The following is a 144,179-nucleotide window of genomic DNA, read 5'->3' as shown; positions in this document are numbered from 1 at the left end:
AAAGTTTCAGGCACCAACAACAGGCAATGTTAGTTCCCTGGCTGATCAGGGAATCATTTACTCTCATCCAATACCCCGACCCCACTCCCTCTTCCCCATCTAAAATTTAGGTGAATTTCTGAGTTGTTCTCTGGACAAGAAAGACATTCACTCCTTTATTGTCTAAAAACATGTATGCAAATCATTTGCTTTTGCTAAAGATCCAGCCAGGCAAATGGCTAGCCCCCTCTATCAGCAGAAAAATAAACAGGACATAGTAAGGACAGGGCTTAAGGAAATGTCTACCTACTTTAGTTAATTTGAAGAGTTTATTTTATAAGAAACCGTGTATTTGTCTGATTATAAATGAGAACTTCCAGGCCTCGCAGTCTCTATTTGGTGACGCTAAACCTCCTTCCCGCCACTCCCCATACCCGCTTGGGATCAGGGCTCCCAGGACAGCACCTTCCCACCAAATCTGCAGAATAGACATAATTACTACCATCAGGGTGAGTGACAGGAACACTGTCATTAAAAATGTTGTGTAATTTCCCTCTTGTGTTTGCCTGTAGTAAATTAAGATCATTTCCCTCTCCCCCTGAAAGGGCTCAGCTGTCCTGCTTCTCTTTCTCTCCCAGTCCCTCCATTCCACTCCCCTCCCCCTTCACCCTTTACTTCTCCCTCCTATTCCCATACCCATTATCCACTGACTCACCTCCCAGTGTTTTCTCTAGGATCTGACCAGAAGCCTTCCCATTTTCCTTTTAATTTAGGGTTTCGATGTCTCTCTGGCGGGGTCACTAACCTTTATTTAGGAGATTGGGAGCCATTACCATCACCACCCGCCGCAGGCAGCTGCCCAACTCTCTTGTCTCGGACTTTGGTCCGAAGGAAGCATTCCCGCCATGTGCAGGCTTTGGTAGGGAGCCTGTTTGTCACGCAGATGGTCGGCTGTGGTTTTTACTGGGGTGCAGTGGGAACTGAACTTTAAATGGCCGTGTTTAAAGCCAATCCAGCAGTGGGAAGCTTGCAGCCAAGTCAGCTTTCTGCTGCAAGTTACTGCAGCTCTGAGAAGCAGGGAGTCTGAAGCAGGAACTAGCAAGACCAACTGTTAATAAAAAAAACTAAATGCAATTATGAAATTACCATTTGTATTCGTTTCCTAGGGCTGCAACTATTACAAATTGGATGGCTTAAGACAACAGAAATTTATTCCCTTGGAGTTCTGCAGGCTTGAAGTTCAAAATCAAGGTGTCACTAGGCCAGTGATGGGCAACCTTTTGAGCTTGGTGTGTCAAACTTCGCCAAAAAACTGAGCATAACTCGGGTAGTGTGTCACTTTGAGGAAAAAACATTATTTCGCAAATGTTTCACCCTCAGGAGCAGCAAATGTTTCACCCTTGGCATGCGGCCGCCTCAGCAACCGTGTGTCATCAGAAATGGCTATGCATGTCAGTGCTGACACGCGTGTCATAGGTTCGCCATCACTGCACTAGGCCATACTCCCTCCAAAGCATGTAGAGCAGGATACTTCTTGCCTCCAGAAGTAATCCTTGGTGTTCATTGGCTTGTAGATGTGTCACTCCAACTCTGCCTCCCTCGTCATATGGCCTTCTTCTCAGTGTATCTCTGTGTTTCCTCTTCTTCTTTTTTTTTCTCTTTAATCTTCACTGGAGGATATGTCTTTTATTGATTTTAGAGAGAAAGGGAGAGAGAAACATTGATTTGAGATCGAACCTGAAACTTAGGTATGTGCCTTGACCAAGAATCAAACCCGAAACCTTCTGGTATGAGGGATGATGCTCCAGCCAACTGAGCCCCCCAGCCAGGGCCCCTCCTCTTCCTTTAAGGACATCACCCATTGGGTTTAGGATCCACTTTAATCCAGAACGTTCTCATCTTAACTAATTTTATCTGCAAAGTCTATTTCCAAATCTGAGATTCCAAGTGGACATAAATTTTGCGGGGATATTATTCACCCAGTACACTATTTAAAAGATATAGGAAAATAGATTTTTAAAATATTTTCTCTGGATTTCTTCATATTCTCTTGTATATCTTTCAAATATTCTCCAGAGGAGGGGAGAGATTAATCACAAAGAGTTTTCACAAAGCTAATTTAAATGTAGGGGCTTTGAGAAAAAAACCAAAACAATCCTCATTCGTGTTTTGTTTTGTTTTTCAGCTCAATGTGCACATCTCATTGGAAAAGGGTCCTTTCCTTCTCAGCCCCACCTCCCCCACCTCCCGGAGTCAGGGGCTGTCGCAGGTGCCTACTTACCTGAGCAAAAGGGACAGCCGGTAAGAGCAGCAGAAACGTCAAGGGGCTGAAGTGTGGAAGAAAGATCAGATCCCTTAGGACTTTCAAAGCCTTATTTTAGAGTGAATTAAAATGTATTTGTATAAACTTTCTATGAACTTTTCTTAAAATGGAACCAAATAGTATTCAGTAACTGAACAAAGATTGCCTTCCCATTACTTAAATTTCCAGTTTCCGTGTTCATATAATTCTAGTGAAAGGGGCAAGTCAATTATTCAGGTCCAAAACCTGATTTCAAAAACAAAAAATAAAAAAATATATCATTGGTCTCACCCAACCAGCATGGCTTAGTGGTTGAGCGTCGACCTTTGAACCAGAAGATCACGGTTCAATTCCTGGTCAGGGCACATGCCCAGGTTGCGGGCTTGATCCCCAGTAGGGAGCATGCAAGGGGCAGCTGATCAATGAATCTCTCTCATCATTGATGTTTCTATCTCTCTCTCCCTCTCCCTTCCTCTCTGAAATCAATAAAAATATTTTTTTTAAAGAAGGCTATCAAGTTGTTTTAAAAAAATAAAAATAAATAAAAAGCACTGGTCTCAACCAGAAGTGACTTTGCTCCCTCCCCCCGCCCCCCCCCCCCGCCAGGACATTTTCTAATATTTGGAAACATTTTTGGTTGTCATGACTAGGAGGGGTGCCGTTGGCGTCTAGAGAACAGGAACGCAGCTGAGTATCCTGCAGTGCTCAGGAAGCCCTTCACAACAAAGAATGGTCCAGCCCAAAACATCAATAGTGCCAAGACTGAGCTCTGGTCTAGCTTGTAGAAAATCTTTCTAAAACCATACTCCGATCAAGTTTCTCTCCTGTTCAAATGACTGCACATTATCTTTGAGAATTCAAGCTCCTTGGCCTTAAGTTCCTCTAGAACTTTCCCAAGGTTGCCTTTCCAGCCTTATCTCTCACTACTTCCAATATGAACCCTCCTTACCCACCACCCTGGACCTACACATAACATGGCTCAAGCTCTTCACAGCTCGCCTTACTTTGAAAGGTTTCCCATTCTCACACTCAGACCTTACCTGTCCTTCAAGAACCAGCTCAAGCTCCAACCCCTCCTAGAAACTCTCTGGGACCAACCCTGTCCTCAGGCTCATCTAGCATCCCTCTCCCCGCACTGCGTACACTCCAGCCACACCTGTCTCCTTGCTGTCCCACCGACACATCAAACTCCTTTCCGCCTCTCTCCTCCCGGCTCCTGTGTGACTGGCTTGTTATCCTTTGGGTTTCAGCTTAAACACCGTTGCTTCAGAAACACCCTCGCTGCACCTCCTATTCACTCCCAAATTCTCTGTCATCACTCTATTGGGGTCCTTCCTAGTATTAACCACTGTGTAGTCAGCTGTCTGTTCACAGGCTGGCTTATTTCTTTTCTGCCCTTTTTTTTCCTTCTCACATTAGAATATACAACACTCTGAGGGCAGGAGACTTGTCTAGCTTGTGCATCACTATGTCCCCAGCCCCTTCACAGTACCATGAGTCTGACTCAAAATAGATGCAGTAAATAAATGAATGAATACCTCAACTTATATGCAGGTGTTTGGTTATTGAATTCTTAAGGTGTATCTCCTTCATGCTCAAGAGCAGAGCGGCCCTGCCCCCTCGTACAGCATGATGCAGCTGGTAACTAATAATTATGCGTTGGATGAAGAAGTGCCTGTGACAAATTTATTTTTTTTAAATTTCTTTATTGATTAAAGTGTCACATATTTGTCCTCATCCCCCCATTCCCATCCCACACCCCTCCCCACGGATGCCCCCACCCCCTGTTGAACTTAACCGTTGGATAGGCTCATATGCATGCACACAAGTCCTTTGGTTGATCTCTCCCCCCTCCTCCCAACCTCCCCTATTCTCCTTCTGAGGCCCGATATTCCGATTGATGCCTCCTTGTTTCTGGTTCTGTTCTTGTTCCTCAGTCTATGTTGTTCATCATTTCCCCTAGATGAGCGAGATCATATGTCACTAGAGATATACTTATAAGAACTGAATGTGAGAGGAGCAATAATAGTTATGCTGACAGGCAGATGGATCAGTCTGTAGTGAGTTTCTTTCTGGACCAGCCTGTGACAAATTTAGCATCTATAGAGCTTACATTCTAATCTCCACAGCAGACCTACTTTACAGTTCGTTCTAAATGATTGATGGTGAAAGCAGAAAGCAGCATTCTCACTGATTAGGTAGATAACTGGGTAGGTGCTGCATTCTGATGCACATTTCAAAATTGCTACACTTCAGTTTTACCTCACTAATATGCCTTGTTTATTATCACTGGGCTTTATACTCTTTCTAGGGGTAAGAGTACAAAACCTATGCAAAGACCTGGCAGAGAGCCTCTCAATTCCCGCTTGGTTTTCCTCCCCAGGGCCAGTTACGAAGGACCATCACTGTATTTACAAAGTGTTTTACCATAAATTCCTCCAGTCGCCGGTGGCGAGATGCTAACTATCTCCCTTTGCCTCTTCTTTCACTGTTGTAGAATTTTTAGTTGGGACATGGCCACCCAGTTCAGACCACATTTCTCAGACTCCTTTGCACTGAGGTAGGCCATGGGACTAAGTTCTGGTCAATGGGATGTGAATGGAAGTATGTGTGCAGCTTCCAGATGGTAAGTGCCTTGAAAAGTAAGTGCCTTCCCTTGCTTTTTCTTTTCTGGCTTAAATAAGGATGAGGTAGTGCCCACCGTGTAGATGAGGGCAGTGTCCAGAGATGGCAGAACCTAGAAAAGGTAATTGGGTCAAAGACATTATAATTGCTGTGCAGCCCTGAATTGCTTAAACTCAGAAGTTTCCATGAGAGGAAACTTTCTACCTTGCTCAATTAACTTTTATTTGGGGTCTTGTTCTAAAAGATGACCTGCTAGCCTCCTCCTTTCCTGCCTTCCCCACTAAGAGAGTCAGCAGTACCATCACCATTTTGCCAAACTAAGGAGCCCACTTTGTTCAATAAAATCAGCAGAAATGCCAGAGTTGAGCTAATACCGCCTGGGACAAGTTTTCCTCAGCCTCCTCTGCCACCCAAGCTTCTCCTTTACTTTCTATCCTTGGCCTTCTCTTAGCTCCTTCCAACCTTGATCTTGCCCTTGGGTACTGATCAGGTGGCACAACATGATCTGAATAAAGGATATTTTGAGAGACCCTGAGCAGGCTTATCTTCTGCCAGCAAGCTTTTACATTCCCAGGTGGAACTTGCCCCATTCTCTTTTCTCAGCTTTCCCTGAGGTTTCATTTACTGCACCAAGACAGAAGCACAGTTCCTTCTGCCCGAGATGCCTCCAGAACTTGTGATCTGAGCCTGTTGCTGTGGATTGTTTTCAGGTTATCAGAGACCCCTCATACAGTAATACTCTTTACTGGTATCAGAGTGCTTTCAAGTGATCTCCATTTACCTTCCATCATCCACCATTTGTTGAAAATAGATGATTATAGTGTCCCTAAGTGTTCTAAATGGAAGCAGCCAAGAAAGGTAGGGCAAGTCAGTTTATTGAAGCAACAAGTGTATTTGGAGCACCTGCTCAGATGCCATCCTAGGCACTGAGGATACGTCAGTGAGCAAGAGAGATGAGATCCCTGCTTCATGGAGCTCCCATTTCAGTTGGAAACACAGACAAGGAAAAAGAAAGGGAGAAAAAGGAGGAGAGAGAGAACAGGAAGAAGAGAATTTAAACAATTTCATATTGTGGTGACAATGCTATGGAAAATACATCGGAGGCTTGGCCCAGTGGAGAGAACATCAGCCTGTGGAACAAAAGGTCCCGGGTTCGATTCCAGTCAAGGGCACATACCTTGGTTCCGGGTTCTTCCCTGGCCCAGTTTCTGGTCAGGGCTTGTGCAGGAGGCAACCAATCGATGTGTTTCTCTCACATCAACGTTTCTCTTTGTCTTTCCCTCTCTCTTCCACTCTCCCTAAAAAAATCAATGGAAAAATATCCTCCGGTGAGGATTAACAAGAGAAAGAAAGAAAATACATCCAGGAACGGGTCAGGCAGACCCCTCCCAGGAAATGCTGGTTGAGCTGAGAGCTGAATGACGCCAACCCAGGCATGGGGATAATGACCTAGGGAAGAGTTCCAGAAGAGGGAAGAGCAAATGCCAACGCCCTGGGATGGGAACGCCTGGGTGTGTTGAGGGGCGAAGGGAAGACCCCTGTGGTTGCAGGAAAGTGAGTGAGAAGGAGGACATGAGATGGGGTAAGCTCATGCTCCTTCCAGCCCCTCAAAAGTTCACACATGGAGTTGCAAAGGTCTGAAGGTCAGGAAAAGAGGAAATGAAAAACCTACCCTTTTTTTTTTTTTTTTTTTTTTCTCAATTCTTTTTTTTTTTATTGAGGTATTATATGTGTACATATCTTACCATTACCCCCCCCCCCACCCCACACCCATACATGCCCTCACCCCCCAGAGTTTTGCGTCCATTGTTTATGCTTATAAGCATGCATACAAGTCCTTCGTTTGATTTCATAACTCCCCCTCCTCTCCCTAACTTTCCCCCTGTAATTTGAAAGTCTGTTTGGTGCTTTACTATCTCTGTATCTATCTTTTTGTTCATCACTTTATAATGTTCTTTACTATCCATAAATGAGTGAGATCATTTGGTATTTTTCTTTCATTGACTGGCTTATTTCACTTAGCATAATGTTCTCCAATTCCATCCAGGTTGCTGCAAATGATGAGAATTCCTTCTTTTATATGGCAGCATAGTATTCCATTGTGTAGATGTACCACAGTTTTCTGATCCAGTCATCTGCTGATGGGCACCTAGGCTGAAAAACCTACCCTTAACTACTGTTCTTCCCAAGAAGAGAGGAGCTTAAGAAAACTCTGAAAACCTGGTTCAGTCGTGCCCAGTCCCTCATCATCTCAATGTCCTTTAGAGAGCATTCTGCCTGTGTTTATGCTTATATGTGTGGTAATCATGATAATGATAGTAATAAGTATTGACAATTGATAGCATGACTAAATTTTGGTGTTAAATGTATACTCTCCCATCTTCTCTGAACTATGAACCTTCTAGCTTAAGCAGAAAGTAAAACTTATTTTTATACTAAGACTCATACTTAGTGAAACAATTCATTCTAAAAGCAGGGGCTAGACCTAAAAAAGAAGATTCTTGCCTTTAAACACCTTTTTTTATCTGCTTTTATGCCATTGCAGCCCAAATGGCCCCATCTGTGACCTGAGTGACCCAAGACAAAAAGGTTCAGGCCTCTGGGATGACTGAAAATGGCTCATGAGATTCACTTTCTATGTTTGGGGCCTCCGTTTTATCTTCAAAATGAACATAAATACCTTAGAGACTAAAATCAGCTCATTGGTAAGTAGACTCTAGGATCCACCTTTTCTCTTTCTTTGTAAATCACCATAACTTCTGCCTCTGTCTGTGGCATACCTCCCATTCTCCATAATTTCACAGTAATTCCCACTGAGAGATGCAATGGTTTATGTTCAGGTAATTATTTATTTATTTATATCCCCAATCAATGGGGATACCACGTTGGACAGATGGCCATGGTCTCTGCCTTCAAGAAGCTAAGTCTAGTGGGGAATATAGATACTAGTATTGAGCAAGACATTTCTGGCGTTCATGCAGGAGAAATCCGGGTCCCTTTGGAAATGGCCATCTCAATACTAGGATGTTAGGGGCAGAAGTAGAATATTGGGGACCAGCTACAATTATAAGAAATATTAATCATGCTCTGTTAACCATGATGATTCTGTTCTGATTCTGTTCTGATTAGAGAAAGCACATTCTAACCTCGCTGTGAAATATACGCCCCGGGACATGGGAGCTAACATTGGAATGCAGTCCATCCTCCTTCTGAGAACTGCCTATCATTAAGGAAGGATTTACAACCTCATGGCACCTAGTCCTGGAGGCACCTGCTCTTTACAACCCTCAGCCCCTGTTACCTGTAATCTGGTCCAGAGGCACCTGCTCTCTTTGACTTCCCCCCAGCCCACATGACTTGTAACCTGCAATGATTAACCCATGCCCACTTTCCCATAACTGTAATTCCTACTTTCCCACATAATCTTGTCCTTCTACCCAATATGGTACAGATAGGACAGCATTTAAAGCTTTGCAAGCTTTCCAGGCTTATGGTGGGGTGCAGAGCAGATTTTTGTGGATGACCTCCAGCTCTCCCATACTGCCGGCATTATTGGAATAAATGCTCATATATGATTCAACCCTGTCTCTGTTTAATTGGCTCAAGTAGTGACAGGCAGCCGGGACCCCTTGGTTGTCCGGTTACAAATGTCCAGGTCTGATCTTGGAGAACTCAACTCTTCTTGATGAACTCTTCATTCATCTTGAGAAATTTGAAGATTATTTTGCTTCATGATGCATTGAAGAAAATATAGGAGTGCCTTAACTAGTTTGGCTCAGTGGATAGAGCATCAGACTGAAAGGTCTCAGGTTCAATTCTGGTCAAGGGCATGTTCCTTGGTTGAGGGCTCATCCCCAGTGGGGGGCATGCAGGAGACAGCTGATTGATGTTTCTAACTATCCCTCTCCCTTCCTCTCTGTAAAATAAACAAAATATATTTTCTAAAAAAGAAAGAAAATACAGGAGCAGCTAGTTTTTTTTTCTCTCACCTGCCTACATTACACCATCTCCCTAAGCATGGCTGTGACCCATCTTTCTTTAAATATACTTCTTTTTAATTCTTTTTTTTAAAATATATTTTATTGATTTTTTTACAGAAAGGAAGAGAGAGGGATAGAGAGTTAGAAACATCGATGAGAGAGAAACATGAGAGAGAAACATCAATCAGCTGCCTCTTGCACACCCCCTACTGGGGATGTGCCCGCAACCAAGGTACATGCCCTTGACCGGAATCGAACCTGGGACCCTTGAGTCCGCAGGCTGACGCTCTATCCACTGAGCCAAACCGGTTTCGGCATTCTTTAAATATACTTCTGAGGAACGTAACAGAAAGTGATGTGGGGTGTGGAGAGAACCAGCATTTAGCGGGAGATAGTCTGATCTCATATCCCAGCTTTGCCTCTGAGAAGTCCCCACACACTCTGAGGATAATAACTGCTCCCCCTCCCCCAGGATTATTGTGAGCATTCATATGATCATTTACATGAAAATGCTTTGCAAACTAAAGAGTATTATTCTCATGTCAGCTGCTATTTCACAAGTCTTTGCATATTCTGGACTTCAGCTTTTCCTGACACTAATATACAGATTCCTGCTATTCTTTTGTGATACCCTTCATTAGTGTCCCTCCTTCCATCTTTTATTTGTGCTCATTTAAAATCGGAGCTCGAGCAGTTTCCCTCACCGCCATGTGGGTTCCTCTAGCTGCCTCTCTTTTCTTCCTTGTGACTTGGTACAGATAGGACAGCATTTAAAGCTTTGCAAGCTTTCCAGGTCCTTTCAGAGTCATCCTCAATCCAAACCCCAGGCAGCCCCCTATTCCATTTTACCAACTTGGAAAATCAGAAAACTGGTTTTAATCCAGTTTTATGTCATTCAGCCTAATGTCAAGTAAGGATTAGTGTAGCCTTAGCTTTTCCATAAAATCTGTCCCAATTGGTGATGGCCCCGAAGGAACTGTATGGAAGCCCTGGGGGTCAGACTTTCCTCGAGGGTCTGATATGGTGACTCAGAGAACCTAGTGGCTATTTATCTGGAGACTCCTCCTCACACCCCAAAGCTTTCTCAAGCTTCCCAGACTCTCCCCACTCCAACAGGCCTTATCAAACCAAGAATCGGGGTCTCCGTTCGCTGGTGCACTGCCACAGAACACCTCAGTCTCGCAAGCAGTTCATGGCTGGATGGGGCAAGCTGGGAACCTGCTCACACCTGGTGTGGGAGACAGGCCATTTCTGCAGGACCTTCCAGAGGCAACTGAAATGTGAGCTTCTCTTCTTCATCCGGGCAGGCCACCGCGGACCCTGGTAGCAGTTGGCCAGCAGCGCTGCTGCCCTGTGTGTCCGTAACAATGGCAGAGGGCTTTGCAAGAGTGCCATAATCCTCCTCTCAGAAAGTTCCAGCAGTTGACATCATAGGCTGGGACTAGGGAGACATCCTGAGGAAGGTGAGCAAGGAGAGGCTGTGGATTAATCGGGACGATATGTACAAACAGGTGAAAGGAAGCACACGGAAAGGAAATTGACATCCTTTGCCCACTTCAGTGGAAGAGGTCACTGGGTGATTGCAGCACAGGTGCTCCTTCCTCACTGGAAGCATCTTGCTGCCAATGACAAGGAACAGGGAAGCAGGCGGGATGTCACCAAGGGAGCTGGGGGCCGCATGGAGATGCCCGTGTGCACACTGCTATGGAAGCAGCTCCCTCCGCCTTATGGGCACCTCAGCCAGGATCCTCATCCTGCTTCCCTGGCCAGGGCAGTGTGATCCCTGGAAACACACAAAGAAATATACACAAAGGGACCCCATTAAGAAGTATGCAGCCCTTAAACAAAGCACCAAAGCACGGAGGGGCTGTGGGTGCCCCCTCCCACCCCCCGCCCCTCAGCCTCTGACATCGCTTTCCCAGGTGGCAGGACCTTTCTCCAGAGTAACTCGTGAGGAATCCCAGGTGCATGTGCACGTATTTCAAACAAAGACGCCAGAGCCCTTTGGTCACTACACAGGACCGAGTCCTCTTTCTTCTTTTAGCCTTCTTAAGTCAACCTACCCAACTTCCACAGTCATTAGCAAATGTCACCGAGTCCCCCGCGTCAGGTAGAGACAACGACTGTTTGCTTGAAGCACAGGTTCATTTATATGCTGGAATATGACTCATCTTAGGAATGGCAAATCAAGAAACATTCTGAAAAATAAACACTGGCAAAAAACAAACAAACAAACAAAAAGTAACTTTATGTTGTCTAAAACACTCAACCGGAAATACCATAATTTTCTCCTCCACAACCAGAGCCATTAATGGACTTCATCTTTCTAATTATTAGTATTTTTTTAAAAAATGTGTATCCCTTTAGGTTCTGGCAATTAAAGCCTGAAGTTTCTGTTGTTATTTTGGTAATGATTACAGGACGGTTTAAGGGTTTCTTGGGATTGCTTAAGAAAGTGTGCCCTTTCCACCCAACCCCCTTTCTTTCTTTCTTTGTTTTGTTTTGTTTTGTTTTGTTTTGTTTTGTTTTAGGGAAATACTGACCCATGAGGATTTACTTAAATCGTCCTTGGTTATAGACCTCCAAAGACAAAGCCATATCCATGGTAACCACAGGCTGCCCAGCAGAAGAGAGAACACATCAGACACAGCATAATAGCTCTGTTTACTGATGACTCAGATCTGAAAGCACTACTGTACATTCCAGCTCCCAGCTCAGGGCAGGAGTCCAGGCTGTCCTCCTCCTCAGGCCCAGCAATCTGAATCACACAAAGGGGAGAAGCCCTTTCCCAGCCCTTGGAAGCTCCTCCTCCCCAGGGGGAGGGATGTACCACTATGTTCAAGGTTCTGGAAGGTCCTGCAGGAAAGGAAATCATAGGACAACATGAGAAGGAGACAAGGATAGGGCTCTGGTGGGTTTGGAGTCTACATAAAAGCACTTTGGACCAGAGCCCAAACAGAGGGATAGGTCAAGTCATGTGGGGTGGGGTGGGGTGCACCTGCTGGAGGCCGTGTGGCTATGCGGAGTTTCCCTGCCTAGCTGCGTAGCATCCAAGGCCATCGCACAGAACAGCCTCATGCTGAGGCCACCTCCATAGGGAAAGGAACGCACAGCATGAGCAGGCCCAATAGAGCCCAGTTCACAGCCAAGAGTTTTGTAATTTACCCTTTGACCCCTGCTTGCACCAGGATGCCTCATTCCATCAGTCTTTCCCATGTGCCAATAAAAATCTGGTAAACAGCCCTGGCTGGTGTTGCTTGGTTGGTTGGAACATCATCCTGGTCATGGGTTCGATTTCCAGTCAGGGCACATACATAGGTTGTGGGTTCGATTCCCTGCTTGGGGCAAGTACAGGAGACAACTGATCGATGTTTCTCTCTCTCCCTCTTTCTCTAAAACCAATTCTTTAAAAAATCTGCTAAGCACACAAACCTGAGGAAAGGATTGCGTACACCAAGCTCCTCCCCACTTTCTGACATGGGAGCACAAAACAAGAACTCACGTAGTTCTCATCAAACTTGCTGGCCGAGAACAATCAAGAGCTCTCAGCTCATCCCTCCAGAAAGTGAGGCCATCAGAGAAAATACCAGAATGGAAAGCGCTCTGGCCCAAAGTGCTTTTATTTAAACCCCAAGCCCACCAGAGCCCTGCATGGGAACATTTCAGTTGCCTGGAAATGGGAGGGGGGGGGGGAAGCAGCTCAGGGGCCAGCAATCTAATCCATGTGAGAATGTGCCCGTATTCCCCAGGGTCTCCCAGCAAAGGAACAAGGCCATCAAATAGCGCTCTGCAGGAAGCCTCTATCTTCCAAAGAAGAGAGGGAGCAAACCCGGCATGTCCTTTCTGCCAGCTTTGGATTTTTATGTTTTCTATGTCTGGCTTCTCCATACACATTTATTTGAAAATTTTTAAGTTCCAGCAATTAAGCTAGTTTGAAAATCACAGCTCCAGAGATAGGAAAAGAGGATGGAGAGCAGGAGGGAAAGGTCAGAATCTGGAAGTGCCTATTGGCCACCTTGCTTGATAGTTCATTCAGTCATTCTCACATTGACCTTAAAATGTAGGCATTGCATTTCTATTGTGTTTTTTTTTTTTTTTTAGATGAAGAACTGAGATTTGAAGAAAATGCAGAATTTCCCCCAAGATCACACTTTGGCAGAATCAATCCCAAGTTGTGTGTCGAAGTTGAAGCCATGCCCCAGGGCTCTATAGATTCTCCTTCAGTTTTATTTCTCTATAAAGTTAGTAGATGTTTGCATATGATTAAAGATGACAAAACAAATAAAGATTACACAGTCTAGAAAAGCTTTGCCAAGAACTTCAAAATATCCGGGGACCGCCTATGTCTCAGCAGGCCCCAAGTTGAAACAGTCACTGTAATCAAACCTTCCACGTCAGATTGGGTCTAAATTCTACAAGCTTCGTGCTGAAAAGCGGGGCTCTGTCTCCTGTCACTGGTTCCCAGAGTGCTCTTTGTTTGAGATGCCTTGGAGAGGTTTAGCCTGCTCCAGTTTTACCATCACAGAGAGAGAGCTTCGTAGAATTGCTAGGAAAGGGAGCCAGCTCTCTATGTTCAGGGAATTTTCCACAGTGTCCTTGCCAGAAAAGGAGCATGAGCTCAGCTTATGAGGCGAATTGAAAAGAATTTGCAAAGGGCTCCATTCAGAGCTGTGCGCTGGGCAACCACTTACTGCATGGAACCAGCTTTTGTGCTCAAAAAAGGCTCGTGAAAGTAGCCAAGGTTCTCTGACCAGCCCTGCTGGTGGTTTAAAATGTTCTGCTCCCTGGAAATCTCGCCGGAAAGGGGTGGGTTGAGCTGCAGCACCCAGGAACGTACCCAGTGAAGTAACACTGCCCCACGTGCCAGGCCTTCTGCTTAGTACCTGGTCGCTGAGATCCTTTTGCTTGCCAGTGGCTTGTGGCCCACGCAGAAGTTGGAGAACGAATCTGTGCACGAACCTAAAAAAGAATCTTACATTGGCTGCACACTTGATCCCTCAGAACATTCCCAAGAATTGTTGAACTTGTTTGACCCAAGTCGGCACTGGGTGGAACAGGCAAGACGTCAGTGGTGAGGAAAGGAACCGAGGACCTTTCCTGGACACAGTGGAATCCAACTGCAATGCCAAGGAGCACCCATTTACACCGAGTCACCCCAAACGAAACGACAAAAACGCCCACACAGCAAACCAGCACTGTCCCTCCCCCCAACCCTCCCCCAACATATTCAAGGAAATACAACTGTTGCTTCTTCTCTCTGGAGGCAGAAGAGTAGACGCCTGGGTTTTCTCTTCTAGTCTCTCTACATCCTCTCTACTCCCTACCCCCAATCCAATCCCCTGCATTCGCCAACATCCAACTTTACCTTTATGCCACGGTGGTGGTAAACTGTGGTCGTCAATATATTCACTGTACATAGTCCTTAGATTCCTTATGTTTATCATTCTCACTTAGCTTCTTTTAATTTTCGTGTTTTGAAATAATTATAGACTCACTAGAAGTTGTAAAACATTTAAATGTTTTCATTTACCTGAGAAAGAACTACAGTCTTACTTGCTATGTCCCCCTTCCCTATAGGTCTCTTTGGGGCACACAACTTGAAAAAAGAAAAAGAGTAATTGAGTAGCAAACTGGAAATTTATGAAACCTTGGGGGTCTAACTTTCTTGGAAATTGAATGATCCTATATAATAAAACCCTAATATGCAAATCGACGGAACGGCAGAACAACCAGTCACTAAGATGTGCACTGACCACCAGGGGGCAGATTCTCAATGCAGGAGCTGCCCCCTGGTCATCAGTGAGCTCCCACAGGAGGAGCACCGCTCAGCCAGAAGCCGGGCTCATGGCTGGTGAGCGCAGTGGCAGTGGCAAGAGCCTCTCCCACCTCCACAACAGCGCTTAGGACCCTTCAGGGGATGTCCAACTGTCGGCTTCGGCCCACTTAGGGGAGCGAGAGGGCACAGGCCAGGCTGAGGGACCCCCCGCCCAGTGCACGAATGTCGTGCACCGGGCCTCTAGTTTTTTTTATAATATAGGTGTATGTATATAGATACATTTATATCAAGTCCTCAGAAGATTGTGCTTAAAAGGTTAAGCACTCTCTCTCTAAATATGTAAGGTTTTCGTTTTGTTTTTATTACTACTGAATCTAACATGGAATGAATTTTGTTTTTCCTTTTATTATTTTGTCATATCTGACACTGGCCTCTTTCCAGGTTGTGAAAATACTAGTTGTTTCTGCTAACCTTCAAATAAGAACTTCAAGTTATTGTGATTCTGTATATAGAAATTCATTTCGACAAATCTCCCCAGGGCCTTTTACACCAGCTTAAGAGTAGTGGATCAAAACTCCACTTGAAATATTTTTTAAAAAACAAAAGCACTTTGAGTTTCATTTGCAAAAGAGCAGTAAGACAAGGCAGTGCTCTGACAGATAAAGTTACCAGATGAGTAAGACCTAACAGGATCTCCGCTGTGCACTTAAACAGTCTCTAACCACTAGAAATAAAGCTCTTAGTGTTGGGGGGGTTTGTTTTGTTTTTCCTATATAGCTAAAATGGCATTTCCTATGCAAGGCCCAAGGCATTCGGGTTTTGTTTTTGGATAAGAACATAGACTGCCCACATCACCCTGGGTGAGAGCAGGAAGGCTGATACAATGGGCCTGAAGCCTGTCTCTTCATTGCTCTCTCCCGTCCACTGCAGGGGTCAGCCCAGAAACCCGAGTTTAAATGGTGACAGCAGCAAATATAGGCCCACAGAAGGTTGGACAGCTCTGAAATACTCTTGTGCGGGAGGTGGGGGTTGGGGGAGGGAAGCTGAGAGTACACTATAGGACATTTCATATACACTTTTTCAACATACTCAACACAGACTCCCGAGTTAGTTATATGAATTTATTTCAGGGAAATAAGTTGTTACATGAAACAATGACATACTCATTTCAAAAAATACAGAAAATTGCAATAAGTATAAGGGAAAAAAAAAATCACTTGTAATTCTACCACCCAGATATAGCCACTATTAACTTCTTGGTGTATTTCCTTCCTGTTTTTATGTATGTGTGTGTTTCCTTCTATAATACAAAGTTGGACTCAAACCATATTTAAAATTTTGGATGCTGCTTTTTTTTCTGTGTCATTAAATAACCTTTGTTGTATATAATACAACTATAATGGTTCATCATTGGATGTACCGTTTGTTCAATCATTCTCCTATTGCAGGATCTTTTTTCCATTTCAATTATTTTTAATGATAGATGATGCTGTAAGAAAAAAACATACTTGTTCACAAATTTATATTTTTGCCTTTCTCTCTTTCCTTGATGTAGATTTCTAAAGGTAAAATTACCAGATAAAAGAAACACATGGGTAGCTCTTAATATGCAATATACACTAAATGGTTTTCCATGAAATTTGTACCAACTCACCTTTCCAGTGTGTCCCACAATCACACACAAAGCATATGCAAGAAGCTGGGTGCCGCCTAACTCAGTAGATAGAGCTTCAGCCGGTGGACTGAAGGGCCCCGGGTTCGATTCCGGTCAAAGACACATGCCCGGGTTGTGCGTTGCGGACTCAATCCCCCAGTGGAAAGCATGCAAGAGGCAGCCGATCAATAATTCTCTCTCATCATTGATGTTTCTATCTCTCCCTTCTCTGAAATCAACAAAAATATATTTAGAAAAAAAGAAGCTGGGTACCAACATTAAAATGCCTGATCCTTCACATAATATAGCAAGATCAGAAGGGACTGGAAAATTTGCAGGCCTTATTAACTAAGACTTGCTTTAAAAATAGCCTAACAAGCACCCCAGAGCCTCTGCTAGCCTATATAGTAACTTTGCACGAATCAGAAAAAGTCACACCTACCTCACGACACTTTGCTGCCATCTGCCAGAAAATTATCATAATAAATATCAAATCTATCAGAACCTATGCTGTTGCTATGGAGATGTCTATCACTGCAGGTCTAGAGGTTTACATACAAAGTTCGCTTCTGTCACTGCGGGCCAGGTGCATGACAGAACCTCGCTTACCTTCCCATCACACGCTCACCACTCTCCTTTCTTTCCCTCACCCGCTGTTTGAAATGGCCAGGCAGTGTCCAGTGACAAAACCCCTAAGCCTCCTATTTGCCTGAAAATGACAATTGCCCTCATAGGTGTCTGCTTTCACAGGTGTTCCAGCCTGGATTTCCTGTGCTCTGAGGCTGCTCCATTTAGATGTCCCAACAGTGCCTCAAATTTGTCAGAGGAGACAAATCTCATTCTCTCTGCCCCACTTCTCTGTCTCTCTGGGGATACTTGTCATCGTGGGGTTGTCAACAAATCATCCCTTCCCCAAACGCCCCACCGCTGAGCTGTTGCCAAATTCTGATTATTCCTACTTCACTTCCCTTAGTGCATTGTTCTCTTCGCCTCCTTTGAATCCATTAACTCCAATCAGGACATCAATGAGCACAGGTTATGGAAAATTACTCCAGCTTCTGATACTGTCAGCTTCACTGTTTCCACCTTACTCAGTGAACACATCTGATGCTTATAAAATCTCCTGCCTTCCTCTACATGACCTCACCACCACCACCACCAATTCCTGTATTAGAGCTTCGAATAGATACAGCACTGGATAGCCAGGCAAGATATAAATGGTTCGGATTGCTGCTTCTGGCAAATGGACTTGCTAAGTTTATACAAAAAGAGTCAGGGTAAAAGGTGATGCAACCAGACTGCTGCAGGTGTTAGGTCAAAGTAACTAAAACCCACTGGGTGGGTGGGGGGGGGTCCCTGATAAAATGGTGAATTCCCCAGATCCACTGTCAAATGCTGCAAGTTCTGGACTGAATCCTGACAGGCATCCATCGTCTGCCATTCTGTAACTTTTGAGCTTCCAGTGGAAATCCTAATGTAGGTGACATCCCTCAAACTAACCTGCTGTTCTGATGAGGCAGAAATCCCCAGCATCAAGACATACCCCAAGGGCGCACTGTTTCCATTTTAAGATCAGAGGGTGGTGATGTGAGGCAGATAGCCAAAGAGTGTGGGCCTCAGAGAGAACCTGCTGCTCCCCACAGCCACTCTTCACCCCTCTTTCTGGAACTTCCTCTTAGAAAGCCTGGGGAAGTGGGGGAGGGGGGGTAGGAGGGGGGAATGGCAGAGAAGCCAGAGCCAGTACAAGCCGCTGCCCCGAACACTTACCTATGTTTTGGCAAACAGCTTGTGGCAATAACCAATCCTGTCTCCCCCAAGTCCTTTGAGAAGAAAACTAGGAAAAATGGCCAGTTTTCAAGATTATGAGCTTCCTAAAGAGAGATCTGGTTTTTGCCCTTGGATCCTGGGGAGTAAGCTATGTCATACCTATAGGACTATCTTTATTTAGGGTAGGGGCTGGCCACACCTGATAGTTTTAAAGTGTTAGCAGGCCCTGCCAGAAAGTTGAACCATATGACTTAGGATGGAGTCTCTGAGACTGAGTTCAACCACATGGGCAATCAATCAATCATTCCATCAATCATGCCTACACAATGAAGACCCAATAAAACCTAAAATGAGCTTCTCTGGTTGGCAATATTTCATGCATATTGTCACACAACACTACTGGGAGGGTAATGTAATACGACTCCACGGGGAGAAAGGACAAGAGAAGTTTGGTATTTGGAACCCTCCCAGTCTCTGCCTTATGTAGCTCTTCCTCTGGCTGGTTTTAATTTGTATTCTTTCAGTGAGTTCTGTCGGTCCTCCTAGCACACATCATCCAATCTGGGGGTGAACTCCCCCCAAAAAAGCTTGTAGTTGGTGCAGAAGTGAGGGCAGTCTAACTTCGCAATCTGGCTAACTCTGGGCAAATGGGCTGAAAGTAAAGTATAATGAAATCTAGGTTAGTCCACAAGGCAACTTTATTTTATGACAAAGTTTCCAAACTCTGAAAATGAAGTTATGGAAGGCATCTCAAGGGATCTGCTAGAATATTCTCATCTTCCTAGGAAAGTGTGGTTGGTGCTGGCCACATGCTGAGGACGGGACCAGAAGACTCACAAAGCCCCTCCAATCCAGGGGCTTCTCGTGGGGGTGGGATTCTCTCCGTGCTTAAATCTCCCGAGGTTTTCTATCACATTTAGAATGAAATTCAAACTTCTTAACTTACTTATGGGTTTTTGTGTGTGTGTGTGTGCTTCCCCAACTAAAATGTAAATCTAGATCAGTGCTGGCACATTGTAAGCACACTATACATGCTTGTGTAATAAATGAATAACTCAAATAAAAGGAATATAAAAATGCTCATTTTTCCGGTAAGACTTTATCTCTGGCTTAATTTTTTCATCATTTCTTTATTGAGATATAATTCATATACCATAAAATTTAGCCTTTTACAATTCGGGGGGTTTTAGTATATTCACAAAGTTGTGCAACCCTCACTGCGATTTCATTTCTTGGGCTCAATTTTAATCCCTGTTCCTCCTTCCTTTCCACCGTGTGGTTCTACCAAGGGCTGTCAATCATAATACCCTATGTGCTTCAATCATAAGAGAGCACAGGACCTAGATGAGGTCAAATTCCTCCCCAGCACTTTCCAACAGAAACTAAGGAAAGAAGGGCCTTCCCTCTCAGTTGGGGAAGCTGTGAAGAATGAACCTGGAGCTGGCGGTACCCAGGTCCCCTGCCACGTGGAAACAGCTGTCCCATAACAGGTGAGAGTAAATCTGACACACAGAAAGGGGGAACCCTGGTTCAGGTTGTCTCTGAGGCCAGCCATACCACTCCACTTCCCGCAGCTTGGTTATCTAAGCCAATGATTCTCCCTTGGTCCTGAACTAGTTCCCGTGGTTTTCTATAACTTGGGAGCTAAGGTGTTCCTTGGGACAGCACAGTCCTTGTCTGGCTCATACATTCCCTCAACACATGTTTTTTTAAGTATTTACTGTGTGCAGGGCACTGGCCCTGGAGGGTACAATCTAGTGGGGCCGTGGCAGTGTGGTAAATTCAATGAGAGAGAAACGTCCGAGCAAAGCATCTCACCCACTGGCAGTGGGGTGGGAGAGACTTTCAGAGGAAGTAACACCAAAGCTAAGACCTGAAGTTAGAGAGGAGTTTGTATCAGAAGAGAAGTGCACGGGATGAGAAGGAGAATCAGAAGAGGTTCCCATTGAGAGGTAAGGGTGTAACATGAAGGATGTCACATTTAAATTAAGCTTTAAATCATGGAGATAAGATGCAGATACTTAGAGAAAGGACATAAGATAATTTCAATGGAGAACAAGGTGAGAAAAGGCCAAATACAGGACACAATGAGAAATTAATTGGACTCTGGGGTTCGTGGAGGAAAGATGTAAGAATTCGGTTGCAAAGGTAGGTTTGAAGCGCATGGCAGGCCAAAGTCCTGTAGGTTTAGGTGCAGGGGAGCAGCATGCTCGGTCCCAAGCTGTGTGAGGCAGCAGGATGTGACATGGAAAAGATGGGTGACAGAGAAGCTAGCTTGGCGCCTATTGCAACAGTCCAAGGAACAAAACAACCTGACCCGGCACAGTGGCATCTAAGTTGAAGGAGACTTGACTTGGGGTGGTGAACACACAATACAATATACATATGGTATATTATAGATTTGTACACCTGAAACCTATGTAATTTTATTCACCAATGTCACCCCAATAAATGCAAGAAAAAAGAAAAAGAAGAACATATGTAGGTGCCACAGAAAAGGTAGAAACGATCAGATTTAACACTGTGATTAGAAATACAGGAAAAAGAGGAACTAAACGTGATAATGATGGTGAGGGTGCTGGTGGTGGCAACCAGCATTCATCGGCCCCGAACTGGGCCTAACACTTTATAAGCATTTATCTCCTCTCATCTTCACTACCCTATGAGGTACGTCCTATTATTACCCCCATTTTAGAGTTAAGGAAACTGAGGAGCAGAGAGATGAAGTAATCTGTGCAAACAGAACCTGAATGATACTTACAAAAATAAGGAATCCAGGCAAAAGAGACTTGGGAAGGAGGATGAGGTCATTTTTGCACAGACTGAGTGTAAGTTGCCTCTCTGGGTGAAGCTGAGCCCTGAACTTCAGGTTTAAATGTGTTACTGCCAGAGGGTAATAACCTTATCTACGTTTTCTTCTTCGATTTCTTCGAGAGTACACAACAAAGCAGAAAATCCCAAGCTTTCTTTAATCAGGACCGATTATCTTGACTGCTCCCCACATCCACCACGCCTGTCACTGTGACAAAAGGAAATTAGATTCATCTGATAAGCTTTGTTTTTCACAAAGTTATGTGGGATGATTACCCAGTACCCTGTGGTCTTCTAGGTGTTTGCAAATTGATTTTTTTGATGATTTGTTCCAGTAATTTTCCAAGTATTCAGTGTTTTTCCAAGTTCTTGAGCTTTACAGTAAGAGTGACTTAAAATTCATATTTGCCTTCCCTGTCCTGTATTGATGTGAAGTTTTAAGATTGCAATTATTTAGGGTATTTTTTTGCATAAAGTATATATCTCAGAAGGAACATACAAATATATATAACTATAAATACATATGTGTATGGATATAACGTGATTTTAATGCAGAATCCCTCAGAGTTTATGACCGTAAGCAGAAAAGGAAACATATTGAGAACATGGCTATTTCAAATATCCCAAATAAATTAAGATCATCACTTTCTAGAAATGTTATATTGTGAATAAAAAAAAAAAAAACAAACTCACAACCTGAAAAAGAAAAATTGTTCTGTGAACACTAACCAAAAGCAAGATACAACAGAATTTTTAAAATGTATCTTCTCTCTACCCAATCCTGAAGCCAGGATTTGGAGGGAGTGGTATCTGGCCAGGACATCATGAGGAGATTCCATTTTTTGGTGGATACTATCTAAAGTCCAATGCCAAGGACTCGGAGAAATAAAATCCCAGACCCATTGCTTCACGAGGGGCTCTATTAAATGACTGTTAAGGGCCTTTGCAGCTCAAATAGTCCAGGCATCTAAAAACTGATTATGATGATATTAATGAAAATTATGGCAAACTGTTTTGAAAAAAAGCAAGACTGTGAAAACACCAAATATAACTCAGGCAATCATCTCCCCATGAAGTTCAAGTTCTTATTAGATACATGTCTTTAGAAGCATCTACTATGCTCTGAGTCTCTTACATAGGTACCCAAAGAAAGCTTTTGTCAAATCCATGAAGCCAAAAATCCATTTTATGAAAATGAATGATTAATAGGATGAATAGATTTGACAGCCTTCATTTGAATGAAACTCACCTGCCATATGAAAGCAAAAACAAGTTTTAAAACAATAACAAAAAACGCAGCTCCTGGGTAGCAGCCCTCTTCATCAGCTACCCTCTCTCCCCATTTAGGCCCACGAGCCCTGAGGATTGCATTATCGCTGCTTCCCTAAACACTAACTAAACCCTCAATTGCCCCTTCGTTAAACTCTCTGCTAAGAATGTGTCATCAGTTTCCTACAAGGCCACTGGTTAATACAGGCATAATAATATTAGCTAGTAACAAAATAAAGATTAAACTGAAAAAAGGTGTGTAAAGCATTTAGCCTGGTTCATAGTATGTGCTCACTAAATATTACCTAGTATTATTATGGTTGGGCTTTTTATTTTCCTATCAGGTTTGTCCTACTTGATTGGATAAATACAAATTACCAGCTGATGATCAATTTCTCCTCCAAGCTCTTTATTTGGAATTTTGCATGAGCATATATTTAGCCTAGTATTTGTCTCATGGAGGGTGACATTTGTTTTTGTGTCCCTTAAAATCCCAAAGGACTTAAAAATATAGCCAATTTCAAACCAAGTTATATGACATCAAGTCTTTTCACAGTCATTTCTCGGTGTTAATGGCAGTCTAGGAAGAAACTGAGGAACCTTCAGAGTGCAACACCAGTGGGAATGAATTGTGGCTTCCGAACACCTTAAGGGTTTTCCTAATGGCAACTGTTTGGAGAGGTAAGCAAGATAAACGGTTATAGCAGAGGCTGCACTTATTTGTTTAACAGTTTGAAAGTGATTCGTCACATCAGTACTCAGATTTCTAATACTAGTTGAGTATATCATGAATTCTTGCCACTCCTCAATATTCGTAATACCTAATTTTCTTTTTTCTTCACCCACCCCCTCCCCAGTTAACTGGCCTAGTGAGTGAGCTCTCTGAATAGCAAAGACACGGCCTGTACACCGAACTACTCTGCACTTAACAATTTTTGTTTGTTTATTTTTCTGGAAATTTTGCTGTCCTTCTCAAAGGAATAGCTTTGGGCAACTTAAAAAGCCCTACAATATCCTAAAATGCGTCTTCTTTCAAAGAAGAGCACTTTTTGATCATTTGCTCCAAATCCACAGTAAAAGAGAAAATTATGGTAGAAGAAAACAATTGGAACATGTATTTTAGCACGAGACTGGTTGTTTCCCGTTTTTTCACCTCGTATTTAATTCCTTATTTCAGAAACTATCTTCACACTGTTCAGAGTTATTACCTTTCCCTCTGCTTTACCGTCACGCCCACTCCAGAGGTAGACAGAGGCCCTTTCAGCTCCCTGCGCCTCGATCCCTCCCCCACCCCGCGCGGGGCCGCTCCAAAATGGGGTTAGTTAGAGCCTTTTCTAAAAAGACCAGTCTTCGCCTTATTAAGCCTAAATTGGCGCTTTAGTAATGGTAATTTTTAAAAAAGAACTTGGCGTTCCCACACCGGGAGTCGAACCCGGGCCGCCTGGGTGAAAACCAGGAATCCTAACCGCTAGACCATGTGGGAGACGACGAGGGTGAGGCCCCGCTGAGGCAAATTGAGTCTCTCGCAACCGCTTCCGCCCGCCGCGCCGCGCCGCGCCGCGCAGGTCCTCGGGTGTCAGCCCCGCTTCTGCGCCTGCGGGAAACCTGCGCCGGTTTAACCCGTTCCGGCTCGCGTTGTTTCCCTTCGCTCTTTACCCGGGGCCCTTCGATCTCCTTCTACTCCATCCAGACTCCAAATATACACCGTTGAGGACTCTAGTTTGGACGAGTCATTATTCAGAATTCCTCACAAGAGATCCTTCTTAGTACAGAAGGACCGGTGTTTGGATTTCAGACTCACTAATAAGAAACAAGAGCTGTGCGAAGTCCTAAAACCGCCACCGCGGAGGCCAAAAGGTGGCTGGCGCTCCGGTCCCCGACGGCGGTGCCGGCAGCGCGGCCGCCCGAGCACCAGCTCGCCGCTTCCCGGCAGCCCTCGCCGGGCAAACCCGTGTGTCCCGCACCTGGCGAAGCCCCCGGGGCCGGGGCCGGGGCCCGACTGGGCCCCAGATTGCCGCGGTGTCCAGACCGCCCGGGGCTGGGCACGGCCCCAGCCCGTCCCCTTTGGGTTTATCTTTCCAGAAACCCGGGCGAGGGCTGCCTGGAAGGCCGCAGCGTTCCAGGTTCTGTGGACTCCACGGCCGAGGCAGGATTTGTGTCGTGAGAGGAGGCAGAGCTGGTTCGTCAATGCAGCTGAACCCCGGACAGAGTCCCTGCTGCAAGCGGCCGTGATGGTCGGGAGGTCCCTGCGGTTTCCAGCCGGGCTGCATTTGAAGCGGCATTTCTCGGGGAGAGTTGGTGCTGTTTGGGTCAGGAAGGCGCGTGCCGAGAGCCCGTGGTGCGGGCGGCCAGCGAGGAGAGCCGGGGCCCGGTGGCCTCGCGGCGGCCAGCGCCGCACAGAAGCTGCGTTCCCCCGCGGCGGCACGCGGGAGCCCTTCCATAAGCTGCTTCTGGCTCTCGTGTCTCCCTCCCCCCGCCCCACCTGTCAAAGGGACTTAGAAGGTCTTGGCTTTCTCCCCAACTGAGGCCCCCTAAGGCTTGTATCAGCAAGAGGAGAGGGGAGGAGAGACCTGAGAGACTGTTCTATTCGTTCTATTCTTGCATTTATTAACATGGATGAGGCTCCTAACAGGGAATGAACATGATCCACATCATTGAAACAATTAAGCTCTGAAGAAAAACTAGATCCCACCGGTTATAAGCCTACTGAGGGTATTAGACATGCAAATATATTTGTTCATTTAAAACAGTATACCTGTGAGGTATACTAGTAAGTCAGTATGACTGTCTTTTTTTTATTTAAATTCTTTATTACACTATGTCTCCTCCCCCCCCTGCACCCCCCAATGACTTCTCCCTACCGCTTCTGCCCCACAGTACATGCCCTGCCCCCCCCACCCCCATCCCCATGTCTGTGTCCATTAGTTAAACTTATCTGCATGCATACAAGTCCTTTGGTTGATCACTGACCCCCTACCCCGACTGCCGTCCTTCCCTCAGTATAGCTATCTTATCCGCATCTTTTGGTGGTTCTGTTGTATCGTAAATCAGCGAATGAGATACAAGACGCCTTAATGAGCCAATTAATTAAGAGTCGTTTATTGCGCACCGCCCAGAAGGAGGTGTCTCTTCCAAATCTCTGAGCCCCGACATAGAGGAAGTGTCTGGTATTTATACCTTTTGAGCTTCTTTGTCTGCAGGTTTCACAAAGACCTCTGTGTAGGTTATTGTTACAGTCCGTTTGTAACCTTGAATACATAATGAGTTAGTACTTGGCGTAAATGGTAATTATTATCAGTACTAGAGGCCCAGTGCATGATTGAATCATGCACATGTAGGGTCCCCTACACGCTTTCGATTTCGATCACAGGGGAGCTGGGTGCCTGTCCGCTGGTGCGCCAGGCCTTTCAGAAACATCCGGCTCGGGGGAGGCTTCTGAAAGACCTGGTGCCTGAGTGGACAGGCACCCAGCTCCCCCGCTTTTGATGGTCCATGGCGGGACTTGAGCTCGCTGCCCCAGAGGCCCCTTCTGTGCCGCAGCACAGCCATGGCGCAGACACTGAGCTCGAGCCGCCACTGGCGACGGGAGCTCAGTGTCCCGCCAGCCCAATCGGCCACCCCGGCCACCCCAAGTCCCGCCCCCCCCGCGCCTCCTGGCCAATCGTGGGCATAGCGAAGGTACGGTCAATTTGCATATTTGTCTATTATTAGGTAGGATTAGTCTATTTTAGTCTATTCCATTGGATGGCTAGCTTGCAAGGTCAGGCAGTTAAGTTTATCTTTTTCTATTATTTAAACTAAAAAACAAAGTCATTTTACAGAATAACAGACTGTCTTAAAGTGACAGTTTATAATGACAGAGTTTACAGAACAAGGGATTATCTAACAATGGCAGAGAATTTCAAACAGCAGGTTTTTATACAAGATGGAGGTTACTATGCTTCAGTTCTTCCTATGCTATCTTAGCATCTTTGAACAGTTTCTTTGTTTTTTAATCATTGAGACAGCTGCCTTCCTTTGGGGGACATCTGTTTTGGAAAACTCTCCAAAACAAACCTCATCAACTATACATCTGTGGTTCTCAATTTGGGGGTTGAAATTTCACATGTACCTTTCAGTTTTGATAATTTGTTTTTTAAAGCATCTTAACAATTTTAGAGATAAAAGTTGTCAATGTAATACATACATTAGATAGACACCATCATTAGGATATTGCCAAAATGCAACTTTACTTTTGTCTCTTATTATTCCCAAACTGAAATTGGTTCACTTTTTCCCTTGCCACTGGATGAAAACTTGAACAATAACAGGAAGCCCTATGGTCACTTTAAATAATAAAGCACAGTCAAGAACAATATACTGTTCAACAACTCAATCTTTATTCTAGTTCTTTTCTACCATCCCAGCTTGGGCATGATTTCAGGCTAGGGGTAATGGTGAGGAGGATGAGGTTCCTACTGGCTCACAATTGTGGGCTTCTCTTCCCAGCTCTGTGTTCAGTGGCATCACATTGGTAGCCTGAGGTGGCCATGCTGGGAGTATTTACACCACAGACATAGGCAAATGCTCCAAGATAGGGCTTTTTTACCTTGGAGAATTGGTGGGCTGGTTAAAAAATAGTGATGACCTGGTTAAATATTTATCAGCACAACACAGCCAGGGTCTGCTTTCCAGGAAAGAAAGTGTGATCTGCTTGCTTCTCATTTCTTCACATTTTCTTCCTTTGAGGCTCCAAGGACCTCCAAGATTGGGGTGTAGAGAAAGGGGAACCACAGATTCTTGTGGACTGGTACTGTCAAAAGTCAGCTTCCTGTTTTCTGGGCCTGAACCTATTTTAGGGCTGACTCTTTTTCCCAGTGGGTTCATCAGAGGCTTCCCTGCTTCGACCCCACGACAGTGCCTTCCAGAAGGCCAGCAGTGTCCCCCCAGTTTGGGTCTCACACCAGTGGTACCAGGATCAACAATGGCTTTGTTTAACTGCAGATTCACTTCGTTTAATTGCAGATTCTGCAAATGAGAACTTCTGGGAACAGGGCCTGGGAGTCCGAATTTAAACAAGCACTTCCCCTCAAAAATTATCGTGATGCCATTAGAGCTTGAGAAACACTGAACTAGTACATGACAGTAAGTTCCCTCCCTCTCTGAAAGACCATGATCCCTGAAGCACCATTTCCATCATTTCTCATTTCTGCTCAAAAACCTGGGGGGCGGGCGGGGGGAGGGGGAGCTTCTGGTTGCCTGTTGTGTAAAATCTACCGCCTTGGGCAAGCCTTCCAGGCTTTCCATAATCCAGTCCTCACATAACCTGCTAATATTACAACCCCTCTCAGAGACCACGTTCCAAATCACCCCACTTTTTCTGTCCCTCTTGTCCCTCGTGCTTCCCTGTTCTGACCCCTTTGTTCCTCCTCTTTCTGAACTGTCTTCCCCACTCTTCTTTCCATATCTGACCCCAACCCCAATGCCAGATCAGTCCCCCTGGTCACAGGTCGCTCCCATTTCCTCTGAATCCCAAAGCACGGGCCTTTTAAAAAAATGTGATGGGGGTTTATGCCTTGCCGCCCTCATTACTTAAGTTATTTAATAAGAACTCCATGAATAAAAATCAGATTCCATAATCCCCTTGGGAACCCAGTCCTGCACTCATTCTGCCAAGTAGTCCTTCTTTTTATCTAACGTAAATACTTCCTGCTGCACTTCTATGTGAAAGCTGCCCCCTTTTAACCAGCAGCATGAACAAAATGTTCCTGGGAGGAGGGGAGAAACCACACAAATTGTTGAAGTTTAGCCAGACCAATAAGTGAGCTGCATTTCTCTAGTTACGTGCACACACACAGAAAGCCTCTTTGTTGACACAAGGAACAGCTATTCCTTTCCCATGCATCTAAGGCTGACTCGCTGGGCAGCTCTCCCATCCCGTCCACCATTTGATACTGGAGTAAAGCCCCAAACATATTGTACTTGCCTGGCATCTACCTTAGCCCGAGTGGTGGGTGTGATTCAGGGCCTTGCCTGCCAGTCATCTAGGAGTCAGATGGTTTCCATTCCAGGGAGCTCAGGAATCACCCTTTATAAGGGCATCAAAAATAAGCACCCATTAAATTCCACTCTCCCAGGGAGAGCTCTGGCCAGCAGAGACCAGCCTATGGCACAAAGTTAACCTCATAGCTCTTTTGGGTAACAGCACCTGCCCCTGTTGGGGTAACTTAATCTTCATGGCCTAACATTAGGCTTCGTTTCTAAAATTGGATCTGAGCTCAGGAGGCCACTGGGATGACAGAGCTTCCTCGGGGTTTGTTTAGATTATATAACTCTGTCCTTCACCTCTCCCCCAAGTCTAGCAACTCCTACTCATCCTATGACTCAAGGCAAATACCCTTGAACTCCCCAAACTGGAGTAAGTTTTATGGGCCGCCCATCAATAATTGGGCTGCATGAATTCCCCAGCTTCTCTCTCTGTAAACTCCTGATGGCAGAGTCCAGGTCTTATTTTGTTGTATCCAAGCATCTAGCACAGTGCTTGGCACACATAAGGATTTACTGAATGAATCAATCTCCTAAAATATCTTCATTTTTTTGGGGACCCTCCTATAAAAGTTACTTTTCCCCTTAAATCAGCAAATAACAAGAAGAAAACATTCCTCAGCCAGGTAAAAATATCTCCAAAGCACGGTATCTTTCCTGACACATCAGCAGTACTCAGTAAATGTCTGACTGGTTGCTAACTTGACTCATTCATTCATTCATTCATTCACTCAATCAATCAATCAATCAATCCCAGAGGAATAGTCTTGGTTTCCATTTGGCACCTGAGTGGCAAAGCAACTAACTGAGAGTCTCAGTGAGCCATAATTGATCTGAGCAACTTTCCTATATAATACTAGAGGTCCGGTGCATGAAATTCATGCAGGGATAGGGTCCCTAGGCCGGGCTGGTGATCAGGGCAGATTGGGGCCTTCCACGCCACCCCTGGTGGTCAGTGCATGTCATAGTGAGCGATTGAATTCCCGGTCTCCCAGTCGAACTCCTGCAAGGACAATTTGCATATTAGCCTTTTATGTATATAGAAAAGCCTTATATGCTAAGTGTCCGACCCTTCAACCAGTCACTATGATGTGCACTGACCACCAGGGGGCAGATGCTCCAACCGGTAAGTTAGCTTGCTGCTGGGGTCCGGCCAATTGGGACTGGGCGAGACGAGCTGGACATGCCATGGAGCCCTCCCGCGGTCCCTCTCTGGCCTCGATCATGCACCAATGGGGTCCCTCGGCCTGGCCTGCACTCTCTCACAATCCGGGACCCCTTGGGGGATGTTGGAGAGCCGGTTTCAGCCTGATCCACACAGGCCAGGCCAAAGGACCCCACCGGCCTCTAGTAATATATAACAGGAAACCACATTGTCTCCTGATATCCTTCCCCACCTCACAGACACTTCGTTTCCTCTTCTCTGATCACCTAAGACAGGAAGAGCTCTGGCAGATCATCCTCACATTCATCCCTGTCTGTTTGCTCCTACAGGGCTCAGCCCGGGGGCAGAGACAAGCTTTTCTTGTTTTTCTGGAGTTGTGTGAGTCCAGAGACTCCAAGGCCTGGCCTCTAAACAATGTGCCCAGCATTATAGTTTCCTGTTCCACGTGGCAGTTGTTGAAATATTTAAATTATGGCCCCCTGCGACCCTCAATTAGTTTGCCTTGCCATTTAAGTGCTAGGTGCAAATCAAGTTGGACCTTGTATGGGAGGTTAAAGCAATTTCTGGTTCCTTTCCAAACTTCCCACCAGCAGTTCTGAGTTCAGTGAGCGTTCTAAACTTATTTTCTTTTTTCCCTGTGAGATAATGTCTCAATTATCACCAATAGATTCACAGTAATAAAGGAATTATGTCAAATTCAATGTTGATCATGGCACCCAGTATATATATGACAGTGCTTGACATAAAAATAATAGCCATCACATATAAGATTCACTGTGTGCCAGACAATTCTGAACACTTTAATATATTATTAATTTATTCTCACAATTGCCTAATGAGATAGGTACTAATATGATTCCTATTTTACAGATCAGAAAACTGAAAAACAGGAAGGTTAAATAATTTGCTAAAGTATTACAATTTATTGATAATAGAAGCAGGATTCAAACCCAGGCATTTTGTCTGTCTAGAATTCAAACTATTAATATCAAACTGGCTCTACTGTTATAGATATTGTGTAAAATAGGGGACTGTTTTGACAATAAAAATGGTAATGTCTTTAGCAACAGTGACAACATTCTGAGGCCTGATGGCATCCTCAGAGGAGAGTAAAGATGTTTTAGACTTTGCTTAAACCAGTGAAAATAAACAGTTCATGATCTAAGTCTTCATAGATGCTGACACAGAGAAGACCCCCTTGGTCCCTTTTTCCTTATCTACCAATTATCAAAAATATTGCCTCCTTCACAAGTATCCAAAAATACATAAATGTTTTCCCTCTCTAATCTAGGGCTAGAAATCTCATCACCTTCCCCCTAACTTCTACTCAGAAAGCTCTTCATTATTGTTTAGTGGTTGGTTGGTTGATTGTTTGAGGCAATCAACAAACCAGGCAGGAAGATTCATGAGGCATAAGACATTCTGCCCTTCCGAAGGTAGCTACAGCCTACTTGCCACAACCTCCTTGCCACCTGCACGTGGATGACTAATGAGCATCTCAAACTTAACATGTTTAAAACAGACTTCTTAAGACTCCACCACCCTCATTCCCCTAAACCAGATCCTTCTGGAGTCTTCCCCATTCCCATTAATAGCAGCTCCATTCTCCCAGTTGCTCCAGCCACAAATTCTGGAATCAACTGTGATTGCATTCTCTCTCATTCTACATCAAGCATGTTAAACTCTCGGCCTGTGGGCCACATGCGGCCCACAATGAATATTTTTGTGGTCCAGCCAATATAATGCTATGTAAGAAACGTTTTAATAAAAATTTCTTAACTTAATTTTTACAATATCCTGTTATACATAATTATTAATAATGAACTACAACGTTCGCTAAAGACTGATTACTATAATCGTGTTGCATTCATTTCCCTTACGCGCCTTATGTGCAGGCCCACCATTTCTCTCCACTAATACTAGCAGTGAATATTTTAGCAGCCAATTGCCAGGTCATTAGTCTTGGACTGATTTGTTTGGTGTGCACAGGAAATATTTCGCTTTTGGAGAACAAGAAAAATAGGTTTATTTGCATTACACCTATTAATTTGTGTAGTTATTCAGTGTCTGGTAAGTTAATGTTCAAGAAAAAATATTAATTTTTATTAAAATGTTCTATTACTTTATGTTAACGATTAGTCATTTATTTCAGCCCTTTGTATTCAGCATGTCTCTATCTAAATAAACCTACGTTTCTATGAAAATTGAAGCTTTTGGGGTTTTTTCGGCCCACATGAACTTAAACCTTGTTTATTTGGCCCCTGTTAGCCTTTGAGTTTGACATGCTTGTTCTACATCCAATAACTGAGGAAATCCTATTGACTCTATCATGAAAATACATCCAGAATTTGATCACTTCTCCCTAATCTTCTTGCCCAGGTGACCATCACCTCTTATCTGGATTTCTGAAATCATCTCACTCCTGCTTCTGCATACAAGTCCTACCCCCACCTCAACAGCCTATTCTCAGTGCTATAGCTAGAGGGATTCTTTTAAAACAAATCAGATCTGCCCTAGCCGGTTTGCTCAATGGACAGAGCATCGACCTATGGACTGAAGGGTCCTGGGTTTGATTCCAGTCAAGGGCACATGCCTGGGTTGTGGGCTCAATCCTCACAGCCGATCAATAGTTCTCTCTCCTCATTGATGCTTCTATCTCTCTCTCCCTCTCCCTTTCTCTCTGAAATTAATAAAAATATATTTAAGGAAAAAAAATCAGATCCTGTCACTTTTCTCTTCAAAATCCTCCATCTTACTCAGAATAAAGGTCACATCCTGACTATGATCTACTAGGTCCTACATGACAACCACCCCCTCCAATTAATTATCCCAAACCATTAGACACTCTCAAACAATAATATATTTATTTGGAGTTCACTCTCAAGATAATAAAACTTTTATAAAGAGGACTAGGGTGTAATACTGAGTACAGGGTAAGTACCACTGATTATGATCCAGGAGGAGCTGAATATACTCTTAGCAATATGCCCTTGAAATTAAGACACTGGGGGGCAGGGGTGGGCAAGTGCTGGGGGAGGTCAATGGAGAGAAAAAAAGGAGACATATGTATTACTATTTGTAATACCTTAAACAATCCTATATAATAAAGAGCTAATATGCTAATTAGACTGAACAGCAGAACGACCATCCGGACGACCTTCCGGACAAAGCCGGGGCTGCGAGAGCCGAGCCCCTTGCATGAATTTTGTGCATTGGGCCTCTAGTAAAATAGTAAAAATTTAAAAAGCTATTCAGACTTACATCAAAACAGTGCGCTCTCTCATTGCCTGTTCTATTGAAGTAGATGTTCTTTCCACGCTACCTAAAAGGAAACACATTTCCTAGTGACCCTCCAAAAACAGACCCCCTTCGGCATTGCTGTTAATCTCTTTTTCTGATATGGCCCTGGGCAAAGTGCCGAGCACAGAACAAACAATGCTCGTCAAAGTAGAGACAGAAATTCCAGGGGGAAGCTATGCAGCGAAGGAATCAGAACTGGCAGCAGCAATGTCCCTGTGGAAATAAACAAAGACCACCCCAAGGAGAAAAGCAAAAGCTATTTGCTCAGAGCTCGCGAGAGCAAGGGAGCCAGCCGCTGTCACTTGTGTCTGGGCAGAAGCGTGGGAAAGCTGGCAGAGGAGGGGGAGAGCTTTCTGTTGGAAAAGGGGAAATCTTCAGCTGTGCCCGGACTGGAGGCTGCTGGCCTGGGGAGGCTGTAGGTGGGCTAACTAGAAGCAGGAGGTCCTATGTGGTTGGTTGAGGATGAATATTTGTTTTTCTCTGGTCGGTCCCAAGTTGGAAATTGGGACAAAATTGGGAAGTTGCCACTTATAAATCAGATCCTGGCCATTTGGGGGTGATTGTTACAGAAGTTATTGTTTATCTTCCTGCACTGTCACTAGAGATAGCTCTTTGACTTCCTACAAGCCTGACTTCCAGCAGGGTAGTTTATTGTAGATCCTGGTTGGGTTTCCTGGGCAGCTCGCTGCAGGCTGTGGGTCAGAGTTCTATGTTTATGTATTGTCTGGCCATTGCCCGTTTGTATACTCAGTCTCTCATTCCCAAGAGGTTAGCAGTCTCCCGGAGTTTCAGAGCTCCTCTTCAGACCAACACACACAATCCAGCTTCTCTTTGCTCCTTCTTTCTGCTTGCCTGACGGGCCCCCTCACCAGAGGCCCAGCAAGGCAGACTCTTCCCTTTGTTCTTCCTGAAATATCCCGCCTCCCTTGTCTACTTGAGCAAGCGCTCTCCTTTGCGCTCAAAATCACTTTGAAACCACCCCTGTGCATTCTCTGATGACAGGCCTCCCAGATGTTCCAGGCCCCCTTCTCTTTCTGCAGCGTTTTATGTCATTTATTTATTTACAGAACACATACTTATCATTTGGCATTAACATAAATAGCAGTGACTGTGTCCCTTTCAAGACTGTCCAGGGCCTGCGATAGAGCCACACCCAGAGAGGTGTTCAGAACGTGGTTCTTTTAATTAATTAATTTATTATTTTTTTAATGTGGCAGGATATCAATATTAGTAACAAGCATTTATTTTACAGTTTAAAAAGTGCTTCCTATTTATAGTGAAGCAAAAGATTTTCACCTTTTTTAATGTTACATGAAATAAACTTTAATATTTCAAGAAAAACAATCTTCAATATAATGTTACATGCAATAAACACCAATTATTCAAGAAAATTGATCTTATACATATGATAATATTACATGCAATGAACATTGATATTTCAAAAATAAAAGAATTTTAGGTATAATATTACCAAAACCGTACACAAAAGTTGTAGGAAATATTAAAAATCTGCAAATAACAGGATTACTTCTATTATATTCTAGAATATTTTCCCCCTCTGGCTCTATTTTTGTTCATCAGTTTATGTTGTTCATTATATTACACAAATGAGTGAGATCATATTATATTTATCTTTCTCTGACTGGCTTATTTCACTTAGCATGATGCTTTTAAAGTCCATTTTGTCAGATATGAGTATTGCTACTCCAGCTTTTTTTTTCTTTTCCATTTGCATGGAAAATTTTTTCCATCCCTTCACTTTCATCCTGTGTGTGTCTTTTTTTTTGAGGTGGGTCTCTTGTAGACAGCATAGAGTTGGGTCATGTTTTTGTGTCCATTCAGCTACCTTATGCCTTTTGATTGGAGCATTTAATCCATTTACATTAGGGTTATTATTGAGAGGTACTTATTTATAGCCATTTTAATTCTGTATGGCTAGGTTTCTCTCTCTGTTTCTTCTTCTCAGCAATTCCTTACAGCAGTCCCTTTAGCATTTCTTGTAATGCTGGCTTGGTGGTGATGAACTCCTTTATCCTTTTTTTTTTTTGTCTGGGGAGTTCTTTATTTGACCGTCTATTTTGAATGATAGCCTTGCTGGATATAGTAATCTTGGTCTCAGATCCTTGCTTTCCATTACCTTGAGTACTTCATGCCATTGCCTTCTGGCCTGTAGAGTTTCTGATGAGAAATCAGGTGTCAGCCTTATGGGAACTCCTTTGTAGGTGACAGTTTTCCTTTCTCTTGCCACCTTTAAGATTCTCTCTTTGTGTTTAATTTTTGGCATTTTAATTATGATGTGTCTGGGTGTGGATCTGTTTGGGTTCTTCTTGTTTGGAGTTCTCTGTGCCTCTGGAACTTGTGTGACTTTTTTCTTTACCAGGTTAGGGAAGTTTTCTACCATTATTTCCTCAAACACCTTCTTTATTCCTTTCTCCCTTTCTGCCTCTTCTGGCACACCTGCTATTCTAATATTGCTATGTTTCACATTGTCTCATAGCTCCCTTAAGCTGTATTCCTGTTTTTTAATTGTTTGTTTTTTATTGTGTTTTTGTTGTTGTTGTTGTTCTCTAATTGAGTGAAATTTTCTACTCTGTCTTCTAATTCAGAGATTTGATCCTCAGCTTCCCCTAATCTGCTGTGTATTCCTTCCAATGTGTTCTTTGTGTTATTTCATTCTTTATCTCAGACTGTTCTTTTTTCATAGTTACTATATCTTTTTTTCATACTGTTGAGCATTTTTAACATCATTACTCTGAACTCTGTTTCAGATCAATTTCTTATCTCTCCTTCATGTATTTCTTCTTCTGGAGAATTCGATAGTTCTTTCATTTGGGGGTTGTTTCTTTGTTTCCTCATTTTGGTTGCCTGTTTGGGTTTGTGACTATGTTGTAGGTAGATATTTTATGCCTCTCAATCTGTAGTGCGGGCGAGTGTTAAAGACTGTTTCTTACTAATTGGATCAGGCAAAGACTCAAAGTCTCCAGAGATGCCTCTGTCTACAGCAGTGATGGGCAACCTTTTGAGCTTGGTGTGTCAAACTTCGCCAAAAAATTGAGCATGTCCTAACCAGTTTGGCTCAGTGGATAGAGCGTCGGCCTGTGGACTCAAGGGTCCCAGGTTCGATTCCGGTCAAGGGCATGTACCTTGGTTGCGGGCACATACCCAGTAGGGAGTGTGCGGGAGGCAGCTGATTGATGTTTCTCTCTCATTGTTGTTTCTAACTCTCTATCCCTCTCCCTTCCTCTCTGTAAAAAAATCAATAAAATATATTTAAAAAAAAAAAACAAAAAACTGAGCATAACTCAGGTAGTGTGTCACTTTGAGGAAAAAACATTATTTCGCAAATGTTTCATCCTTGGCATGTGGCCACCTCAGAATTGAACCTGGGACCTTTCAGTGCTGACACGCGTGTCATAGGTTCGCCGTTATTGGTCTACAGACTAATAGGATTCTTACTTGAATTGCCCCCAGGCAATTGTCCTCAGGTGTGGCGAGTTTTTTCAACAAGGTGGGACAGTTGCTTCTGCTTGGAGGCTAATTGTTACATTTAATCTCTTAAGTGGCTTCAGGGCAAGGTGTTTTCCAATAGGGTGTTGTCTGACTATCTTCCCTCCAGGCAAGGCAAATGACTGTGTGGGAAAAATGTCCTCCACTGTGTGAGGGAATGACTCAGCCCAGGAAACTTGGGGTGTCTGCCTTCTGAGCTCTATCCCCTGAGAACCCAGTCCTGAGTTCTGCTCTCATAGCTCTAGTCCACTTCACCCTCCCTCTGCCAGAGCACAACGTGGATGGCTCCACAGGGAATTTTGTGCATTGGCCCTTTAAGAGGGTGCCTGAACTTTCAGCTGCCACTCCCTGGCAGACAGCACCCCACTGCTTTTCACAGCTAGATGTTATGTGGGTACTCTCCTCAGTTTGGTGCTTTCTGCTGGGGAGCCCATTTTGGAATTAGATTCCAGAGTTCTCAGTGGCACCCCCCACAGCTGAGATATCTCTCCGGGACTTCAGTTGCTGTCTGTGAGTGCCCAGCCAGCCCTTTCACCCCTCCGCCCCTCCTACCAGTCTCTATGCGGTCTCCATTTTCGGTCCTTGGGAATCAGGGTTCTCTCCTGTGAGTTTTCTGTTGATTATTCCGGAAGCCTTTCCGTATTCCAGTTTGTTCCTGGGAGCATGTCCATGCAGCATCCTCCTACTCTGCCACCATTTTTAATCTTCTCAGAACGTGGTTCTGATGATTGATAACTCCAGCTACTTTTTAGCCCAGTGGAGAGCAAGTCCAGTCACCCAGTCAGAAGAGTTTCAGCTAACCTGTTTAACCTTGGGTGGTATCTTTCTCTCCTCAGGCCCTCTTTCTTTCTTTCTATTTATTTATTTTTAATAGATTTTTTAAATTTTTTTATTACTTTATTGATTAAGGTATCACATATTTGTCCTCATCCCCCCATTCCCCTCCCAAACCCCTTCCCATGCATGCCCCCACTCCCCTGTTGTCCATGACCACTGGTTAGGCTCATATGCATGCATACAAGTCCTTTGGCTGATCTCTCTCCCTTATCCCCACCCTCCCCTACCTTCCCTCTGAGGTCCGACAGTCTGATCGATGCTGTGTTTGTTCATCAGTCTATGTTGTTCATCATTTCCCCTAGATGAGTGAGCTCATGTGATACTAGAAATACACTTATAAGAACCAAAAATGAGACAAGCAATAATGGTTATGCTGAGAGGCAAATGAATCAGTCTATAGTGAGTTTCTTTCTGAGCCAACAGTTCTTTTGAGTCCCAATTTCTATGTCAAACATTTCCTTATGTGTACATGTCAAAAATGATATTTCAGTTCTGGATGGTGGAAAATGGTGGTAATGCAGGTCCGACCCTCTTGTTTGGTCCTGGGCAACCTGCAGTGACGCACAGCTGCTGACTGATAGTATGGCAAGGCATGGTCAGCGTCTTCCATCTCTGGACTGTTTCTCTTCTGTTTTCATGGCTGGAGCACTCTTGTCAATTCCTCTCTGTTGCAGGAATCCACATGGTCTCAGAGTTTTTTCCTGAAAATATACAGACATATTCTCGACCAAAAGTTTAATAGATATTTTTTATTGATTTCAGAGAGGAAGGGAGAGGGAGAGATAGAAACATCAGTGATGAGAGAATCATCGATTGGCTGCCTCCTGCACACTCCCTACTGGGGATGGAGCCTGAAACCCAGGCATGTGTCCCGACCAGAAACTGTGACCTCCTGGTTCATAGGTCAACACTCAACTATTGAACCACACCGGCTGGGATCTTTTTAAATTTAGAAACACAGTAAAAGCATTTCAAAAATGGGTATACCCACTGTTTGGAAGGTAAGTTTCCAAGCTTTGTTTGAGCAGCAGTAAAATTATATATATATATATATATATATATATATATATATATATACCCATATACTGATTTAATTAGTGTTTGCTTATGATAGCTATTAAACTAAAAGCCACATGGCAATATTTAGAATAAAACAGGCCTTTCACGTTCACAATCAGAACCACAAAATAAACTGGGTGCGTATAATAAAGGCAGCGTCCCTCACCTAGATTCAGATTGATGTCTGAAACACGTCAGACCTTATTATCCACCATGAAAGCCTAATGTGGCATGAGCTTTCGTCCAATTTCCAGGCTGTAAATAAGTTCCATTCAATTAAAATAAATGGATTTTGGTGTGCTCTTCTTGCCCAGACCATGCCCTCACCTCCTCCCCCTCTCTCTGCCCCTTGTTCTCCCACAGGCATGCATCTCCTAAACTCTAAGGGACTCTAACAGGGTAGCAGTGGGAAGTGCCAGTCCATCCCGGGCAAAACCCTGAGCCTGTCCCCAAGGTCCCCTTTTCTCTGACTTCTTAGTGAGCCAACACAGCCCAGCCAAGGCTCATTTCCCCAGCCCTTTCTTGTTTCACTGTCCCCAGTGTTAATAAACGCCTATGAAATTCACCTGGACTCCTATTGTGAACGTTTTCCTGCATGAAGTCAAGAACCCACATACTGGGAGGGTGGGGGTAAAGGGGAGAGATCAACCAAAGGACTTGTGTGCAAGCATATGAGCCTAACCAGCGGTTAAGGACAACAGGGGGGTGGGGGCATGTGTGGGGAGGGGTGTGGGATGGGAATGGGGGGATGAGGACAAATATGTGATACCTTAATCAATAAAGAAATAATAATAAAAAAAAAAGAACCCACATACTACTGGTTGGCCCTAGGCAGACCCTAGGTTCCCTTTCCGGTAACGATTTGTCCAAACTATACTCTTACCTTCAAATTTTAAATTTCCCAGTTTTCTTTTCCTTTTTGACCTCTGGCTCCACTGCTAGAATTAGCTCCAAAATGTCCAGGTCTATGTGCTGTCCTTATCAATACTACCCAAACACCAACTACCTAAAAGAAAAAAATCCTGACTTTCCTTCAAAGAACTACCAGAAGGTACACAGGCTTAAGACACCTGGAATCTCAGGGTGAATCCCAAACTCATTAGTGAGGACAGTTCCATGTGGGGGAGAAAGATGAGGCTGTGCCCAGGAGTCCCTCAACAATATCTCTGCAAAATAAAATAAAATAAAATAAAATAAAATAAAATAAAATAAAATAAAATAAAATAAAATAAAAATAAATAGATTTTGAAAAATGTTCACTATAAAACTTTCAAATACTTATATGTCAAAGTCAGTCACTGCTGTTTTAAGACAGCAACAATACATGGACTAGTGCTCCCTATTAAGATATTTGTCCAATTTTTCTGGGCCCAAATTCTGGCTTCCAAAGGAATGGTCAGGAGGGCCATTATTTGTAAACACCAAATCTTAAAAGTATAAAACTTCTCTGTTAATCTTGTAAGCTCTGAGCTTTTGCTCTCTGTTCTTTCTCTCCTCTGAAATCCTCCGTTGGTACAGAAACCCATCACCTCCCTGGACCTCAGCCAAAGACCAGGAAGGATACAAATAAAAAATACTACTTCTCCTTGGCATCATGCTTTACAAATCAGCTCATATACAGTGAAGTCATGTGAACCAGAAATTACGGGTGAGATATAATCAAATATCTGTGGTGTTCTATCTCTTCAAAGATATCAGTCATTATCAGGGTGTGGAACAGACACGGGAATGTTCACAAGCTCTGTGAGAAGCCCATGAAAGTGTATGCAATCTAATAAAGCTGGCAATGGGTGTGTCTCCCTGGATCTGATGAACCTGTTTCTTCCTGCACCCATCCAGCACACCCCGCAAAATAGGCCAGGTAACTGCCCACAACACGTGACTCCACGTCAGCTGCCACGGCCACTCCTTCCCCTGACCTAAAGAGAGAAGCTCAAGTTCAAGTTAATGTCGGAGACTCTTCAGACAACGGCCCAACTGCTCCCCAGGTAATGAATTATTTCCTCCTCCCACGTTCTAAACTCGAGTCAAACAGGCTTTAAAAATCCTAAACTGGTTATTTCTGTCTTCAGCATGTTCCCTTCGCCAGCTGGTCCCTGATTGGCTCTGCCAACAGCGGGCACCAGAAGGAGACTGGAAGGCTGTTTGCTTTCTGTTCCCAAGCGTGTCACCGTGGCCACACAACACTTCATGGTAGCAGCAGCAATTGCTTCCACCGCTTCCAGGTACAGACTGATCACCACCTCCCCTGCCCGCTCAGAGACACAGCGCTAAGTGGCCAGCATCTCCCCATTAGAGGTCTGAATGCCAGCTCCACAGCCTCCCCATTAAGTTCCTGAGGAACCAGGATCAGCCGAGCAGGCCCTGCTCCAAGCTTCTAAGTTTCAAAACCCCCAGCCTCCTACTTTCGTTCCCCCAGCCTTAGGTGTGATTGCTGTTTCCTATCATTCTAACCTCTGTGACACTTCAGTACCCTCTTTGCCTTTTCTCTTCCCTAATTCCTAGCTAACAATCTTTTATATTAAGTTCCCTGTTAAAATATGTGTGTGTTTTCTGTCTCCAGATTGGACTCTGACTGATAAAAGTCCAATTTGGGAATGCCTACCCTGCCCTGGCCTTCCCACTCTGTAAAATGTGATCCTATTCACTGCCACCTCTTCAATTACTATGTGCCCCGCACTATGCTTGTGGCTGGAGCACAATAGAAAACATGAAATGATAAGGTTGGTTGTTTTTTCCACTGTAAATCCAAGAGCATAGAGTCTAGTGGAGAGAGACAAATTAAATGATCACACAAGTAAATATAAAACTGCAACTGTGACAATGCTGAGAAGGCAGGTACATGGTGCTGACTGTGCATAAAAGGGGGACCTGATCTAGTTAGGGAGGTCAGGAAAGCATTTCCCGAGGAAGTGATGATTGATGGTGATCCACGTTTAAGCAACCAATAACAAGACATTAGGGAAAGGGGAAGAGCTTTCCAGGCCTGAGAAGAGCAAGGCCTCTTGGCAGGAGGAAGCATGGCGAGGAACCGTGGCTGCAGCTCCATGGCTAGAACATAGAAAGATTAGGCAACCTGCCCCAGATCACAATAAAACCAGGGTCAAAGAATGGGGATGTTAGCCTAGCTCTACACACTGCTCAGCCATTTTCATATACTACCAAGCCACCCTCGCCAGCAACTATGGTCTTCTTTCCACTCAAAACGTTCCATAGGGACAGAGGTCCATCAATTAATGCTCATTCCAAAGGAAGAAAGCCACAGAGTCAAACATGACGAAGAAGTACAAAGGCTAGAGCCACAGAAGCTGAAGACTTGTCATGGAATTCAGTTTGTTGTTTCTTTGTTGAGTGTGGCCCCCGGGTCTGTGGAGTCTTGGGGATGGGCTATATCGGTGGTACTCAGTGTGGTCCCTGGGCCCCCAGCAGCGGCATCTCCTGGGAATGAACTGCAAGTTCTCAGGCCCCACCCAAGACCTATGGTGAGAAGGGTGGGAGATGGGGCCTGGTAGTCTGTGTTTTAACAAGCACTAGGGCTTCTACTGCTCATACAAGGGTCTACACCAGTGGTTCCCAAAATGTCTGGTGGAACTTGTTAAAAATATTCCTGTGCCTCACCCAAAAATCTACAAAAATAGGAACCTCAGGGTAGGAACCTATATTCAGACGATCAGCCGCATTTGGGAGCCACTGGTCTACATCAGTGTAATACAGTGTCCGACACAATGAGCAATCAATTTTCAAATACCAATTTTTCTTGCCAGGTAATTAAGAGTAATAAGTACGACAGGCTCTACAAGCCAGAATCAATACATAATTTGATTGATATCTTCTTTCTTCTCAGCTCTTCAATTTTAAAACATTGTCTTTCACAGGTCTGATTTTTTGTGTGAAAGTCTCCTTATCTCAGTCTCATATCATCATATCCACCAAAATCTCTATGAGACCTAATAAGTGCTTACCAGAATCAAACCTTGATATTTTAGTTGCACTCTATATACCTGTTCTTGAAAATGTCCCCAAGTTTCAAAATATCTAAAAGAAATTCACGAAGCCTTGTTATAACAATATACATCTAAATCAGAATTTTTCTTTTTCCTTCTTTGCAAGGAAATGTATTTCTATCATAGTGATTCAGCATTGTTTTAAGTAGACATGCAAATAAATATGGGAGGAATTAAGACAATATTATGTCTAAAAACAAAAAAACAGGAAATACTTTCAGAGCTGAAAGAATAGCTGTTATCCTAGGTTCATCTTCAAACAACAGCATTTTCAAGAATTTTTCCATTTTAGAATTTTTTTCATATCCTGGGATTTATGCAGCTCATCTGCAAATAATATTGACCAGTCTACTATAGGTAAAGCAAGATAAGGATATATGACTTACGTCCCTCAAAGGCCACAGTCCCAGTGAGTAAGGACAAAAAAATGAGTGGTTGCTGTAACATTTTTTTAAGAAGACACCTATTATTGGTTATCTTAAGACAGCTTAGCAGTTCCGGCCAGCAATATTTGATTATGTAAAATCAGTATTTCTGAAGTGGCTTCTGCTACCATTCCAATAAGACAAGGAAGCAATTTTAATAGTTTTAAGAAAATGAAGAAGAGCATAGGAAGGTAGAAAAGGTAGCCTTAATTACATAACTCTGCTCCTGAACATATTAAAAAGAAACCACAACTGTAAAATTGCATAATAATAATGGAGAGACCCTTTTATAGAGCATAAAACCTAGAAGGCAGTATCAAGAAGGTAAACCATTTTACCTGCAAAAATAAAGGAATTAGAGGAAAAAGTCGAAGGTCCTCATCTATAGTTCTACAGAATAGGAATTTTTTTAAACAGATCCTTATACCATATGCAAAATGGATTAAGGACCAAAATATATCACAAAAGTGTTTGAGGAAAAAATATTTATACATGGATGGCACAAAGCTCCAAAGCCATCAAAGAAAAGACAATAAATCCAACCGTCCCAAAAGTTAAAATATTACCAAGAGATTTAAGTATTTAACAAAAGATTAAGATCCATAACATTATGTTTGTACAAGTCAAAAAGAAAAAGACAAGCAAATAGGAAAATAAAGAAAGGATTAGAATAGACAATTCACAGACACACAAAAAACACCACAAAAAATTAGTCTCACTAGTGTCAGGGAATTTTTTTTTTTAAAGCCATTCTTTCACCTGACAGAGGACAAAATTACTGTATTTGCTATTTTCAGATATTCTCGTCTCTCAATAATGTCATCTCAATATAACCAACTTACATTTGAAAAGTCCAACCCTAGGGATCCCTCTACTACTGCTCTGGACTGGGGGCTGCTGACTGGCATCCGCCCTAACCAATGTGGGGTATGGAAAGTGAAGCCTGGCACCACGTAGGTCTTCTTATCCTCTCACACCTCCTCAGGCACCTGAAGAGTGAGCCCCAGCTGAACTTTGAGGAAATGCTTACTTTTTCTTATGCATCAGCAAAACCAATAAAAATATTTGTAACACATTGGTAAGAGCATGGTAAGAAGAAATTCTCATGTACTTGTCAAAGAATAATTTTCAAAAAGTTGGAAACATAACACAGTAAGCACAGGTCAAAGATTTATTTACCTTATTAACAAGGGACCCCTAAAAATGACAAAAAAGATACCAGAAAAGAATGTTGGAATAAGATTACACAGTCTGATGCTAAAGTGGTTAATATCCTACAAGGCTAAATAACTGTAACCTCCTTTCTACTAGAGAAAAATATGTCACTCTACCAAATAAAAATCATTTACAGCTTATCAATATTGTATAAATTAACATCTAGCTTTGCAGAGTCTGGGCTCCAATCAATTACAAACAAAAAAGTGTCAGTTAACCATTAAATAGTTTGTTAGACAATGCTCTAGTACAGTGGCTTCCCAAACAATTTGGTTTCAGGACTCCTTCACACTCTTAAAAATTAAGGAGCTCCAAAAGCTTTTGTTTACATGGGTTATATCTATTAATATTCAAAACATTAAAAAATAAAATAAAATTTAAACAGTAATTTACTTAAAAACAATAAACCCATTTATATATTAACATGAATAACATTTTTTCAAATCTCTATTTTCTAATACAAAAAAATTAGTGAACTTGACTGGTGTGACTCAGTGGTTGAGTGTCAATCCATGAACTAAGAAGTGACTGGTTTGATTCCTGGTCAGGGCACATGCCTGGGTGGTGGGTTCAATCCCCAGTAGGAGGCATGCAGGAGGCAGCCAATTGATGATGTATCTCTCTCATTATCCCTCTCTCTCTAAACTCAGTAAAAACATTTAAAAAAAATAAGTGAGCTCAGTGGCATTATTTTAAAGTTTTATAAATCTTTGGGATTTCAAAATAAATTATTGATGACAATTAGAGAAGTTACATAGTCTATAGCAGGGATAACCAAAGATAGCTAGTAAGAGTACAGCAAAAGTACTGAGAACAACCTGAGTTAATCTCTAAAAATTTATATTTGTATATCCTCAACCTACCACCTCAGAAAATTCTACAAAATACAATAGCCAAGCACACTTCCCATAAGCTGTCAAAGTAATGATAGCATTACACATCAAGTAGCCTTTGGAAAACTACACTATCTATACTAATAAAAGGTCAATATGCTAATTAGACCAATTAGACCAGACATCTTCCGGACATCCTTCTGGACAAAGCCTTGGTGGCGGAGGTGGAGGCTGAGGCAGAGGCAGTTAGGGGCGATCAGGCCGGCAGGCAGAGGCGGTCAGGGGTGATCAGGCAAGCAGGCAGAGGGGTTGGGGTGATCAGGCAGGCAGGCAGGCGAGCAGTTAGGAGCCAGAGGTCCTGGATTGCGAGAGGGATGTCCGGGATTGGAGAGGGTGCAGGCCTGGCTGAGGTCCCCCCAACCCCCCTGGGCACAAATTTCGTGCACCAGGCCTCTAGTACATTCATAAAGAAAGAAAAGTGAAAAAAGGCAAATAATGTCTTGGAATTATGAAATAGTTTCAATTTCACAGATCCCATGAAAGGGTCTCAGACACCCCCAGAGGTTCCTGAACCACACTTTGAGAACCACTGCTCTAAGGTGACATTGAAAGGGCTTGCAGTAATCCACTTTCCTTATTTCAAGCCTCAATACAGTTTGTTAAACACCATTTTAAAAATTTATTTTAAAAAATCTTTATTGGTGAGAGTATTACAGATGTCCCTCCTCTTTCTCCCTCCTCCCCCATTACCCTTTTCTACCCAGATCATATCCCACCTCAGGCCTTCACTACACTATTACATGGGGGGGGGGGGGGGGATCTGCAATGCTGTGTCCATGGGTAATGCATATAAGTTTTTGGTTAATCTCTTTCTGCCCCCTTACCCCATTCCCTCTGAGATTGGTCAATCTGTTCCATTTTTCCATGCCTCTGATTCTATTTTATTCATGTCTTTACTTTGTTCATTAGATTCCTTGTCTGTTTATTTTTACTTTTAGATTCAATTGTTTAGATATGTATTTATTGCCATTTCATTGTGCATATTTTTTTCTCTTTCTTCTTCTTCTTAAAGCAGACCCTTTAACATTTCATGTAATACTGGTTTGTGGTGATGAACTCCTTTAGCTTTTTCTTGTCTGTGAAGCTCTTTGACCTTCAATTCTAAATTATAGCTTTTCTGGGTAGAGTGATCTTGGTTTTAGGTCCTTGCTTTTCAGCACTTTGAATATTTCTTGCCACTCCCTTCTGGCCTGCAAAGTTTCTGTTGAGAAATCAGCTGACAGTCATATAGGCACTCCCTTGCAGGTAAATAACTGCTTTTCTATTGCTGCTTTTAAGATTATCTCTTCATCTTTAATCTTTGGCATTTTAATTATGATGTGTCTTGGTGTGGGCCTCTTTAGGTTCATCTTGTTTGGGACTTCCTGTGCTTCCTGGACTTGTATGTCTATTTCTTTCACCAGGTAAGGAAAGTTTTCTGTCATTATTTTTTCAAATAGGTTTTCAATTTCTTGCTCTCTTTCTTCTCCTTCCAGCACCCCCATGATGTGAATGTTGATACACTTGAAGTTGTCTCAGAGGCTCCTTACACTATCTTCATATTTTTGGATCCTGTTTTCTTTTTGCTCTTCTGATTGGATGTTTTTTGCTTCCTCATATTCCAAACTGATTTGATTTTCAGCATCCTCTAGTCTACTATTGCTCCCTGCAAATTATTCTTCATTTCACTTAGTGTATCCTTCATTTCTGACTGGTTCTTTTCTATGTCATTGATATTCTCACTAAGTTCCTTGAAGTTGTCAATAAGTTCCTTGAAGCTCTCATTAAGATCCTTGAGCATCCTTATACAGAGTTTTGAACTCTGTATCTAGTGGTTTGCTTGCTTCCATTTCATTTAGTTCATTATCTGAAGATTTATTCTGTTTTTTCATTTGTGACATGTTTGTCTCCACATTTTGGCTGCTTCCCTGTGTTTGTTTCTATGTATTGGGTAGAGCTGCTATGTCTCCTGGAATTGGTAGAGTGGCCTTGTATAGTAGGTGTCCTTCAGGGCCCAGTGGCTCAGCCTCCCCAGTCACCTGAGCTGGGCACTCTACGTGTGCCCCTGGGTGGGCTATATGCACTGTCCTATTGTGTTTGAGCCTTGATTGCTGTTGGCATCACTCAGAGAGACTGACCCCCAGGCCAATTGGCTGTGAGGACCAGCTGTATCTTACAGTAAAAGAGCTGCTATGGAGGAAATGCCTCTATGTAGCAGGACTTGCTTCAGCGGGGCTTTGGTGCTCACCAAGTCCACCCCTTGAGTGTGTCACTTATGGATGTTGTAGGGTTGTAATCTGGCATGGTCTGAAGCTGACCACTGAGTGAAACTGGCTCTGGGGCCTAATGGGAGGTACAAAGTCAGCTATTGCCTGTGCCCTGTCTGGGGCCACCTGGCACAAGGTACAGAGCAATTTGCAAATGGCTGCTACTTGTATTGGGCTTGGAGATGCCCAAGAGAGGCCAAACTGTGAACTAAGGCAGGCTGCTGCTAATGCCAGGCCTGGGGACACTTATTGAGAGGTATGGGGCATGCTGAAGCCAGCTGCTGCTTGTTTGAGAGATCTTAGGAAAGTTTGAAGCCTGAGCCAGGACAGGCCATTCATATGGAAAAGCCACTGCAACCAGCTTGGGTGGGACTGCAAATTGGGTGGGGCAGGGTCTCAGGGAATCACCAGGATAGGGTGAACAGTGTGGGCTAGGTTGATAGAGACTCAGATATTGTGACTGCCTGTTGGCTCTGTGGCAGGGAGGTCTCAGCAAAGGAACAATGACCTCTGCCAGCAGTTTTGTCTGGGAGAAAGCTGCCCCCAATTCTTGCCTTGATGCCAGACAATTTAGTTCCTCCCCATATGTACCTGGATCCTTTCAAGCTGCTGCTCCAGCACTGGAGATCAGAGGGAGTGAGTCTGAGTAAGTCCATGTGCCGGCCCTTTAAGAGGAATTGCCTGGGACTTCAGCAGCAACTTTCCATATACCTCAATCCCCCAGCCACAATCCCCACTGGTTTTTATAGCCCAAAGTTATGGGGACTTCTCTTGCTGGCACTGGAACCCTGGGCTGAGGGGTCTGGTGTGCGCTGGTGGTCAAACGAACAGTCGGACACTTAGCATTTTAGGCTTTTATTATATAGGATTTTTTTAATATGTCCAAAATACAGTTTTCCATATATATATTAGAGGCCTGGTGCCACCAGTGGAGTCCCTCGGCCTGGTCTGCGGGGATCTGGTAGAAACCGGCTCTCTGACATCCCCCAAGGGGTCCTGCATTGCAAGAGGTCACAGGCCAGTCCGAGGGACCCCACCGGTGCACAATTTGAGACCAGGGAGGGACGGCGGGAGGGCTCCAGGGTGTGTCCGGCCTGTCTCGCCCAGTCCCGATTGGCCAGACCCCAGCAGCAAGCTAACCTACTGGTTGGAGTGTCTGCCTCCTGGTGGTCAGTGCGCTGGTGGTCAAACGAACAGTCAGACACTTAGCATATTAGGCTTTTATTATATAGGATTCTTTTTTTTTTTAATATGTCCAAAATACAGTTTTCCAGTATGGCACCTTTGATATACAAAACAAGGCACAAATGGAATATACAGAATGATATTAACTGTTATCTTAAAAAGTTACAGAAAATTGTCTGATTGGATAGTTGAAAGCTGTAGGGAATTAATTTTTAAAGATGTGGTGTTTTAAAAAGTCCTTTATCTTCTAGAGATTTGTACTGAAATATATAGGGATAAAACGACACTGGGTATTTGCTTCAAAATAATTTCAGGTGTGTGGGGTAGGGTTAGGAGGAATGGGTGAGTTATATATGAAAACAAGACTGGCCACGGATGGATTAAGTATTAAAACTGTGTGATGGTTGGGAAGGGAGCATTATTACATTACTTTCTATACTTTTGCATATGTTTGAAATTTTCTAAAATGCAATTCTTTTTAAAAAACAGTGTATTACCCCTCTCCTTTGCTCCAAATTCATTGAAATGATATATTTTGAAAGAACTAAAGAATTGTAATAGTGAAGGAATACAAGATTAAAGATATTAGGATACCAGTGGTTTTGACAGGCTCCTCTTAAGTCCCTCAAAGTGGTTCTCAAAATGTGGTCCCTCAGATAACCAGGAAAATCACCTGATAACTTGTTAGAAATGCAAATTCTCAGGCCACATCCCAACCTACTTAGAGGGTAGGGCCATGTGATCTGGGTTTTAACAAGCCTTCCATGTGATTCTGATGAAGTTCCAGGACACTGTAAAGCTGATGAGACTGATAAGAAACAAGAGAAGAAAACCTTAGCCCAAACCAGCCCCAGAGACAACAATCAGAAAGGAAAAGCAATTACAGTGATATTCTAAGCTCAGGGTCAACAAGTGACAGAAAGCTGGAGGCCCCCAGCTGCAACAGTCAAGTCCTAACCTTGCCCACCTCCAAAGCCAATGGCTGGTGAGAGTGGGAGATAGTTCCGCCCAGGGCAAAAGAGCACCATCCTCAGAATAAAGTGCTTTGTATTTTGGCAAAGAGATGGAAGTGAGGATGGGACAAGAGCTTAGCTCTTCTGCTCACTCCCCATCTGTGTATTCCCAAAGGTCTGTGTGAACAAGGCCCCTTTTCTCAAAGTGAACATCTTTTGGAGAAAGGAATGCTTATACAAATGTGGGGAAAATCCACACCAACTACCAATCAAGGGAATCTCTTTCACATGTAAGAGTGATCCTTTAAAAACAACAAATAGCAGCACAGATAATCAATAAAGTGAACAAACAGAAGGTTGACAATCAATGGGGGAAAAACACAAATAATTCAAGGAATAGAAAAGAATGTGAAAATTCTAATTGGTATCCTCAGAAATGTAAGGGTACATCTATGAAAAAAAGCAATTAGAACAAGAAGCAATCTTGAATATTTAAAAACAAATTACTGCCCTTGCTGGTTTGGCTCAGTGGATAGTGTCAGCCTGCGAACTGAAGGGTCCCAGGTTTGATTCCGGTCAAGAGCACATGCCAGGGGTTGCAGGCTCAATCGCCAGTAGGGGGCGTGCAGGAGGCAACCAATCAATGATTCTCTCTCATCATTGATGTTTCTATCGCTCTCTCCCTAGCTCTCTGAAATCAATAAAAATATATATTTTTTAAATAAAATAAAACATTAAAAAATACAAATTACTAAACTTAAAAATTAAATAGAAAAGCTAAATAACGGTGTAATGGACACATCTGAGGATTAGTGATCTAGAAGATAACATTTGAAGAATTCTTTCGGAACAGAGAACAAAGACCAAGACAAAAAATAAAGGTGAACTGATAGAGGATCAAGTTAGGAGGTCCCATATTCACTTGATGAGTTTCAGAAAAACAAAGCAGATAAAATGGAAAGAAAACAATTAAAGAAATTATTTTCAAAATTGCCCTTAATCCAAGAATGGTACAATTCTTCAGTCAGAAAACCATGGGGTAAACAGTATGAATAACAAATGTCCCACATATCTAGGCACATACTGGTGAAATTTTAGGACTCCAAGCACAAAAAAAGTCCTAAAAAGTTTTTCAGGAGGAAAAAAAAGGTCTTTACCAATAAGTAGAATCAGATTGGTATCTGACTTTTAATCAGCAATACTGGGTGCCAGCAATCATGTTACAGCCTCAAAATTCTGACTCCCCTCTCTACCCTACACACCCCCACCACTCCAACTTGGAAATTTTAAACACACTTAAATAATTCCTAGGTTAAACATACAGACAACTGAATGTGAAATTACCCACTAGAAATGAATAACAACAGTCACCTCAGCTAAAGACTGTCAGACACAGCCAAGGCAGTGCTTCATTTATTAGAAAACAAGAAAGAATGAAAATAAACCTCTGCACAATACACCTTAAAGCAATGATTGTTAACATCTCTGAAGATACGGCAGTCCACGACAGTAGCCTAGGAGTCTGAATTCATTTATGTATTTAAGGCCCATGGAATTTGCATGCTAACTAGTGATAAACTGCAGACTAAGTCATATTTTAGATTATCAGCTCAATTTATAATATTGGTTACTTCATCCTAATGAGGTGAATTGGGTTAGGAATAACATCTCTGAATAATATAAAAGTTAAACTGAGTTCCTAAAGTCAGGCAAGGCTTTATTCATTTTTATATGTTTAATCTATGCACAGTGGTGGCACAGGTAAACATTCAAAAGTATTATATTAACTGAATTAATGTACTGGACAGATATTTTCCAAAATATGGGGCTTACTGGAGAAACAGAATAAAACAGAATAAAAAAATCTGGGTGGTGGTTACAAGGTTGGGAAACTGATGTACACATGAATTTTAACCTCAGGTCTACGATGTCACGGTGCCACACAACAGGTGTTCCACGATTCAGGTAGCATCTTAAGACTTAGAGGAGCAACAAGAGGGCTGAGAGCTGTTATCAGCTTGCCTGCCTTCCTTCTTGCAAGCAAGGCCCATGGACTTCGATAATTACAATGTCAGATAAAATTAATTTTTCAACTATAAAAACAGACTAATTTTTAAAAACCTAGACCCTTTTAGCTATCTGTCAAAAGCGTAGAGCTCTAACTCAAGCAAGCACAGGTGACTAGAACATAAAATCAAAGTCTCTGTATTATAGAGGACAAAAAGATCTCAGTAACTTTTATTTAAAACATTTTAAAAAGACTCAATTACTACCTTCATAGGGTAAATTTTAACTAAACCTAAAACTGAGGTAACTATTTCACAAACTGTTTCTGCTATAAGAAATTATTTGAACCTCATCAAGTACTATACTTAACATACTTTTTCATGAGGAAATTTAAAAAGGTCCAATTCTGAACCATACCAAAACAAGCACTTTAATTGAATCTAAATATACAGAGGCCATATCTATATTACTATTTCAAACATTCAATATTTGAGCTACTTAAGTAGTGGCAATAGGTGAATTTCAAAATGTTCTTTGAAATAAACTAAAAATGTAAATCTCAAGACTTTCTATTACATTAATTTAACCTGGTTTATTTTTAAAATATTTCCTCCTCCTCCTACAGTTAAAGAATACTTCTCTCCTGCATTAAAAACAAAATAACTGTATCTCTCTAACCTATAGCTTTGCTCAGCTGAATTAAACGTTTTTGAAGCTTTATTCTTTACTACTACACCAATATCCTCAATTCTTAACTGGTCCAACAGCAGATTTCCGTATATGACAGCAATACATACAATATATACAAATAAAGAGAATTCTGCCAGCAATTCTGTTCAGTAACAATACAGAAGACACAGTATTAAAAATCAATTGTGTATTTATTTGCACAGATTCAAAGAAAAGAATTGAAAATCCAACATAGTATCATATGAAGCTTATAATTCAATGACTAATCCAGTTTAAAAAGAAGTTTTCCTCCACTAACTTGAGCATGGCACTATTTTAAATGCTTCAGTTATGAGTGCTGAAACATCAGACACCTACACATCTTCAGTTTTCATAGAATTACTATTAAGTCCAAAAAAGTCTTTTTTGATGATGTACCGAACACACTGCAAAATCACATTTCTTTCATGTCGAATGTCTGGAGCTAAAAGCTAAAAAACAATAAATACAGAGATTAGCTAGTAAATAAAATATATCCAAGAAATATAATCTAAAATATTATATGTGCCTTCCCCATATGAAAACACAGAACAATAAAGATGTACATTATATTTACTAATTATTTGCTAAAAAAGAATGCAAGAACATTTCTTCTTAATTTAAGTCAAAACTATCTAGCTTTTTAAACAGCATAAATGTTAACATTTGGGTTCTTCTCTAGGAGTATCTGACAAGGGACAAAAAAAAAAAAAAGGTTTAAAAGTCTGCAATTCTTTAATATAAAAATCATATTAAACAGGATTCTCCCCAATTTAAATCTATAAACAGTATACAAATTGGTAAGTAGATACATAAAGATAGTAATAATACTAACAGTTAAAAATCCCAATATTCCTGGACTTTTATAACTTCCCATTTTTGTGCTTATTGCAATTAAAAGAAAGCTAAAAATCCCTGGTATTTAGAATAAGTAAGTACATAACCAAGGAGTCATATGTAATTTGTCAAAAAGATAAAAGTGAAACTTATTTTCTGATGTCATTAATGTAGTTTGAAAACATCACATAGGAACTTTCAGTGGAAAAATGATTTAATTTACCCCTATTAGGCAAACATTTTAAAAATACAATTTACTTTATATAGCACTGAAGTTTACAAAACAGAGATCTCATTTCAGATCAATTTAATCAGAAGCAACTGTGTCTACATGTAATCTTCATAGAGTGTAGCCACCGAACACTTTAGCTACAGCACAAGCACTTACCTGACAAGGCAAAACCAAACAGAATTTTCACAGAATGTCAACAGTTTTACAACTCCATTAAAAATTTAGGAATATTTCTATTTCTATCACTCTTATACATGAAAGCCTTGGATCTTTGAATAGCTTCATGTCCATTACTTAGAATCAAAAGATGTATTGCTTCCTCTTTATAATTTGAAAAAAGATAATAGATTTTTTTAGCACACCACACTGAGAATAAAGCCAAAAATGCACAGATGTTTCCTTTTCTCACCCTGGCTGAGTGGCTTAGTTGGTTGCAGCATCATCTTGTACAGCACAAGGTTGCAAGTTCAATTCCCACTCAAGGCACAAGCCTAGGTTGCGGGTTGGATCCCAGGTCAGGGCGCCTATAGGAGGCAACCAACAGATGTTTCTCTCTCACATCAATGTTTGTTTCTTTCTCTCTCTCTCTTCTCTCTCTCTCTCCCTTTCTTTCTTTCACTCAAATCAATGGAAAAATATCCTTAGGTGAAGATTAAAAAAAACCACACACACAAAAGAAAACCCCTTTTCTCCTTTCAGTCTGCCAGTGTATTTAGCTGTGCTTTCAGTGAAAACTTTAAGTGTCAGTATACCTCAATACACATTTTGTAACCAATCAGTTAAACGTAGATTCTTTTACACTGAGTAGCCAGATTATTATGACCTCTGAACACATAATAATCTGGCCACTCAGTGTATTTGTATCTCAGATGGGTACCAAAAGTATTCTAGACTTTTGCTGGAGATCAACCACCTATTTGCCCTGAGCTTTCTATCAGCCAGTGCAAAGGGGAAAACTGATCAGGTCCACGATTTATAGTATCTTTGATAGCAAATAAATGAGGTACTCAAGAGAAGTACACTGAGTGGCCAGATTATTATGCGTTCAGAGATCATAATAATCTGGCCACTCAGTGTGTGTGTGTGTGTGTGTGTGTGTGTGTGTGTGTGTGTGTGTGTGTGTGTATTAGAGGCCTGGTGCATGAATTCGTGCTTGGGTGGGGTCCGGCCAGCCTGGCCACGGGGAGGGGACATGGGTGGTTGGCCGGCCTGCCTGCTGGTCGAACTCCTGGTCGAGGGGACAATTTGTATATTAGCCTTTTATTATATAGGATATACACTGAATGGCCAAATTATTATGCATTCAGGGACCATAATAATCTGGCCACTCAGTGTATTTTAAGCAGTTTTGAAAATTGTAGGATTAAGCAAATAAAAAATGGGGGGCGGGGGGGAGAAACAAGATGAGGGGAGAGAAAGAGCCCTAGCTGGTTTGGCTCAGTAGATAGAGCGTCAGCCTGTAGACTGAAGGGTAGTGGGTTCGATTCTAGTCAGGTGCACATACTTTGGTTGCAGGCTCTATCCCTGACCCAGTTGGGGTGCATATAGGAGGCAACCAATTGATATTTCTCTCTTACATATCTATGTTTCTCTCTCTCTGTCTCTCCCCCTCCCTTCCACTCTAAAAATCAATGGGAAAATATCCTCGAGTGAGGATTAACCAAAAACAAAAGAGCGAGAGAGAGAGAGAGAAATAACTCATGGACATGAACCACAGTGTAATAATTGTGGGGGGGGTCTAGGAGTGGCTGGAGATGGAAGACCCATAGTAGGGATAAATGGTGACGGGGGAAAATAAAGATAAAATAAAGAGGGGGAAAAAGAAAAATCATTTACCATTTCCAGGAGATATGGATGATGTGTTCTTGGTTCAAATAAAGCATGATAGTTGTGACAATCTTTTTTCCTCTTAGGGTTTGTCTTTTTGAAATTTTTCTTTTGGCTGTTGGCTTCTGAGAAATTTTTAACAGTTGCTTTAACATCTTGATTTGGTCCCTTAGGAGTATCACTATGAAGAACCTGGTCTTCCGCCAGAACATCTGCTTCGGTCTTAATGGGAGTTTCTAAATGAGATAAAAAACACAAAGATTAAAAACAAAAACACAGGTTATCCTTCTAAAAGGTAACAACAACAAAAACCATAATAATTTCTCCCAGCCATAATACTGCCTAATTATTAATTAGAACTAGGCATTTACTATGTATTATAATGCTTTTTTAAAATTGGGAGTTATAACTGCCAAGACTTGAGGAGATTACCACAAAGAATTAAAGAAAGTGATCCTTATGAAAGAAATAAGACAAGACTGAAACTTGGATCTATACAAATGAAGAATGAAGAGTGCCAGAAACAGTCAAAACGTGTGAATAAATACAAGATACATTGTTTTCTTGTTTGAAAATTCTTTTAAATATAATGATAATATAAAGCAAAAATAATAACAATGTATGTGGGGTTTATAACATCTGTAGTGATAAAATCTATGATAACAATAACACAAAGGAAGGGTAGAGAAAAATGTAAATATGCTATGTAATAAAAGGCTAATATACAAATTGTCCCCTTGACCGGGAGTTCAAACAAAAGGTGGGGCCGGCCAGCCAACGACCTGCGGCCCCTCCCTCCAGCTGGCCCAATCAGCCCCTATTGGGACGTGCCAGCTGGACCCCACCTGTGCACGAATTCATGCACTGGGCCTCTAGTATTGCTATAAATTTCTTAAATTGTATGTGAAATGCTATAACATCATCTGAAAGTAAACTGTGATAAGTTAAAGTTGCATATTATAAACTCTATACCAACTCTTATTAAAGAAAACAAAGAGATATATCTAATAAACCAACATTTGCACTAGCCTAAAAATATAGAATTGATCCCACAGGCCAGGCTGAGGGACCCCCACTGGGCCTCTAGTGAAGAAATAAAAGGTGAGATTAAAAGATATATAGAGACAAATGGGAATGACAATGCGACACATCAAAACTTTTGGGATGCAGTGAAAGTAGTATTAAGAGGGAAGTTTATATCATTACAGGCCTATCTCAAGAAACAAGAGAAATCCTAAGTAAACAACCTAACATTACATATTAATGAACTAGAAAAAGAAAAACAAAAGCAACCCAAAGTTAGCAGAAGAAAGGAAATAATAACAATTAGAGCAGAATTGAATGAAATAGAGAACAATTAATACAACAAAGAGCAGGTTCTTTGAAAAGATGAATAAAGTTGACAACCCTGTGGCTAAAATCACTAAGAAAAAGAGAAAAGACTCATATAAACAAAATCAGAAATGAAAGAGAAGTTACCATAGACATCACAGATATATAAAGGATCACAAAAGAATACTATGAAAGACTATATGTCACTAAATTCAATGACTTAGAAAAAAAGGATAAGTTCCTAGAAATACATAACCTTCCTAGACTGAATCATGAAGAATTAGAAAATCTAAACAGACTGATCAGCAATGAGGAAATTGAAACAACCATCAAAAACCTCCCAAAAATAAAGCCCAGGACCAGATGGCTTCACCAGGGAATTCTACCAAACGTAATACCCATCCTTCTCAAACTCCTCCAAAAACCTGAATTAGAGGCAACACTTCCTAACACATTTTATGAGGCTAACATAACCCCGATACCAAAATCTGGCAAGAATAACATGAACCAAGAAAACTAAAGACCTATATCTCTGATGAATACAGATGTAAAAATCCTAAACAAAACATTAGCAAATCAAATACAACAATACATAAAAAAATAACACATCACAACCAACTGGGGTTCATTCCAAGAGCACAAGGATGGTTCAACATATGCAAATCAATCAATGTAATACACCACATTAACAAAACAACAAATAAAAATCAGTTTACCTTATCAATAGATGCAGAAAAAGCATTTGATAAGACACAACACCCATTTATGATTAAAACACTCAATAAAATAGGAACAGAAGGAAAGTAACTCAATATAATAAAGGCCATATATGACAAATCCTCAGCAAATCTTGGTTAAAAGTATTTTAAAATTAACAGGCTGTTAATTTTCACAAGTGACATACGGACTGGATAGTTTATTCGTTAAATCCTAAGTTTGTTAAACCAAGGCCCGCAAAATCAAAGGTTTACTGTATTTGCAAAGAATAGCTCCGACAAGAGGTTAATATTCAAAGTATATAAAGAACTCATACAAGTCAACACCAAACAAACAATCCAATTAAAAAATAGGCAGCCTACTTGAAACAGACACTTCTCCCAAGAAGACATACAAATAGCCAACAGATATATGAAAAGATGTTCAACTTCACTATTAGGGAAATGCAAATCAAAACTACAATGAGATACCACTTCACACCTGTTAGAATGGCTATTATCAACAAGACAGTTCATAACAAGTACTGGAGAGGTTGTGGAGAAGAGGGAACCCTCATTCACTGCTGGTGGGAAGGTTAACTGGTAGAACCACTATGGCTGTTCCTCAAAAAACTAAGAATCGAGTTCCCATATGATCCAGCAATTCCTCTTCTGGGTATCTACCCGAAAAACTCGAAAACGTTTATTCACAAAGATATATGCACCCCTATGTTCATTGCAGCATTGTTCACAGTGGCCAAGACATGGAGACGACAAAAGTGTCCTTCGATAAAGGACTGGATAAAGAAGATGTGGTTCATATACACTATGGAATATTACTCAGTCATAAGAAAAGATGAAATACTGCCATTTGTGACAACATGTATGGACCTTGAGAATATTATCCTAAGCAAAATAAGCCATCAGAAAAAGCTAAGAACTATATGATTTCAAAACTGAAACTCATAGGCACAGATAGCAGTATGGTGGTTATCAGAGGGCAGTAAAGGAGGCCAAATATATGGTGACGAAAGATGATTTAACTTTGGGGGGTGAGCACATGATGCAATATGCAGATCATGTTATCACAGAAACGTACACTTGAACCTATACAATCTTATTAACCAATGTCACCCCAATTAAAAAAAAGGTTATGCATTACTGTGCAAGAAGACAACAAATGCCACACAGAGAAAGGCTTTACTGGAAGGCAATATAGCTGGCTTCTTTACATGTTTAAGTCCCTAAACCAGTGATGGTGAACCTATGACACGCGTGTCAGCACTGACACACGTAGCCATTTCTGATGACACGCGGCCGCATGCCAAGGATGAAACATTTGCTGCTCCTGAGGATGAAACATTTGCGACCAGAGTCTTGGAGTTAGTTTTTTCCTCAAAGTGACACACTACCTGAGTTATGCTCAGTTTTTTGGCGAAGTTTGACACACCAAGCTCAAAAGGTTGCCCATCACTGCCCTAAACTTAGGCTTTGCACCCGCTCAGCTCACACTAGCTTTGGAAGCTTATCTGTTCTAAGCTTAAGGTTCTTTGAAAATGAAGGGGTGGGACCTCAAAGATCCCTTCCAGTTTCTTTTCTTCCTTCTAGTTAAAAAGAGGTGGTAGCCTCAAAATGAAGACATGAGTATAAAAGCATTAAATGTTTTATCTTAAGAGAGAGAGAAGAAAGCATCCACACAGCTTGTTTTTACTGGATTCTGTAATCTGGTAATAGCTTTCTTTGCTATCACATGTCATAAATACAACTGATAAGCAGAAAATGTAATATGTGTTTAAAGAATAACTCCATCTTCATATCAGTGCACTGGAAACAAGAGTAAAGAGATAAATACTACTTTCATTTTTTTTTTTTAAAAAAGGGGCCACTATCTGATAAAGCCAAAGTAGTTTATATTTCAAAAATTTCAAGTAGCTTTTAACCAGCTACCATAGTAAGCCAGAGCCCATTTTAAAAAGAAAAAAAAAATTCCGGTTATAGATAGATCTAAACATTATCTTTCATATTAAAACCCAACTCTTTCTTCTTTAACATCTTCCAACTACACAAACATTGATTATCTCTAGCCTAGTCAACATTAAAGTGCTGCAACCCTCATCCACTTACATCCAAATCTTCCCTTCATTCTATATATTCAGTTAGACTCTATATTCTGATCTTCAGTACATTTCCTATTGTGATTACTCATCTTGTCCTGCGAAACATACACATGAATTCTCTCACGGTTGGTAAAGCCTAAATAAAATTACTATGAAGAGTCAGATTTCCACAACAGCAGGACCCAGGCTTATTCATGAAGCATATGCTGAATTACTGATAGGAACACTGGGTTAAGAACTGCAAATGACACTGCAACAGATCAATGGCCTACTCACAGCTCTTTATAAAAAAATATATGTTTTTTATTGATTCTAGAGAAAGGAAGGGAGAGGGAGAGAGATAGAAACATCACTGATCGGCTGCCTCCTGAACACCCCCCACTGGGGACTGAGATCACAACCTGGGCACATGCCATGACCCGGAATCAAACTAGCAACCTCTTGGTGCATGGGATGATATTCAATCAACTGAGCCACACTAGCCAAGGCAACTCACAGCTCTTTTAAGTAATCTTAAAAGAGATGCTAGAGATTAAACTGGCTCATCATCATCTCTAAGGGTAAGACAGGTCTTCTGGACATAATTGACTTCTCAGAAAGACTTTTGAAAGGATTAATTTCTTCCAACCTTTAAAACTAATGCAGTCACAAGTACAGGCTGCTTTGTTAAAAAGTGAGATAATTTATGTAAATCTGCTCTATGAAGAGCAATGCCCTATATATATTTAAGAAAGTCTATCATCATCTCTGTCATAAAGGACCTCTTTGTACCCACCAAAGGTGCAGGGAGAGTAGAGACAAGAAATTAACTTTCTTTGTTATATCTTTTAGAATTTTCTTCAATACCATTAGTCGATATTCTCTCTTCTTCCCATTCTCTCACTGTATGTTTACCTTTTTCTCACAGAATAGCAATACATTTCCCCATTTGTTTCCTTTGTCACATGTTAACTTTACTTCTGAATCAAATGAAATAGGAATTTCAATATCAAATAGGAACATGCATGACACATATTTCCTTGGATAAGTACACATGACTGGACACTACTGATGCATAGTATATATCAAAGGCAAAAGCAACAAAATAAAACAAAACCATTGCAACAACTGAGGCCATGACTTACCTTCTGGTTCACTGTCTGACCCTGAGAGACTGCCATAGTTGTTCATTAATGAGCAGAGGGCTGGTGTCACTTCCTTGGGTATGACAGTACTTTGTGGTTTTTCCTCTTTATCAGACTCTGAAATAGAAAAAGAATGAAGAGTCTAACAGTATACCAAAAATATCTACCACAATAAAAAGAAAGCTGACAACCCCCCACTCCCTCATGTGTTAGGAAAAAGAATTTTTTCCTAAATCTTCCCAAAGAACAAAACCCAAAGGACCTGAAAAATTTCTCCTTGGTTTAAATCTTCATGGTCAGAGAAGTAATTTGCCCCAAAGAGAAGACACAGGGGCAAATGGAAGCTATACACAACTGTTATTTCAGATTACGGAATTTGGGCCTTCTTTAAATTAATTACAGTCTTTGCTATTAATTTATTATACTTATTTTATTTATGCTATTAATTAATTTCATTAAGATGGTAGAAAGACCAGAAGTGTATTAAATTCCCTGGATTAGGATCAGACTTTGAAAATTAGATTTAGGAATAAAATATAACAATATCTACCTGTTATTTTTAAGACTGGTTTTAAGGACAGAAATAATATTTATGCCATTCTATAGATAAAAGCTTAATCAAAGAATTTTGCTGAAATTAATCTGTCCAAAGTTTTTATTATCTGGAATTTGAACTTCTAAGAACTTAACTAAACAAGCCAAGCGTGAGAACTGAAGTACTCAAGAGCCTGCCAAAGGTAAAGTGTTTGATCAGAGCCCAACAAGCCTAGCTGTAGCCCCAGGACACTACCTATTACATTTGTTTTTGGCAGCTCTAAAAATATATTAAATGTATTCAAAACAACCAATAAAAATAAAGCCTGACCGAAGAATGAAGACAATAAGTAACTTGTTTATGTAATGAACTAACTCAACCCACAACCAAAATGAGATGTTTCAAGACAGCATTTAATGTTCACTAAATCAGTCTAGGGCAGTGGTCGGCAAACTCATTAGTCAACAGAGCCAAATATCAACAGTACAACGATTGAAATTTCTTTTGAGAGCTAAATTTTTTAAACTTAAACTTCTTCTAACGCCATTCTTCAAAATAGACTCGCCCAGGCCGTGGTATTTTGTGGAAGAGCCACACTCAAGGGGCCAAAGAGCCACATGTGGCTCGCGAGCCGCGGTTTGCCGACCACGGGTCTAGGAGAAAGCAAAACATGCCAATAGAAAATGGGAGTATACTCTTCTGAGAATGTGGAACTACCACCTTCTAGTGGTTGAAGTTAAATCCTCTCTCCTCCACCCATCCACACTGCCCAGCACCAGACCCTCCAAAAACTGCTTGTCAATTTTTTTAAAATATATATTTTTATTGATTTCAGAGAGGACAGGAGAAACATTGATCAGCTGCCTCCTGCACACCCCCTACTGGGGATCGAGCCCGCAACCCCCCTGACCAGGAATTGAACTGTGACCTGGTTCACAGGTGAATGCTCAACCACTGAGCTCCACCGGCCAGGCATTTTTATGCTACCTTATCATCTTTTCTCCTGGATTAATAAAGGGAAAGGGAAATATGTATTGTTTTTATCTATCTCTCTAGATATAATTAATACAGATATATATTTTCAATGGATTAAAAACAATCTACAATATTAGTATAGAGATTGTTCATCCCATTATTTGAATGATGATAGGCCAAACTGTATTATTTCCTTCTAAGACCCAAAAAGAGATACCAAAAAGGGCAAAACCTGTTCTTTAAAAGCATGAGCACATTTCACCCTTATGAGGTATCACTTTCAGTATTAATTACAGGTGATGAAACAAAATTCAAAGAATCTGAGTAATTTTCCCTTAGGCAACACAATTACTAGTATACAATAGTTGGGTAAAATTTAAGTCCTGGCCATTTGACTCCAAATCCCAATTCTTAACTAGAGGGTTAGAATATCTCCTATAGATATAAGGTCCTCTTCTTAAAGGAAGCCATCTCAAGGGAAGTAAAGGCAAAAATAAATGAATGGGACTATATCAAACTAAAAAGCTTCTGCACAGCAAAAGAAACTGACAACAAAACAAAAAGGCAGCCAACCAGATGGGAGATGATATTTGCAAGCAGTAGCTCTGACAAAGGTTTAATTTCCAAAATATATAAAGAACTCATAAACTCAACACCAAACAAACAAAAAACCCAATCAAAAAGTGGGCAGAGGACATGAAAACACACCTCTTCCAAGAAGACATACAAGCAGCCAATAGATATATGAAAAAAAATGTTCAATCTCACTAAGCAATTAGGGAAATGCAAATCAAAACTACAATGAGATACCACCTCACACCTGTTAGAGTGGCCATTATCAATAAGAATAGCAATAACAAGTATTGGAGAGGATGTGGAAAAAAGGGAACCCTCATTCACTGCTGATGGGAATGTAGACTGGTACAACCACTATGGAAAGTAGTCTGGCGAATCCTCAAAAAATTAAGAATAGAGCTTCTATATGGGCTAGCAATCCCTCTCCTGCGTATATACCCAAAAAGCTGGAAATTATATATTCGCAATGATATATGCATCCCTATGTTCAGTGCTGCATTATTCACAGTGGCCAAGTCATGGAAACAACCAAAGTGTCCTGCGATAAAGGAGTGGATAAAGAAGTGGTCAAATATACAATGGAATACTACTCAGCATAAGAAAGGATGAAATAGCACCATTTGCAACAACATGGATGGACCTTGAAAACATTATACTAAGTGAAATAAGACAGTCAGAAAAAGCTAAGAACCGTAAGATTTCACTCATGTGGGATATACATCTGAGACTTGTGAACAAACAGCAGTGTGTGGTGGTTGCCAATGGGAAGGGGCAGTGGTAAAGGTCGTTTCACCATATGGTGACAAGAGAAAATCTGACTTCGGGTGGTGGGCACACAGTGCAATATGCAGATCTTGTAACATAGACACCCACACCTGAAACCTATACGATCATGTTGACCACTGTCATCTCAATAAATTTAATTTAAAAAAATGAAGCCATTCTATTAAAAGGTCTCTTTGGTCAATAACAATGCTAATAAATGTCTTCTTTGCACTAACAGCTCCATTTCACTGCTCCCTTTTATAGCAAAATTCCAAACAGCTATTTGATAAAACTCACCAGGAAATCATCTGGGCCTGAAATTTCCTACAGCTGTCTGACCCACTCCAGAGTTTACTCCAATTTGTCTTTCAGGCCCTCCACACCAGTGAAGCTTTTCCTGCCTAAATTAACCTGCTTCTTCTGTGGTGACAAATCTGGAGGTCATTTCTTGGTTCTCATCTTATTTAACTTAGTGACAACATTCGACAGTAACCATGTTTTACTTTTTTAAAAATATATTTTTATTGATTGCAGAGAGGAACGGAGAGGCAGAGACAGAAACATCCATGATGAGAGAATCATTGATCTGTTGCCTCCCATATATATGCACCGACAACCCACAACCTAGATATGTGCCCTGACCAGGAGTTGAACCCATGACCCTTTGGTGCATGGGACAATGCTCTGACCCAGTGAGCGGCAAACTCATTAGTCAACAGAGCTAAATATCAACAGTACAACGATTGAAATTTCTTTTGAGAGCTGAAAACCGACTTCTGCGCATGGGCCACGAAGTTTCAAATGCGCTGTTCGTGCACGCCCACACGTGGTATTTTGTGGAAGAGCCACACTCAAGGGGCCAAAGAGCCGCATGTGGCTCGTGAGCCGCGGTTTGCCGACCACTGCTCTGACCAACTGAGCCCCACTGGCCAGGACTCATGTTTTACCTTTTAAAAAACATTTTATTCATGTGGCTTCCAGACCCTCTTCTCTTGGTTCTGCTTTCCCAGTCTCCCTACTGAATTTTCCTCACTGACTAAATTCCAAATTTTTCAAGTGCCCCTGGTTCAAATCCTCAGTCAGTTTTTCTCTTTTTGCCTCCTCCTCTTATGATTTCATTTTATCTCAAATTTTAAAATACTACCTAGATGCCGGTGAATCATACATTTATACCTCCAGCCTTCAATTTTCCCCTAAACTCCAGAATAATCTAACTGCCTGTTCAACATCACTACCTAATATTTGGGGGAGATATTTTGAGGCTATATAAATACCCTATTTTACCTTAAAGTACCATTCACCAGTGGCTCTTGCCTGAAACAATTATTACTATGGTGTTCTAATGGTGACTTTCTATTTCTCCCTAACCCTTCTACAATTATTACTGAAATTCTTCTATAAAAAAAGAGTTGTCCCTCCTCCCCATATTTATTTATATCAGTATGGACTCATGAATATCCATTTTATTCTTTTGGCTATAATCTATTATTTACTAGAGGCCCGGTGCACAAAATCCGTGCACTGGGGTGGGGGGGTGGGGGGTTGTCCCTCAGCCCAGCCTGCACCCTCTCCAATCTGGGATCCCTCTCACAATCCAGGACTGCTGGCTCCCAACCACTCACCTGCCTGCTAGCCTGATAATCCCCTAACCACTCCCCTGCTGGCCCGATTGCCCCCAACTGCCCTCTCCTGCCAGCCTGGTCACCCCTAACTGCCCTCCCCTGCTGGCCCTGTCACCCCCAACTGCCCTCTTCTGCAGGCCTGGTCACCCCCAAATGCCCTCCCCTGCCGGCCTGGTTGCCCCTAACTGCCCTCCCCTGCAGGCCTGGTTCCCCCCAACTGCCCTCCCCTGCAGGCCTGGTCGCCCTCAACTGCCCTCCCCTGCCGGCCTGGTCGCCCACAACTGCCCTCCCCTGCCGACCTGGTCCTCCCCAACTGCCCTCCCCTGCAGGCCTGGTCCCCCACAACTGCCCTCCCCTGTCAGCCTGGTCGCCCTCAACTGCCCTCCCCTGCCGGCCTGGTCGCCCGCAACTACCCTCCCCTGCCGACCTAGTCCTCCCCAACTGCCCTCCCCTACAGGCCTGGTCCCTCACAACTGCCCTCCCCTGCCAGCCTGGTCACCCCTAACTGCCCTCCCCTGCTGGCCCTGTCACCCCCAACTGCCCTCCCCTGCAGGCCTGGTCACCTCCAACTGCCCTCCCCTGCTGACCTGATTGCCCCTAATTGCCCTCCCCTGCTGGCCTGTTCGCCCCCAACTGCCCTCCCCTGCCGGCCATCTTTGACCACATAGGGGAGGCCATCTTGTGCGACGGTGTGAGGGTCAATTTGCATATTACCTCCTTTTTTAAAAAAATTTCTTTATTGATTAAGGTGTCACATATGTGTCCTCATCCCCCCATTCCCATCCCACACCCCCCTGTATATTACCTCTTTATTATAAAGGATTTTGTGGCTCAAAATAGTTACAAGTTTAGCCATTGGGAGCACTTGCAGTTGGTCCTTATATCCTTCTGACATGCCCACATCCTAATGTTTTTTGAGCACTTTCTTCCTGTCTGGCACTGTATTAGATGCTCTAGGCTCACCTTATATTTTCCCTTTCCCGAACATCAATCATTTCTCCAAAAAGCTCTAGTCCAGTCTCTTTAATTGGAGAATGGTAAAACCACAATTTGGGTGTTTGGTGTTCTCATTATTACTAGGAGTGTCACGAAGCTCACTGTACCTGACTGCCTTTCCAAAGGTAAGAGTTAGGAATTCACACAAATGAACAACTCCTTCCCTATTTTATTCCCCCTCAACTGTGTACTGGAAATCCACCACACAAAATAACACTTTGAAAAGGGGGGCTGTCCCTTTTGACTTGATCAAAACATCCTGTACAGTGACTTTTCATCTCAAAAGAGAAAGCTGTTTCCAAAGCCCTCCAGACCCACCTAGCAGTTCTAACAGGCATTCTGAGAAGCTACCCTGGGAAGACTATGCCAAAGGCACTGAACTAGCTGACAGAATAATACTCAACAAACTTCACTCACTTTTTTTTTTAATCCTCACGCAAGGATATCTTTCCATTGATTTTTAGAGGGTAAGACAGAGAAATATCAATGTGAGAGAAACACATCGATTGGCTGCCTCCTGCACACACCTCGACCAGGGCCCGGGCCAAGGAGGCGCCTACAACTGAGGTACATGCCCTTGACCGGAATTGAACCCAGGACCCTCTGGTCCGCAGTATGATGCTCTATCCACTGAGCCAAACTGGCTAGGGCTTCACTCACTTTTTAATAAAAACAGCCAAAACATTTCTCTAAACTAAAAACATCAGTATAAAAACAGTAGCAATGAAGATGATAAAATTAAACTTTAAAATGATTATAAAATATCAGCTCAAATAATTTCTCTTACTGTTAAAACACTACTGATACTTTTCTTATGGTAAATCTCACTTCTCATGTATACATATCATATTCCCACTAAACAAAAATATAATACAATAATCTAAAACCTATCACTAGACTGAGTTTCTTGAAGGCAGAGAGAGACTTCTCTGAATCATAGTGCTAGGCAAGCAAAAAGCAAGATCTCAGCAAATCCCTATTAAAATGAAAATAGAAAAAAAATATGCCTTCTGAATGTCTTGCCCAACTCTAGACACTAGTTGTAAAAGCTTCATATCTGGTTTCTTTCTACAATTTATTTACTTGTCTCTCCTCCTACCATTTTCTTTTATTTTTTAAAAATATATTTTTACTAGAGGCCCGGTGCACGAAATTTGTGCACGGGGGAGAGGGTGTCCCTCAGCCCAGCCTGCACCCTCTCCAATCTGGGACATCCCTCTCACAATCCAGGACTGTTGGCTCCCAACTGCTCGCCTGCCCGCCTTCCTGATTGCCCTAACCGCTTCTGCTGCCAGCCTGATCACCCCCTAACCACTCCCCTGCCAGCCTGATTGATGCCTAACTGCTCCCCTGCCAGCATGATTGTCCCTAACTGCCCTCCCCTGCAGGCCTAGTTACCCCTAACTGCCCTCCCCTGTAGGCCTGGGTCCCCCCCAACTGCCCTTCCCTGCAGGCCTGGTCACCCCCAACTTCCCTCCTTGATTTCAGAGAGGAAGGGAGAGGGGGAGATAGAAACATCAATGATGAGAGAATCATCGATCAGCTGCCTTCTGCACACCCCCCATTGGGGAACGAGCCCACAATCCGGGCATGTGCCCTGACTGGGAATGGAACCATGACCTCCTGATTCAACTACTGAGCTACACAAGCAAGGCATCCTCCTACCATTTTCTATTGCCCTTATGGAACAAAACAGTTATATGCTCTAACCTCAAGAGCATTTACAAATTAAGTCTTGTAAAGAAAATGCTATCTATTGAAAAAAGTCACCCTTAAAAAATGGAAACTTGGTTTTATGGTTTCCAACTCAAAAACAGATATTTAACAATGAGCATTCATGACAGCAGGTGTGCTAGGCCTGCTTATTTTCTTATTTTAACATCTACCTTTTAAACAACAGAAGCCCATTTAGCTTATGTCAGTGCAAAGAATACTGTCCTAGTCAGTGTTCTATGATAATAGCTATATTATAACTAGTGGCCCGGTGCACGAATTTTCAGCTGCCTTCTGCACGCCCCCCATTGGGGAACGAGCCCACAATCCGGGCATGTGCCCTGACTGGGAATGGAACCGTGCACTGGGGGCGGGAAGAGGAGGGGGTCCCTCTGCCCAGCCTGTCCCCACTCACAGTCCGGGAGCCCTCACGGGATATCCTACTGACAGCTGTGGGGAGCAGGCCTGAGCCGCAGTCTGGCCTCCCTCTGCAGGAGGCAACCAGCCCATCAGGTATATAGATACTTTCTGAAGGCAACACGAATTCCTTCCTTATTTCTTTCCTCTGTGTTTGGAGAACAGGGGACTAAAAGGTGGAGACAGAACTGTGGCCAGGCCTGGGGCTTTTGTAGGCAGCGGAAAGAGAGAGAGGGCTGGGGGAAGTCTAGACACATTTCGTTCGATTGTCCTCCCTTACTCCGGGCCCCTCCCTCCATTTTTTCCTTGTCATGGTGGATGCTCAGGCCTTGGACCGACAGGAGCCCAGCGATGGTGGGGTTCAGCCTCCTCACTTCTCAGCTGAACATACAGCCGCCTCACATTCCAAGCAGGGCTGTTTTCAAGTGGCTAAAGTGCTGGGAATTCACGCCTCCCGGCCTTTCCCCTCTTGGTTTCCTCCTTGGGTCGGTTGCAAACTTCACTGAGACACCAAAGCAGCTCTGCCCTGGTAGTTCTGCACCGGCCCCCACCCGGGCCCCCTGGGCACTCTTCCTCGAGGTCTCCAGGTCCACAGTCTGCGCTCGGCGAGGTCGCCCAGAGCCCGTTCCCCCAGGCAGGTGGGGCAGGGGTCTAGGTTGGAGAGCTGGAGGAAGATGGCAGAGTAAGAGTTAGTATGAACCAGTGCCTGCTCAGCCAGACTTCCTAAGCTCCCCACTGGGCCCAGGCCGAGCCCCTTCCCCACACCGTGAGGATCCAGGCTGAGGTTCCCTCCCTGCACCCAGTGCCCTCCTCCCTGTTCCACCACCAGGGGGCGGGAGCAGCTCGCCTGCTCTGGACCCTGCCAGCCCGGCAGGCGGTGGCACAGGCAGTGGCCACGAGCCTCCTCCCCTTCCCTGAAGCGTGGGGGCGCTGTGCAGGGAGACACCGCTCCACGCTGAGCCACCCTCCGGCCCGGGACCTGTGGGGGCTGGGTGGTATTGGGCTCCTGCTGGCCCCACCAAAGCCAGACTTGGCTTGGCCGGCCGGCCGCCCACGTTGCCCTCGCGAATCACCGCGGCCAGGCCGTCCCATCCCAGGAAGTGGCCATCCCAATCACCATGGCTCACTCCCCACCTCAGGCGGGCCTGCCTAGCAAGCATGTAGGCAGGAGTTGGGCTGCCGAGGGGAGGGAGGAGGGATGCGCAGGCTGGGGCGGAAGCGGGGAACTTGGCGGTGTAAACACAGCCGCCCCCCCATGCCGTGCCGGCCCCTCGTGCCGCATTCCCGGACCCCCGTGCACCCCTACCCGGTGCTGCACTCTCGGGCCTGGGGTGGGGGCGAGGGACCTGGGGCTGCAGCCTGGAGGCAGCCCTCGCTGGCTTGGAGTCGCAGTGGTCGGTCAGGGAGGGATGCGGGGTGCCATGAGGCAGCCTCACGCAAGTCCCCGCCTCTCTCTCTCTCTCTCTCTCTCTCTCTCTCTGAGAGGTCAGTAGTTCAGCCCGCTCGGCATGCTGCACACACAGCCTGGCGTTCGGTCGAGCCTTTGGTCGTTTTGGATGTTATGGGGACACTGGCTCTTTATATATATAGATGAACGACTGACAAATTGGGTCCTTTTTGTTTTGTGGCTCCTGAGGAGCTTCAGTCTGCATTGCTCAAGGACACATTACTGACCAGCTCCTTTCTTTCAAGCTCAGTTAAAACTTATTAAAACCACAGGCCAGGAAAGCCATAAAACATACTGTATGTATATTTAAAGAACAGCAACAAAATAAATGTGGTCCTAACAAATGAGATACCAAAAAGTTTAAAAGAAAATCTAGTGACAACAGGCCATACTCAAAAGTGATAAACTGGGAGACTCCAAATGATTTGCTTCCCCATGAAACACTGTCAATCCTATGTTTAAAGCATCTACACAATTAGTGAGAGTTGACAAACTACCAAGTATTATAAAAAGGAGGGCTCAGGTAAATATTTTCTAAGTATGATATGAGGTTTATAAAGATGAAGAACTGTTGTCTTATCTAAAATGTGAATGCTGATGTCTGGATAAGATTCTGAGCCAAAAAGAAAAAAAAAAAAAAAAAAAAAAATGTAAGGATTTGGGAGATCTCCATTCTGAAAGTTAGCTTAGTGCTGAGAAGTGTTAAGTGCCACATGAGAGCACAAACAGGGCACCATTATCACAATGCTGTGCTGCAACCTGAATAATTAGCACACAACTGGATTTGGCTGGCTCTGGCTCAAGGTGAAGGAAGCTGCCTCCAAACAAGTGTAAGAGCAGAGATGCTGAGAATATTTAGGGCATGTGAAAAAAATGGTACATGTGATTTTCTGTAGCTCTACCTATAATGAAAAGTTGAAAAACCAGTTGTCTAAACACTGATTTGGAAAATATAAACATGCAGAAGAAATCTGAGGTAAAGGATAACATGAGTTTACATGGAATTTTCCCCACAAAATGAGGATGAAAGGTATTTATTACTGTTGCTCATATCTAAAGTGTCTCTTAAAGACCTAGCTACAGGCTTAAGTAAAAGCAAGATATATATAATCATCTTTTTCATTGTTATTTCACCAGATTAGCACATACTGAAATACTTCTTTACATATCAGAAAACAGCCCCAGCTGGGTTGCTCAGTTTGTTGAAACGCTGTCCCATGCACCAAAAGGTTGCACGTGCGATTCCCAGTCAGGGCACATATCTAGGTTTCAAGTTTGATCCCCAGTGGGGGTGCATGGCAGGCAGCTGATCAATGTTTCTCTCTCACATCAATGTTTCTTTCTTTCTCTCTCCTTTTTTCTCTCCCTAAAATCAATAAACATATCCTCAGGTGAGGATTAAGAAATTTTCTTTATAAAATGAGAAAACAGAATTATCCATCTACTAAAGCTAACAAAACAAAAACAACAAAGACCACTCAATATTCCAGAGTTCTTTCAATGTTCACTTAGAGAACTGCATCAAGTGAAAAATTAAATAATTTTCAAATTAGTAACTTGATTATAATGGTAATCTTCATATTTGTGTTTCAAGCATTTTAATAACATGAGAGTGTATATTTGGGTACAGGTGGTAATTTATCATCAAGGTCACACATTATAAATGTGAAGAAGTGTAGACACTAACATTTTTTGAAGGGAAAAAGAAAATCGGTGCCCAAGAGTAAACTAAGTGCTGACCCAAAATTTCATCTGCCTTTCCCCTTGATATCAGCAAGGGTAAAAAGATGCCTTTTCTAAACTCTCTCCCACATCTCAACTATCCTAGGCTCATGCAATATTTTTTTAGACAAATTCAGATTTCACATTTAGAGGAAGTATGGTGGACCAGTGGAGTCAGACTCCTAAGTTCAAACTCTGGTTCTGCCACTAACTAGCAGTATGATGAAGGAAATCACTTACCTTGTGTTCTTCAATTCTAAAATGGAAGTAGAAACAGTACTTATGTAAAAGATTTATTAGGAGGAAACAAGTTCAATAATCTGTCATGTGAAGCCACTATCTTCCAGGCTGAACAGAGGCTGCTGGCAAACCTACAATGTAACCTTAGCCCCCTCACTAATAATACTCCTTTGCAAATGAGGATACACAAGCAATTAGATAAAGCCTCCCAATGCTACTGGAAGGAAAGGTGATAGAAATATTTATATATAAATTTTCATTTTTCAGAAGGGAAAATGGAGTCTCAGAGATTGAGACTGGGATAGCAGCATTTTGGTCCTTTAATTTTTCAATTTATAAGCAAGAGTAAACTTGCCCCATAAGGTCTAGAGGGAATTCAATAAATACATAAATATATCCTATGCCCCGAGGAAGAATAGCATTACTCAAATACAATGAATTAATATTATTTACCCAATGATCAGAAGCATAAATAATACTAACTTCCATTGGAATTACTAATTTATGGTGGTAAAAATTCAAATAATTGAGCAAATTTGAATCTACAGCATCAACACACTCAGGACAATCTTAAGAAAGGTCCTAAGATTACATCATACTTTGAAAATTATCCAACATATATTATCTTTCTTCCACATCTTGCCTGCCTCATACGTCCACCCCCCAGTTCAGAAAAGATGTCCTGAAATGAGGTTTTTTACAAGGAATTCCTTTAAAAAAATAAAAGCAAAAGCATCATTCTACATTTTTACATATTTGCCATTAAACTCTCAACAAACAGCCCTAGCCAGTTTGGCTCAGTGGATAGAGCGTCGGCTTGTGGACTGAAGGGCCCCAGGTTCGATTCTGACCAAGGGCACATGCCTGGGTTGCGGGCTCCATCCCCAGTAGGGGGCATGCAGGAGGCAGCTAATCAATGATTCTCTCTCATCATTGATGTTTTTCTATCTCTATCCCTCTCCCTTCCTCTCTAAAATCAATAAAAATAATTTAAAAAAATAAATAAATAAATAAACTCTCCACAAACAATGCGGTCAAGAATCAACTTCAGCATCATTGCTTATGCTTACAAACACACCTTTTCCCGGATTAACTTACCAGAATCAGTATTTACCAAAACACTCAGAGGGTCTGCATTTGCCTCAGGTGGACCTTCAGGCTTCGAATCAACCAAGCAAATGCCTGATCTGATGGCTGCTCTCTGTCCGGCACAGTCATTTTCCCACTTGTGATGTCTGTCAGAACTTCTGATCTTTGCCATCTGTGAATGTCTGGACATTCCCTTCATCTTACTGGAGAAAAATAAATAAATAAAAAAAATAAAATTATATAGATATATATATATATATATATGGTATTTTTAATATAAAAGACACTGACCTTTCAAAAAATATTTGAAAAAGTCTACTGAATGCAAAAGAAATTTGTCAATCACTCACTTGTAGCATAGTTCATTAAAGAGACCAGAATAAAATAAATTCAATGGTTTCCAAAGATAGAGAACTCTATGGAAGAACTTTAAAAGAATAACACACAATATACCATATTTTATCAATTCCAATATGCACACTGCTTCCCATATTTTAATACCTCTGAAATTGGGCTATGTTGTATAATCAACAGCAGGTGAATTTAACCGGCAGCTTTCTTTCATTCCGATTGTACATAAAAATGTGTTTCTTCCCAGACTTATAAAGCATGTTAACTTTTGCCCAGTCGGCATGGCTTAGTGGTTGAGCTTTGACTCATGAACCAAGAGGTCATGGTTCAATTTCTGGTCAGAGCACATGCCTTGAGTGTGGAGCATATAGGAGGCCACCAATTAATGATTCTCTCTCATCATTGATGTTTCCATCTCTCACTCCCTCTCCCTTCCTCTCTGAAATCAATTTTTAAAAAGTGTGCTAACTTTTGTCTACCCATTTTTAAGGAGTCTTAAAAGTTTCTGAAGCATTTACAAATATATTGCCTTGTTTAATTTTCATGACAGCTCTTTGAAATTGATTAGACAAGTACTATTTACTTTACAGGAGGATAAGCTTATAGACTGTGCACAATTTCACAGCTACCTCAAATTAAGTGCCCTGTCAACCACTACAATTACTCCTCTTAGAAGAAAAACAAATACTATGTGAGCATATTCTAATGTAAACTATATGTAGAGAAAAAAAGGCCATTTTTTTATTTTTTAATTGATTTTTTAGAGAGGAAGAGAAAGGGAGAGAAACATCGATGTGAGATCAAAGTATTGATTAGCTGTCTCCTGCACGCCCCCTATGGGGGATCAGCCTGAAACTTGGACATGTGCCCTGAGAATTAAACTGGTAACCTTTTGGTGCACGGATGAAGCCCAACCAACTGAGCCACACCGGCCAGGGCAAAAAAAGGCCATTAAAAAAAAAAAAAGGTTTATGCCCTGGCTGGTGTGGCTCACTAGATAGAGCATCCACCTGGGCACCAAAGGGTCTCGGGTTTGATTCCCAGTCGGGGCAAGTGGGGGAGGCAACCAATCGATCTCTCTCCCCAACCCCCCTCCCAATCAATTTAAGAGAAAAATATCCTTGGGTGAGGATTAACAAAAAAACAAACAGGTCTATTCCCAGTAGACTATAATATAAGGTATCCTTTGGTGGGGCTGAGTTTTCACAAAGATACATATGCTTATCCTAATCTGTCATCAGGCAAAATTCATTTCTCCATTAATAATGGAGATTGCAGTTAGGAGTATAAAAATTAGAAATCTGGGTTCAAATCCTAATTTTGCCATCTTCTGATTGTGTCTTGGACAATATTAATACCCCTGAGTCCGTTTACTCCCTCATCTGTATGTAGAATGGGAATCAGAGATGTAGAGACAATTACCATGAAGTGCTTCTAGAACAAGTTAACATACTGGGTCCTTAATAAATGGCAGTTATTACTGAAAGGAATTAAAGCAGAATTAGTAGATAGGGTTAGGGGTAGAAGAAGGAGGAATCGTGGAGGTAGCTGAAACAAACAAAAAAATGTGTTTTGCAGGAAACATGATGGCAGAAAAACAGAGTATTTTGAAACAAGGATGTTTTTCTTGCAAGTCCAAAACAAAATGTTGCAAAAAGTCCAGAAACCAATTAGAGAGCGGCACAGATAGACAAAGAGCAGGCCTTTAGCAGATATAAGGGAAGAGCAGAAAGCTTCAGGGGCAACCCATTTGAATCCCCTCTGAGTGGGGAGCCTGTGTTTGTTTGCAATAAACTCCTGCCTTGTTTGAACTCCTCTGGTCCTGGCTTCAGCTTCATTTTTTGATTCCGTGAGAGACAACCCTGGGAAGAATTCCTGCTCGCCTGTTCCGGTATTCATTTAATATCTCTGCAATGCATAAGTTCTTAATCCTTTTAGATTCACTCTAATCTTTACAAAGTCTCATTCCAAGAAATCATATATAAGCTCTAAATTTTGCAGAGAACCATAGACCAATTTCCATCCAGAAATGTTGTGCTAATACCTCAGCGAAGTCATCAAAGCTAAAACAAATAGTGCTGCTGCCTCTAGGCCACCCTCACCATGAGGATAATGAAGACAGGCCACTTTCCTCAAGCTCCCACTCACAGGTGCCTTCCCTGTATCCTCTCAGAGATGCTGCCTGCACGTGACCACAGCTCACTTTTGAATGATCATCTTTAAGGTAACCACTAATAAGTAATGAGTTAGGATAATCCTTTAACTGATGAGATTAGTAAGACTTAATTGAAAAAATAATTACTTGGTATTTGCATCCCACCCCACCTTTGAGGGATTAGTTCTATTACACCATTGTTGGATACCCATTTAAAAGTTTATTTAATCAACATTTAATGAAAATAAAAACATGGATGCACTTGAAGTGGAGAGATTAGGAATAATTATAACTAAAAAGCTAATTGAGAGGAAAATATAATATTAACAATTATTCAACTAATCCAAAAGAAGGCAAGAAAAGAAACAAAAAAATTGGAAAAAATATAAAACAAATAGGACCATGGTAGACTGAAACCTAAATATATTAATAATTACATTAAATGTAAATAAACTAAACCCTAGCTATAAAAGATAAACATTTTCAGCTTGGATTTTTTTTAAAAAGTCCAAATTATATAGTCAATAAAGAAATACACTTTTTAAAAAAATATATATTTTATTGATTTTCCACAGAGAGGAAGGGAGAGGGACAGAGAGCTAGACACATCGATGAGAGAGAAACATCGATCAGCTGCCTCCTGCACACCCCCCACCGGGGATGTGCCCGCAACCAATGTACATGCCCTTGACCGGAATCGAACCTGGGACCTTTCAGTCCACGGGCTGACGCTCTATCCACTGAGCCAAACCGGTTTCGGCAAGAAATACACTTTTAAATACGCAAACACAAAAGTTTAGAAGGAAAAGGTTAAAACACACTCTCCTTGCCCTGGCTGGTGTGCTCAGTGGTTAGAGCGTCAGCCTGTGCACCACAGGATTTGCCCTAGGTGGGGCTCCTGTAGGAGGCAATCAACCTATGTGTCTCGTACACCTGTCCCCCTCTCTTCACCTCCCCCCCTCCCAGCTACCTCCTCTCTCTCTTTTCCACTCTCTCTAAAAAATCAATGGAAAAAATATCCTAGGGTGAGGAGTAACAAAAACAAAACACATACACACACACACACACACACACATACACACACACACACAACCACTATCCTTTTTCCATTGCATCGTACAGTACCTTTGTCATAGTCGGGTGATTGTTTATACATAGATCTGAGATTGTGGTATTAGCCAACACTACACTATCTTTATCACTCTAACTTTCCTAGCTATTCTAAAACTTTTGCATTTTCACATAAATTTTAACATTTATCAGTTCTGCCCTCCTTCACCATCCTACCAATACCCTTCCAAAAAAAAAAAAAAAAAAATCCAACTTGCCAGGATTTTGATTTGGAGCAATTTAAGGAGAATTGATATAATCATATTGAGTCTTCCAGTCCATGAATATTATATATTCTCTCCATTTATTTAGGACTTTAATTTTTCTGAGCAATATTGTATAGTTTTCATTATAGAAGTTTGCAAATCTCTTGTCAGATGTAGTCTTAGGTATATATTTTGATGATACTGTAAATAGTATCTTTTAAAATTTCATTTTCTAAATTCTATTGCTAATATACAGAATATATTATTTTTACTAATATACTGATTTTTTAAAATACTTATATGTATTTGGCACCCTTGCTAAAGTCACTTATTAACTCTAATTGCAGATTTAGTTTGGATTTTTTTTACATATACAATCATGTCAACTCTAAAGATTGAGTTTTACTTCTTCCTTTTCAAATTTTATATGTACTATTTTTTCCTGCTTTATTACATTGCCTAGGATCTCCAATCTAATGCTGAATAAAAATGGTAGTAGCAGATGGATATCCTTGTCTTGTTCCCAACCTCAGGGGGAAAATGATCAGTATTTCACTAATAAGTATGATTTGGCTGTAGGTTGTAGGTTGTAAATTATCTCATTCTTGTTTGTTTAGTTTCTTTTTCAGGAATAGAGGTTAAACTATATAAATTCTTTTCTTCTTTTATTAAGATAATCCCTTTATTTTACTCCCTCATTCTGATAATGTAGTGAAGAACATTTTATTTTCAAACACCAAATCTAATCTTGCTCCTGGAATAAATCCCATTTGGCAATGATGTATATCCTTTTCTCATATTGCCAGATTGATCTGCTAACACTTTTTGTTGTCGTTAATCCTGTCCCAAGGATATTTTTTCCCACTGACTTTTTTAGAGAGAATGGAAGGGAGGGGGAGACACAGAGAGAAAGAAACACAGATGTGAGAGAGACACATCCATTGGTTGCCTCATGCACATGCCACAACCAGGGCAGGGGATCAAGCCTGCAACCAAGGTAAAGTGCATGCCCTTGACTAGAATGGAACCTAAGACTCTTCAGTCCACAGGCCGATGCTCTAACCACTGAGGAAAACCAGCTAGTAGGACTGCTAACATTTTTAAAAGGATTTTCGTGCCTCCACTTAAAAGGTATTTGCTTGTGATTCCCCTTTATTGTAATACTAGGTTTGGATATCAAGATTATACTGGCCTCTGTAAACAAGCTGCAAAGTGTTCCCTCATTTTCTAGTTGCTGGGAGATTTTTCTAAGAATGATATTTTTTCTATAAATGTTTTACATAATTAAAACAGTAAAACTAATGGTAACCATTCCAGGGGTGGGCAATCTTTTTCTGCCAGGGCTATTTAGATATTTATAACATCATTCATAGGCCATACAAAATTATCAACTTAAAAATTAGCCTGCTATATTTGGGCATTTAATTAACTCACCCCCTAATGCCTTGGCAGGGCCAGACCAAATGATTTCACGGGCCTCATCCAGCCCTCGGACAGGACGTCCCTCACCCCGGATTTAGGCATCCCAGGTTATCAGCCATCAGTTAATCAACACCCACCTGTGACTGAGCCTTGTCAAGATCAGCAGATATGTCTAACTGCACCACAGCTATCCCCAGATGTCTGAGCAACTGACAACTATATTTTTAAAAATATATTTATATTGATTTCAGAGAGGAAGGGAGAGGGTGGGAGAGAAGAGAGAAACATCAGTGATGACAGAGAATCATTGCTTGGCTGCCTCTTGCATGCCCCCATACTGGGGATTGAGCCTACAACTCAGGGGACCAGGAATCGAACTGTGACCTGCTGGTTCATAGGTCGACGCTCAACCACTGAGCCTTGTTGGCCGGGCAACTACTATTTTTTTTTTTTTTTAAAAGACACCCATTAAGAGAGAAAAAGGGCAAGACACAAACTGTGAGATTACATGGCAATACATATACACTACTCCAAATAGGATTGTAATTAAGTAAATAATTCCTACAAATCAAGAAAAGCAAGCCAGCCGAAACCGGTTTGGCTCAGTGGATAGAGCGTCGGCCTGCGGACTCAAGGGTCCCAGGTTCGATTCCGGTCAAGGGCATGTACCTTGGTTGCGGGCAAATCCCCACCCAGTAGGGGGTGTGCAAGAGGCAGCTGATCGATGTTTCTCTCTCATCGATGTTTCTAACTCTCTATCCCTCTCTCTTCCTCTCTGTAAAAAATCAATAAAATATAAAAAAAAAGAAAAGCAAACCAATTAAAAACTGGATAAAGACTTGAAATAGTGTATCACAAGAAAATACAATAATGGCCAATAAGAATATCAGAAGGTGTCTGACATCATTAGTCATGAGGAAATGGTAATACATGAAAAGGTGTAGCAGTACCAAGCACTGACCAGGATACAGAGCAATTAGATGTAGTCAATAGGAGTGTAAACTGGTACAACCATTTTGGAAAACTATTTGGCTGTATCTATTAAAGCTAAATGCATGAATGCCTTATAACCTAGTATATGTATATATGTGCATTGTATATACGATATACAAATACACATACGCACGATTATGGCATTTACTTATCCTATCTAATAATAGACAAATATGCAAATTGACCATACCTCCGACACACCCACAAGCCACGCCCACCACCCAATCAGAGTGAGTATGCAAATTAACCCAAACCAAGATGGCTACAGCCACAGAGAGCAAGGTTTCCTAGGTAACAGAGAAAGCCAAGCTTTCTGCCTGCCCTTGCCAGGCCTAAGCCTCCACTCAAGCTACAAAGTTTCAATTATAGAAGGTAAACTAATTCAAACAAATGGCAGCAGAATGGAGCTTGAGAGAGCAGGCCAGGGTTGCCGCCGGCAACAGGGGAAGCAAAGCTTTCTGCACACCCTGGCCGGGCCCACCTGCTTAAGGCAACAAAGTTTCAATTATAACCCCAACACAAATGGCTGCTGGCCTCGGAGGGAGCCCCAGGCTTGGCTCCGCTCCAGGCTACAAAGTTTCAATTGTAGAAGGAAAATAAATTCCAGATACCAGGGCCTCTGCTTGGGTTGCCAGGGGGCGTGGCCGGCCTGCAAACCACCACAGGCCCCTCGCTCAGGCCGCCCCACGCCCCAAGGGAACCCCCACCTGATCTGGGACGCCCTTCAGGGCAAACCAGCTGGCCCCCACCCCTGTACCAGGCCTCTATCCTATCTAATAAAAGAGTAATATGCAGATTGATCATCACTGCAACACACAATATAGCTGCTCTCATGTGGTCAAAGATCCTGCCCCCATGTGGACACAAGATGGCCCCCACAAGATGGCCAGCAGGAGAGGGCAGTTGAGAGGCACCCGGCCTGCAAGGGAGGGCAGTTGAGAGGGACCAGGCCTGCAAGGGAGGGCAGTTGGAGGTGATCAGCCCTGCAGGAGAGGGCAGTTAGGGGTGACCAGGCTGGCAGAGGAGGGAAGTTGGGGGCAAACAGGCTGGCAGGGGAGCAGTTAAGCATCAACCAGGCTGGCAGCGCAGTGGTTAGGGGGTGATCAGGCTGGCAGGCAGAAGCGGTTAGGGGCAATCAGGAAGGCAGGCAGGCAAGCATTTGGGAGCCAGCAGTCCTGGATTGTGAGAGGGATGTCCGACTGCCCGCTTAAACGGGCAGTCGGACATCCCTTGAGGGGTCCCATATTGGAGAGGGTACAGGCTAAGCTGAGGGACAACCCTCCTCCGTGCACAAATTTCGTGCACCGGGCCTCTAGTCTATAATAATAAAAGAGTAATATGCTAATTAGACTGGATGTCCTTCCAGACGAAGCCGGGGCTGCGAGGGAAGCTGGTGCTGGCAGCAGGGGGGAAGGGAGGCCTAATCTTGCATGAATTTCATGCTCCGGGCCTCTAATATATATATATATATACTAGAGGCCCAGTGCACTTGGGGGTGGTCCTTCAACCTAGCCTGTGCCCTCTCGCAGTCCGGGAGCCCTTGGGGGATGTCCAACTGCTGGCTTAGGCCCGCTCCCTGAGCGCGGGCCTCAGCCAGCAGTCAGACATCCTTAGCACTGCCGCGGAGGCAGGAGAGGCTCCCGCCCCACCACTGCACTTGCCAGCTGTAAGCTCGGCTTCTGAGTGGTGCTCCCCCTATGAGAGCGCACTGACCACCAGGGGGCAGTTCCTGCATTGAGCGTCTGCCCCCTGGTGGTCAGTGCACATCATAGTGACCAGTCATTCTGCTCTTCGGTCAATTTGCATATTAGCCTTTTATTATAAAGGATATGTGATAAGTCCTTGCATCAACAAAAAAAATAAAAGAATGTTCATAGCAGCTTTATTCATAAAGCCCAAACTGGAGACAACCCAAATGTCCAACAGTGAGAAGATATATATTCTCACAATTGAGTTTTACACAGCCATAAAAATAAACAATTTATAGTTACACACAATATAAATGAACCTCACACAGTAATTTTGAAATTACACACAAAAGAATAATGGTAAGAAATGACACTGTTTTGTGTTTTTTTTATTATACTATTTATTGTTATTTTAGAACACTCTCTCTACTTACAAAAAAAGTTTGCTGTAAAACAGTATATTGAGTTACATTAGTAGAGCCTTATACATGTCATGTTTACTGCATCTACTGACTGATCATTTTCTCTTGTGCTTGATTTAATCTCATGTTTTATAAATTTCATTTTCTAAACATTATAAATTCATAAAGTATACAGTAGTGTACAGTAATGCCCTAGGCTTTCATTCACTCATCACTCACTCACTCACTCACTCACACAGAGCAACTTCCAGTCCAGCAAGCTCCACTCATAGTAAGTGCCCTAAACAGGTATACCATTTTTTATCTTTTATATAGTATTTTTCTATACCTTTACTATGTTTAGACATAAAATACTTACCATTGTGTTAACAACTGGTATTTAGTACAGGTTTGTAGCCAAGGAGCAATAAGCTATAGCATATAGCCTAGGTGTGCAGTAGGCAATACTATACTTCCAACTTTGCATAAATACACTTTAAAATGTTCACACAATGACAAAATTGCCTAAATGCATTATTAGGTGAATAGTTGTTTGTGTGTATACACAAATCTATCAAGTTGTACATATAAGGTTTGTATATTTTGCTTATATTAAAAATATATTTCACTAAAAAATAAAATGAAAAAATTCTGAAATAAAAATCTATGAAGGTGGGGGATAGTGAAAATAGGATATTCATACATTACTGGTAAAAGAGTAAATTAGAACAGCTTCTATGATAGATATTTGGCAGTTAGTTATCAATATTACAAATACACATATCTTTTGACAGCAAATCCACTTCTAGGAATCCATCCTCAGAAATACCTGCACATGTGTAAAATGTATGTATAGAGCAATAATGGCAACTTTTTATTAGTAAAAGATTAATAAGAATTTAAATGTCTGTCAATAGTTAGAAAAAAAAAAAAAAAAAAGACCCTGTGGGATATCCTTACGCTTCCTACACATCCTTAAAGAATGAGGAGACCTGTTATATATTAATATGGAACAATCTACAAGTATATTATTTGGCTAAAAACCAAGATGTAGCATAGTGTGAAAAAAGAAGAAAAGATTACTATCTATGTGCTGTATACATATACATATGGGATATCTGTGAAAGGACAAAATGGATTGTCTTTGGGAAGGAGAACTGTTTAGCTGGGAGACAAAGACAGAAAAGGCTTATTAATTATAAATCTTTCTGAAAACCATACAAATATAGGGCAATTATTATTTTAAAAAATTTTTAAGCAAAAGAGTATAAAAGCAAATATTTCAGAATTGGGAGTGTAGAGATTTTAAGATTTTGGTATATTCTTTTTTTATTTATAAGTGTAATTGTTTAAAATAAACAGTGAGAATGCACACAATTTTAAGGAACTTACCCAAACTGTGTTGTTGTCAATACTGCACCTATCTTTTCCTTTTCAAGTTTTAACTTCTTCTTCCTTTCAATATTGGCCAGAGTTGGGTAGTTTCTACAAAATAAAGTTAAAAAAATTATAGAAGGACTTTTAGAAAACAACTGTAAGTACACAATCAAGCAATTGCTATATTTATCAATCTTGGTTTAATGACTAACACGATAAATGATAATTTACATAAACCTTCATATAAAATTTATATAAACCTTTAATTCCTTCTAGAACCTTTTTAAGGGGAAAAATGTCGACTATAACAATGCTACTCAAAGTGTAGACCAACTATGAGTCCACAATTTTTGTTACCAGTCTGTGTAGTAAGGAGCTTTACACTAGAATTTAAATCAAATATATCACACAATGTGCTCAAACTGGCCCAATTCAACTATTTAGTGTGTACGTACCTGTAGAAAAAAAGTAAGTATGTAATTACTTATGCAAATACATAATAGGTACATCCAAAGTTATCATGATGAGGAAGAGACAGTTCTCAAAAAAGATAAGTCCACCAGGTAGGATAAGAAAAGCACACAAACAGCCTTAACAAAGGGCAAAATATAGTAATTACCCCCAAAGAATATAAAGATTGGAGGGTGGAAGAAAAGATCATATCGAGCTAGAGAAATCCAGAAAGAAAGGAACATGAAAGAAATTGGTCTTAAATGGTGTTAATCGACAAATCACAAAGAGAAGCTTTCAAGTGTTCTAAGCAGAGCAAACAATGCAGACAAACCAAGGCCTCAGAAAGTGAGAGAGAGATCCAGGGAATGACAAGTGGTTCATTCTGTATGAAATATAGTTACAGGCAATCAGACCAGATAGAGAGGCTGAGGCCAAAATGAGCCTTCAATGGAAGACTAGAAAGTTTGTATTTAATTCAGTGGAGATGGGGAGCCACTGCAGGTTATGAACAGGGAGAGAAAAGTACAAGGCAGTGATTAAGATTAAGTTCGACAGCAGTGTGCAAGATAAAATGCTCTGACAAAGCTTTCTTTGTTCCCTGGCACAGTTGTGTAGGAGAGTAGATCTTAGAAGTATAAAAAGCACAGGAGGAAAACACAAACAGATCTCTATCATTCAGCCAAGCTGCTTATTAGAGAATTTTAAGAAACATCAACAAATCTTATTCTGCCATTGTTTCTACCTCTTCCTTTCTTATTTACTTTTTGTTAAAACCTGCATCACTGACTTAAATAACACAGACAATATGAAGCCTATTGTTTGGCCACATTGGAAGATAGGAATTGAAATGACATTAAATGGTAAAGTAATCAGAAAAAAAGGCAATGAATTTCAATGAGGACAGTGCAAAGCAATCTATTCGGCTAAGAAAAATAAACTCCATAAATAAAAGATGATGAATACACAAGCTATAAATAAACATAAGAAGAAAAGATCAAGGTCATGAGATAAAAATCTGACAGCAGTCAGTACCATAAGACTACACTTTTGGAAAGCAAACATAATCTAAGGTTATGTGAAATGGCCTCTGGCACATGTTCAAGTGTGAAATCTTCCTCTCACGATACTCCAAAGTGGTTAGAAACTCCCGGCACTGTGTCCAGTTTCGTATTTCTAAACTGAAAAGGAGGGTTGAGGAAAAATAAAACTTGGAAGGGATTCAGAAGAGACTCAAAGATGATTAGCAGGATAAAAAATAAAACCTCTGAAGAAAGATGAAAAGAACTGGAATTATTTGCAGCTTTTAAAAGAGGAAGAGATGTGACAATAAACAATCTCACAGACAGGATGGTAGCTTTTCTCAATCTGAAGACAGAATATACAAAAGCAGAAAGAATGAGAAAAAAGGTGATGACTTTCACAGGCTCCAGTGTCTAGGCATGCAACTCATAGCTACTCAACACCCTTCATATCTCTGAAATTCACTTATTCATACTACTTATGTTTCCTCAAGATTTTTCTTCTGAGTACTGCAGACCCTTAACATGTTAGGCCCATGGTCGGCAAACTGTGGCTCGCAAGCCACATGCGGCTCTTTGGCCCCTTGAGTGTGGCTCTTCCACAAAATACCACAGCCTGGGCGAGTCTATTTTGAAGTGGCATTAGAAGAAGTTTAAGTTTAAGAAATTTGGCTCTCAAAAGAAATTTCAATCGTTATACTGCTGATATTTGGCTCTGTTGACTAATGAGTTTGCCAACCACTGTGTTAGGCCATATGCTAACAATAAGATTTGGTACTCAAGTGTACCATATACATACAAGCAGATGCTACTTAAGAGATTCTCAATAACAAAGAATGTAAATGTTTGTTATAGCAAGTGGTTTAGGTGAGATGTGAAATGAATTCCTTATATGAGACATCTAGAAATTGTGGAAACTCCTTTGGTGGAAGTCTTTTTAAAAAGCTCACTTTCTCTTTCTGGCATATTCAAGTATGGTTGGCAGAGTTCTGCGCATTTATTGACTCTAGTGCTTAAGGATTGTCATGGGAGGTGTAAAAAGAAGGTAAAGAGGTGGGATGAAATGAAACAAATTATCCCAAAACAGGGATACAGAAATATAAGACAGAGTTACACACACAACAATCAGGAAGCCCCTTCTGCAACTAATACTGAGATATAAGAATAAAGATAAGCCTGGAGCTTTGATGAAGGTCACAGGTCAGGTTCCTAAGTAGTACAACTGAATTAACCAATTCAGACTCTGTTGAAAAAAAATCACAAACTGTATTACACTGCACAATCACATACAGATAAAACTTAGCCCAGTATCTCCTGTTAAAAAATGGATATTATGACCCAGAAAGAAACTCACTACAGACTGATTCATTTGCCTTTCAGCATAACCATTATTGCTTGTCTCATTTTTGGTTCTCGTAAGTGTATTTCTAGTAGCACATGATCTCACTCATCTAGGGGAAATGATAAACAACATAGACTGATGAAGAAGAACAGACCCAGAAACAAGGAGGCATGGATCAGACTGTCGGGCCTCAGAGGGAGGGTAGGGGAGGGTGGGGATAAAGGGGAGAGATCAACTAAAGGACTTGTGTGCATACATATGAGCCTAACCAGTGGTCAAGGACAACAGGGGGGTGGGGGCATGCGTGGGGAGGGGTTTGGGATGGGAATGGGGGGATGAGGACAAATACGTGATACCTTAATCAATAAAGAAATTTTTTAAAAAAATGGATATTACGAAGTTTATAAACACTGGAATAAGTGATATTTTCACAGTTGGCTTCTCTATTTTTATCTGCTAAAATCTCTTTTCCTCCTGTACTTCCATCTTTCCCCAATACCCGGAAAGGAACTGGCCCTGAAACCATAAGCCCTTTTTTCTCTTCTTCCTATTTCATTTCATCCCACCTCTTTACCTTCTCTTTACACCTCCAGTGACAATCCTTAAGCACTAGCGTCAATAAATGGGCAGAACTGTGCCAACCATAACTTTAGCATATATCATTCTGGTTACATTATGCTTTCTTTTCCTTATCCCCACATCACCACCCACTTAAGTGACTTCTCCCCTAATCCTGTTCTCTATAAAAACACAATTCCTCTTTACTCTCACTGACCCACAACTGCTTCAACACAAGCCCTACAACTATATTTTTATTTCAAAGTCTTTCTGAACTTCAAAAAAAATGTAGCATTCTTTAGGAGCAGACCCCCTCTGTTGGAATTCTGAAATAATTGGGGACACAATTTCAAAGGATTTCCTGACCTACAGCAACTACTGAAATAAGTGTCACAAAACTACGCCACCTAGTGGACTCCCATCTGCTATAAAACATGTCTCAGTGTTTCTAAAACAGAGGCTTAAGGGATAAACCTCTACCACTCATTTTCTCTAATGCCAAGTCACACAGCATTTCTACTTCATAGGTCAGGAATTAAGAATTGCCCTGGCCGGTTTGGCTCAAAAGACAGAATGTCGGCCTGTGGACAGAAGGGTCCCAGGTTCGATTCCGGTCAAGTGCACATGCCTGGGTTGTGGGCTCGATCCCCAGTAGGGGGCTTGCAGGAGGCAGCCAATCAATGATTCTCTGTTCTTCATTGATGTTTCTATCTATCTCTCCCTCTCCCTCCTCTCTGAAATCAATTAAAAAAAAACAACAACTGGTTTGTTTTTGGCTTTTTTTGCAGGTTAGTTGTGGAAAGTGGTCTTTCTTTCCTGCCTGTCAGAAAATACAATGGCTTCCTCAGAAAGAATGTAGCTCTCAAAAGAAAGATAAAATTCAAGACATGAGGACTATTCTGCCATATCAATGTGAAATGTACTCTTTTTAGGAGTTCAAATAACATTTTTTTAATTTGAGGGTAATATAAATTTTAAAAGTAAATATATTTTCTTTTCTTTTTTTTAAAAAAATATGTTTTATTGATTTTTTACAGAGAGGAAAGGAGAGGGACAGAGAGCTAGAAACATCGATGAGAGAGAAACATCAACCAGCTGCCTCTTGCACACCCCCTACCAGGGATGTGCCCGCAACCAATGTACATGCCCTTGACCGGAATCGAACCTGGGACCTTTCAGTCCGCAGACCGACGCTCTATCCACTGAGCCAAACCGGTTTCGGCTAAAAGTAAATATATTTTCATAATAGGTTTTTAAAAAACTGCTAGTGGAGAGAATATTAGTGTATTTTTGAGAAATCGATCAAATATGCCAAAAGAAATGTTTATCATACTTTTTATTAATAAAGTATACTTAGATTACATTCTAGAAACTACAACTAGACTCTCTCCCCTCTGCCCCCACCTATCCTACACAAAAAGAATCACCAATAAGCATACTAAACACTTGCTCATCTATCATTTATTCAGAATGGAGTTTCAAGTACCTCTTAGAGTTTTAAAATTCAACAATCCCACCAAGCACTTAGGCAAATGCTACTCCCTCTTCTCCCCTTTCCTTAACAATTTCGTTTGGGGATATTCCATCAACGTTGCTGTCACTAAAGGTGGCCAAGCAACTACTTCAATGAGAGCCACATGGAAGTCTCCTGGTTGGAGCTAAAAGCAAAGCTACTGTTTTCCTAATGAATAGGGGCAAACTCGACTATGGGTGCCTTTTTCTCTTCTTTCTGCCTAGAATGTGGGCTTAATATTTGGATATGCGGAAACTCCTGGGGGACATGAAAATGAAACCACCTACTAAGGAGTAACAGGAAAGAGCGTGTGCCTAATGGTGCTGCTGAGGAAAATAAACCTCTTTTCTACTTGGGGAAAATAAACCTCTTTGTGCTAAGCCACAGTAGTAAGGTTGCTGTTCCATTTATTGGAGCAAAATCTTAACTGATACAAGCACCACTGCATCCTAGCCATCCTATGTAATGTGAATGCTTTCCATGCCCAACTAGGCATGACTTGATTTTAAACCTCACCTCCTAAAAGCTTTGGCAGTTTCTTACAAATTAAACATGCTTATCATATGACCAACCAATACAACTCCTAGGTATTTACCTAAGTCAAATAAACACCCATGTTCTAAACAAAAACCTGAACATCAGTTTGTGAAAGCTTTATTCATAATCATCAAATACTGGAAATGTCCCAAATGTTCCTCAACTGGGAAATGGATGAACAAACTGTGGTATATTCATATATGTGACACCCATATGGGACAGAATAATAGCGATAGAAAGGAATTACCTACTGCTACATGCAACAACAGAAATGAATCTCAAATGCACTGTGCTAAGTTAAAAAGACAAATTCAAAAGCTACAGACAGTATGGTATTTATATATATACTAGAGGCCCAGTGCACGAAATTCGTGGACGGAGGGGGGTTGTCCCTCAGCCCAGCCTGTACCCTCTCCAATATGGGACCCCTCAAGGGATGTCCAACTGCCCATTTAGGCCCGATCCCGATGGGCAGTCGGATCCCTAAACGGGCAGCCAGACATCCCTCTCACAATCCAGGACTGCTGGCTCCCAACTGCTTGCCTGCCTGCCTTCCTGATTGCCCCTAACCGCTTCTGCCTGCCAGCCTGATCACCCCCTAACCACTCTGCTGCCAGCCTGTTTGCCCCCAACTTCCCTCCTCTGCCGGCCTGATCACCCCTAACTGCCCTCTCCTGCAGGGCTGATCACCGCCAACTGCCCTCCCTTGCAGGCCTGGTCCCTCCCAACTGCCCTCCCTTGCAGGCCGGGTGCCTCCCAACTGCCCTCTCCTGCTGGCCATCTTGTAGGGGCCATCTTGTGTCCACATGGGGGCAGGATCTTTGACCACATGGGATCAGCTACATTGTGTGTTGCAGTGATGATCAATCTGCATATTACTCTTTTATTAGATAGGATAGAGGCCTGGTACAGGGGTGGGGGCCAGCTGGTTGGCCCTGAAGGGCGTCCCAGATCAGGTGGGGGTTCCCTTGGGGCGTGGGGCGGCCTGAGCGAGGGGCCTGTGGTGGTTTGCAGGCCGGCCACGCCCCCTGGCAACCCAAGCAGAGGCCCTGGTATCTGGAATTTATTTTCCTTCTACAATTGAAACTTTGTAGCCTGGAGCGGAGCCAAGCCTGGGGCTCCCTCCGAGGCCAGCAGCCATTTGTGTTGGGGTTATAATTGAAACTTTGTTGCCTTAAGCGGGTGGGCCCGGCCAGGGTGTGCGGAAAGCTGTTTCCCCTGTTGCCGGTGGCAACCCTGGCCTGCTCTCTCAAGCTCCATTCTGCCGCCATTTGTTTGAATTTGTTTACCTTCTATAATTGAAACTTTGTAGCTTGAGTGGAGGCTTAGGCCTGGCAAGGGCAGGCGGAAACCTTGGCTTCCTCTGTTACCTAGGAAACCTTGCTCTCTGTGGCTGTAGCCATCTTGGTTTGGGTTAATTTGCATACTCGCTCTGACTGGATGATGGGCGTGGCTTGTGGGTGTGTCAGAGGTATGGTCAATTTGCATATTTGTCTATTATTAGGTAGGATGTTCTGCAAAAATATAAATAAGAACAGAAAACAGATCAGTGGTAGCCAGGGACTGAAGGTTGGGGGAGAAGTCAACCACAAAGGCGATGAGGGAATGTTTTGGGGTGACAGAATACTATTCTTCATCTTCACTGTGGTGATTACACAGATATACACATTTGTCAGAACTATGCATTGAAGAGGTGAATTTCACTGTATGTATAACATACCTTAAAATAAATGGAGAGGAGTGGGCAGGCACTAGCCCTCTTACAAGAAGCCTTTCAAAACGAATTGATGGCCTGCCTTCCAGAGACTCCAAGTATCCCTTGACCAGTCATTATTATCCCTATATGATTAAACTTAAAAATGCTCCAGTGGTCTATGGTCTCATGGGCACATCATGTATATTTATCCTACATCTCATGAGTGAGAGTATTCAAGGTAAGAGTCTACACCTATCTACTTCCAGTGACCTTGGCCATATATAGTAAAATCTTTGCCTTTCCAAATACTGAATGTTTACCTCTAATTTTCAAGATAAACTATTGTCAAGAAAATATTCAAAGATATCATAATGTAACACAAATGAAAGGTTTGCTGAGATTTTTCACTAACATTAGAAAGTCATATTAGTCTTCTACCAGGGACTTTATATAAACACATGCTACCCAAGCTAGTTTGCATCTTAAAATTCCTAAGTTTCTCTAGTCAGTAGATTTTTTCCCATTAAAGCACTAGTTGCACAACACCACAAGGGGGCATACTTCACACACCTATGGGGAAAGCTACTTTAGAAAGTATTGCATTCAAATACAATCAATTTGATTTGTCTCAGTGATTGTCCAATGTAGTGAGAATTTAATGTTCAAAACCACAGCGGTTTAATTAGTATTAGTTATATTCTAATTTACAACCATAATTATTACTTAGATAAACACATTTCTGCCCGATTTCTATTTTTTTCTTTTGACCAATACAAAAGTTTAACAAAAGTTCAATGTGAAAATGGACAGGACTCGATTTTTACATTGTAGTAAATAAAACAAGTGCTGTGGAGAGGGAACATGTGGAAGCAGTTGATTTCTCAGCCATTCTTTATACTCGTTCCAAGGCTTCTAATATTTCCTCGTATTTACCACCATTCCAATATTGTTCTGTTGCCAGCTCCACACATTAATCTATCACAAGGTTCCTAAAGGAATCAAATCCCGCAGTATTCCTTGGACATGTCTGCCACCATTTAACTTCAACGATAACTTCTTATCTATACATTTTTTTAACTGGGGAGGGTGAGCTTTGATCATGGTGTCTAAATGAGTTGTAAGATACTTCCAAACAAAATGAATTCATGGGCTCTCTTCTGCCCAATTTCTTTAAAAATAATAAAAGTATAGTTTAACACATGAATTTAACATGTTGCTCCGTGGTTAGTGTCGGCTCCTCGAACCAAAGGATCATGGGTTCAATTCCCGGTCAAGGGCACATATCTGGGTTACAGGTTTGATCCCTGGCCCAATCGGGGCATGTGCAAGAGGCAAACAATAGATGTGTGTGTCTCACATCGATGTTTCTGTCTCTCTCTCCCTCCCTCACATTCCCTCCCTCTCTGCCATTCTCTAAAAAATCAATGGAAAAAATATTCTCAGGTGAAGATTAACAACAAAAAGTCTTGGCAAGATTTCTCCAACCACTTACTTATAAGTACCAAAATAGAAGTATACACATCATAAAAATATTTCCAAGCTCCATTTATATAGATCAACATTTATAAGATGCCTTATAACTATGGCACCATGGGGTATAAACAACCATGCAAAAGATAGTTCTTACATTTGTAAAGCCTATAAGTCATTTTTAAAAAAATTATATTTTTATCGATTTCAGACAGGAAGGAAGAGGGGAGAGATAGAAACACCAATGATGAGAGAGAATCATCGATTGGACACCTCCTGCATGCCCCCCACTGGGGACCTAGCTTGCAACCTAGGCATATGCCCTTGACCGGAATCAAACCCGGAACCCCCCAGTCCGCAGGCCAAGGCTCTATCCACTGAGCCAAACTGGCTAGGGCCTATAAGTCATGTTAAAAAAAGATAAATATGCAAAGTTCATCAATAGGAGCACAATATAGGATGTCTAAGCTAAGAGGCAGAGCAGATACCAGATACCTTATTCAAAGAAGGGCAAGATATTCTTGTAGACAAATGAGGAAAACTATCCCCAAAGTGGCAGGATTTCAGCTGGGCTAAAGCAATGAGCAGAACTTGAAAGAGAGAGGAGGTACGATTTTCTAGAAGCAGCAGCTTGAGCAATGTCATTATTTTTAAGTACTCAGCCTTACCACAGTAAAAGAAAGTTATTTCACTAGTTCTAAACTCTTTACTCACTTTCTTCTTTCTTCTCTCCATCTTGCAATCTCATCTGGAGTATCTAACTTGATCTTCTTCATACCAGGAGCATGCATCTAGGGGGAAAAAGCCTGCTGAACATCAGGATGCTTATATATGCTTTAGACTAAATCTTAACATTATGGGGGATAATGGAGACTCTATACCCCCAAATTTAGAACTAAGTAAGTGGATTTTATCCAACCTTATTATGACTTTTCCTTTAAAGAAAAATGTCCTGTATATTTAGACTAGAGGCCCGATACACGGGCGAGGGGCGTGGGGGGAGATGTCCCTCAGCCCGGCCCGCGTCCTTTCTGTCTGGGACCCCTTGGGGGATGTCTACCTGCCGGCTTAGGGGAGCGGGCCTAAGCCAGCAGGCGGACATCCCCCAAGGAATCCTTAGTGCTGCCATGGAGGCAGGAGAGGCTCAGCTTCTGGCTGAGTGGTGCTCCCCCTGTGGGAGAGCACTAACCACCAGGGAGCAGCTCAAGCATTGAGCGTCTGCCCCCTGGTGGCCAGTGCACATCATAGCGACCGGTCGTTGTGCTGTTCGGCCAATTTGCATATTAGGGTTTTATTATATAGGATAAGTGCTATTGATAAGAAAAAAAGGAGTAACATAATTTTGGTTACAAAGTAAATGCATCCACTTTTCAACTGACATTAAAGACCCAAATTAATGACTTAACAACCAAAATTGAGAAAAGCAGCTAAAGAAATAATGAATACACAAAATAATTTGAAGAAGCATGGTGTAGAAAAACCACTATAGGAGTTAAAAAACTCAAATGCAAGAATCAGTTTCTGAGGACCTGGGCAAATCATTATTATATCTCTTAAATGGGGCCAATATTTATCTACTTTACATAGTTGTTTGTGAGGATAAAATTGATTAATAGATATAAAATTGCCTTACAAAGTACTGCATAAATATTAGTTATTTTTAGGCTATGTAAAATGAAGAGCTAGTGAAGATAACAGATCAACGAAATGAAAAGAGCACATACTGAAAAAACACAAATAAAACCACAAGAACTTACATTTCTCCAGTGGAATTGGACAATCTTCTCATGTGCACTAAAAGAGCAATCTACTTCCGGACACTGTAAGAGTAAACAAAAAAAGACTATTCAATGTTTTCTATGTTAAATATACCCATTACTACATATACAGATGTCTTCTAGTCATATTACATAGTTATCCCATCTATATGGTGTTGTCACTCATAGTTATGTCAATAGCAAAACAAAGATCACTTCAAAACAGTTATTTAAAAAGAAATGACAGCCCTAGCTGGTTTGGCTCAGTGGATAGTGTTGGCCTGCGGACTGAAAGGTCCCAGGTTCAATTCCAGTCAAGGGCACATGCCCAGGTTGTGGGCTCGATCCCTAGTAGGGGCGTGCAGGAGGCAGCCGATCAATGATTCTCTCAATATTGATGCTTCTCTCTCTCTCTCTCTCTCTCCCTCCCCTCTCCTTTTCTCTCTGAAATCAACAAAAATATATTTTAAAAAGAATGACATTTTCAAAGTATATAGTACAGTAATACATACTATTTACTTTATTCCTAAAAGTAGGGGCATTTCTATAACCTCAAAGAGAATCTTTTCCAAACTAAGAACTTTCTCTTTAATTCTGCTTCTCAAATATTCTGGTTAAAAAAAATTTAAGTACTTAATAAGGTCCAGACCATCTTTGGAGTGTGACGGGCCATGGAAAATTAGAGTGTGATTAAATGGCCAAGGGCAGCCTTAGAAGGAAAAGAACTTACAAAGGTGCACAAGCACCTGGAGGGGAGAGCCAGCCCTCTTACAGAGCAGAGGCTCCCACACATACTGCCAGCTGCCAGGCCTTCCTTCTTGGCTGCCATCTTACCTCTTCCTGAAGCAGTGGGCTCTGCACCCTCAAACTCCGAATCCCCAGGGTCACTGTCCCAATTTATCAGGTCATCAAACATTTCTATCAACTATAAGCTTTTAAGGGAAAGAAGCACAGAATTTCTACCAAATAATACCCATTTTGTTAAATTATTTCAGGATAGCCTGGCTAACATGGCTCAGCGGTTGAGCATCAACCTATGAACCAAGAGGTCACGGTTCAATTCCTGGTTGGGCCACATGACGGGGTTGCAGGCTCGATCCCCAGTAGGGGCATGCAGGAGGCAACCAATCGATGATTATCTCCCATCATTGATGTTTCTCTCTCTCTCACCCTTTCCCTTCCTCTGAAATCAATTAAAAAAAAAACAACAACCTACCTTCATATGTTCAGACATGTGTTTATCATACTTTTCTTGATTTTTGAAACCACGATCACAGGTATCACAAAAATAGTGGAAAACTGGTTCTTTTCTTTTCTGCAAACAAAAATGAAGAGGCATTAGGCTTTCGGTGAAAAATCTTTCATCAGTAATAAAAATATAACTATCCTTCTAGTCATACTTTGATTTTTCACATAATCTTTATACATGGGAGAAACTCCTTAAGACATTACTAATAAAGGGATAATGCTGTTTCTTTCATTTTAAGCAAAGATATTAGGACAAGTCAGGCACAACAAAAAAGTTTAAAAATGAGTAGAGCTAATATAAAAGTGAATAGCCCTAGCTGGTTTGGGTCAGTGGATAGAGCATCAGCCTGTGGACAGAAGGGTCCCAGGTTTGATTCCAATTAAGGGCACATGCCTGGGTTTCGGGCTCGATCCCCCGTAGGGGGCTTGCAGGAGGTAGCCAATCAATGATTCTCTCTCATCATTGATGTTTCTATCTCTCTCTCCCTCTCTCTTCCTCTCTGAAATCAATAAAAAAAAAAGTGAATAGCTTGCAAAGTGGTAACCTAATTAAGATTTACTAGAGCATACATCAAGATGACCTAGAAATAAGTATTTAGTGTAAAAACAGCATTTCATCTTTTAGAAAAAACAATCATATATGTTTAAAACTACAGTAGGGGAAAAAACAATTATTTAGGTAAAGATTAGTTATTTTTTATACCAATTTGCTATTTTATACTTAAATATAAGACAAAAAAATTACAATGAGAAACTCTATAGGAAATATTTAATGTTGAGATGTTAATAAATATAGTTTCTCACAATATTTTGTTAATATTAGCTACATATTTTCATGCCAAAATAAAGAATCTTACTCAACTTATTCTAAACTAATAACATTATTTATATACTTTAAAAGTTGAAAGGCCAGACTGTAACCATCAGAATAAAGCAAGCCTATTTTAAGACTTGGTTTCTGAACATAACCAAGAGTTATTCCTCTTTATAAAACATTCAAAAGATTTTTAATTCCATCACCCCTACCAATCTTCTAGTAATATACATATATAATTTATATATTATATGTTTTACTTCATTGAGGTTTAATAACATTTACATTTATCTACAATCCTAATTCTCAATAATACTTACTCCTGACACTGTAATGAAATGAATTCAACGTTTCCTTTATCTATAATTTTTTATTAATTTCTCAAAAAGATTTCACTTGAAATTTTTACTTAAGCTAAGATCCTTAAAGATTTTATTATAGCAAGTCTCCACTGTGTCAATAATGGGTGCAAAACGCTAAGAGAGTTACGATAGAAGCACAGATATGAAAGAGTAACATAGGAACCAAAGTGTTACATTCAAGAATATCTTAAAAAATACCTTTTTTTTATGTTTTCTACTGGGAGGGAAGTTGAAGTCAGTAAACTTTGCATCATATTGTTGTGGAAAATAAGAATGTTTAACTGAAAAACAAAAAGAGATCCATAAATGTTTGCAACTAAACAATTATTTCAAGTTTTATTTGCTGTAGCATATGTCACAAATACTTGAGTTAAAAAGTGGTAAACTGCCCCCTCTAAGAATAGTAGTTTGAACAAATTATCAAAGATTAAGACTAGTCTATCAAATAAACATTTTTCAAATTAATACATGGTGGTAAGATTAAGTGTCCATAAATGCTTTAGGCATGTAAGCAATGGACAAGCTAATCTGACAAAATTCAGATTATTTCAGACATTATGTGCAATAATGTAGTATTTCAAACATTAGAAATGTAAACAGTACATTATACAGCTCTTTCAACATCAATTTTACACCAGAATACAACATCGTGAAATACTTTTTCTCCTAAATCAGTGGTTCTCAACCTTTCTAATGCCGCAACCCTTTAATACAGTTCCTCATGTTGTGGCGACCCCCAACCATAAAATTATTTTCGTTGCTACTTCATAACTGTAATTTTGCTACTGTTAATGAATCGTAATGTAAATATCTGTGTTTTCCGATGGTCTCAGGCTCTACAGCAGCGGTTCTCAACCTGTGGGTCGCGACCCTGCTAGCGGTTCTCAACCTGTGGGTCGCGACCCTGCTAGCGGTTCTCAACCTGTGGGTCGCCACCCTGCTAGCGGTTCTCAACCTGTGGGTTCCGACCCACAGGTTGAGAACCGCTGCTGTAGAGCCTGAGACCATCGGAAAACACAGATATTTACATTACAATTCATTAACAGTAGCAAAATTACAGTTATGAAGTAGCAACGAAAATAATTTTATGGTTGGGGGTCACCACAACATGAGGAACTGTATTAAAGGGTCGCAGCATTAGAAAGGTTGAGAACCACTGACCTAAATCCTTTTCCTTCCCTATTGCCATGATCCAACTCTGAAGCCCTATCTTTCACCTAGATTACTGTACCAGCCTCCCAAATTGTTTGCCAGTTTCTTCCAACAGACCCTGCACATTGACATCACAAAAATAATCCTCCTATCATCACAACTCTACTCTAAATCTGCAAAAGTCTTCCTAGAGCCCTTCATGAGATCCTGGTATATTTTCTCACTCTTTCCCCACACCTTTCACATACTCTGCTTCAGTCACACTAGAACACTGTAATCTTCAGAACTCTCTTTGTACTGACACCTCTTTGCCTCTGCCTTAAAAGTATCTCTTCCTAAACATCTCCCAAGAAATTTCTTCCAATGCCTCAACACTTGGAAATCACCTTTTATATGCCTCTATCACCAGTCACACTGTATGGTGATTTACATTTATGAACCATCTCACCTGACTTAGGACTGCCTTAGGCACATTCATATTCCTAGCATTTGGCACGGGATAAACACTGATTTAGATTCAATGTAATGTAAAAGGAATTTTATGCTAAGTTGGAGAATAGTGAACAATATCATGTCTTTAAATATGATCAATATGCTGATGACACCTATATGTACAACTCCAGCCACAAATCTCCCCTGAAAGTACTAAATAGCTAACAGCCTATTCAACATCTCTACTTGACACACATATTTCAAACTCTCTCCTGGTCTTCTCTCCAAATCAGCTCTATCCACATTCTCTCTACTTGTTTGGCAAAAAAAACTATTAAGTTATTCGTATCTCTTTACTTACAGCAAATGGTTTTGGTCCTACCCTACCTTCAAAATATATCTAGGATCCAACTACTTCTCATCACCTCCTGAGCCCCACCCTGGTCCAAGTCCCCGATATCTCTCACCTGGAAAACTGCAATAACTTCCTAACTGGCCTCGCTTTTATTCGATTCCTATTGGTAGTCACATTAATCCTTTAAAAACACAGATCAAATCATGTCACTCCGCTGCACTCACTACCCATATCACAACAGTAAAAACCCAAGTCCCATCAACTACAAAGCCCTCACAGGTCTGCCCTATCCCCAATTTTCTACAATTCTACCCCAGGCTCATTCCTCTTTAGACACACTGATCTGTACAGTTCCTGCCTCAAGGCCTTTGCAGTTGCGGTTCGTCCTACCTGTATCCCTATTCCCCCAGAAGTACCCACGGGTCTGATCCTTCACCTTCTTGAAGTCTTTTCACAAATGTCACCTTCCTTATGACTGACACTTAAAACTGCACTACCTACCCTTCTTTATCTCCCTCCGCAGCACTCACTGCCTTCAAATACACCTTCATTTTGTTTGTCTGTTTTCCTACACCAGATGTTTCCTACTTCATTCCCAGTTCCTGGTACATAGCTGGAATTCAATAACTAACTGCTAAATTGAATGAAAGGGCAAGGAAAACATTCCTGTCGGACAAATAGTGAGACATGAATGATCAGACTCCCTAGCGTGCAGCGCAAAATCAGAAGGGGGTGGGGGGGGGGGGAGAAAAACTGAAGAGGGACGAAGGAGAGGAACGGGAGGAGTAGCAGCCTACCCGGAGTGTTGTGGGATGTCTGATGCGGAGGAAAACTGCTAGGAGGCGGTCTCCAGTGCCAAGATGTCGAAGCCTGGAAACTCCAGGAAGGCTGGCCGTTGATCTGAGGCTGAGAATCTAGGCGGGACTGGGTGTCGAAGAGAGCCTGGGTCCCGGGAAGAACCTGGGCGTCGAAGCGCGGGGGCGCCTCGGGGAGCGCCCGGGTCTCCGCGGCGGGCTGCGCCTCAGTGGCGGGCTCTGACCCCGCGGCGGGAGGCGGCGACGGAGGCGGCGGTGGCGGCGGCAACATGGCCCAGAGCATCCATTTGTGCTGCAGCGGGACCGTGTCGCTCAGAGGCCCCAACGTGGGGATCCGCTCGGGGGCTGGAAACCACCCCGCGGGAGTCACGAACCCGCTAGCCGGCTCAGCCATGCTAGCCTCAGGCTGGGAACCCAGCGTGCGAACTGGAGCCGGCCTTTCACGTCACTTCCGTCCGCGCGAGTTACGCGGCTCAGCCAACCACAAGCTGAAACGTCATCGGTCAGCGCCGGGAAAACTTCCGGCTTCTGCGAAGGATCGCAGGCTGATTAGCAGGAAGGCTTGGCTCTGTGTATATAGACTTGCCAGCGTGATCAGTACCGGCCACCGCGCATGGCGAGGGATCTGATCGGGCCAGCACTTCCGCCCGGCTTCAAGGCCCTCGGGGCCGCGGGGGACGAGGAGCGGGACCCCAGCCCCGGTAAGCTGCGGCGCGTCCCGCCGGCCGGGCCCTCCCGGCCCTTCCCTGCCCGCGCAGCGGTCTGAGTGCCAGTGAGGCCTGGAGAGCGGGGGAGTGGGGAGTGGGGTGCTAACTTTCCTTCCCAAGCCGTACCCGTGGGGGAAAGGAGGCCGTGAGGGCCTCAGAAACGAGTTTCGGCCCGGTAGTTATTATAATAGTGATGTGTTCCCACTTAGCGTTACATGGCTGGACGCTTTGCGAAACTGTCAATGCACATTCAGTCAGTTAATCCTCGTAGCAACTTTGTAAGTTAGAGATTATTCTTGCTGTCGAGGAAAGAACTTGTCCAAGCTTACAGAAGAGTTTTGTGGAAACCAATATTTTTATTGATTTCAGAGAGAGGAAGGGAGCGGGACACAGAGATAGAAATATCAGTGATGAGAGAGATCATTGATTGGCTGCCTCCTGCATGTCCCCCGCTGGAGACCGAGCCCCGTGATCTGACCCGTGATCTCCCAGTTCATGGGGTCGAGGCTCAACCACTGAGCCACAGCGGCGGGGCTATTTAAGCCAAATCTTTGTGGACATGCCCCGAATAAAGATCTGAACGGATTGAGAAAATGCTCTAAAGAAGGGCAGTTTTGCATTTCTCTTGATGTATTTAGTATCAAAGGGAAAAAAGTAAGGAAGGTACATGAAATCCACTGGTGGTAGATTAAGGGGGTGGGAAGCAAAGCGGGGAAATCTCTAGGATTAAATAAAAAGCAAAGTGAAGAAACACTTTTACATTGGTGTGTACAGGATAGTCACTTAAAATTTATAGTACATCAAGATGGTATGCAACAAGATAACAAAGAGCGCTCCTGTGTTCTCTGGTGGTCCTGTCCTCTGGTGCCTGCAATTGTGCCTTTGAGGGGTCTAGAAAAGAAAATTATGTATCATTTCAAAGGTATGTTGTCCTACGTTCATAAGAACCATGGACAGGGCTCACTTAGGGTGAAGATTGACTTTGCTAAGGAAGCTATAGGCCTGGGGTGTGACTACCTTCTATGACCTGCCCAGTAGGAATTTCTGATCAGACCTGCCCAGACGTGGCCCTCAGTGACCTTGTCAATGTTATTACAGAGCCCCCCTTTTTGAACACATTTCCATGTTACAATTGGGGACACTGAGGCTCAGGCTGTTACCAGATCACACAGCTAGTAAGTGGTGGAGCCCTATTTAGAATGAGGTCAGTACTCCGTGTCTTACTGCCTTCTGATATACAGTGTCTCTGGCTCTTGGAGAAGATGCCGTGCTCTCTAGCCTGACCATCCATCCTAGCTTCTAGTTCTGTCATTGCATCTCACACACACAGCCCAGTGCTCAAACCAGTTAGAGTTTCTGGCAGTTCCTCAATTCTCTAACCTCCTTCTGGCTTCACTCTGCACTCAACATACTTGGCAAACTCCTACCTCATCCTTGAAAGCCCTACTTAAATGGCATCTCAGTGAAGCTTTCCAAAACTCTCCCAAGCTTTGTCATGCCTTCTTCTTTACTCATGGGGTTTTTTCCCTACTTAATTACATCATGTATTTATCACATTGTTTTCGAATAACTGGTTGGCTTATCTGTCTCCACTATTGCACTGTAGTCTTCTGGCCTTAACATAGTAGCACTTTGTATTTGCCAAGTAAGTGCTTTTCAGACTCCTCCATGCATATCTATCTCCTTTAATGTTTGCTCTAATTCATAGCCTGGTTCTGACACTATAGTTGGAAAAGAATAAAGCTAAAAGAGTAACTCTCCCATTTCTCAATCTAATTTTTGTTCTTGGACTACCAGGAGGCCATGTTTCCACCTAGAGTAGCAACATTCAACCTTTTTCATCTCATAACTGTTGGGTCACTGGATATGCGTATATTCATTCATCTTTAGTAGATTCTACCAGTTTCCAAAGTAGTACCAGTTTACACTCCCACCAGCATATATGAGAATCCTCATTCCATATTCTCACTAATACTTTTATCTGTTTTTAAAATCTGATGATTTGTAGCAATATCTCATAGTAGCTTTAATTTGTATTTTTCTGGTGACAAAGTTGATCACCTTTTCATGGGTTTGGTTTTTTGTTTTTGTTTTGTTTGTTTTTTGTTTTGTCATTAGGATATGTGTCAAGTCTTTTGCTCATTTTTTCTTTGAGATGTCCCTTTTCTTACTGGTTTGTAGAGTTCTTTATATAGTCTGGACAAAAGTCATTTTTCAGCATGAATCTTTTTTCAGAGATGTGTGCTGCAAATATTTTCTCTAATTCTATGAGTTGCCTTTTGATCTCTCATTAGTATATTATGATGAACCTAAGTTCTTAATTTTCATATATTCTGGTTTTTTAATTTAATTTACATTTTATTGAATTTATTGGGGTGATACTGGTTAACTAAATATCACAGATTTCAGGTGCACAATTCTACCACCCATCATCTGTACACTACATTGTGTGTTCAACATCCCAAGTCAAGTCTCTTTCCATCACCATTTATCCTCCCTATGCCCTCTTCCACCTCCCCCCAGCAATCACTACACTGTTGTCTGTGCCCATGAATTTTTTCTCTCTCTTTTTTTTCTTTTTTGGTCAATCCCTTTACCCAGCCCTGCAATCCCCACCCAACCCCCCATAGATGTCAGCCTGTTCTGTATGACTCTGTCACTATTTTCCTTGTTGGTTCATTTTGTTCATTAGATTCTACATTGAGTGAAATCATATGGTACCTGTCTTTCTCTGTCTCATTTCACTTAGCACAATGTTCTCCGGGTCTATCCATGCTGTCACAAAGGGTAAGATTTTCTTTTTGTCAGCCAAGTATGTTCCATTGTGTAAATGTACCACAGCTTTTTTATGCATTCATCTACTGATGGACACTTGCACTGCTTCCAAATCTTGGCTACTGTAAATAATGCTGCAATGAACATAGGGGTGCATATATAGTATTCTTTCAAATTAGTGTTTTGGGTTTCTTTGGATAAATTTCTGGAAGTAGAATCACTGGGCCATATGGCAATTCCATTTTTAATTTTTTGAGGTAACTCCATACTGCTTTCCACAGTGACTGCACCAGTCTGCATTCCTATCAACAGTGCACAACAGTTCCCTTTTCTTCCCATCGTTGCTAACATTTGTTGTTTGTTGATTTATTCATGATAGCCATTTTGACAAGTGTGAGGTGATATCTCATAGTGGTTTTAATTTGTATTTCTCTGATGATTAGTGACATTGAGCATCTTTTCATATGCCTTTTGGCCATCTGTATGTTCTCTTTGGAGAAGTGTCTATTCAGGTCCTTTGCCCATTTAGTAATTAGATTGTTTGGGGGTTTTTTTGGTGTTAAGTAAGTTCCTTATAAATTTTGGATATTAAGTCCTAATCAGATATATCAATGAGCATATTCTCCCCTCCAGTGAGTTGTCATTTCATGTTGTTGATGATTTCCTTTGCTGTGCAAAACTTTTTAATTTGATGTAGTCCCATTTGTTTATTTTTCCTTTTGTTTTTTGCCCAAGGAGATATATCAGAAGAAATATTGCTACAAGGAATGTCTGAGATTTTACTGCCTATCTTTCTTCTAGGATTTTTATGGTTTTAAGTCTGTAGGCCATTTCGAATTTATTCTTGTATATGGTGTCAAAAAATGGTCTAGTTTCATTTTTTGCACGTATCCGTCCAGTATTTCCAACACCATTTATTAAATGGACTATCTTTACCCCATTGTATGTTTTTACCTCTTTTGTCAAATATTAATTGATTATAAAAGCATGTGTTTATTTCTGGGCTCTCTATTCTGTTCCATTTATCTATATGTCTGTTTTTATGCCACTACCATGCTGTTTTGATTACTATGGCTTTGTAGTATAGTTGGATACCAGGGAGTGTGATTCCTCCATCTTTGTTCTTTCTCAGGATTGCTGGGACTATTTGGGGTCTTTTGTGTTTCCATATAAGGTTTTGGAGTATTTTTTCTAGTTCTGTGAAATACACCATTGATATCTTGATAGGAATTCGTTGAATTTATAGATTGCTTTGAGAAGTAAGGACACCTATCCATGAACACAGTATATGCTTCCACTTATTTGTATCTTCTCCCATTTCTTTCTTCAGTGTCTTATAATTTTCCCGAGTACAGGTCTTCTACATCCTTGGTTAATTTATTCACAGGTATTTTATTCTTTTTGAAGCAATTGAAAATGGGATTGTTTTCTGATAATTCATTATTGGTGTATGAAAATACAACTGATTTTTAAAATATTTAGTTTGTATTCTTCTACTTTACTGAATTCAGTTCTAGTAGGTTTTTGGTGGAATCTTTAGGTTCTTTATATACAATATCATGTCACCTGCAAATAATGACAGTTTTACTTCTTCCTCTCTAATTTGGATGCCTTTTATTTCTTCTTGTACAAAAAACTGGAGCAAATAAGATTAAAGTCCATAATAAAAGATAGCCAGTCAATGCCATGAATTCAGAAAAGAAAGTATAGAATGTCAGCTGGGGCTTCATTGAAACAGTTGTGGCTAGTTATGACATACACGAGAAATCTCTAGTTGCAGGACCAGCTCTACCCCCTAATTATAAAAGCAGTAGTTCAGAGTCATCAGACAGCGATGAGGACAGTAATTCTTTGTACGGAGAAGGAAACCAAGAATCTGAAGAAGATGACACTGGTCCACCTGCAAGGTCAGTCACTTTCTTAATCCAAGCTTCAAACCTGGTATACATTGGCTGGAACAGATAGCTAGTGAGGGGGATAGCACATCTGCATTTATACAAACAGGAAGAAATCATTTCCTGTGGCATTTCCTCATGAACTATACATTTTACAAAGACATTTATTTTAATAGTACATAGATGTGGAGATATCTAGAATTTCAATAAAATTCTTATAGAATTTGTCTTTAAGGTGTTATTAAAGTGACCAAATATTCCAAATAAACAATAGGATTTATTCTTTTAAAATTACATATGCAGTGTATGAGACAGAATAGCAGCATAAAACTTTTCCTTAAATAAGATTAAAAGCTAACTTCATAAACTTTTTGCTCAGAAACATCTAGCAAACAGACTACTATTTGAAACTTCATGAGTAGAATCTTTAACACCACAGAAAATATAGGAAATTAATATATTACTGCTGTAAAAATAAGTAACCAATCTCTTAACCATTTTAGGCCAAAAATAAATTCCAGGAAAAGATTAGTAGATGACTTACTGTGGTATTTGTGTGTGTGTGTGTGTGTGTGTGTGTGTGTGTGTGTGTTTAATTTGGCAAGATTAATTTCTTATTTCAGTATTTATACAACTATTTGAAGTTAAAAACTAAAATTCTTGTGAAAAAAATGTTTGACATATGCATAAAGTTTCACTACCATTTCTCCAGGAAACAGAGGAGAAATCAAGATGATGATGATGATGATGATGATGATGATGAAGGATTTTTTGGACCAGCCCTTCCTCCTGGATTTAAAAAGCAGGATGATTCTCCTCCGAGGTGATAATGCATAATATTTCAGGCCAGTCTTTTCTAAATATTTTAACTAGTGCCTGGTAGTTCATTAATGAGTTTTCTGTGATTGTTTTTTACTTACATGTTTTTATAATATTTGAAATTCATGTAACACAAATAATTATTTAAACAAGCTTTTAAATAATCTTTTAAATAAAAATGATTATAATAAAATTTCCTATAATTATTTACATGTTTATGGCACTTTCATAATTTATAGAACCTCCTCATCTTTTATTTGATACACAAGTGTTTTGTGGTAGGCTGAGTGGAACATTATCCTTCTTTCTCCTTTTTTTAAACAGATAAGGTTGCACACACAGTAAGTGGTACACCTGGGGCCTAGAATCCTGGTATTTGACTTCTAGCCCAGACTTTTTCATTTCACATGTATATATACATACACACGCGTGTGTGTATCTTATATGGTGCCTGGCACAGAGTAAGCTCATAGTAAATGTTGATTCCTATCTTCTTGGAATTGCAAAATTTTGAAATGCTAAATATGAAATTGCACAACAAATTGTTTATAATTCATAATACTATTAACCAGTGTAAGAGCAAGTTAAAAAGAAAAGGCTGTTGTACATATTATATTCAGAGTTTATCATCACATTTGTCAGCTCCTTGTTTTCAGAAATAACAGGGATAGACAATATACTGTCTGTTTTTGTATGGCCCCAAGCTAAGAATGATCTTTAAAGGGCCATTAAAAAACAAACACAAATATACAGCAGAGACCCAAATGTGGCCCTCAAAGCCTAAAATTTCCTCTCTGGCCTGTTATAGAAAATTTGCTGAGAATATAATACTTCTTTTAGGAAAATAAATTATTAGATGTATAGCAGTATCTTTTTTGAGAATTATATTTTGACAATAATAAAATACATGTGTAAAATAAATAGGTGGTAGCATATAATGTAGGCAGAAACCTTTTATACAGCCATAACATGTCATGATTATATTCTTTTACTATATTTTAAGATTTCATGTACCAGTAATTTTATCTTTACAAATTCCCTGAGGCCAGAGAATTAAGCCTTAATTGCATTTGTAAATATGCTAATAATTGTACTCAGGAAAAAAATCCATGGAGTACTTCTTATGATAACTAATTTGATCTTTCTAACAGTGCCAAATTTCCCTGTTTTTTATATACAAAATTGATTTGGCTCAAAGAGGCTTTATGAACCAAGACAAGAGGTTATGAAATGGCTAGGATCAGAACCCAGACCTGATTTTCAGCACTGTTTTTCCTCAGCCAGGAGGCTTGTCTGGGAGGCTCTATTTGAGGACAATGCAATCTAGAAAATTCAGCTTAGAACTTCATTCCCATCTTGCTTGTTAATAATGGCTCAGTGACAGCTCTGGAAAAAGACATTGGTATGAAAGAAAGGATAAAGAAACTTGAAAGTATGAACAAGAGTAGAAAATATCTTACATTTTTTCTCTATACAAAGTAAAGTTTTCTCTTTTTAAGACCCAGAATTTAGGCAGTTATCCCTTCTGGACTGATGGCAGTTCCCTCAGAATATGGCAGTTTATTCTGAAAACAAGGAGCTGACAAATGGCAGTTTAAAAGAAAATGAAATTTTCATTAAGTAGTCCAGGGTTCAGACTCCAGCTCTGCCACTATAGTGTGTGTTGCCCTTGAGCATTATTTTGCTCACCTAGAAAATGGAGTGACTTATATCTGGCAAGGTTATTTTATGGAAGCAAAGTTATGCTGGTTGACATGTGGTTAGCACAGCAACTTTTCCTTTTTTTCAAATGCACTTTTTTCTATACACTGCCACATCATTTTCAGATTAGTGAGGACAAGGCTTAGATTTTTGATACGTGTAACCTAAGTTACTAACATCTGTTGTGTGCATGTGCGGTACATGTCCTTCAAACTCAGTTTATACTTTAGAAGTTTGGACTATAATTATAATGCCCCTAACGTATTTTTCAGTGGACAGTGAATATCGAAACTGAAAACCAAGGCACAAAATAGAAAAACATCTTCGTAGGCTTTAGTCCATAATAACAACTCTTTTTAATTACCATTTTTATTTAAAACTAGAGGCCTGGTGCACCGGTGGGGTCCCTCAGCCTGGCCTGTGGGGATCAGGCTGAAACCGGCTCTCCCACATCCCCCGAGGGGTCCTGGATTGCAAGAGGGCAGTTCTCAGGTGATGCACCCCGGAGGAATTGGGCTCCCTCCTCTCTGGTTCCAGGTGCGTCACCCGAGAACCGAGAACCGCTGCTGGCCAGTGACCGCAGCTTGGCAGTTCCTGCATTGAGCGTCTGCCCCGTTCTGGTCAGTGCGCATCATAGCTACCGGCCGATCAGCTGGTTGGCCGGTCAGCCAGTTGCTTAGGCTATTATATACCTACTAGTGACCCGGTGCATGAAATTCGTGCACGGGAGGGGGTGTCCCTCAGCCCAGCCTGCACCCTCTCCAATCTGGGACCCCTTGGGGGACATCCCTCTCATAATCCAGCACCACTGGCTCCTAACCGCTCACCTGCCTGCCTGCTGATCACCCCTAACCACTCTACCTGCCAGCCTGATCGCCCCCAACTACCCTCCACCCCCAGCCTTCTTGCCACCAACTGCCCCCCCTTGCCGGCATGATTGCCCCCAACTGCACCCCCAACCGGCCTGCTCACCCCCAACTGCGCCCCCTGCTGGCCTGATCGCCCCCAACTGCCCCCCTGCCAGCCTGCTTGCCCCCAACTGCCGCCCCTGCCAGCCTGATCATCCCCAACTGCCCCCCACTGCTGGCCTGCTCGCCCCCAGCTGGCCCTCCCTGCCAGCCTGCTCACCCCCAACTGCCCCCACCGCCAGCCTGATCACCCCCAACTGCCCTCCCCTCCTGGCCTGATCGCCCCTAACCACCTCTGCCTTGGCCCCGCCACCATGGCTTTGTCCAGAAGGTCTCCTGGTCTAATTAGCATATTACCCTTTTATTAGTATAGATAGAGATAGCTCTTTTAGGAAGTGGGTATACGCCACTGCCATAAAGATTGAGAATTACAGGTTTAGTATCTAACCATTGACTAACAAATAGAAATAAAAATGCAAAAATTAGATTTTTTAAATATTAAGTGGAAAAATACTAAATTATAAATAAAAATAATATGTTAAATTCTCATCAACATTTTTTATTTTCTGACTTTTTATCATTTTTGTGAATTTTATTCTGAAAACTGCTTTTTAAAGTCACGGGAAAATGATAAAGGTACATTTTATATTTCAGGCCTATAATAGGTCCTGCATTACCACCTGGTTTTATTAAATCTGCACAGAAAAGTGACAAAGGCAGAGATGATCCAGGGCACCAAGTATCATCATATTTCAACTCTAAGGTTTGGAAAATTTTTGTTTAAAGGATAAGCTGTAACAAACTCAAGACTTTACATAATTTTTAAATAATAGTAATGACTACAGTTATTTGACTCAAATGTGATGTAAGACAGTCATATTCAGATTAATTGAGGATTATAGCATAGGTAGATAAATCAATTATAAGACCTGAGATTCTATTAGAAAAATAATATGTAATGTTGGAAGGGTATTACCTTTTCATGATAATCCTTAAAAGGAAGCTTCAAAGTGCTAGAAAATAGAACATGATGAAAAATGTAAGGAATTAATGTGATCTGACCCAGAACAGAGAAAGCTGAGGAATTTTTAAATAATGATCTTTACCTTGGAATTAACTCTCTCCTACCTAGCTCTGGTACCTGTATATAGCAAAGGCTCTGGCGGATAAGTAATTTTATGAAAAGATAAATCAAGTGATTTTGGAGTCGAGAGTGAAGGCTGTTTTCTTGTTGAAAGCCAGATCTTCAACAATAGCTGAGATTTGTACAGTGCTTTATAATTTTTAAGGCATGTTACTCATATGGATATTATTTTTATCTTCTCTACGTTGTTATGAAATAGGTATGATCACATCTTACAGATGCTAGAAACCAGAAAAATTAGCTAATATACACAAGATTGCACAGTTTGTACTTATTAAAGCCCCAGTTCTTATGCCTTTAAATCACCTGTTCACTCTGCTATTGTGTGGCTTCCTGTATGTTTATCTTTATTGAGTATTCAACAGTTACACTGAGGTTGTTATTAAAGGAAATACTATGCAGTGGTTAAGATCATGAACTTCAGAATCATTTATTCATTCTTTCACCAATATTATAGAGCTTCTACAGTGTGTCAAGCATATAGTCACAGAAATTAATCTGTCAACAAATTATTTTGTTCCTACCTACAAAGACATTCAGAATCCAGCCACTTCTGTTACCACCCTGGTCCAAATCAACACCATATTTCACCTCTTTTATTGGTTTTCATGCTTTAGCCCTTATTCCTCAATTACCTCTTCTCAACACAGCAGCTAGAGTTGCCTGGATGAAACAAAGTCAGATCATGTCACACACTCAGGACCATAAATTGTTCTTCCTCTGCTTAAAGCCAAAGTCCTTACAGGGCCCTTTACAATCTGGCCTCCATTAGCTCCGTGATTTTCTCTCTATTTTGATCTGAACACACTGGGCTCCTTGCCATACCTTCTCAAATAAACAGGTAGGCGTCTACCCCTGAGCCTTTATACCTGCTAAATCTCTCCAAATTGGTCTTCCCTAGGTATCTGTGTCTTGCCTCATTTTTTTTGCTGGACTGTCACCTGAAAGAGGTTATTTCTGACCTCCTAATTTAAAATTGCTAACTCCTTTTCCCTTTACTTCTATCCCCTTCCCTCCTTTAATTTTCTCCATAGCATTTATGACTACCTAAGATACCATTTACTTTACTGCTTCTTTTTGTTTATTATTAACTTCTCCCCGTGAGAATATGAGTCCATTGAGGACAGAGATTTTGTCTTATCTCCAGTAGACATTCAAAGTATTTGCTGAATGAATAAGTCAGACACAGTCCCTGCCCTCATTGCTTAGTGTAGTGGGGAATATATACAGTAAACAAATACTGCTTAATATGAGTGATTCAAAAGGTGAGACAAAATATAGTGGAACCATGACAGGGAAATCTAATCTGAAGAAATGAGGAAGTCTTTTTCTCTGAGAAAATGTCTAAACTGAAGATTGATGAGTAGGAACTAGCTTAGCAAAAAGGGCAGGAAAGATTGGTCCAGAGAGGACAGATAGCTTATTTGAAGACAAAAAAAGTACGGAGAGGGAGAAAGGGTTTTAAAAACTTTAATATTGGGGGAAACCTAGGGGGAGCCTGGAGGGGGTTAATGGGGAGAAAAAGGGGACATATGTAATACTTTCAACAATAAAGAATTATTTAAAAACAATTAGTATGGTTAGAGTGGAGAGAATGAGGAAAGAGTTAAGGGAGAGAGGTAGGCCAGAGCTTTGAATCCTAGCTGAGCTTAATTTTCTTATTAGTAGCATACAGGTTATTATCTTATAGAGTTATTGTAAGGATAAATTAGAACAGTGGGTATTTAATTTATAATAATAATAATATTACTATTAGTATTATTACCACCTCCACTACTCATGCCATGAGAGTAACTTGGAAGAATTTACCTGAGTATAGGAATCCTTTCTAACAAGGTGGTTAAATATAGGAATAAATTATCAGAGGTAGGACTTCTAGCCATATGGAAGACTGAGCTCTCACAGGTTCAGGCTAGGCTTTGCCAGCCACATCACAAAGGAGTGCTGGGGGGAAATAAGATTGCAACAAAATTAATACACTGCTAAGCTTAAAGAAAGGGAAAGCCACAGACGCTAGTGACATTGAGAGAATTCAAACAGAGCAGTTAAACACGGTTACACAGCAGAGGGCCGCGTAGTTTTAGAGATTGCACCATAGCATACCTGTTCAAGTTACTCTTGGCTCTGAATTCTTTGCATTGGAATTTCCCTCCTTTTTCTGTTTTCATATTTCCTCAAAGAGAGGCTTCTCTTAGACTCTCATTCATAACATAATACCCCCAAATTAAGGCATACATAATAATAATAATGGTTAACATTTGTTGAGCCCTTGCCACAAACCAGACACTGCAAAGTACAAGATAAACTCATATTTGCATAATTTACTTAGATTTGCATAACATATAAACTTAAGTTAATCCGAAAAACAATCCTGGGGGATAGTATGTCAGCTAGAATGCTTTTAGCTGCAAATAACAGAAAATTCAACTCAAAATGGAATTGTCTTAATTTATGTAGTTAGCAAATGGGTTTTTATAATGTCCAGGTTGGTATATAATCTGTGTTCTCAAAATAAGGAAAATGTGTTTCATACATAATAAGAGGTCTAGGGGTAGGGTCATTCCAGGGTTTGTTAATTCAACAGCTTAATGAGATCATTGATTTTTTTTCCCCATATTCTCTATCATCTACAGTTAACTCCCGTTAGGCTGACCCCTTATATATCAGGAAGCCGGCCAGAGTGCTAAGATTCACATGCAGATGGCAACGTCCAGACAGAGAAGGGGAATGGCCCCTGTCCTGTATCCCTTTTTTATTTTATTTTGTTGTTAATCCTCATCCAAGGATATTTTTTCCACTGATTTTTAGAGAGAATGTAAGGGAGGGAGAGAGGGGGGGGGAGGGAGGGAAGGAGGGAGAGAGGGAGAGAGAGAGAGAGAGAGAGAGAGACAGAGAGAGAGAGAGAGAGAGAGACAGAAAGAAAGAAACATCGATGTAGGAGACACATTGCTTGGTTGCCTCCTGCACTGGGGATCGAGCCTGCAAACGAGGTTTGTGCCCTTGACCAGGAATTGTACCCGAGGCCCTTCAGGACTGGGGAGGGAAGCCTTCCAAGGTTTCCCGTAGACCACTTCTCACATTTCTTTGATCACATGGTCAAGAGAAATAAAACCAGAGTGTTTGGCCTAGAATTACCAACATTTTCCCTCGGGAATTAGAGAAGATCCCAGTTTCCTGAGAAGAGCATGGTTTCCAAGAGGATGAACAAAACTAGTGTTCTCTTAGCAACAGAGTAGTTATTAGTTGAAGCTGTTATAATCCCATCAGAAGGACAAAACTGAGGCCTAGAAATGTCAAATTACAGGCCTAAGGTCATAGGCAAATTGAGGCCTTGCAGCACAAAATATAAACCAGTAAGGTACATATTTTCTATTGTATTTCTGAATAAAATAACTCACCTTTTTTGTTTTTTAAAAATTAACTCATCCAAAATACCAAAATGACTTAAAACCTAGATTGGATTTGGGTTTATGATTCTGGCTTCTCATTTTCAGTTTAGTGTGTTGGACAATGTATTGTTTGCTTTTTTGTTTTATTGTCTCTAAGTAATTATGTCAATTAAATTTTAAGTAATTTGGGATCATATTCTATAACCTCTTGGTTTAAAGATGATGTCTTATTTCAAAAGGAAACAGATAGCAGTGAAGATGAGGACATTGTTGGACCAATGCCTGCAAAAGGACCACTTAACTATAGTGTAACCGCAGAGTTTGATAAAAGAGCCCAGAGAATGAAAGAAAAACTGACTAAAGGAGATGATGTAAGTTTGAAATATACTCTACTCTGAAAAACAGACTAAATTAAAAATCTAAATTTTAAAAATAGACATTAAAAAATACATATACAGGGTTAGGCAAAAGTAGATTTACAGTGGTGAGTATGCAAAACATGGTTCATTCTTTTTTTGTTACTCCTCACTCGAGAATATGTTTATTGATATTTAGGGAGAGAGAAAAACATCCATGTGAAAGAAACATTGATCAGTTTCCTCCCCAACTGGGGATTGAACCCACCCCTTTCATTGCACAGGATAATGCTCCAACCAGTTGAGCCATCCAGCCAGGGCTAGTTTATTCTTCTATTGTTGTTGTTGTTGTTAATCCTCACCCGAGGATATTTTTTCCCATTGATTTTTAGAGAGTGGAAGAGAAGGAGGGAGAGAGAGGTAGAGAGAGAGAGACAGAGAGAGAGAAACATCAATGTGAAAGAGACACATCAATTGGTTGCCTCCTATAAGCACCCCAACCAGGGCCGGGAATCAAACCTGCAACCCAGGTACATGCTCTTGACCGGGAATCGAACCGGCAACCTTCAGGTAATGGGCCAATGCTCTAACCATTGAGCACACCAGTCAGGGCTTGTATTATTATTTATTGTATTATTTTCCATACAAAAAACTGTTCCTCTACTTTTGTCCCACCGTGTATATGTAACAAGTATGTATGTATACATATAAAGAAAATTTGGGATCTGGGTAATCCAAAACTATAAAAGGAAAAGACTGGCAAATTTGCCTACTGAAACAGTTGAGTATGGCAAAAGATAAAGTCAAAAGAACAATAAATTAGATTTTAAAAATTGGTAAAATAATGATAAAAACATCAGTTCCTTTTGTTTCTCTTAAAGGATTCAGCTAAACCCATTACAAGGGAGTCCTGGATGACTGAGCTTCCTCCGGAATTGAAAGACTTTGGTCTTGGGCCCAGAACTTTTAAGAGAAGAACCGATGTCAAATCTGGAGATCGATCAGTGTGGACAGATACTCCCGCCGACAGGGAAAGAAAAGCCAAGGTGGAAGTGGTTGTTCACGTATTTCTGTCCATGTTGGCTATTTTAGAAAGGCGTAAGGCAGAATTATTTAACCGTACTATTTTGAAAATTATGATTCCGAAGGGAAAATACAGATTTCCCCTTGAAGGCAAGTTGGAAGGAAGGAAAGTGACACCATTTGCTTACCATTTCCCAATAAATTGTATCATTCAAATCTCTAGAAAACTCTGAGACATGGGTTTATTGACTTAATTTTATAGGAGAAACTAACCTTTATGAGGTCAGTGTTTCTGGTATTACAATGCTGGTAAGTGATGAATATAATTCCATGCTAGACGTTTCTAACTCCAAGTTCTTAGAGTTAGAAACTCCAAAACTGGTCCTTATACAGCATCAAACTATTTCCATTACAAGGTATCTTTTAAAATATCTTGGGGGGAAAAACAAAGCCACAGATTAACCTAGATCAGTGGTCGGCAAACTGCAGCTTGTGAGCCACATGCGGCTTGTAATACATTTCATTAAATTTGTAACTGTATAGTGAGGGATGTTAACTATTTTCATTCTGTAACTATAAATTGTGTTATAGTGTAATTATAATTAGCTGCTCTGTTGACTAATGACTTTGCTGACCACTGGGATAGGGGCTTAATCACAAGGAACAACAACAGCCTGTAATTATTGGAATTGAGAGTCTAGGTCAGTGGTCGGCAAACTCATTAGTCAACAGAGTGGAAAACTGCGGCTCGTGAGCCACATGTGGCTCTCAAGCCCCAGTTTGCCGACCACTGTCCTAGGGCAAAGGAAACCATTACAATGATTACAGGCTGTTGTTGTTCCTTGTGATTAAGCCCCTATCCCAGTGGTTGGCAAACTCATTAGTGAACAGAGCCGCAGTTTGCCGACCACTGACCTAGATAAATGATGCATAAAGACTCTTGTTACTATCAAGATAGGCAAGAAGCACTTGCATTAATAGTGCTAAAGACAACAAAATAAACAGAAAAAACCAAGCTCATGGGTCTAGAGAACAGATTGGTGGTTGCTTGCGGTAGGGGGCGGGCAAATGGGTGAAGGGGTCAAAGGTACCGATTTCCAGTTATAAAGTGAGTCAGTTCTGGAGATGTAAGGCACAGCATGGTGACTATAGTTAATAATACTCTGCTGCATATTTGAAAGTAGTTGGGAGACTGGATCTTGAAAGTTCTCATCACAAGGGGAAAAAATTTGTAACTGTATAGTGAGGGATGTTAACTAGATTTATTGTGGAGATCATTTTGCAATATATGCAAATATCGAATCATTACATTATACACCTGAAACTAATATAATGTTATGTCAATTATACCTCAATAAAAAAGAAGCACTTTTATCAATACATTAAATAATTTACAAAATATATACCCAAAGAAGTATGCATAAAATACATCATTATCTTACATTTTTCTTTTCTTTAATCTTTTCTGTTTATTATGAAATATTCCATTGTAAATTAGGAGTTGAACCAACATCCTCCTTAAATTTACTCCATCCAAAGGTTTTAATTCCCTTAAGCTATCCCATTCAAATCTTAAATATTCTACTAATTAGCACCTTATGATTATAGCTTTATCAGTTCTGACTTAAACAGTTGCACACTTAGTTCATTCCCCTCACTCTGTTTATCTTGTTCATTAGTACCTAGACTTATGAGGATTCCTATTTTCATTCTGTAACTATAAATTGTGTTATAGTGTAATTATAAATTGGTTGTGAAATAGCCCTATTCTTAAAATGTGGATAATATGTTGAAATCTCAACCTTTTAGCACCCTACCCTGAATATGTGGCAGCATCATAAGTTCCTTATTTGCCCTGAAGATTAAAGGGAATCTGAGAGTTGTAATAGAAAGCTGAGGTGCACAACACATATGGGGGCAGAAGAGGCAGCAAAAGATGTGGTGTAGACGTGAGCGACCCCTTTGAATGACTGGTCCTGGAAGGCCCATCTAATGTTTCTTACCTGGTTTCTTATAAAAATAATGTTGGTATTTTTCTAATTTAGCCTTTATGATTGTCTCCAAAATACAATTAACTCCCTCGCTTACATGGACTTTTTACTTGTGCCTACATTTATTTATGCACTTTTCTATCCTTCTGTTCCTCATTGTAGATTAATAGTTGTCTAGCCTACAGCCAGATATGCAGGGCATCTTCAGAGGAAAATATCACAGGAGAATGGAATCAATAGAAACTAGACAATACAATCTGAACATAAGTGATTGTAGGCCTAGTGACTTGAGTTGTTTAGATCTGGTCATTCTTTTCAGGGCTGAAGATGTATTGTTCTGTGTTTACAGTGGACTATTAAAGGAATATAATACCCTTTAAACTTTATGTAGTACTATATTATAGCAGATAGTACCACAGAATTATATGTATTTGTGGAACAAACTATATATTATCACAGAGCTATTTGTTTTCTGATATTTTTGATCCTGTGTAAAGTTCATGACCAATTTTTTATTTTTGTAACAGATCTTAGTCCTTTCCTTTGTTTTAACTTCCTTTTTAATAGGTTCTCTTTACTTCATCTTACTTTTTTATATTTGATTCTGAAGCATACATCTCCCATATCACATTCACTTAACTGACATTACCTAAAAGGAGTAAAATTGCTCCTTAGGAAGAAGTGGAAGGGTGATGCATAAGTTAATTAAATAAGATCTGTTATATCTCACCTCCCAGTCTTGACTATATCTATTAACTCTTAAATGGTCAGGTTTTTATATCCATCTACCGTAACATCATTTTTTTCTGAATATTTATAATTAGAAGTATATGTTTTCTGGAAAAAGTTTTATGGAAAAGTAAGAATTGAACTATTTCTGTGTTTTTAACATACTTTATTAAATAAAATGTTGTTTTAGCCCATTAATAAGATAAATATTGTATAAGAGCCTCATTGGTTTTCTTAAGCAAATAGCAACAGCATAAAAGTACACTTTGAAAAAATGGTTTTTAATTGTTTTTTTTCTAACTAAAATTTGTTGGAAATGTATCTAAGTACAAACTTTATTTTTGTGTGTGTGCTATGATAAATGGTTCTTTTTCTTAATTTTGAATTCCAGTTGTTCATTGCTGGTGTATTTTGTATATTGGCCTTGTGTCCTACAGCTTTGCTGTACTTGCTTATTAATTCCAGGAGTTTTTCTGTTGATTGCTTGGGGTTCTCTACCTAGATGGTTTGTCATCTGTGGGTATAGTTTTATTTTTCTTTTCCAGTCTGTACACCTTTTATTTATTTTTTTAATTTCCTCAAGAGTGATTTCCCAAGTTTTGAATATATAATACAGGATTTCTTTTTAAGCCTTATTTTATCTTTTACATTTCATCATTGTCAGACTCATGTCTGAGTTCAGGAAATAGGTGATTCTTCCAGTTAGTTGATAGAGTTGTGGTGTGTTTTTTTTGTTTGTTTGTTTGTTTGTTCTTGTTTTCAGGAAAATCTTAGAATACTAACAGACCTCTTATCGAGTATATTAACATTTCTAATGGAAAGAGGTTCAACAAGCCTGGCTTAGTTTGGTCTCTAATTATTCAATCTGAGTAAAAATAGTAGTATTTCTTTTTTACTTTCTCTTAATTATATGGTTCAATAATGTGTTATCTGTGTTCATTCCTCAGGAGACAAAAGAAGCAAGGAAGTCATTCAATAAGAAGGATGAAGAACATATATTGTCAGGAAGGGAAAAGAGATTGGCTGAGCAGGTGTCCTCATACAATGTAAGTCAGAAAAAAATATATAACCTTTAACTTTTTTCTATATTTTAATGCTCCTCGTTTTTTCTTTTGCTTGTTTCTCTTTCTTTTACATGTCTAAACTCTGTTGTATATATATTTATGTAAAATCCTTTTTGTAATATTCTTAGTTAATTTTTTTACTTAAGTCATATACACTGAGTGGCCAGATTAGTATGATCTCTGAACGCATAATAATCTGGCCACTCAGTGTATATCCTATATAATAAAAGGCTAATATGCAAATTGTCCCCTCCACCAGGAGTTCGACTAGCAGGCAGGCCGGTCAACCACCCATGTCCCCTCCCCCTGGCCAGGCTGGCCGGACCCCATCCATGCATGAATTCATGCACCAGGCCACATACACACACACTGAATGGCCAGATTATTATGTGTTCGGAGATCATAATAATCTGGCCACTCAGTGTATAAGAAATTTAATTCCTAGAGATCAGTAGCACGTGATCAGGAAGTAAGAGCCCTACTAACTCCTAGAGAACCTCAATTCATATATTTTTTAATTATAAGCAGATTTGGAATGTTTTATGCAAAGATTTAAATATGGAAGAAAAATGTTTTAAAAATATGGTTCAATCTAAATTTGCAAACTGAACGGTCAGGATTCATTTGGCATATCATCATTTTGTTACATTCTCTTACTCGAGAGAAGAAAGAAAAATGGTGTTCCAGCTCAAAGAATAAATGTCAGTCACTAAACCCATTGGCCCTGAAAGGTGTTCAGGAAAATTACCTTCTGTTTCTAAGATATTAGTTAACAATAAGTCCCATAAACATTAAAAATATAATGAGAATGATTTATTGGACATATGTAGACAGTGAAGCACACATGAAGCCTTTTTGGAAACTAACCAATAACTCAACTGCCATGGAACATTTATGAAAACTGATGAGCTCAAAAGTCATTGTCTCAACAAAATTGAAAGTCACAATCATTCAAGCTATCATCTCTGACCACACAGAATTTAAGTTAAAATTCAAATAATTTAAAAGTCTTATACAACAAGAAATTAGAAAAATTCAAAATTTAAACTTTGCATCAAAGAAGACATGATTCATGGAATTTAGAAAATACTTAAACCTGAATGATACAAAAATACAAATATGTGGGATGCAATATAAAGTGGTACTTTTGGCCAAAATTTATAGCCATATTGAGTTATGTTAGAAAAGAAGAATAGCTGAAAATCCACAAGCTGTGCCTTTTTCCAAATGGGCATTTTTATAAAACTAAACATATACCTACCCTTTGATCCTGCAACTCCATCCTGGGCATTTATCTAAGACAGATGAAAACATGTCCACATGAAGACTCGAACATGCTTTAATTCATAGTAGCTTCAAGAAAAGACTTATACAGAATATTCACAGACATGTTATTCAAATAGCTAAATTTGTGAGTAGCCCAGGTGCCCATCAAAGAGAAAGAAAAACCAAACTATACAATTAAATACTACAAAAAAAGGAACAAATTATAAATAAATGTGACAGTGTGGTTAAATCTCAAAGTCCTTGTGCTGAGTGAAAAATGACTTCCTACACAAGTCCATACTCAATGATTCCATTTATGTGAAGCTCTACAACAAGCAAAGTGAATCTATGGTGGGAAAAAAAATCACAATAGTGGTTGTTGGAGTGGAAATGTGTGACTGAGTAAAAAGGAGCATACGGAGCTTTCTGGGGTGATGGAATTGTTCCAGATCTTGATAGGAATTTAAATCCTAAAACCTAGTAAATGTAATTTAAGATGTGTGCATTTCATTGTGTATAAACTTACCTTAAAAGAAAAGCTTGTAAACAAATATTGAACTCCAGCTAATGAAATGGGTGTTGAAGTATTTAGGGTACATGTAGTGATGTGTGCAATTGACTGTAAAATGCATCAGAAAATTAGGGTTTTAATCTCATACTGAAATTTTGGTTACTTGTGAGATGTGCTGTTCAAAATAGTAATAGTCTTAAGACTAAACCACCTTATAATTCTTAGTTTTGATAAATCAAGCACTATTTAAAATATTACCATTAAACAGACAAAATAAAAAACAAACTAGAATCTTAGCATGAATTTTCAAAAGCTACTATAACATTGTCCCATTTAACATAAATTGCCCTGGCTTTTATAAAGCTTTATAAAACGCACATTTTTGTTAAACGGTTAAATCAGGTAAATCAGCAAATTAGAAATTAGTCTCTACATGAACTGGCTTTCAGTGTGATTTTTAGTGAATTGACTCTTTTAGGTGTTTTTATTTTTTTTTAGGATTCTAGCAGTAGTTTGGTCAATGTGTGTCACAATGTGCAAATGATGCTAACCCAGACAGTACACCCGAAACAATTGATATGACAAATTTGAGACCTTGAATTGTTTGAATTGGTTATAATAGTCCAGTGGTTTGATGTATTCCCTGTCCTTATTGATATTTAATTTACTAAATTTACTAAAGCAGATGCTCCTTGACTTTCGATGGGGTTACATCACAATAAACCCATCGTAAGTTGAAAATATCATTAAGTCAAAAATGCATGTAATACACATAACCTACCAAACATCACAGCCTACCTTAAACATGCTCAGAACACTTATATTAGCTTATAATTGGGCAAAATCATCTAACACAAAGCTTGTTTTATAATAAAGTGTTGAATAGCTCACATAAAATTATGCTTATCACTTTAGCACCACTGTAAAGTTGAAAAATTGTAAATTGAAACATCATATGTTGGGGGATGTCTGCATAGTGAATCAGTAAATTAAAACCTGCCATCTTTATTTCCCCATTTTTGTTGGCCTTTTGTTACCTTTTGTACAGTTTGCTCATCCTGTTTCTCAGTAGGGGCTCTAGGTAAAGTAGGGCCTCTACAACTTCATTTTTCTCTCATCTCCTCCAAACTTTGTTCTCTATTTTCTCCAGCTGTTTAAAAAATATCTCAGGCCTTCCCCTTCCAACTCTTGATAGCCTATCTCAACACCTCCGTCGTCCTATATAATAAAGAGGTAATATGCAAATTGACCGTCATGTCCTTGCACAAGATGGCTGGTAGGGGAGGGCAGTTGTGGGCAATCAGGCCAGCAGGGGAGGGCAGTTAGGGGCAACCAGGCTGGCAGGGGAGGGCAGTTGGGGTCAATCGGGCCTGCAGGGGAGGGAGGGCAGTTGGGGGCGACCAGGCCCGCAGGGGAAGGCAGTTAGGGGTGACCAGGCCAGCAGGGGAGGGCAGTTGGGGTCAATCGGGCCGGCAGGGGAGCAGTTAGGCGTCGATCAGGCTGGCAGGGGAGTGGTTAGGGGGTAATCAGGCTGGCAGGCAGAAGCGGTTAGGGGCAATCAGGCAGGCAGGCAGGCAGAAGCAGTTAGGGGCAGTCAGGCAGGCAGGCAGGCAGAAGCGGTTAGGGGCAATCAGGCAGGCAGGCAGGCAGGCAAGCGGTTTGGGAGCCAGCAGTCCCGGATTGTGAGAGGGATGTCCAACTGCTGGTTTAGGCCCAATCCCACAGTTGGACATCCCCCGAGGGGTCCCAGATTGGAGAGGGTGCAGGCTGGGCTGAGGGACACACGAATTTTGTGCACCAGGCCTCTAGTTGTTGTATAATTAATGAATTATTATTTTCTCATTAATGGAGAAAGAGGAAAATGTGGAGAAATCGTGTTGAAAGTTCAAATTTTTATAGTATTTCTTTGCATTTACATACAATTCTATTTATATTACATTGTAGTTCCCCATCCTAGAATTAACCCTGCTCCACTTCTCTTTTGTGTTGTCATTCTCTGCCAGAAAGAATGATCTACACAGTGGGTTGCACATCTGATGGTTATCCTAAATAAGAACCTGGGTGGTTTTTAAAAGCACAGTTGCTGTGACCTACAGTTGACAATTATCATTCACTAGATTACTATGGTGGGGCTCAGGAATCTATTTATTTTTTAAAATATATATATTTATTGATTTTTTTAAAGAGAAAGAGATATAAATGTGAGAGTGGAACATAAATCAGCTGCCTCCTACATGCCCCCCACCCCCCTCACTGGGGATGGAGTCTGCAACCTGGACATGTGCCCTGGCTGCGAATCGAACCAGTAACCTTTCAGTGCACGGGAGGACCCTCAACTAACTGAGCTACATCAGCCAGGACAGGAATCTATTTCTGTTCAATTAATCAGGAGTGGAGACCAGTGGTCTTCAAGTGTTTCTGCTTGGTATCCCCCAAAAGAAACTTTTTACTTGACATCTAAAATTTTTCATTAACTAAGTTTCAGTAGTTACCAAGCATGAATTTATAGCCTATTATATTGCTCTATTAAATGTTTAAAGTAGAATCTACATACCATTGCAATTCATTATTTATCATTATTTTTTTATTGTTTGAAGTATTACAAATAGTAGTACATATGTCTCCTTCTTATCATTATCTATTAATATATATATATATATATATATATATATATACAAACAAGTACTTCCTTAACAGTTGGAAATTTTATTTCATTCTTTTTTCTCCTTGAATTCATAATTTTATTTTTCTCCTGCCATAGAATTTTATCCTAATTAAGCTTTATAATTATATCTGATAAGTCCTATTTTACTGCAACAAAAATATATCTACATAAATTGAAATTGAAAGTTTTTTTTTTAATTTCCTGTATCTGTCTTTAAATGTTTGCACTTTTTTACTTCTGGGGTAAGTTATAATTTCAGTTGATCAAAACAATGTGAACATATTGCAAATTTTGATGAATAATTATTAAGTGTAAAAAAGTAAAATGTAAATTTAATCTCTTAATGAAAGACTTTTTTCCCAGTTAGTTTCTGGTCTTTAGATGAAAGTTACTTACTACTAGAAAAACACAGGTTTCAGCATCAAATGTGTTTTTCATTTGTCTTTTTTATTTTGTTTTGTTTTGTTTATTAAGGAGAGAGATGAAGGAAGAGAGAGAGAGAAAGAGAGAAAAACATTGAAGTCAGAGAACCATCAAAGTGAGAGAGAAACATCGATTGGTTGCCTCCTACATGTCCCATCCAGGAATCAATTCCTGCAGCCTGGGTATGTACCCTGACCAGGAATCGAACCCACTGTCCTATAATGCACAGGACAAAGCTCAATTAACTAAGCCACGTCAACCAGAGCTGTTCATTTGTTTTTGGGGGGGTTATTTATTTATTATTTTTTAAAGTATACTTCAGAGAAGAAGGAAGAGGGAGAGAGAGATAGAGATATCAATGATGAGAGAGAATCATTGATCGCTGCCTCCTGCACACCCCACACTGGGGAAGAAGCCCACAACCTGGGCACATGCCCTGACCTGGAATGGAACTGTGACCTCCTGATTCATAGGTCAATGCTCAACCATTATGCCACACCAGCCAGGCCAACTTCAATTTTTTTTTTCACATTGATTCTATTAGTTTATTTTCTCATTCTCTCTTTCCAAATCTGTATAATGGGAATAATAACATTTAATTTACAGAGATATCATGAGGATTACAATATAGTAAATTCTCAGTAAATCTAGCACTTAATATTTATTGGGAGATTCTTATGTGCCCAACACTGTACTAAATCCTTTGTATTCTTTAGATCATTTAACTCCTTTCTCATCTGAATATTTTTAAATTATTACTATTACTAGAGGCCTGGTGCATGACATTCATGCACTGGGGGGTCAGGGGATAGGGGCGTCCCTCAGCCTGGCCTGTGCTATGTTGCAGTCCGGGATCCCTCTCGCAGTCTGGGACCCATCGCTCCTTACTGCCCACCTGCAGTGGAGGCGGGAGAGGCTCCCACCACCGCCGCTGTGCCATGAGCCTGGCTTCTGGCTGAGTGGCAGGGGCCCACTGACCACCAGGGGGCAGCTTCTGCGTTGAGCGTCTGCCCCCTGGTGGTCAGTGCACATCATAGCAACTGGTCCTTCCACCGTTTGGTCGATTTGCATATTAGCCTTTTATTGTATAGGATAACTGCCATTTTACAGCTGAGACATTGAGGGCTTAAATTACTTGCCTAAGGTCACCAGTGTTGAAAAGAGCAGGACCATCATTGCAACCCAGATTTTCTGAATTCGGAACTTAAGTTATTAGCTGTTTCTCCATGCTATACATATTGATAACCCTTTTTTTTTTTTTTTAAGCATCATTTGAATTTTTTTACCTATTTTATTAAAAATAAAGAACTCTGTGGTTCAGCATTGACCTATGAACCAGGAGGTCATGGTTCAATTCCAGGTCAGGGCACATGCCCAGGTTGCGGGCTCGATCCCCAGTGTGGGGCATGTAGGAGGCAGCCGATCAATGATTCTCTCTCATCATTGATGTTTCTAGCTCTCTCCCTTTCCCTTCCTCTCTGAAATGGAAGGGAGAGAGAGAGGAAGGGAGGGAGGACTGGAAAGTACTTGAATTACAAATCTATTTGTTTCTAAAGACTTGACCAAGATTTATTTATGAAATTAGAAGGATTGGAAGAATGGAAATAGTGCTAACTTAAATATTTATTAATACAGCATCTTTTGTATATTCTGCTAAAGACTTATAGCTCCAAATCGGGGTCTTTTATTTATAGGAAATAACTACCACATAACCTAATTGACAAAGTCAGTCTGGTTGTCACATCAGCCAAGTCAGACTTACTTTCTGCCAGAAAGTCTGACTTCATTTTTTCACTCAAATAGATGTGTTTATGATCATTTCTGTAACACTTCCGAATTCTAAAGTAGATAGGTAGGTTCCATGAGTTTGTCTTCTGCATGAAATAAGATTCTGCCACCTTTAACATTTCCTACCAGTGCCTTGTTATTTTGCTTCCACTGGGCTGTCTTCATGTGAATCTTTGCTCTCAAGTACATTCTTTGACAGTGCAGGGCCTGGAAGAGATGAGGTATGTTAGGCAAAAATTGCCCTTTCTTTCCTGGCCCCACTCTTCAGTATATCTGAGCCCAGAACATTCCAATAAGAGCCAAAACACCCATTTCAAAAGGACATTACACTCCTGAGAGAAATATGTTTAAGACAGAAAGGACACAAAGCCCTTCCTTGATTAGAGGAAGTTTCACTCATACTAGTATTTCAGATTTTTTTGTTTGATGCCCTAAAGACGTGCTTTCTTACACAATATTCTGTAGTAAGATTCTGAAAGGCCTACTTTTGTTAAGTGGGAAGAGGCTATGACAAAAGGGGAGACATTCTTACAAGATGCATTATTGGGCAAATTAATTTTAAGTAAGCCTGCATGAAGAAGTTGAGAGTCATGGTTGGATAACCTTAAAATTATCCATGCCTTCATACCCATGGAATCCACTCTGTGTAGCCCCCAGAGACACATGTATCCCACTTTGAAAGCTTCTAATCTGTATTACTTGTATCTATTCCTGCATTCCACTCCCTGCTTCTTCCATCCAGGCCATTCTGTCTTTTACTTTAATCACTACTGAAAGGTTTAAAATTAATCTCTAACTTATGAAACCAATTGCCTTTGTTCAGACCTCATCTTACTATATGTATATTAAGATATATATATATATATCTTAAAATGTGAACACCTGCCCCAACTAAGAAGGAAGAAAATGAGGGAGGTAAGAGAAAGAACAAAACTGAAAGGAACAAAAATTCTCTTGTGTAGGGAATAGGCCTTGGATTGTGTCACCTCTGCACTTACTGTTCTGGTTCGCCCCTGTTTTTGCTTCAGCCTGGCAGTGCCCTTCCCTTCCTAGGCACTCATGTAGGCTTCACGGACCAGCACATCCATAAGCTTTAACCAGGCTGCCACGTGAGAATAGAATTGCTCTTTCTTTCTCACCCTTGTACTTATGTGGACTCCAACTTTGATACATCACACAATGCTTTTCTCTTTTATTATTTAAACATTCGTTTCCTTTCTGTCTTGCTCTTTGTGTGTATGGCATGTAGTTAGTAGATGTCTTCATTTTGGTTTAATTGAATTGGCCTCTGATACATATTTTCTTCATAGATGCTGTCTTGGATTTGGAAAAACCTGTTGGGGTTTGTAAATAGCCCTCTTAATGTTCACCATTACTACTTAAATGTCTTGTTTCACTATCATATTCTGTCAATAATCTATACAAACTAAGATTTTTATTTCTACTCTTCTGACTTTCCCCAGGAATCGAAAAGATCAGAATCTCTTATGGACATTCATCAAAAAAAACTAAAAACTAAGGCTGCTGAAGATAAAAATAAGCCCCAAGAAAGAATACCATTTGACCGTGATAAGGATCTCAAGGTGCATCGGTTTGATGAAGCTCAGAAAAAAGCCCTAATAAGAAAATCTAGAGAACTAAACACCAGATTTTCACATGGCAAAGGCAGTATGTTTTTATAAGTAAGTATATTTCAGTGAGGTATATTTTTATATCAATAAATTTGAACTTCTTAAAAATAAATTTAAAGAAAAAAAATTTTTTTAATCTTCACCCAAGGATATTTTTCTGTTGATTTTTAGAGAGAATGGAAAGGAGCGGGGGAGACAGAAAGAGAGGATTATTGATGGGAGAGAGACACATCAATCAGTTGCCTCCCATATGCACTCCAACCAGGGCTGGGGACTGAGCCTGCAACCAAGGTACATACCCTTGACCGGAATCGAACCTGGGACCCTTCAGTCTGCAGGCCCTCGATCTATCCACTGAATCAAACTGGCCAGGGCTAAAAATAAATTTTGTTTATAAATGATTATGTGTACAAATCTATTTCCTTTTATAGTAAAATAGATTGTAAATCTGCAAATCTTTTTTTATAAGTAAACTGTTTTTTTTAAAAATTCAGCCTTTGTGGGCTTATAAATGTTCATGGAAAAGTAGCCTTGTTCTCATAATAACTAACAGGGCATTGCTACTTAAAATTCTGTAATAAAAGTTTAGTTTATGAAAAATGGAAAGGAGGGTGTAAAGCATGAAGAAAGGAGGTTTATTAGTATTTTTTTTTAATACATGTCTTTATTGATTTCAAGGAGGGAGAGAGAGGGAGAGATAGAAACATCAATGATGAGAGAGAATCATTGATTTCCTCCTGCACGCCCCCTACTGGGGATTGAGCTCGCAACCCAGGCATGTGCCCTGACCAGGAATCAAACTGACTTCTGGTTCATAGGTCTATGCTCAACCACTGAGCCACACTGGCTGGGTGCTAGTAATCTTTTGATGTCAAATAAGATCACAATTAGAAAAATGGTCATTGCTTTTAAAGGACCTCAAAGTAAGGTTCGAAACCATTACATCATTCATTTATAGTCCAAACTGACAAGGGTTCATAAAGGTGATTAAAAATTACATAAAAACTAATATTGCTTCTTAAAAATCTTTATAGTTTTTTTAATTGTATGAAACCTACATTGATATTAAAATGTGCTTTAAGGGAAAATAAAGTTAGAAATATTTTCCAACTTACTGAATTTTCTTATTCTTACTTCAGGGGGATTTCCCTGTACAATGAAGAAAAGTTGAAGAATACCTTTTTATTGTCTGTCCACCTTTATTCTTTCATTTTAAGTTTCTTAAGATTAGAAATTACTTTAAAAACCATACAAACTCACCTTGTTCTGTGCATCCTTTAGGGTCTAGAGGAAACATAAAATTGGTGTTTCTTATGTAGAATAGAATTTTATGTGTCTTTGGCTTCTGAGAAAGTGTGGGTTTTTCTTCAATTAATTATTCTGGGGATTCCCCCGCCATGCCCTAATTTTTATGATGGCTCACAAGTCTCCTCTCCTCTCCTCTCCTCTCCTCTCCTCTCCTCTCCTCTCCTCTCCTCTCCTCTCCTCTCTCTCTCTCCTCTCCCTCTCTCCCCCTCCTCCCTCCCCTCCTTTCTTCCTTCCCTCTTTTCTCTCTCTTTCTAAAATTAATAAAATAAAATTAAAAAGACATGCCATTAACCATGAGCAGTGTGAAGTCTAAAACTCAGCTCTTTGATCTCAACCAAAGCTTTCTAAGTCTACAAACTCTGCTTTGAGATGATCTCACTTTATCCATTTATAATTAACAGATTTTTATCTAATTTATTGGGGACAGATCTTTTATATCAATCACAAATAGCCTTTTTTAAAAAATGAAACTCTGTAATCATAACCACCCTAATGAAGCATTATAAATTTGTAATGCTTTAAGTACTGCCTCTTTAAGTGTTAAATAGAAAATTCTAAATAATTCTGTAAGTTATATTTTCTTATAGATTAGTCCTAACTGTTCTGCTAGTTCTGTGTTCTTTTTTTGATAAAGCACAAGGTTTTAATGGAAAAAGCTTCTGATTCCTAGTTCATTTAGGCTTTATTGAAAAAGTATGTAAACCATTCAAAAAAGGCTACACATTACTATTTTAATCATAGTAGTACAATGATATTTTCTGTGTAAACTGTAGCTTACTCAAGAGGGTTGCTATTGAAAAATGAATTATTCTCCTAAGCAAATTTATGAAAAGGCTTCCTGTCTAAACAGATTGAACAAAGCTACTTTTTGACTAAAGATGTCATTTTAGTGGGTGGTATTGTCTAAATACAAAGCTTGTGCAAGAGCATCCATTGCTTTCATTTAATTTTGTTATAATTTTTTTTTCTCAATGAGAGGAAGAAATGTTATCTATTTCCTCATCCTTCTATAAATTCCTAACTTATATTTTGGGGAAATCTGGCATTTTTAAAGTAAAAATGTCATCTTTGGGTACTTATTTTTGCTTTGCTCTCATCCTGATGGGGATAGAGATATTTCTGTATTACATTTTTACTATTTATTTCTTCCCTCACCCTTGGAGTGTCCATGACCTTCACAAAAGGGGGAAAGCTTCTTCTTTCTATGACTTACCACCTCACTGCTGCTTCGGATCCAATGCCCCTTCATGCCACCCTGCGTCCAGTTTTAATAAAATGTCAGGCCAGAGGTCGTTTGCCTCATGGAGAGACTAAACCCAGTATAGCAACACTGACATTAGAAGAGCAGAGTAACTGTTTGTACAGAATGGAAAGGTAGTCATTTCATCTGCTCTTCAGGCTGTAAATGGCATTATTAAATCGAGTCTCCTGCCCATCTGGTAGAAAATTGAAACTGTTGACATTTTCTAATAAGAACTTTTTAATGTCCTACACTGCTTGGCCAAGTCTTAGAGAACTGTGTGACCTCTTTTGAAACTTAACAATGAAGAAGATAAAGAACAACACTAAGTTAAAAAGTGAAGCAGCTACTTGACATTCTTTACAGTTGAAGGTGACATTTAAGTTCATTGTACCTGAAATTATATGATTTTGTCCACTTTTCTAAATTGTCATCTGAAATAAATGTAGATGTTTCAAAGAGTAACCATCTTACTGGTAAATAAATGGTGGCTTTTGCAATTGGGGGAATTGGTGGAGGGGGCAAAAGATGAGAAATGGTGGTTAAATCCATAATAAGACTGTTTTATCAGATAAATTAAATCCTTTTTATATTGGGTAAAATGTAATAAATTAAGCCCTGCTCTCAAAAAAATAATGGCCATGTCTTACTAAGCGTTTTTAATCTTGTTTGGATGTAGGAGCCACTTGACATTTAATCACCTGAACATTTAATGATTCTTTGAATTAATATTTTTTGAGAAGTGAGGTTGAAATTAACATGATATTGAGGCTTACATGCTCCAGAATAGATAAATGATTATTATATAAATTATTTGTTTCTTATATAGGGTGGATAATGTTAATGTTATTACTCAGATATGTATGATCATGGGAGATAATTTTACAAAAGCCCTTATCACTTCTCTTTTCACTTATTTTATGATAATGTTAGTGAAAAAATTCTCTGTTGAGTTATATACCTAAGAGAAAGGATTAACATGGAGGGAAGTGGTTAGAGGTCATACCTATGTAGCATCAAAGCCTAGTCTTCTATTTCAGAATATTAATTTATTTCACTTTGACTTTTGATGCCACCATGTGATTTTAGTCTGCAGTTACAAAAGGTCATGCTTCTCCTGTATAGAAGAGGTATATTTTTTTGCAGCTTAAAAAATCAATTGTGACTGGAGTGTGTACAAAATTAAAAAGCTGTACACTGCTTCTTTCAATTTTTTCATTTTGAACTTTACAATTAAAAGATTTTTTAGAAAAGGAGAATTCCTGAGGTGTAATTTTTATGTATAAATAAAGTTTCATCTGTATCTTAGAAGTTGTGGTCTTTTATTCTTGTTTTGTTTATTATTAGCTTATCTCCAACAGGCAATACTGGTAAAGACAATATCCTGTAAAGATCATTCTGTTCAGGCCACTGTGGGCTACTGTGAAAAGAAGTATTTCACCCCAACTTACTTGCCAGGTTTTCCTTCTCCCAATATAAGTGCATAACTATTTATTTAGAAAGACAACACAAGACAGACAAATGCTCTGAAAAGCACCATGGCACGAGGGGCTGCACTGGGTTATAACCAAGGTTTCATTGTTGTACATGTCATAGGGTTACCTAACGGTTGGGTTTTACTGGATTGGTTGACTATGAGCTTTTTTCTCTCTGTACTTCCTAAATTCTTTCATGTGTTTTTCTATAATTGGGGAACGGGGGGGGGAGGATATAGGCATTAACCCTTTTCTTAAGTCCTAATTTTTTGTTATATAGGGTCAGAGTTAGAAACTGAACTATGAAGAAGTGACGAAAGATTTTTCAGGGTGGTTTTTCTGTATTTTAGTTGTATTTCCAGTTTGGTACTGGGAGAGTGTCAGTGTAGCTTCCACTGCCATTTTGGAATCCTGTATATAACTTTTGATGGTTTTTATCTTTTGAGATAACAGCTGAAGGCAACACATTTTGCTGAACTCCGCTAAGAATACATAATACTATACCTCATTCACACTACACACTTAAGAAAGTAATTTATTAACCTAAGGTTGCTACTTTTTTATAACAGGTATGATTAATTTGTTACCAGCCAGAAAATCTAAAAATTGTGGCCATTCTTCACTTGAACTGGATATTTTGTCGTCTTTTAAATTGGTCTTTTCTGCCCACCCCACCCCAACAGCCTTATATACTGGTTAATAAAATTGTCATTTGAAAACAGGTTTTTAGAGTTAAAAATGTTTGCCAGTCAAATCATTCATCAGTAAAGACAAGATTAGACCTCACCAGTCAATTTATAAGATTTTAGTTGACTCATCATTCTGTGATGCTTCTAAGAAAATAACATGAAAAGATGGATTCAGAGATTTCCTTTTACCAGCTAATCATAAAGAGCTTTTTTAAAAGTCACCTATCCCTTACAGTGAGTACATAGCAACAACCAGAAGGACTGCATCTTTAGTTCAGCATTTACCAAACTGAGTAATACCTAGGTTTAGAGATGTGGACCAATTTAGTCAACAAAACCTCTAAGTCATTGTTTTTTAAACTTTGGTGTTCAGCAGACTCCCCTACAAGCTTACTAAATATATAGATGGCCTAGCCTTATTATCAGATTTTGATTCTCTCTTAGGTTTGAGGTTGGACCCAGGCACTTTTTCCTGTAAAATTCCCCAGGTAATTCTAATGCACTCCAAATATGAGAACGAAACTTGGTTTGATTTAAACATGGTGTATTAAGATTTCTAGAATAAAAAAAGTCAGATTACTGTCATGTCAGGCTGAGGACACTGAACCTTTTGATTCAAAGGATAGAAGGCAAACTCATTTCCCAGTCTCCCTTGCTACTGGAGCACAGGTACCCGGCCTGGGCCTTGCCAATCAAATGCACCCACATAGGATTGGGACCCCAAGGGAAGAAAAGGGAAGAGATATCTGGTGGGTGGCTGGTGGGGTGGTCAGATCTTCAGCTGCAGCAGAGGTGGCACTTCCCTAGCAGGTTAGAAACCCAGGATGTGGGTGGAGTGGTGACACCGCTGCTGCTTAAAGCAGCATTGGGGGTAGCAGCATTGCAGTGTAGGTGGACAGACCCCTGGTCATATAGCTTCTGGGCCTGCTTAAACTGGCCGTATGTATTATTTTGTTTGCAAGTAACAGCTCTGACTAATATAAGGGAGTTATATTAGTTAAGAGCATAAACTCGAGACAGCAGCCTGGAATCAATTCTTGGTCCTGCCACTAGCTGTATATACTTGAGGAAATTTCTGAACCTATCTCAGCCACAATTTGTCTTAAAATGGGGGCAATAATACCTTACAGGGTGCTATGAAGATTACATACTGAGGCAATTAGCACAAAATTCAGCAATAAATGATGGCTGTCATTGTAGACCCCTGAATAATAGGCCCACTCAGACAAGTTTTATAGACAGACACACTCATTTCTTATGACCTCAGAAAGTTCCTGAACCGGTGATACCTTTCCTGGGTATATATCTGAAGAAACCCCAAACACTAATTTGAAAAGATATATGCATCCTGCCCTAACCGGTTTGGCTCAGTGGATAGAGCCAACGCCTGTGAGCTGAAGGGTCACAGGTTCAATTCCGGTCAAAGGCATGTACCTCGGTTGCGGCACATCCCCAGTAGGGGATGTGCAGGAGGCAGCTGGTTGATGTTTCTCTCTCATCGATGTTTCTAGCTCTCTATCCCTCTCCCTTCCTCTCTGTAAAAAATCAATAAAATATTTTTTTTTGAAAAAAGATATATGCATCCTTATGTTCATTGCAACATTGTTTACAATAGCCAAGATATGGAAGCATCTCAACTGCTGATCAACAGATGAGTGGATAAGAAAACCTGTGGTATACATGTACAATGGAATATTACTTGGCCATAAAAAAGATTGACATTTTACCATTTGTGACAGCATGGGTGGGCCTAGAGAGTATTAAATGAAATAAGTCAGACAGAGAAACACAAATACCACATGATTTATATGTGGAATCTAAAGAACATGATAAACAAAACAGAAACAGGCTCATAGATGCCAAAAATGAACTGATGGTTATCAGGTGGGAAGGGGGTTGTATACAAATAAGATGAAGGAATTAAGAAGGACAATTTGGTAGTTACAGAATAGTCATGGGAATGTAAAGTACACCATGGGGAATGCAGTCAATACTGTAATAACGATATGTGGTGCCAGATTGGTACTTGAATTATCAGGGGGGTCACTTTGTAAATTATATAATTGTCTAACCATAACTGCTGTATGTCTGAAACTAATATAAAATAATACTGAATGTAATTAAAAATAAATATATTTAAGTTTACATTTTAAAAAATCCTATACTTATCAGGACTCTTGGAAGCAAGTGATAGAAACCTCTCTCAAACTGGCTTTAAAAAAAAGATAATTTATTCACTCATGTAATGAATAGTACAGAAGGTAGCCCTGCCTTTAGGTACAAGTGGCTCTGGATGTCCAAATTATGTCATCGGGATTCTGTCTGTCTCTCAGGGTCTGGAGGAGCCGCCTTCAAAAGGCATGTCCACCTGGGACCTCAGAACGTGACCTTATTTGGAATACAGGTCTTTGCAGATGTAATTAAATCATAGCTCTCAAGATGAGATCATCCTTGATTTAGGGTGGACCTTACATCCAATGATTGGTATCCTTAGAAGAGAAAGAACAGGAAGATTTGAGACGCAGAAGCGCACCAGGAAGAAGGTCATGTGAAGATGGAGGCAGAGACTGGAGTTCCGTTGCCACAAGCCAGAGAAGTCCGCAGCCGCCAGCAGCTGGAAGAGGCGAGGAAGGATTCTCCCCACGGGCCTTCAGAGGCAGTGCGGCCTGCTGACACCGTGATTTCAGACTTACCCTCAGAGATGTGAGAAATAAATTCTGTGTTTTAAGCTACCAAGTTTATGGTTATTTTTTGCAGCAGGCAAATTCGCCTTCGTTTCTTCAAGCCCAAGATAGGGCCTGGTGTTAGCAACTTCTAGCTAATCATCCTTACGAAGGGCGCAGGTGGGCCACTGGATTCGTCAGCTCTGCAGGTTTCTAGTCTCTGTGCCATAATGGTTCTCTAAAGGAAACTGGAGGTACTGTTACCAAAAAAAGTATATTCTGTTCAGAAAAAAAATTGAAAACAAAAAAACTACAATCAGCAAAAAAGCCCGACATGGAACAGTTAAAAATTGATTTTTTAAAGTGTTGTCAAGTGGAGGTAGTTCTTCAATGAATAGTTGCTTATAATTGGCAATCAAATGTTGCCACGGTCCTGCTGGCCTTCTATATGTGACAATTAGATAATCTGTAAATGTATCATTCTAAAGAGACTAAAAGGTGTGGGTGGGGAGGTTCCCTTTCATAGGAAACTATTGCTCAATGAGCTTTGTGTGCGCTGCCTTGCAAGCAATTGAGCTTCAGTGTGGGCAGTAATGGCGTTAATTTAGTCATTAATAAGACAAATTATACTTATTAGGGTATGAGCTTTGAGTACTCAATTGTAATACAGAAAAGCATTCAGGAGTCATTTAGATCAACTCAGTATGTAGCTGTAGCCAAAAATAATAAATAAATAAATAAATAAATAAATAAATAAATAAATAATAAGCTAGCGAAGTATTCGGTATACTTAAAGTATAAGAGAGAAAAAAATACAAGAAAAAAATGTGCTACATTTGGACAGACCTATGGTGTGTCTACCTAGAGAATTGTTTCCTGTTTTAGTTTCTATGCCTCAAGAAAAGACATAATAGAGAAGAAAGAGGTCTAGAGAAGAGCAACTAACTTGATTAGCTCCTCTCAACAAATATTTATCTAACTACCACGACATGCGAGACCCTGGTTTAGGGACACGGAACTAGCAAAGTCGTGGTCCTCCACTCCACAGCTAGTGGGGAGACAGGTTCGTGAATGAGCAGGAACAGTGCGGTGCAGCAGGCACAGGCCAGGGAGGCACAGGGCCTGCTCAGATCGCAGAGGAGCCATCCGGCCAGGCGGGAGGGAGAGAAGGCGGCGCAGGGGTGGTGGGCTTGCTGTATGTGTATGTTTAGGAGTGAGAGAGACCAGTTTGAAAGGAAGTAGCAGTGGAGGGGAGAGCGGGGGTAACTGAGAGAAAATAATCTAGTTAAAAGGCTGGGGTTACAGGATGTTGACTAGGGGTTGGCCTTAAATAAATAGGAAGAGGAATCCCACATCCTCCAAAAATAGAGAAAAGGGTATGGGGGTGGTTATGGGTATAGATAAATTGTTAGGTAAAGTTCACAAAGTTAAGGGAGAGTATACCTGATATACTTAATTTGCTAAAGTAGAGATTTTTTTAACCTTTTGGGTGTTGAGAATCTAAGGAAAATTATAGATGTTTCACCTCTCAAAAATGCACATTTCCAAAATTTTTACATATAATTTCAGTTTCCCAACCTCCTGAATCCCAACCATGAACTCCAGGTGGAGAGCCTGCGTTCCACTCAGATGAAACAGGCCATTTGCTGAGAGTAAGGGGTCGGAGGCTGGAAGGTTTGGAATAAACACTGAAGAGCAAGCAAGAGGGACCTGAACAGAGACACACAGAGGAGAGATGAGTTGCCGTGTTGATCCAGGTGTGGGTGTTAAGAGAAGTGGAGTGCCCACGAGGGAACACACATGACTAAGCCACATTCCAGACGGGGTGGGGAAGAAGAGAGGCCAAGAGGAGAGGGACAAACTGGGAGGCAGGGCTGCATGAGCTGGAAGGGAAGCTGCCTCACGTTATGCAGCAACAACCAAAGTCCTTGAGGCCCAGGCCAGGTAGCTCCGGTGGTGAGAGCATTGTTTCCGATATGCCAGAGGTGTGGGTTTGGTCCCGGGCGGGGCACATATAGGAATCAATCCGTGAATGCATAAACAAGTAAAACAAAAAATGTTTCTCTCCCTTCCTCTCTCTCTAAAATCAATCAATAAATTAAAAATAATTTAAAGTGCTTGAAAAATTGAAAAACCCTTACTGGAGGTAGGCACAGCAATTAGCTCACTGGACCTGTCGTAAGTAGTCCTAACCTCTCTTCCCTTCGTGGTCCCATTGTGCCTCCTCTGCACTTCCTCACCACTTGCTCTTCTCTCTCCACATACAAGCATGCTCAAGTCTCTCCCATACGTAGAACAACAACAAGCTTTCCTTCAGGAACAAGTTCAAGGGTGGAATCAAAGCTCCATATGTTATAGAAAGTTCTAAAACAGACAAAAATACAAAGAAGACATTTCAAATCAATGTATGGAGGGGGAGGGAAGGAGAATAAATCACTCAGTAAATGATGTTGGACTCCTGAGTAGACATGTGGGGGGGAAATAGGTTGGATCTCTGTCTCACACTGTAGAGCAAAAATATTCCAGATAAATTAAATTTTTAAATGTAAAAAAAAAAAAAGATGAAAACATAAAAATAGAAGAAAATGTGGGAGATTTTACTTTTATTATGTCAGAATGGTCAAGAACTGCCCAAGGGTAACATAACATCCAGAATTTAAAGCAATTCTGCATAAAAAGCACAGTCAAAAGACAAATGAATATTTGCAACTGACATCACAGACAAAAGGCTACTTCCCTTAGCATTTGAATAGCTGATAAGAAAAATTCAACAAGAAAAAATCAGCAAAGCAATAAATGAATAAGCAAAGTTTGTAAATACATAATTCATAGAAACAAACTGGATCTTAAAATATATGAAAAGAAACTCAACCATATTCATGAAAAAGAAATGCAAACTAAAATTACAACTGGAAGTCATTTTTCACCTAATAGATTAGCAAAAGTCAAAAAATGTTAACACATCCTGTGTTGGTAAGGGTGGTGGGAAATGCATTCTCTCATGCATTGCCATAGGAATGCAAATTGTTGTGCCTCTCTGGAGGGCAATGTGCCAATATCTATAAAAATTATATACAACAGAACTGTAATTCCACTGCTAGGAATTTATCCTACAAATATACTTGCACAAATATAAAATGACATGTCATCTTTAACTGAGCATTATTTGTAATAATAAGAGATTGGGAATCATTTTAATACCCATCAATGGGGGACTAGTTAAGTAAATTGTTGCCTCCATTCTATAGAACACAACCTGCTGTTCAAAAAAATGAGTCAGGAAGACATGAACACAGAGCTCAGGAACGGCAAGGATGCCTCCAGTCTTCAGGAGCCACTGGAATCAGTGTCCAGATATATATACAAAATATATATCTCTAAGATATAGTAAATGAAAATACTGAAGTGCAGAATAGTGTGTTACCAAAAAATATATAATAATAATAAAGGCCCTAGCCAGTTTGGCTCAGTGATTGGAATGTTGGCCCAAGAACTGAAGGGTCCCGAGTTCGATTCCAGTCAAGGGCATGTACCTCAGTTGCAAGTTCAATCTCCAGCCCTGGGTCGGGGTGCGTGAGAGAGGCACCATATTGATGATCTGCCTCACATCAATGTTTCTTCCTCTCTCTCTCTCCCACCTCCCTTCCACTCTGTCTAAAAATCAATGGAAAAAAAGGATCCTTGGATGAGGATTAACAACAGCAATAATAATAGTAATCTATAATAATAAAAGCATAATATGCTAATTAGACTGGACGAAGGAAAGCCCGGGTGCCAGAGAGAAGCCAGTGCCAGCAGCTGGGGAAGGAAGGCCTACTCTTGCACAAATTTCGTGCATTGGGCCTCTAGTAATAATAATAATGAAGGAAGGGAAGGAGGGAGGGAGAAATGAAAATGCTAGAGTATGATATGTGTGTGTGTGTGTGTATGTGTGTGTATATTGCTTAGAATATCTCTGTAAGAATAATCAAGAAACCCATAAAAGTGATTGCTTCTGGGCCTCTAGGGAAAATATTTTTAACTTTATTTTTATTGTTGACAACTATTACAGATGTCCCCATCCCCCCACCTTTGCCCACCTCCACCCAGCCCCTGCCCCCTTCCCTCTGGCCAACGCCACATTGCTGTCTGTGTCTGGGGGTTATGCCTATATGTTCTTTGGCTAATCCCTTCACCTTCTTTTATCCAGTCCCCCTTCCCCTCCAGGGTAATAAAATGATAGAGACAAACTTAGTACCTTTTTCACTCTGTGATTTTTTAAATCATATATCCTTAGTTGATGAGCCCTGTACTCTTCTTATAAACCTTTCATGTTAAAATAAAAATCAAAACTTGCTTCAATTTGTCATTCCTAACCAGCCCATTTAAAGTGTTGTCATTGAGGTTTTCAGTGACCTTTGTGAAGCTAAATCTGTAGTCTTTTGCACCTTTTCTCCAACATTTTTGGCAGATTACTCCCTTCTTGAAACTCTTTCACTCCCATGACCCACTCCCCAGCTCTGTCTCCCACTGGTTATGCTTGATCTAAGTCTCTTCATAGCATTAATCAGTACTCTCGTTGACAAGGGGCAGAAACTCAACCCAAACTAGGGGCCTTTTGCTGGAGAAACCCTGGGTCATTTCAGAGGCTGGGAGGAAGACGTGAGCACAGAGCTCAGGAAGGGCGAGGACGCCTCCGGGCTCCAGGAGCCACTGGGATCAGTGTCCGGAGCCCTCAGGAAGTTTTCCCTTCTAAGTCGGCTCCCCTCCAAGTTTGTATGTCATCCGTCTCGGTCCCTGCAGACTGATAATCTCCACGTGGCAGAGGACATGGCCATGAACAACTTTGAACTTGACATCTTACAGCTTCAGGCTCACCAAGACAATGCTCTACTTTTCCGTTTCGGCATGAAATCCCCCAGAGAGGACAACCTGGCCCCCCTTCAGCTCTGCCCTGGGCCCTGGCCACGGCTGCCCTCGGCCCGTGCTGGTGCTCCGTGCTCTACGCTCTGGCTCTGGCTCATGTCCTGCTTCATCTTCTCCTGGGACCCACAGGCCTCAGGTGAAGCAGAGGCTGCCTGGGGAGCCTGCTCCGGACCCCTTGGCTGCTGGCATAGGGGGATCCCTGGCAGTACTTTCTCTACTGCAAGCTTCCCAATTCTGCCCTCCCAGGGGGGGGGTTGAGCTCCTTGCTTATCCCCAGTTACCTCCTGTGCGTCAGGAACACCTCCAGAAACTGACCTCACAGGTGCTCCAAAATGGAGTGTTGAAGACCCAGTATAGGGCCACACATGCAGAGACGGGTGCATTCTCCTGGGTTCACCAATAGACATATTGCCTGGCCAGACAGACGGGCTTCCTGTGCTAAGGGTGGGAAGGAGACAAAGGAGGAGCAGAGTGAGCTCTGATGTCTGGATCCTGATTATTGGGAGCTCGGATCTGGGCCTTCTAAGGGTCTATGCTGTGAGTGAAAGGTGACTTAGCTATTCATCCCCTCCCTGAGGACAAGACAAACTAAGTACACCCCGCTCTGTCCCCAGGCCAGGGTATAGGACTGTACAGCTGTGTATTGAAATTTTAAAATGTTTTATCTTCCAGAAAATTAATTCCTTGGGGTGGCTCACACACCTTCCGCAGCCAATGGGCCCCTCCCGCTGTCCTTCTCCTGTTAACTGTTTGTACTGTAGGAACTGTTCACTTGTTATGTCCTCTCCCCATACCCAGATTGTGAAGGCAATAGCTCAACTTTTTTTGTTAGTGTTATTTCTAGGGCCTCGATGAAATATTATACGTAGATACTCAGTAAAATGTGTGTGAGGAAGGACGAGAGGGGTGGGTGGGTAGATACATTAATACATGGGGAAAGTCTGTTTTTGGTTCCTAAATATTCGTAGAAAACACTTTTTCCTAGAGGGTGAGGTAGAGCTGTAAATGTTAGCCACCACCAGGAGGCACTAGAATTCCACCTGGGTTCCCTCTGCCAAGAAAAGCCAGCTCCACAGAAGTGTCTTGACCTGGACTGATGCCTCAGGACAGATGCTTGGCTGAGCCAAAATGAGGGAAGAGAGATGATTTGTAAAGAGGACTGTGTGGGAAATTAATGCACCGAGGCCACGGCGCTGCTATCGCAGAGATGAATGGTCACTTTAAATGGCCTCTAACACAGAAGTCCCCCTTCCACCTCTGAACAACATCCTGCTTCCCCCCGCCCCCGTCCCCAGCTATATCTAAACAATAGCATGTTGTTTCCTCACCCCAGTTTTCCTTCTCCACTAATTAAACAAAATGCTCAGACTCACAACATAGGGATTTCATTCCACTGCCACGTTTCCTCACTGAATTCTCTCTTCCTTATTCAATAATAGATAGAACTGTCATAAAAAAATTACTACTTCCCTCTTTTTCTTCCCAAGAGATCACTGAAACTTTCATCCCAGACCTTTGAACCCTAGATACCTGTGTAGACTGGGGAGAAAGAAAAACACTCTTTGAAATTTCAAATGTGTGTGTGTGTGTGTGTGTGTGTGTGTGTGTGTGTGTGTGTGTGTGACTGACTCCTGTGAGAGACTGGGAGATGTAACCATGGAAACTAGAGCATGCCGGTAACCATGGAGACTCACGTATAATCCAGCTATGCCATTTCCATTTAGAAGCTGGTAGGGCTATGGCTGTCAGGACAGTTTATATGGCTGAGTGATTTCAGTTGTGTAGGTGAGTGTCCTACAGACGTTCAGGTAATTTCTGGGTATTGCCTATACTTTTAAATATTAGAGAGAATGCCTTTTAATAAGACTTCCTCTGTTCATCTAATTTCTTAAGAATCCCTCAAATCTTTCTCCCTCACTCTCTTACCACACCTCCAGAGCCATCACTGAGTCAGTCATTCAACAAACACATGTTAATCACTTTGGTGTGCGGGCACTCTGCTGGACCCACCAGATATGTATTCCAGACAATATACATTATCTGTCCCATCAGCTTTAATGCTGGGGCAAGTCCCTGAGTAAAGGGTCCATTCATCAAAAGGCTTCTTTACCAGAATCCATCAGAATCTGGCCTTGTGTTTCCAGTATGTGAGATGTGAACTAGCCTTTTTTCATTTTGAAGGGAAGTTTCACTCGCCAATGCCATGGAAGTGCTTCACAAAGTCAGACCACTGCGTTTATCCCATTTCTTCTGGTCTTTCCCTGGGCGTGCTACAACCCACCATCACCTCTGCAACCGAAAGCCTGATGATGGCTGGTGTGTGAGCAGCTCTGCGCCGTGTGTGTGCACCAGTGTGGTCAAAAGGCAGAGTGCTGAGGTCAAGTCACTTGCGTTGGCCCCTTACCCGTGAGTGACCCCAGGCAAGTGACTGGACCTCTCTAAACTTCAACTTTCCTCATCTGGAAAAGGGAAATAAAAACCTACCTCTTTAGGCTATTCAGTGATCACTTCGCATGGCTATGCAGATTTACTGCACTGCAAATTTTTTTCCAGGTTCATAATTTATTGTCCAAATTGAGTACCACATGATGAGTTGACATTAGCTTCTCCAGGCACGGAAAATTAACAGATGAGGTACAGTTTATAATGCTTTCATGTTGCTTTCACAGCTGGAGTTTTCTGGGGTTTTTTTGGACTTTAACTTGAAGAATAAAACCAGCAAAGCAATGTTTCTATTTGTGGCCATTACATAATTCATTCTACCTGTGATGGATAAGAGTTGAAATATTTTTTGATACCAGTGAACTGGAATTGGGCATCAGCTTCTGGACCTGCCATGATTTCAATCTTGCTAAAAAGCACGAATTCCGCAGGCTGTGTCCTTCGACGTGCGGAGCTACCGCACTGGGCATTTTTATCTTCCAGTTTGATCTCCATCCGCCCATATCGGTCAGCAACATGTCATGTTCTTAGCCCCTTCTCCTATTTGACTCAACAGCTGGTTCAAATCTTTACAACCTCCAACCATGTGCCTGAAACCCTCTGGCTCAGCAGATAATAGTGATGGAGATGATGGCCATAGCAACGTTGTTATGCAGTAACACCAGGCACTATTCTACGCCCTTCACACATTTTAACTCATTTAATTCTTACAGCAAACCATTGAGGATTACTATCAAATCCTTTATACAGATGAGGAAACGGAGGCACGTGATGTTTAGGTAAATTTCCCAAGGTTATAAGCTAGTGAATGGTGGATAGAGAATGTGAACCCCAGCAGTGCCTCCGGAAACCGCCCTCTCCACCATTGAATCAACACCAACAAACTGTTTCCTCGCGCACTGTGGATGTAGAGTCCACAGGCACAGACTCCCTCCCATGTCTCCGGCTTCACCCCTTCACTCACCTCCACCAACCAGCATCTTCATCAGCACCTGTCCCAATGGCCTTCCTCCACATTTCGGAGGGAACGGTCAGCCCTCCTCCAACCCCCCACCCCCCACCCCTTCCCACTTCAAGGTCTTTGCTCCTTTAATTATCCCCTTTCTTCCTGATCCTCAGTCTTTCCTCTCCTTTGGCTCCTTCCTGTCGGTACGTAATAAATCCAAATCTGTCCTGTTTTATTTCTTTTTAAAAAGTGTGACTTTATCATCCTCTCTTTCCTTTCCACTGCCACGCCTCTAAAAAGTTCTCTGCCTTTGTCTGTAGGCGCCCTGGCACACCACTCCGAGTGCTCAGAGTTGTTAAAATAAGTGGTCCTGACTCTGCTCCTCTCTGCAGCTATCGATCACTTTCTCCCCTTTAAACTTTCGCCTTGCGATGACCTTCTGTTCATCCCCTCTCTGGCTTTTCTTCCTCCATCTCCTTGGCTGTTTTCTCCTGTGCTGCCTTTTCCTTGCATTCAAGTGTCCCTAGAGATCCTTTACCCATGTCTCCTCTCTCCGGGGACTGTCACTGCCTCGTCGGTATCTTTAGCCAGAAATTTCTTCTGAGCTTCAGGGCGGTAGATAACCGCGTCAGAGAAAAACACATATCTTATTATTTCACTTTATGTGGAATCTAAAGAATAAATGAACAAACAAAACAGAAACAGACTCGTAGATACAAAGAACAGACAGTTGCCAGAGGTGGAGGAAGAAAGAAGCGTTGAGGGGCTTGTTGTGGAGCGGATGCGAGTGAATGACCACTGGAGCCCAGACCAAATTAAAATTTAGGGAGCCTTTATTAGCCGGGCGGCTGGGCGACCCGGCGACTGCTCTGCCATTCTCCACGCAGGGAGACCAGAGAGCAGCAGCGACCCTTTGTGTAGGACCGCTTTTAAGCACATTAACCACATCCGGTTTTTGCAGAACAAGTAACCCAAGATAAAACAGTTTTTCCCAAGCAACGGCAGGATCATGCCAATGACGACCATGTTATTCACAAGGTCATCCTGTTCTCCAGAAAGCTGACAGTGTTCTGTGAAAGAAGGCTACGTGCTGGGAAGGGGCCATGAGACCATATCTCAAGGCTTGGCCTAGTGTCAGCACTGACATCTCTATCTGGGGCATAGTCCACGGCCTCTCTGGAAGCATGCTCAAAAATTCCCACTCTCCAACAGGGCTGGGTGAAAAGGTGAAGGGAGTAAGAAGGACAAATTGGTGTTACAGTGTAGTCATGGGGATGTAAAGTACAGCACAGGGAATCTAGTCAATAATATAATGACTATGTATGGTGCCAAGTGGGTACTGGAAATACTGTTATCAAGAGGATGGCAGAGAAATTCCCTTAGCAGCTAACACTTTCCTTCATCATCACTATCAACATCAGAAAGCCCACAATATGTGGACACAAAAGGAGACTAGATTTTGGGTGGTGATCACACAATGGAGTATACAGATGTTATATTATAAAGTTGTACACCTGAAATTTACATAATGTTATTGACCAATGCTACCTCAATAAATTTAATAAAAATAAAAGGACAGAAAGCACACTCAAAATGCTGTTGATTACTGAACAAAGAGAGTTTTCCATGCAGCAGCAAAGAGCCAGAGTTTTCCATGCAGCAGCAAAGAGCCGCTGTGTTAGTATAGAAACCGACGAGGCAGGAAAATTCCTGGCAAGTAGAATGGGGACACTCAGACAGATGGCTGAACAAACTGGTTGAGCAATTTACCGCCAGATACAGAAGATCATCAGGGCAGGAAGCCCCAGAGCCTAGCAACAGGTAAAACCGGTGCCCAGCCTCGCCCCCAGGGTGACCTTTCATATTGCTGGTCATGTCGTTTAGATGGTCCCCTGACCTTTCCTCCTTATAGAAAACATCTAGGCCTCAGTTGTATTTCAGCTCCAGACCCAGAAAAGCAGCAAAACCAGGCTGGTGACGCCGGGACCAAATGCAATGACTAATAATCCCCTGAAAGGACACACCTGGAAAGCTGATGAATATTCTATTGAGATCCTGCCCTGAGACCTCCCCTAATAATAACCGCCTTTGGAAACAGATAACCCCCCTCAACCAGCACAGGGCTCTCTCTCTGGAGATGCCCTCACCTTATCTCAGGTGAGAACTTTCTGTCTCTTAAACTCTCACTGTCCCCAGCTGTAATATATGCACTCTTAAAATCACCTGAACTTGTGCTGTCAAATCTCTTCTACACGAAGTCAAGGACTCACATGCCATTAGCTGGCCCGAGGCAGACTCGGCCGTCCAGTCCAGTGACACCAATGTGTATGACAAACTCATTGGCATGCAGACATCACACATTCACACACCAGTTGAGGGGTCACAGGTCTCTTCAAACTTTGACATTCTGTGAATAAAGGCATTAAACCAAGACATCTAATCAAATCAACCACCATATGAGTGGCTATTATGTGCAAGCTATTTCATTAAATGCTGTAATGAACAGATAGGAATGAACACTTACCAGTATTTAGATCAAAGATGAATATAATGAAAGGCCATTTAGACATGAGATTGGAGTAGTTAAATAAGGGGAGACAAAGGATTGCACTCATTCAATTTGCTCAGCAGACCTGGTAGGGCCCAGCTTTTTGCCAGGCACTGTGTCAGCAGCTGGGGCAGAGCAGTGAAACCATGTGCTCTCTGCCCTCGGTATGTACATAGCCCAGCAAGGCAGACAGACAATACAATCATCAACCCTAAAGGTAGGGGGAAAGTGCTCTGACTAATTCTGCCTAAAGAGGGAACTCAGCATGGAGCACAGGTCTCTCTAAATTTCCCAGGCGTGGCATTCGGTCTGGCTCTTGAAGGGCTAAGGAGGTGTGTTTTTTTTCCATCAGAGAAGGGAGAGTTTCACACCGAAGGAACAGAATGAACAGAAGCACACAGGGTTCAAAGCCAAGGCATCTTGGAAAGCATTGATTATCTCCAGGACACATACGGAAATACCGAGCTTTGTGCTCGGAACTCCAGTGCGTATTCCAGACCCTGAGTGTGTGTGGTTTGGGGGAGTGATGAGCAGCCCTGGGTGGCTGGACCACACGATGTTGGGTGGGAGTTGGGAAAATACAGCAGGGCCACAGACACACACTGGCCCCGGAGCAGCCTCTAAGAAGGTCTCCATTCTCCCCAACTTACCTACCTTCCATCTCCTTTCCAGCACATCCCTGCCCACTCTGTTCTATCTCTCACTCCTCTTGTTCTTCTCTCCACAGTTCTTCACACCAGGCTTAATTTCATTTATCACTCACAGTTTTTAGGTGCAAGAGACAGAACCGACTCTGATGGAGTTAAGAAGCAAAGGAACTCATCAAAAGGACATTGGATAGTTTGCAGGGTCTCTGAGAGGGCCCGAACCAGGCCCCAACTCCATGCAGCCAGGAACAATGCGCACAGAAAGGCCTTACACACAGTGCTGTTGCTATGGACACTGAATACCACAGCTTCTTCCACTGAAAACACCACCAGACATTGGACACTGCCAAGGTCACTGTCGTCACCCATCACCAAAATAGGCTCTGCCCTGCACCTGTTCTTCTAAATGCCAGCTTTCTGGTCAAAGTCAGGGTAAATGTATCTGACTGGCACGTACCCTCATTTATATTCAAGGAAGGCTGGGAAAGCAAGTATCTGGTACTTCCTGATTCTATAATGACTGCAGGCTCCGCTCAAATAGAGAAAAGGGCTTCAGCGTCTGGATGGTTAGCCTGCTCTAGATTCCCGTCACACCTGTTTTCCTGTATAGAGTAGTACTTGCCTAGCTATTCTAGACCTTAAGGGTAGGATTGCCAGGTTCAGCAAATAAAAATACAACATGCCCAGATAAATTTGAATTTCAGATAAACAGTGAACAATTTTTTAGTGTATGTCCTATATATTTGGAACATACTTATACTAAAAATTATTGTTTATCTGAAAATCAAATTTGACTGAGCATCCTGTGTTTTAGCTAATAACCCTCCTTAGAAGTATCTTTCTTCTATTACACTACACTTTTCAACCTTATACCAGGTCCTGCTTTTTGGGTATGTTAAAGACGCTACTGTGCAAAGGCCTAGCTGCCTAATTCTGGATTTGAATGCCAAAAGTTGAAAATTATCCACTCTTTCTCTTTGCTTTCTTCCATAACAGATTTTCATCTCCTCCACATCAGCTATATGCCTAGAGCCAACTGAGGTGAAGGTTATGTCTTTCGGAAAGCAAAGGAGAGAAGCACATTAAATTTTAAAAACCGATTACCCAGTTGCAATAAGAAAAAATAGAGTAAGCAGTGCAGAAATATTTCATGAATTTTTTATACTTGGCTCTCTCAAACGCTCGGACCTCAAGTTTACTATGACTCACACTTCACAGGGCTTTATTTTTTTATTTTTTTAAAATATATTTTATTGATTTTTTACAGAGAGGAAGGGAGAGGGATAGAGAGCTAGAAACATCGATGAGAGAGAAACATCGACCAGCTACCTCCTGCACACCCCCCACTGGGGA

The 144,179-nt window shown here is 41.1% G+C and overlaps 2 protein-coding genes and 1 non-coding gene across 6 annotated transcripts; 1 reads left to right on the top strand and 2 right to left on the bottom strand.

Annotated features, from left to right (window-relative positions):
- Window positions 1-23,574: 23,574 nt before the first annotated feature.
- On the bottom strand, window positions 23,575-23,646 carry TRNAE-UUC (transfer RNA glutamic acid (anticodon UUC)). Its single transcript has one exon. It is a non-coding gene; the product is annotated as a tRNA-Glu (tRNA).
- Window positions 23,647-51,845: 28,199 nt separating this feature from the next.
- Window positions 51,846-97,616, bottom strand: NUFIP1 (nuclear FMR1 interacting protein 1). Its single transcript, XM_008145556.3, has 10 exons — window positions 97,161-97,616; window positions 94,623-94,705; window positions 93,217-93,315; window positions 92,001-92,063; window positions 90,958-91,034; window positions 81,671-81,763; window positions 71,962-72,155; window positions 59,856-59,972; window positions 54,597-54,823; window positions 51,846-52,143 (listed from the first exon to the last, which is right to left on the bottom strand). Exons 1-10 carry the CDS (start codon window positions 97,570-97,572, stop codon window positions 52,027-52,029), a joined length of 1,482 nt encoding a protein of 493 aa, XP_008143778.2. The 5' UTR covers window positions 97,573-97,616; the 3' UTR covers window positions 51,846-52,026.
- A 63-nt stretch (window positions 97,617-97,679) lies between these two features.
- Window positions 97,680-131,377, top strand: GPALPP1 (GPALPP motifs containing 1). Of its 4 annotated transcripts, none has more exons than XM_054719813.1 (9): window positions 97,680-97,879; window positions 102,435-102,567; window positions 103,268-103,378; window positions 106,638-106,746; window positions 110,756-110,887; window positions 111,754-111,918; window positions 115,563-115,661; window positions 123,796-124,014; window positions 131,009-131,377. In XM_054719813.1, exons 1-8 carry the CDS (start codon window positions 97,792-97,794, stop codon window positions 124,012-124,014), a joined length of 1,056 nt encoding a protein of 351 aa, XP_054575788.1. In that variant the 5' UTR covers window positions 97,680-97,791; the 3' UTR covers window positions 131,009-131,377. The 4 variants fall into 4 exon arrangements, with proteins under 4 accessions (XP_054575788.1, XP_054575787.1, XP_054575789.1 ...); XM_054719812.1 differs by lacking the exon at window positions 131,009-131,377 and adding an exon at window positions 125,103-125,289; XM_054719814.1 differs by lacking the exon at window positions 131,009-131,377 and adding an exon at window positions 124,135-125,077 and having other exon boundaries at window positions 102,441-102,567.
- The last annotated feature ends 12,802 nt before the right edge of the window (window positions 131,378-144,179 follow it).

Source organism: Eptesicus fuscus, chromosome 8, assembly GCF_027574615.1.
Source record: "Eptesicus fuscus isolate TK198812 chromosome 8, DD_ASM_mEF_20220401, whole genome shotgun sequence".
Classification (NCBI taxonomy): domain Eukaryota; kingdom Metazoa; phylum Chordata; class Mammalia; order Chiroptera; family Vespertilionidae; genus Eptesicus; species Eptesicus fuscus.
Note: the sequence above shows the minus strand (reverse complement) of the source record. Positions and strands in the feature narration are given on the sequence as shown.

Coding starts and splice junctions, on each gene's coding strand:
- NUFIP1 (XM_008145556.3), bottom strand. CDS start 97,572: ATGGCTGAGCCGGCTAGCGGGTTCGTGACTCCCGCGGGGTGGTTTCCA. Junction 72,156..81,670: donor TTGACAACAACACAGTTTGG/GTAAGTTCCTTA, acceptor ATTTTTCTCCAG/TAAGATGAAGGGAATGTCCA. Junction 54,824..59,855: donor GTCAGACAGTGAACCAGAAG/GTAAGTCATGGC, acceptor TATCTCATTTAG/AAACTCCCATTAAGACCGAA.
- GPALPP1 (XM_054719813.1), top strand. CDS start 97,792: ATGGCGAGGGATCTGATCGGGCCAGCACTTCCGCCCGGCTTCAAGGCC. Junction 97,880..102,434: donor GGAGCGGGACCCCAGCCCCG/GTAAGCTGCGGC, acceptor AGAAATCTCTAG/TTGCAGGACCAGCTCTACCC. Junction 110,888..111,753: donor AACTGACTAAAGGAGATGAT/GTAAGTTTGAAA, acceptor TTTCTCTTAAAG/GATTCAGCTAAACCCATTAC.